The sequence below is a fragment of the Pristis pectinata genome, chromosome 4, assembly GCF_009764475.1.
Source record: "Pristis pectinata isolate sPriPec2 chromosome 4, sPriPec2.1.pri, whole genome shotgun sequence".
NCBI lineage: Eukaryota > Metazoa > Chordata > Chondrichthyes > Rhinopristiformes > Pristidae > Pristis > Pristis pectinata.
In genome coordinates, this window is record NC_067408.1 from 57,545,843 (window position 1) to 57,667,738 (window position 121,896).

The window sequence follows — 121,896 nt, forward strand, 5'->3', positions numbered from 1 at the left end:
TAAATCTCAGATATAGGATTGGTTAAAATGAAGAAGAAATTGGCACAAACATTGCTAATAATACAGGAATTCCACATATCCAGAAGACTACACAACTTCTGCTGTTACACCCAGAAAATTGGGGTGGATGGGCTATTTTAAAAAGATGGCAGAGCTATACAACCCTATGCATGACCTGAAGAAATATAATAAAATAGAATGTTCAGTAATGAAGCAACCTAGATATCTGAAATTTTGCAGGCAAGTTAGGTTTAGCAAAAGGATGTTTTCTAAAATTCCCTTAGGAGGTCCTCCATATCTCAAAGGGGGCCTAATTTTAATTTTCCCCATTGGAAAGTGATGACATTTTTTTTAGATCTATTTTTGAGGCACTAAGTATTTGGGTGGACCTGACCTAAGTACTTTTGGTCTACCTTGAACCACAAGGAGAAACTGAAAATTTATGCACTATGTTTCTTCAGGAGACCAGCTATGATTTAAACCAGTTACATGAACAGAGAGAAGGAACCAAGTCTAGTAAGATATCAAAGAAATGCTTTAGACACTGTTACAGAGGCTGTTTACAATAACCAAGAAATCATTTTTTTTGGATGCTTTTGGATGCTTGGAAAACCTTTCCTTATTAATCTACTTTTGGCTAAGGGTTTGAAGACGAAACTTGATTGCTCGGGCTGTGGCATCATCAGGCATTGTTTCAACACTTTTGATAGGGGGGAGGGGAGAGGAATTGTACATTACCATCATGACACAAGCAGGTCATGAGGTTGGGTATCCTATGGCGAGTGACTCACCTCCTGATACCTCAAAGCCTTTCCACCCTGCAAGGCACAAATCAGGAGCATGGTGCAATATTCTCTGTTTGCCTAGATCAGTGCAATTTCAACAACTTTCGAGCATTTTGGTACCATCCAGGACAAAGGAACCTATCAGACTGGCACACTACCCATCACACTAAACATTAATTCCCGCCACTAAAATGTGCTGCAGTTATTTGTCTAGGCCACTCTAACAGCACCTCCTAAATCTGCGACCACAACCACCGAGGAGAACAAGGGTTTCATGCACATGGGATCACCTGCAAGTTCCCTGCCAAGCTGCACACCATCCTGATTTGGAATAATTTCTATTCCTTTATTGTCAATTGATCTAAATCCAGCAACTTCCTCACCAACGGCATTATGGAAGTACCTTCACCCGAAGGACTACTCATCACCACCTTCTCAAGGGCAATAATTACTGACCTTACCTGCAATACGATTTACAAAAATTGAACAAATAAGAATGGGTACTCTTCACTGTGGTTTTAGGTAATGAAGCATTCAGAGCTGTTGAGTGGCAAATGTGCCATGAAGTTTGCAAGGTGGACCAGCAAAGGCAGTCTAGAAGACATCTTCAATAGACTAGTAAATGCACAAGGACACAATTGGGAAAGGTCTGTCATGGGATAGCTGGGTTGGTAGTACCTCATTGAAGGTCATGACAAGGTCCCACACGATAGGCTGGTCCAGAAGGCTAGAGCACATAGAATCTAAAGCGAACTGGCTAATTGGATCCAAAATTCGGTGATAGTGGTGGAAGAATGCTTTTCTGATTATAAGTGGTGTACCACAGGGATGGGTGCTGTGATTTTTTGCTATTTGTGATATACATTAATGACTTGGATGTGAATGATGGAGATGTCCAGTAAATTTGTGGATGACACAAAATTGGGATTGTGAATAATGAGGAAGGTCATCTAAGGCTACAGTAGGATATAGATCAGCAGGATATAGAAAGTTGGCAGATGGAATTTAATCCCAAAAAGTGTGAGGCGATACATTTAGGGAAGTCAAATGAAATGAGACATATTCAGTAAACAGTTGGGCACTAAAGAATGTTGATGAACAGAGTTCATGAATAGGGTTGTTGAATAGAGTTCATGAATAGAATTGGACAGAGTTGATGAATAGGGGTCCAAGTCCGTAGTAATCTGAAAGTGGCAATACAGGTCGATAGGGTGGTAAAGAAAGCATAAGGTATGTTTGGCTTTATAGGACAGGGCATAGAACCTAAGAGTTGGGATGGTATGGTGCAACTTTACAAAACAATGATTAGATTACACTTGGAGTATTGTGTGCATTTCTAGTTGCCACACTATAGGAAGGATATTATTGTACTGGAGAATGCAGAGGCGATTCACCAGAACATTGACAGGATTGGAGAAGTTATGGAGAGAGAATGGATAGGCTGGGCGTGTCTTCCCTGGAGTGATGGAGGCTGAGGGGTAAGGTATACAAGAATTTGAGAGATATAGATATAGTCAAAATCATTTTCCCCATTGTAGGGGTATCAAAAACAAGGAAACATAAGTTTAAGAGGAGAGGTAGGAATTTTAAAGGTGATCTGAGAGGTAAGTTTCTTACACAGAGCGTGGTTGATAGCTAGAACATTCTGCCAGAGGAGGTGGTGGAATCAGATACAATCATTACATTTTAGAGGCACTTTGATAGTTTTTCTTTCATCAGTATTTTACTAAAATTCATTCTTCACTTTTTCATCAGTCTAGCAATGAGGATAAAATCTTCCCAGAATCACAGAATCTTTATAGTCGGAACAGAGGCATTCAGCCTACCTGGTTCATACTGGCTGAATTAAGAGCAATCCAGCTCATCACACACCCCTTCTCTCTTCTCAACATTCTTTTCAGATACTTATCTAGTAAACTTTTAAATATACAATTGAATCTGCCTCCACCACCACCCCTGTAAGTGCATTCCAAATCCTAATCACACATTGTGTCAATTGTGGCTCCTTTGCCAGTCACCTTTATTTTATATCTTCCAGTTCTTGCCCCCTCCACCAAAAGGAACAGTTTTACTTGATCTACTCTGTCTATACCTTTCATGATTTTAAATATCATATCCCTTACAGCCAGCTCAGTCCCAGAGGCCAACCTCACCTTCTCTGGTCGATCTGTATACCTGAAATCCCTCCTTCTTGAAATCAATTTGGCAAATCTCTTCCACAACCTCTCTAAAGTCGTTATATTCTTCCTAATGTATGGTGCTCAGAACTAGACACAATATTCCAGGTATGGCCTAACTAATGTTTCATTAAAGTTCATCACGACCTTCTTTATTTTTGCAGTCAATGCCTCCATTTATACAGGCCAGAATCCCCTTTGCTTTTTATTTTAAAAACATTTTTTCAAACTCACCTGCCACGTTCAATAAACTATGCATATATATCCAGGGCAGGCACAGTAGTGTAGTTGGTTAGCGTAACACCTTACAGCGCCAGAGACCTGGGTTCAATTCCGGTCACTGTCTATAAGAGGTTTGTACATTCCCCCCGTGTCTGCGTGGGTTTCCTCCAGGTGCTCCGGTTTCATCCCACATTCCAAAGACGTACGGATTAGGAAGTTAGGGCATGCTATGTTGGCGCTGGAAGCGTGGAGACACTTGTGGGCTGCCCCAGAAGACTCTACACAAAAAGATGTATTTCACTGTGTGTTTCAATGTACATGTGACTAATAAAGATCTTATCTGTCTTATTTTATATCCCCAAATTTCTCTGTTCTTGCACCTCTTCTAGAATTGTTCCCCTTAGTTTATATTGCTCATCAAATAGTTAAGGTATTGCACCAATAGTTTGTGCTAACTAATGGTGAGGCACAACTTTATAAAACACTGGTTAGGCCATACTTGGAGCATTGTATGCACTTCTGGTCACACACCATAGGAAGGATGTGATTGTGCTGGAGAGAGTGCAAAGAAAATTCACCAGCATGTTGTCTGGATTGGAGGACTATAGTCATGGGGAGAGATTGGATAGGCTGGGTTGGTTTCCACTGGAGCAAGGGAGGCTAAGCAGTGACCTAGCAGAAATCTATGAGAGGCATAGTCAGGCATAGTCATAGTAGATAGTCAGAATCTTTTTTTCCCATGGTTGAGGTATCAAAAACAAGAGGACAGAGTTTTAAATTAAGAGGTTGGAACTTTAAAGGGGATCTGTGGGGACAGTATTGTACCTGTAGTTGATATCTTGAACATGCTGCCAGAGGAGGTGATGGGATCAGATATAATCACTACGTTTAAAGAGACATTTAGAAAGACATTTAAATAGGCGAGGCATATAAGGATACAGTCCTAATGAAAGGTCTGAAGAAGGATAAATCGCTTGGACCAGATGGATTACACACCAGAGATTTGAAAGAGGTAGCTGAAGAGATTGTGGAGGAATTAATAGTGATCTTCTAAGAATCGCTGCAATCAGGGAAGGTCCCAGAGAACTGGAAAATCATAATTGTGATGCCCCCATTTAGGAAGCAAGGGAGGCAAAAGACAGGAAATTATAGGCCGGTTAGCCTGACCTCAGTGGTTGGTAAGATTTTAGAGTCTATTACTAAGGATGAAACTTCAGAGTACTTGGAAGTACATGGTAGATACAAAGTCCGTACAGTTTCATTAAGGGGAGATCTTGCCTGACAAATCTGTTAGAATTCTTTGTGGAGGTAACAAACAGATTAAACAAAGGAGAGTCAGTGGATATCAATTACTTGGATTTTCAGAAGGACTCTGACAAGGTGCCATACACGAGGCTGCTAAACAAGATAAGAGCCCATGTTGTTGGAGGCAAGGTACTAACATTGGCTGACTGGCAGAACGCAGAGAGTGGAGATAAAAAGGTTCTTTTCAGGATGGCTGCCAGTGACTGGTGGAGTTCTGCAGAGCTCAATGTTGGGAACACAACTTTTCACTTTATACATTAATTATCTGGATGAAGGAACTGATGGCATTGTGGCCAAGTTTGTAGATGATACCAAGATAGGTGGAGGGACAAGTGGTGTTGCGGAGGCAGGGAGTCAGCAGAAGGACTTGCACAAATTAGGTGAGTGGGCAAAAAATTGGCAGATGAAAGAAGTACAGCATGGAGAAGTGTGGGGTTATGCACTTTGATAGGAAGAACAAAGGTGTAGACTACTTTCTAAATGGGGAGAGAAGTGAGAAATCAGAGGTGCAAAGGGACTTGGGAGTCCTAGTTCAGGATTCCCTTAAGGTTAACATGCAGGTTGAGTCAATAGTAAAGAAGGTAAATGCAATGTTAGCATTCATTTCAACAGGAGTTGAATATAGAAGCAAGGATTTATCAGGCTTTATAAACCTTATAAAGCTGAAGCTTTATAAAGCATTGGTCAGACCACATTTGGAATATTGTGAACAATTTTGGGCTCTGTATCTAAGGAAGGATGTGCTAGCCCTGGAGAGGGTCCAGAGGAGGTTCACAAGAATGATCCCAAGAATGAAAAGAATTATCCCAGGAATGAAAGACTTAATGTGTGAGGAGCGTTTGATGGCTCTAGCCTTGTACTTGATGGATTTCAGAAGGATGAGAGGAGAACTCATTGAAATCTACCGAGTACTGAAAGGCCTAGATAAAGTGGATGTAGAGAAGATGTTTCCATTAGTAAGAGAGTCTAGGGTCTGAGAGCACAGCTTCAGAATAAAGGTACATCCTTTTAAAACTGAGATGAGGAGGAATTTCTTCAGCCAGAGGGTGGTGAATCTGTGAAATTCGTTGCCACAGAGGGCTATGGAGGCCAAGTCTTCGGGTGTACTTAAGGCAGAGATTGATAGGTTCTCGATGAGTAAAGAGGTTAAGGGTTACAGGGAGAAGGTTGGAGAATGGGGTTGAGGAGAAAAAAAAGTCAGCCATGATTGAATAGTGGTGTATGCTTGATGGGTGGAATGGCCTTATTCTGCTCCTATATCTTATGGTCTAATGCAGGCAAATGGGATTTGTGTAGACACAAGAGACAACAGATGTTAGAACCTGGAAGAATAAACAAGCTGCTGGAAGAACTCAGCAGGTCAGGCAGCATCTGTGGAGGCAAAGGAGTAGTCTACATCTCAGGTCAAAACCCTGTGTCAGAACTAGTGCAGGATCCTGATGCAGGGCCTCAACATGAAACAACGACTATCCTTTTGTTTTCACAAATGCAGCCTGACCCACTGAATTTCTCCAGAAGCTTGTTTTTTGCTCGGATTAGTGTAGATTGGCGAAAAGGTGGCATAGGGATGGTGTGCTAAAGGACCCATTTCTGTGCTGTACAACTCTGACTCCAATGCCAAATCTGGCATTCCTCAAACTGGAACATCCTGTCAGAGATAATGGCAATTTGGATTTCACAGTTAAGCTCAAGTGAAGAAACCACAACTTCTATGCTCTTTCCAATATTAGCTAAATGGAATGAAAAAACAGTGTAATGATCTGCGTGACTCAAGCAGACAGGTCGTCCAGAGTCCAAGGACAGTGAGAATTAAGTAAAAAAATAGATTTTTGTTAGAGACATATAAAGCCATGCATGTTAAGATAAAGCGGCTAAGATAAAAACATGACTATTCGGCTACTTATAAACTGAATTCTTTTCCGTAATTACCCTCACAAAACCACCCAGGGAATATTATAATCCTGTAGTTATATTAGATAAATAATGTTAGATTAATCATTTTAAAGAATCCCCCAGATGAAAATTTTGCTAGTTAAATCAATTTTTCAAAAGGATTCAGTAAATGTGTATTAATATTAATTTTTTGTCAGACCATGCACTCACATTTGAATATGCTCATATCACTAGAGAAAATTAATTTTTAATACCTGTCGCAGAATCATTAAAGAAAAAAAACATTCCCAATGTTATTTTTTCTCTTAATGAATCATTGACTGGGGTTAAGTATTAATTCCTTTGAAAATACACAAAACCATTTCAAAACAAGTAATACTGATTTTAAAAGGCTAAGAGGTTTTCCTTTGAAATAAAACACTTATTTATACATGGAAACTTAAATAAATGATTCTAATCTGAGAGTGAACATGGAATAACCCTTCCACTTAAAGATTGGGACATAATTTAAGCAATTTCCTGTCTCCTGGATTTCTAAATGTTCAGTTTACATTCTCACAGAGCAGCAGCAATACAGCACTCCAGACAAAAGGAGATATATTAATGCAAGTAATAAAATATAATTTCACACAAAAATATTTGACTGTTTTTGTGTCCTTTCTTCACATCTTTCCTGTAACTTTCCCTTCAAACACTTTTTTTTTGCAATTCTAGTTGATTAAGACGTTTCCCTTTATACCTTTCAACTTAAACATGCTTTTTTCTTCAGCTCACCACAATGATTTCAACTTGAAAAAGCATCCTCTTTGTTTAGCTAAAAACAGCAAACACATGCCAAGATAAAAGCAAAGAATGCTGAAATACTCAGCAGGTCTGGCAGCATCTGTGGAATGAGAAACAGTTGACATTTGAAACATTACCTCCATTTCACAGAACTGCTCAACATTTCCAGAATTTACTGTATTCAATTTATGTTTCCAGCATCAGCAGATTTTAGTTTTTCCAAACAGTTGCTAAGGCTTGCTTTGGGTTGGGAAAGAGAGGTTGGAATAAGGATGTGATCTCATTAATGTAAGTTTGATTCCCCATGAAACAGAGAATACTCTGGATGATGACAGAGTCATACAGCCATCAAGCATCCATCTATACTAATTCCATTTACCAGCACTGGGCAACCACAGAAATCTGGGTGATCTCAGATCCCCTCAACTCTCTTCCTCCTCACCTTAAACCTATGTCCTCTGATCTTAGACATCACCATTGAGGAGGAAGGAATTCTCATTATTCATCTTATCTATGCCCTTTAAAACGTTGCATACTTTATCAGTTCTGCTATCAACTCCCTTCACTCCAAGGAAAACAAACCCGTGTCTCCTCATAACTGCAACATTCCATTCTAGGCAATATCCTGGTAAATCTCCCTCTCCAGTACTTTTACATTCTTTCCATAATGTGGTGACCAGAACTGCATACAATACTCAAGCTGTGGAATACTGGATGTTTCATAACATTGTACCATGATCTCTATGCTCTTACATTCAGTGCCCCGGCTAATGAAAGTCAACATCCTGTATGACTTCTTCATCATGTTATCTAACTATGCTGCAACTTTTAGGGATCTGTACACTCAGGTGTCTCTGTTCTCAAAAGTCCCTAAAGGCCCTACAATACATGGTGTACGTCCTATCATTATTAGATCTCCCACTACTGCAGTGGTGGTAGAGGCAAATATGAGAGGTATTCAAGGTGGTCTTAGATAGGCACATGAATGCGCAGGAAATGGAAGGATATGAACATTGTGTAGGCAGAAAGGATTATAGTTTAGTTGAGCATTTGATTACCCAATTTAATTAATTCGGCATGACATTGTGGGCCAAAGGGCCTGTTCCTGTGCTGTACTGTTCTATGTTCTAAATCCATTACCTTATACTTAACAGTATTTATTTCTATCTGCCATTATTCTGCCCAATTTACCAGTTGATCCATATTGTTCTGTTTACTTTAGACTATCCTCCTATCAACAACAACACCAATTTTTATATCAGCTGCAAACCTTTCTAATCATACTGCCAGCATTCATATCCAAATCATTAATACATAAGATGAACAGTGAGGGTCCCAGTAGTACACCACAGCTTACAGCTTCTAAAGGCAGAAGCATCTCTCCATCATCACCCTTTGCCTCCTATGAAGAAAGTTGTTGAAGGATAGAGCAGGATATAGATCAGTTGGAAATATGGACAGAGAAATTGCAGATGGAGTTTAATCTGGGCAAGTGGGAGGTGTTGCACTTTGGGAGGTCAAATGTTAGAGGAAAGAATACAATAAATGGCAGGACCCTTAGAAGTACTGATGTAGAAGTATCTTGGGGTGCAAGTCGATAACACTCTGAAAGTGGCAACACAAGTAGATAGGGCAGGAAAGAAGGCATACTTGCTTTCATCGGTTGAAGCACTTGAGTACAAAAATTGGAAAGCCACATCGTAGCTATATAAAACTTAGGTTAAGCCACATTTGGAGTATTGTGTGCAGTTCTAGTTATAGGAAAGATCTGGAGGCTTTCCTGGATTGGAGAGTATTAGCTATAAGGAGGTTGGACAAACTTGAGTTGTTTTTTCTGCAGCATCAGAGGCTGAAGGTCACCTGAGAGAAGTATATAAAATTATGAAAGGTAAAGGTAGAGAGTCAGAGTCAGGGTGGAAATGTCAAACACTGGGGGGGGGGGGGGGGGGCACAGATCGAAGGTGAGAGGGTGACAGTTTAAAGCACATTTGCGAGGCAATTTTTTTTTACACAGAGAGTGATAGTTGCCTGAAACGCACAGTGAGTGAAGGTGGTGAAAGCAGATGCGATAGCAACACCAAAGAGGCATTTAGACAGGCTGGGCATAGGTGGATATAGACCATTTGCAGGCAGATGGGATTAGTTCAAATTGGCATCATGGTCGGCACAGACATCTTAGGCCAAAGGGCCCATTCTTATGCTTCACTGTTCCATGTTCAGCACACAGGAGGCAGCAGATCAGGCTTAGGGATTTGCTGCTGAATGAGCAGCCATTTGAGCAGGGCACTTTCAGTGAATTCAGTGGATCGAGCAGCATCTGTGAAGACAGAGGGATGGTCAACCTTTGGGTCAACACTCTGAAATAGGACTGAGATTGTAGAGGGGAGATAGCCAATATAAAGAGGTAAGAGGGAGGGGCCAGGCTGGCACCAGCAGGCGATAGGTGGAACCATGTGAGGAAGGGGATGATGGATAGTTGGATACAGGTAGGGGGAGAGGAGGGTGGAGGTAGAGTCTCAGCTTACTTGCACACTGTTTGTAAGGAAAATTGAGCTTTCTTTGCACCTTGGACCACTTTTCTACAAGTACACGTCCTAAATGAATACTTTTCATCTGTATTCACCAAGGAGAAGGTCATGGAAGAGAGTGAGGTCAGAGAGGGATGTTAATAGTCTGGAGCAGGCAGTATTAAGAAGGGGGAGGTATTGGAAGTCATGAAATGCATAAGGACTTGTATATCCCCAGGGCTGGATGAGATGTATCCGAGGATTCTATGGGGATCAAGGCAGGAGATAGCTGAGGGCCTGACAGAGATTTTTGCATCTTCATTAGCCATGGTGAAATACCAGAAGACTGGAGAATAGCTAATGTTGTTCCTTTATTAAGGAAGGGCAGCAGAGATAAGCCAGGTAACTACAGGTTAGTGATGGGGAAATTATTGGAGAAAATTGCAAGGGAGAGGAGAATATCTGTATGTTTGGAAAGGTAGGGGCTGATCAGTGATAATCAACATGACTTTCCACAAAATAAGTCATATCTCACTAATTTGACTGAGTGTTTTGAGGAGGTAACTAAGGTGATTAATGACAGCAGGGTGGTAGACATTGTCTAAATTCTCTTTAGTAAGGCATTTGACAAGGTCCTGCATGGTAGGCTGGTCCAGAATGTTAAGGCATATGGGATCCAAGGTGAGCTGGCTAAATGGATCCAAAATTGGCTTGGTGACAGGAGGAAGAGGATGGTGAGGAAGTTTGCTGATGACATGAAAATTCATGGCATTGTAACTCACAAGGAAGGCTACAGCAGGATATAAATTAGGTGGAAGTTGGATAAACTGTTGGCAGGTGGTACTTAATCCTGACAAGTGTGAGGTGCTAAGTGGCAAGTCAAATAGTGGTAGGACATTTAAAGTAAATGGTAGGGTACTAAGGAATGTTGATGAACAGGGGGACCTTGGGGTTCCATAGTTCCCTAAAGGTGCCAACACAGATAGATAAGGTGATAAAGAAGCCATATGGCATGCTTATCTTCATAGGTTGGGACATAGAATATAGAAATATAGTTTTCTATGGTTTCTATCGGGCTGGGGGAAGGTAAATGGGACTAGCAGAATAATGTTTCGGCACAGACTAGAAAGGGCCAAATGGCCTGTTTTCTGTGCTGTAGTTTTCTATGGTTTCTAAGTCAGGATGCTATTTTGTAACTTTACACAACACTTGTTCACCACCCTGGAATATTTTGTGCACTTCTCGTCTCTGCAGTATAAGAAGAATGTGATTGTGCTGGAAAGAGTGCAGAGGACATTCACCGGGATGTTGCCTGGATTAGAGGACTTTCATTATTAGGAAAGATTGGAATGGCTGGGTATTTTCCCAGGAGTGAAGGACGCTGAGGAGCGCCTGATAGAGATATGGTAGATAGTCAGATTTTTTTTCCATGGTAGAGGTATAAAAAAACAAGAGGGTATAGGTTTAAGGTGAGAGGAAGGCATTTTAAAGGGGATTTGTTTTAGGAATAGAGTGGTTGATATTTGGAATTCGCTGTCAGAAGAGATGGTAGAATCCGATACAATCACTATGATTAAGAGACATTTAGATAAGCAGTTAAATAGTCACTGTTCCCTATGGTACACCACTGGTCACAGAGTACCAACCAGGAAAGCATCCCTCCACCTCCACCTCCACCCTCTGCCTCCTATCCCCAAGCTAATGTGTAGTTTGTCAGTAAAGGTGGTGGAATCAGTTATAATCATTATGTTTAAAAGACATTTAGACAGATATCTGAATAGGCAAGGCATAGAAGGATATATGCCTACTTCAGGAAAATGGAGTTTGGGCAGGGAGGTTAGCATGGACATAGTGAGCTGAAGGGCCTATTTCTATGCTGTACAACTCTTTATCTCTATGACTCTTACCTAGACCTCTGCACATGCTCCACTTTCACTTTGACATTGTAGTATCATAAAACCTCAAATCTTGCATACCTACCTGGACTACTCTCAGAGTCAAAGTCAGAGTTGCTCTCAATTTCATAGTCTCTGCAGCTGCTGAAATGTCACATATCACAGTTAGCACAAAGGACATGGGGATTTGTAACCACTGCACGTCTCCCTAAAGGCAGGCATTCACATGCTACACTTATGAGCTACTGGAGTTCATATTCACAATCCATTAATACTCCCTAACAGGAGAGGAGTACAAACTTTCAGTTCCCAGTTGGTGCTAGGCTATCAGATGGTGATCTTAATGACTGATTCCAGGCATACAGGCAGCTCGCATGACCTATTCATTCTTAGAGATTCACAGCTGTCTCTCATTTTTCAGGGACCACAGTGTCCTGTGGAATGTATTTTGGCAAACAGTGATTCCTTCATTGAAGGAAATGAGAAGATGGGCCTCACTCTGAACATACAGAAATCCTTCACCAACTGGCCCCACCACAGAACACTGCCTCCTGACAGTCATGAACCATGACAAGGTTCGCAGTGGATCACCTCCATACCTCAGAAACCACCTCCAAGGGCAGCTACCAATGACTAAATCCACCAACACATCTATCAACTTCCTGAGGAGTCTTATGAGGCTTCAAACCTTCCACCAAACTCAAAGTCTCATGGAAATCCTTGGCCAAAGAATTCTCAAACCTGGGGAGAAATATTCAGGAAGGCATTGAGCAGAGTGTCTCTGACGGGAGCATGTGGAGACCTTGCGAGAGACAACTTGAGAAACCCTTTCACCAGGTCAAGCTTCACCTGCCCCACCTATGGCTCAGTCTGCAAATCCTGCACAGGACTCAGTCACTTCAGAATTCACTGGGTTGCAGTGAAAGTAAATCATTTTCAACACTGAGGGACTGCCTCTTAAGAAGAAGCCCGGCCAAGGGACAAACTATAGCTACTGGCTCAAGGTACAGCCAAGGGGAATAAAAATCAAATATAACTTGCTTAAGAGATATAGTTCTTTGAAAGAATGCATATTTGATAACTTGAATAACAAATTCTCAAATATCATTTTGAACCACTTCTCTTAAAATTCTTTCAAAAAAGGTTAAAATTTGAGTTTTATGACAACAGAATTAGGACAATGAAAATCAAAAGGCTGCAGACAATGACGAGGTGTCCCAGACCTAAAACATTTAGTGTTTCTCTTTCCACATATGCTGTCTGACCTGTTGAGGTAATACAATGCTTATTCCAAAAGATAAACATGCTTTTATACCTATGCTATATATTAAATAGCACAATTTTTCAGAGATACTGAAATAGCTCAAAGTGCTGGGAAATTATAATGAACATGGTTAATAATTTATTATTAATAATAACACCATAGGCAGTTTGAAATATATGAGATACTGGGATGTAAGAGGATGTCAAGATAAATGTACTGAGAATTAACCTTTCTTTTAACTCTGTAAATGAGATCTGCACAAGAACATTAAACATTTTTCTCTTTTATCCAGAGTTGTCACCTACCAGAGAACTATTGAGAAAAGCAATTGTATCCATAATGTTAAGAATTCTTGAAAAGAGTCGTTCTGTGTTGTTCTGTGTTTCTAGATTTTCTCATCCCCAGATGATCAGGCTTTGCATCAAAAGGATCATTATTTATACAATATCATGGCTGAATACCATCCCCACCATCCCCCCCACCTCCTCAGGCTGGCTTCTGGGATATGAGACGAATAAGTGTTTTGCAGCATTATGGCCACACTCACATTCATTAGAAAATTATATTAAGAGGAACAATTCAAACTGATATACAAATTATAGTAAGATGCCATGCAATTTATTTTCACTTAGTTGGCCCCTGACAATCTTGAAATAGAAGAGACAACAAGGCCACTTTTACTCTTCAGCATCTCGAAATTTGCTGGCAATGCTCCACTTTGAGAACTGCCTTGTGAATGTCTACCAATGTCAATTAATCTCTCTCTAAGATTGTGAATATCCATCAATTTCAACTAATCTCTAAGATCAATCATACTAAATCCCTACATACCCATTACTCCAAGCATGACATCTCTATTGCCAGTCTTTCCAAATCAACAACTCCAAGGCCCGTTGAACTAAATCTTGACACTTGCCAAACACCATCACCCCATTGCAACCTTTCCCACTATAATGCTACTGCACAGTCACAGCTGTCTCCACTCACTCTGAAGACCTTTCGTGGTAAGCTTCTCGCCCCAAAGTAGTTAACAGCACACTACATTCCCTCTATAATGGAATATATGGGTCTGATGACTGCAAATCATTAAACTACGTCATCAACACAGACAGGCTCATATCATGTTGAAAGTTATGGATTAGTTAATAGGAGTATAGTTAGAAAGAGTGAAGTATTCATTGCAAGTGTATTTCCTCAAAAGAAAGGAGGAGGCAATGGGTCAGGTACAGGCTGCTGGGAGCAAGTGAATCCTGGGAGGAGTACACTCAAAGCGGAAATAAGAGGGCAAAAATGGGGCATGAGATAGCTTTGGCAGAGAAGATTAAGGAGAATTGAAAGAGATTTTATGTTTATTAAGGGAAAAAGAGGAACTAGAGAGAAAATGGGGCTCCTCAAAGACCAAAGTGGACATCTTTCTGTGGAGCTGCAGGAGGTGGGCGAGGTCCTCAATGAGTATTTCTCTTCTGTTTTTACCATGGAGAAAGACATGAAGACTTTGGACCTTTAGATAGTTAATGAGGATGTCTTGGGGATAGTCTATATTACAGCAGAAGAGGTATTATATGTCTTAAAATGTATGAAGGTAGTTAAATCATCAGGGCCTGATATAGCTCCAGTGTGAAGCTAGAGAAGAAATTGTTGGAACCCTGGCTAAGATATGTGTATCATCGTTAGCAACAGATGAAGTGCCAGCAGACTGGAGGGTGGTTAATGTTGTGCCGTTATTTAAGAAGGGCTGCAAAGAAAAACCTGGGAACTATAGACCAGTAAACCTAACATCTGTGGCAGGTAAGTTACTCGTGGGGCTTCTGAGGGATAAGATATACATGCATTTAGAAAGACGGGGTGATTACGGATAGTCAGCATAACTTTGTGCATAGCAAATCATATCTCATGAATTTGATTGAGTTTTTTGAAGAAGTAACCAAGAAGGTTGATGAAGGAAGTATGGTAGATGTGGTCTATGTAGACATCAGTGAGGCCTTTCATAAGGTTAATTTTTTTAAAATTTTATTTACAGCGTGGTAACAGGCCCTTCCAGCCCAATGAGTCTGCGCTGCCCGCTTTAAACCCAATTAACCTACCCGTACGTCTTTGCATCCGCATGGTAGGCTGCTGTGGAAAGTTAGATTGCATGGGATCCTGGGAGAGCTAGTTAATTGGATACAGAATTGGCTTGATGGTAGGAAGCAGATGGTGATAGTGGAAGGTATTTTTTCAGACTGGAGGCCCATGACTGGCAGTGTTCCCCAGGGGTTGGTCATGGGCCCATTGTTATTTGTCATCTATATTAATGATTTGGATGAGAAGATACAAGGCACATGACATCAAAATAGGTGGTGTCGTTGACAGTGAAGATGGTTATCAGGATTTACAGAGGGATCTTGATCATCTGGATAAGTGGACTGAGGAATGGCAAATGGAGTTTAATTTGAATAATGTTGGATTTTGGGGAGATAAATGAGGATAGTACTTTTTCAGTGAACGGTAGGGCCCTTGGGTGTGTTGTAGAACAGAGGGACCTCTGAGTATATAGTTCCTTGAAACTGAAAGCCGGGGCCTAAGGCCCCCCTCCCTACTATCCTCCTGGCTAATGTACAGTCTCTGGAAAATAAAACTGAAGACCTCAGAACAAGACTACAATACCAGAGGGACATCAGGGACTGTTGTGTACTCTGCTTCACAGAGATATGGCTCACGCCCAGCACTCTGGACACAGTGCTCCAGCCTGAGGGCTTCACCATCCAACCACCTGGACTGGATGGTAGCATCAGGTGAAGGCAGAGGCGGTGGTGGTTGCTTCATGATTAATTCATCATAGTGCATAGACGTGGCAGTTCTGTTTCAGTCCTGCTCCCCCGACCTGGAACATCTGGCAGTCAAGTGTCATCTGTTACACCTGCCAAGGGAGTTCTCCGCCATCATCCTGGTAGCAGTGTATATTTCACCCTGGCAAACATCAAGCTGGCACTGAAAGAGCTGAGCACTGTGATCTACAGTCACGAGACAGCACACCCTGATGCCTTCCCGATCATTGAGGGAACTTCAACCAGGTTAGTTTGAAGAAGTCTCTGACAAACTACCACAACGTGTCACCTGAAGAACCACAGTAGCCAACACACTCAATCACTGTTACACCACTATCAACAATGCTTACCGTGCCATCCTGCGCCCACACTTTGGTGTGTCCGATCACTTGGCTGTAACTTCTACTTCTGCCACATAGGCAGAGACTGAGGACTGCAGCAACAGTGGTGAGGACCGCAAAGGTATGGTCAAGGAAGGCAGAGGAGCATTTACAGGACTGCTTTGAATCGGTGGACTGGACTATATTCATGGATTCATCTTCAGATCTCAATAAATATGCCACAGCTGTCACCAGCTTCACCAAGAACTGTGTGGATGAGTGTGTGCTGTCAAGAACACACCGAGTTTTCCCAAACCAGAAGCCCTGAATGAATCAGGAGATTTGCAGACTGCTGAGGGCTAGATCTGTGGTGTTCAAGATTGGCAATTCAGAACTCTACAAGGAATCCAGGTACGACCTACGGAAGGCCATCATGAGAGCGACAAGGCAATTCCATGTGAAGTTAGAGGCAGAATCGGACGCACAACACCTGTGGCAGGGTTTGTATGCCATTACTTCCTTTTAGACGAAACCTAACAGCATAAATGGCAGTGATGCTTCACTCCTGATGAGCTCAACGCCTTTTATGCACACTTTGAAAGGGAGAATAACACAACACCTGTGCGAATCCCCACAGCATCTGGTGACTCTGTGATCTCTGTCTCAGAAGCCGACATCAGAACATCCTTCAAGAGGATGAACCCTCGCAAGACATCAGGCCCCAACAGTGTACCTGGCAGGGTACTGAAAATCTGTGCCAACCAACTGGCTGGACTGTTCAAGGACATCTTCAACCCCTCACTGTTGCAATCGGAGGTTCCCACCTGCTTTAAAAGGGCATCAATCACATCAGTGCCCAAGAAGAGCAGGGTGAGCTGCCTCAATGAGTATCACCCAGTAGCACTCACATCTACTGTGATGAAGCACTTTGAGAGGTTGGTCATGGCTAGAATTAACTCCTGCCTGAGCAAGAACCTGGACCAGCTGCAATTTGCCTACCGCCACAATGGGTCTACAACGATCAAAATCTCACTGCCTATCCACTCGCCTTTGGAGCACCTAGACAACAGCAAAACATATGTCAGGCAGCTATTTATCGATTACATCTTGGTGTTCCATACCATCATCCCTTCAGTACTAATCAACAAACTTCAAAAGCTGGGCCTCTGCACCTCCCTCTACAATTGTATCCTCGACTTCCTTATCGGGAGACCACAATCAGTGTTAATTGGTAGTAAGATCTCTCCTTGTTGACAATCAACACAAGCGCACCTCAAGGATGCATGCTTATCCCACTGCTCTACCCTCTCTATACTCATGACTGTGTGGCTAAGTACAGCTCAAACACCACCTACAATTTTGCCGATGACACCACTGTTGTTGGCAGAATCTCAGATGGCAATGAGAAGGCATACAGGAGTGAGGTAGAACAGCTGGTTGAATGGTGTCTCAACAACAACTCACACTCAATGTCAGCAAGACCAAGGAATTTATTGTGGAATTCAGGATGGGGAACACACACCATTGAGGGTCAACAGTGGAAAGGGTGAGCAGCTTCCTGGGCGTCAACATCTAAGAGGATTTATCTTGGGCCCAACACATTGATGCACTCACAAAGAAGGCACACCAGCGGCTCGAATTCATTAGAAGGTTGAGGAGATTTTGTATGTCACAGAAGACTCTTGCAAATTTCGACAGATGTACGGTGGAGAGCATTCTGACTGGTTGCATCACCACCTTGCAAAGGGGCTCCAATGTGCAGAATGGAAAGAGGCTGCCGAGGGTTGTAAACTCAGCCAACTCCATCACAGGCACAACCCTCCTCATCATTGAGGATATTTTGAAGAGGCGATGCCTCAAGAAGGCAGCATCCATCATTAAGGACTCTCACCATCCAGAACATGCCCTCTTCATGTTACTACCATCAGTGAGGAGGTACAGGAGCCTGAAGACCCACACTCAATGTTTCGGGATAGTTTCTTCCCCTGTGCCATCAAATTTCTGAATGGTCCATGAACCCATGAATGCTACCTTGTTATTCCTCTTTTACACTATTTATTTATTTTTGTAACTTAGTAATTTTTATGTCTTGCACTGTACTGCTGCCACAAAACAACAAATTTCACAACATACGTCAGTGATGATAAACCTTATTCTGAAAGTGGCATCACGGGTGGACAGGTTGGTGAAGAAGGCTTCTGACGTGTTGGCCTTCATCAGTCAGGGTGTCGAGTTTTGAAGTTGGGATGTTATGTTGCAATTGTACAAGATTTTGGTAAGGCCACATTTGGAATATTACGTTGAGTTTGGTCATCCTGCTATAGGAGAGATGCCATTAAGCTGGAATGAGTACAGAGGAGATTTACAAGCTTGTTGCCGGGACTGAAGGGACTGAGTTATGAAGAGAGGTTGAGCAGGTTGGGAATTTTTTCACTGGATTATAGGAGAATGAGGAGGGATCTTATAGGGGTGTATAAAATCATGAGGGGTATAGAAAGGGTGAATGTGCATAGTCTTTTCAAGAACTGGAGGACATAGGTTTAAGATGAGAGGGGAGAGTTTTAATAGGAGTCTGAGGGACAACTTTTTCACTCAGAGCTTGGTCAATATATGAAATGAGCTGCCAGAGGAAGTGGTTGAGGCAGGTACTTTAACAACATTAAAAAGGTACTTGGACATGAACATGGAGAGGAAAGGTTTAGAGGGATATGGGCTAAATGGCTCTCGATTAGGTGGGAATCTTGGTTGGCATGGATCAGTTGGGCTGAAAGGCCTGTTTCCGTGCTGTTGTCTCTATGACTCTATGAATAAAACAAGCACACCATGTAGATACAGATAAACTATGTAAATAAGGGGACTCCTTCAAATTCTTCAAACAGATCAGATGGTCTAGGCAGAAACAGACTTCTAGATTGGGGGGGCCAGAGACGAGGAGTTGAGAGTAGATTGCAGAATTAATGCAACCACTAGGTTAAAGTCAGAGATCAGTAAGGGTCACAACTATTTTCCCCAATCAAGGGACAGTTGGTTGGAGTACCTGGGCAACTGCAATAGGATCATTAATGGACTGAGGTAATTATTAAAGTGATGGACAGGTAGCATTTGCCAAGCTTTTGCACAAGGGCATTTTGGCTTATGCATGAAGAGCAAAAGACAGCAGCAAACCAATAGCTCCTTGCAATGGAAATTTCATGCAAACCTTGACTTAGCACTTCAAGTCAAGTCGAGTTGAGTTTATTGTCATGTGCACAAGTACGGTGAGGTACATATAATGAAAAACTTGCTTACAGTGGCATCACATGCATCTAGGTACAGTCAACTCTCAGAATATAAGTTACACAAGGCAGTGAAGAAAGAGAGGAAAAATTTGAACATGCAAAAACAAGACCTTAGTACTGTTCCATTGCTGAGGTAGGATTAGGGTAGTGCAGGTCAGTTCAAGAAGCTGATGGTTGTAGGGAAGTAGCTGTTCCTGAACCTGGTGGTGTGGGAATTCAGGCTTCTGTACCTACCTGACGGTAGCAGTGAGAAGAGGGCATGACAGGGATCCTTGATGGTAGATGCTTCCTTCTTGAGGCAGCGACTCCTGTAGATGTTGTCAATTGTGGAGAGGGCTGTGCCTGTGATAGACTGAGCTGTGTCCACTTTGATTAGCTTATTGCAACAATGGTGAGGAAAATAACAATTTGTTGCCCATGGTCAATGCTGAGACTCCTCACCATTACCTGTTTCACTGTGAAACCGTTATGAGCAAACTGCACTGACGAATGTTAAGGTCATTCGTCTATTTTATATTATTATAGTGTGATAATTATGGCAACTATTATTTATTTTCTAACCAATAAAACACCTCTATTCTTTGTCCTGCTGGGTAATCTTTGGATAACATTAAAATCTCAGAGATTTTTGCCCTCACCACTTGAACATTTACCATAGAACCATAGAACCATACAGCACAAAACAGGCCCTTCAGCCCACCATGTTGTGCCGTCCATCAAACCACCCTCACATTACCTAACCCCTTCCTCCCGCATATCCCCCCATCCCACACTCCTCCATATGCCTATCCAACAAGCTCTTGAACCTGTCCAATGTACCTGCCTCCACCACCACCCCAGGCAGTGCATTCCATGCACCAGCCACTCTCTGGGTGAAAAACCTCCCCCTGATATCTCCCCTGAACCTCCCACCCATAACCTTAAAGCCATGCCCTCTCGTCTTGAGCACTGGTGCCCTGGGAAGGAGGCGCTGACTGTCTACTCTATCTATTCCTCTCAATATTTTATATACCTCTATCATGTCTCCTCTCATCCTCCTCCTTTCCAGTGAATAAAGCCCTAGCACCTTAAGCCTCTCCACATATTCAATACTCTCTAATCCAGGCAGCATCCTGGTAAATCTCCTCTGCACCCTCTCCAACACCTCCACATCCTTCCTATAATGAGGCGACCAGAACTGAACACAGTATTCTAAGTGTGGCCTAACTAGAGTTTTGTAAAGCTGCATCATCACCTCGCGGCTCTTAAACTCAATCCCGCGATTTATGAAAGCCAACATCCCATTGGCCTTCTTAACTGCTCTTTCCACCTGTGAGGCAACTTTCAATGAACTGTGAATATGAACCCCCAGATCCCTCTGCTCCTCCACACTGCCAAGTACCTTGCCATTTACCCAGTACTCTACCCTGGAGTTTGTCCTTCCAAAGTGTACTACCTCACACTTCTCCGGATTGAACTCCATCTGCCACTTGTCAGCCCAGCTCTGCATCCTATCAATATCTCTCTGTAAGCTCCGACAGCCCTCCACACTATCCACAACACCGCCTATCTTAGTGTCGTCCGCAAACTTACTAACCCAGCCCTCCACCCCCTCATCTAAGTCATCTATAAATATCACAAAAAGTAGAGGTCCCAGAGCCGATCCCTGCGGGACGCCACTAGTCACTGCCTTCCAATCCGAGGGCACTCCTTCCACCACAACCCTCTGCTTTCTACATGCAAGCCAATTCCTAATCCACACAGCCAAGCTTCCTTGGATCCCTTGGCCTCTGACCTTCTGAAGAAGCCTACCATGTGGAACCTTATCAAACGCCTTACTAAAATCCATGTAAACCACATCCACCACACTGCCCTCATCAATCTTCCTGGTCACCTCCTCAAAGAACTCTATCAGGCTTGTGAGGCAAGATCTTCCCTTCACAAAGCCATGCTGGCTGTCCCTAATCAGTCCATGATTCTCTAGGTGTTCATAAATCCTATCCCTTAGAATCCTTTCTAACAGCTTACCCACCACAGACGTGAGACTCACTGGTCTATAATTCCCTGGCCTATCCCTATTACCTTTTTTGAACAAGGGGACAACATTCGCAACCCTCCAATCCTCTGGCACCATCCCCGTGGACAACGAGGACTCAAAGATCCTTACCAGCGGATTTCCTTATTTCCTGGCAGAAATAACAGTTGAAAAGAATTTTGGCTTAATCAGCCCTACTTAGCTGAGCAAAATGCAGCCAACCATAACAATGAAATTGCCATGCTGGCTCAGGTCAGTTAACTTCATGCAGACTAAGGTTTGGAGTCTGCATGAATGATTATATGCTCAGTGATCAAGGACATTCACTAAAGAAAAGAATTAAGAAAGAAAGTAATCAATACCTCAGGACATGATTTGAGTGGAACAGCAGAAAAAACTACTCACTGATGTCAATTCTTTGTTGCAGTGGCAATGGATTCACCCGAGACACAAGCTTCATAAGGCATGTTGCTGCCAGCAGCTACGCATATGAGGTCTATAATAAAAAAAACATTCCATTACCTACTAACACAAGGGGTTAGATCCTTTCCACTAGAAATAAAATTACAATGACAACAAGAAAATATAAACACAGAACATAAATCAAAACTACAAAATTCAACCTGCAGTTTCAAAAGCTTCACTACAAACTGTATGTTTCCTAGCTCATTATTTAATGAGTACATTTTTCTCACTTGATTTATTTCTTAGATCAGTATCTTGACAGCCAACTCCAACTCACCCACAGAGACGCCAAACAAGTGAGGAATAGCTCACCATCACTTATGAAGAGATGAAGACCAATTCACCTGCTTCAATTACACCCTGTCTGAGATCAGTTGTTTAAATCTGGCAATCAAATCTGCTACACTAATTCACTACTACACTAAACATCATTGTTGGATAAAATGTCAAAAATATGCAGCACGTCAAACAGAATATGAAACATATGGTACACCATATGCTGAGATCTTTCATTCAAACTTTAAGTAAACTTGCCCGTACTCCAATAAAAACATAAAATGCTGGAAACACTCAGTAGATCAGGCAGCATCTGTGGAAAGAGAAACAGAGTTAATGCCTCAGGTCAAAAACCCTTGGCCAGAACAAGGAAAGAGGGAAAGCAAGTTAGTTTTAAGTGTCAGAGAGAGTGGGGGAAGGATGGATCAGCGAAAAAAAATATCTGACAGGGTGAGGACAGGGGATTAGTCAGAGATCATCTGGTCAATGGGTTATTGGTTGCAGTTACAGAGTGAGATACACACAAGGCAGGGTAAACTGTTGCACAATGCAAGGCTGTACAGCATGTTCAGCAAGTAAGGCTGCTCTAATGGAGAGAGAAAAACTGAGCCAATTTCACAGATCAGAATCTGTCTGATATGACAGACTGATCACTGTCTGACATGACGTGAAATTTATTGTTATGTGGCAGCAGAACAGTGCAAAGTCATAAAAAGCTATAAATTACAAAATAAATAAATAGTGCAAAACAAAAGGAACAATAAGGTAGTGTTCATGGGTTCATGGACTGTTCAGAAATCTAATGACAGAGGGGAAAAAGCTGCTCTTGAATCATTGAGTGTGGGGCTTCAGGCTCCTGTACCTCCTTCCTGACAATAGTAATGAGAAGAGGGCATGTCCTGGATGGTGAGGGTCCTTAATGATAGATGCCGCTTTCTTGAGGCACCACCTCTTGAAGATATCCTCGATGGTGAGGAGGGTTGTGCCTGTGATGGAGCTGGGTGACTCTCCAACCCTCTGCAGCCTCTTGTGATCCTGTGCATTGGACCCTTCATACCAGGCTGCAATGCAACCAGTAAGAATGCTCTCCACCCACCGTACATCTATTGAAATTTGCAAGAGTCTTTGGTGACATTCCAAATCTTCTCAAACTTCTAACGAAGTAGAGCCGCTGGCATGCCTTCTTCGTGATTGCATCGATGTGTTGGGCCCAGGACAGATCCTTGGGGATGTTCACAGCCAGGAACTTAAAGCTGCTCACCCTTTCCACCACTGACCCCGCAATGAAGACTGGTGTGTTCTCCCGACTTTCCCTTCCGGAAGTCCACAATCAATTCCTTGGTCTTGCTGGCGTTGAGTACAAGGTTGTTGTTGTGACACCATTCAACCAGCTGATCTATCTCACTCCTGTACACCTCCTCATTGCCATCTCAGATTTTACCAACAACAGTGGTGTCACCCGCGAATTTATAGATGGCATTTCAGCTGTGCTTATCCACACAGTCGTGAGTGTGTGACTTACAGATAAACAGTATGACTTACAACCAAAACAGCCAGTTCTGATACAGGCAGAAAAAAAACAAGTCATCTGAAGTTGTAGAATTTGATAGAGTCTGAATGGCTACAATGTGGTGATAAAATGTGACCTGCTGCTCCTCAAGCTAACAGTAGGCCTCGTTATTGCAGTGCAGGAAGTCACAGACAACTAGATGAAAGTGAGAAAAGGGTGGAGAAGCAGTGGCAGGCAACACGAAGCTCAGTTGCTCCTGTAGACTGAATGCTCCCAAGAATCATTGCTTCTCTGATGCATTACATTAGATTGGAAGAAGTGCAAGTGCTGGTTAACCTGGAAGGATTGTTTGAATATTAGGATTGTGGGAAAAGAAGGAGTTAAAGGATAGATGTTGCACCTCCTGCAATTGCACAAGAAAGAGTCACAAGGAGAGTGGTTGGTGGGAATGAAAACACAGACTAGTGAGTCATGAATGAAATGGCCCTTAGAAATGCTGAAAGGGGAGGAGATGTGTCTGGTGGTAGAATCTTGTTGAAGTTAGCGCAAATTACAAAAAATACATTGTTACAGTAGCCAGGTGGGGTGGAAGGTGAAAACAGTGTAACTCTATCCTTGCTCTGTCCTGAGAGCAGAGGTGCAGGAAATAGATGGGCGGTCAAGGGCTCTGTCAATTACAGTAGTGAGGACACCATTGGTCAGGAAGAATGATTAGATCTCAGAAGTACCCACGTGAAAAGTCCCTATGCCAATCTTTGTTTTATTCACTTGCATTGCCCCAATCCTTCAGATACGAGGAAAGAGAGGGGCCACTTAAGGTTCCAATATTTAAGCAGTACTTGAAAATGATTTTAGAAAACACATTAACTGACAACAAAAGGATAGAATTAGAAAACTGTATCAAACTAGAACATGAAAATAGGTTAAGGGATACAAATTCAAATCAGAAAACTTCGGACTAATTTCTTCTGCAAACCAAGAGTAAGCAAAACATGGAATGGACAGCTGAGTGCAGTGGTGGATGCCAAAGCAATATGGAATTGATTCAGAAATCATTCAGGAAAAACAACTGGATGGTCAAAATCTTCTTTCCAGGATAGGGGAGTCTAAAACTAGAGGGCTGAGGTTTAAGGTTGGACCTGAGAGGCAACTTTTTCCACACACAGGGTGGTGTGTATGTGGAACAAGTTGCTGGAGGAAGTGGTAGAGGCGGGTTTAACTACAATGTTTAAAAGACCTTTGGACAGATTCATGGATAGGAAAGTTTCAGAGGGAGATGGGCCAAATGCAGGCAAATAGGACTTACTCAGGAAGGAACCACAGTCAGCATGGAAGAGTTGGACCCAAAGAGCCTGTTTCCATGCTGTATCTCTGTGACTCTATAATCAGATGCTACGAGGAAGGATTCTAGGGTCATTCCAAATTGTTTAACTCAAGTTAGCCGAATGCCTATCATCTACATGAATCTTGTACAGTGTTCCCCAACTTCCTTTTCTATTTTAAATGTTAACCTACCTTTTCAGACACTAAGTACCTTAGTATTTTGAGCAGTTTCTAGGCTTGCAATTTTAGATTAACAGCATCTGAAGTTTTCTTGCTAACTTGCTTTCAATTTAATGAAGCACTTATTTAAAGTTGATATAAAGCTTTATTGAGGAACTTAATAACTTCTGCAATTGTTTAGTTAAACATCTGCAAGTTAATAGAGCATAAGTTCCACATTTAAAAAATCTGTTGTTATTTCTGACATCCTTTGACATCCTTTTCTGAGAGATTCTGTTCATTGAAAGGCTTGTACTTGTGTCTTTAATTTAAAAGCACCATGTTATTTCCATTCCATTTGGATTTTAGGAAGCTAAAATAGCTTTCCTTCTGGTAAAAGGAAGTTTAAAAAAGTTTTAAAAATATTTCAGGAATATTTGTTTGGAATGCACTGAGCTCACTGGATTCTGTAAATCACCAGCTAAAACCGTGGCCCAAAGATTCCTTCACCTCCAGTGTGCTATCAGATGTGCGGGCAGGTTAGGTAATTATCCGGTACTATCTAATGACAATGCCTCTATCACACATGTCAGCTGTTTTACATTACGCTGGGTAGAACAAGGGCATGACTCCCACCAGCTTTAGTCAAGTTAATCTGCAAGCAGAACAAGGAAACAACATGCTCATTTCAACCACTCCTCTCATTTAAAGGCATGTTTAAACTCTGAGAATGAGGGGGGTTAAAATTAATTAGTAGCTTCAAGTTGTGTAAACAGTTAATGACAAGAGTTTCTTATTCTGATGTTTTTCTTTGTGAAATCACTCAGGACAGCCGAGGTCTGACTCCCAAAATCCTGAGGTGTGCTTCAGCTTCTCACAGTGAGTTATGTTTTCTCAATAAAGGATCATTCTGCATTGCCAGCTTAGCAAGTACCAATGGCTGGGGTAAACTGAAAAGCTCAATGTGGATTTTACAAGTGCTTGCTTTGCTTACTCTGGCAATAGATTTGAATCATTTGCCTGTTAAGGAGTCACAGCACAAGTTAAGCTGTGATAAACATACTACAAAACCAAGAAAAGGATGCCCAGGAACTTTCATTGAATCAATTGCCTGTTAAGGAGTCACCGCACAAGTTAAGCTGTGATAAACATAGTACAAAACCAAGAAAAGGATGCTCAGGAACTTTCATTGAACTTGCAAGGATCTGGGAAGAAAACATTGGCAATAATCAATCCACATTTCATCAAATGGTAAAGACATATTATCAAATGGTAATTAAATTCTATCTTGGAACTTGGCGTACAAGTCCATAGATCCCTAAAAGTGACAGTACCGGTAAATAAAGTGGAAGAAGGCATATGGGATGCTGGGCTTCATTAGCTGAGGTATGGAATATAACAGCATGGAAGTCAATGTTCAACTTTATAAAGCTTTGTTAGGCCACAAATGAAGTATTGATGCAGTTCTGGTCACCACACCAAAGGAAGAATATAAGTGCTTTGGAGGCGACTTATCAGGATGTTACCTGGGATAGGCCATTTCAGTTCTGAGGAGAGAATGGATAAACTGAGTTTTCTTTCCAAGGAGTGGAGGAGGCTGAGGGGTAACCTGATAGTTTATAAAAATATGTGAGACTTTGATAAGGCCAGTCTTTTTCCCAGGGTGGAAATGTCAAATATTAGAGGGCATAGGTTCAAGGTGAGAGGGAGAAAGTTTAATTGAGATTTGAGGCAAGTTATGTTTTTTTTTTACAGAGAGCGGTAGGTGCCTGGACATGCTGCCAGGGGTGGTGATGGAAGCAGATGTGATAGCAATGTTTAAGAGGCAGTTAGATAGGCTTATGAACAGGGAGGGAAATGAGAGATATCTGTCAATAGATAGAGAAGCTACTGTCAGTCCCCAGCAAAGGCTCGTACTCACCACACCGGCCAGGATGCAGCCCTGAGCTCTACATCTCAGTGGCGCTTATGCCAGCCTACCAACACCAGCCCACAGCACACTGCCTCTTTGGCTCATTCCACACTGCAGCTATAAGATTATTTTAACCTTTTCATTGCTGCAGGAGCACCAGTGGAAAGCTGAGCCAGGCTCCAAGCATAGCTGCACGATCAGGAACATATATCTCTATATACCTAAAATGAACCATTTTCGCACTGATTCCTTAAGTGCTCTCATTCATGGAGTTGCATTCTCAGCACTAAGGAAGATACTAGTGTACTGAAAGGCCTGTTGTGAAATCCTGGACAGAAAGTTGTCACATGCAAAATAATTGAAAAAAAACAAAGGCAGAAACCTTTCTTTCAGATGTCTCCTGAACAATGCAAGTATCATTCATTAACACTAACATGAGATTGGGGATTCAGAAGCTACTGAGGATCACAGAACATCCTGAATAGGAATTTACTAAAGGCAAAACACTGAAAAGAAGCACACTAAAATGGGACCTAAAACACTAACTCTGTTAACCTTTCCCACACATTGATGCACTATAAAAAGCATCCTATCTGGATGTATCACGGCTTGGTATGGCAACTGCTCTGCCCAGGACCACAAGAAACTGCAGAGAGTTGTGGACACAGCCCAGCACATCACAGAAACCACCCTCCCCTCCCTGGACTCTGTCTCTACCTCTCACTGCCTTGGTGAAGCAGCCAGCATAATCAAAGACCCCATCCACCTGGGTCATTCTCTCCTCTCCCATCAGGCACAAGATTCAGGATCCTGAGGGCATATACCACCAAGCTCAAGGACAGCTTCTATCCCACTGTAATAAGACTATTGAAATGTTCCCTTATACTATGAGATGGACTCTTGACCTCATAATCTACCTTGTTGTGACCTTGCACCTTATTGTCTACCTGCACTGCTCTTCCTCTGTAGCTGTGACACCTTACTCTGTACTGTTATTGTTTTTACATGTACTACCTCAATACACTCAGTTACTAACTCAATGTAACTGCACTGTGTAATGAATTGACCTGTACCTCGGTACAAGTGACAATAATAAACCAATACCAATACCTGCTGAGTGTTTCAAGCATTTTATGTTTTATTTCAAATTTCCATCATTTGCAGTTTTTTTCACCTTCCTGGAGGAATTTGGTCACCTCACACTCCAAGCTAGTTGTCCATGTAGATCATACCCTTTAACAAATGCTGAGGCAGGCCTCAGCCAATCAAAACATATTATAGTGTTCAACATCCACATATAGAATATCACACAAGTATGGATAATTGACACCATTAAAAATCTTGTGCACTTAACAATCATGTTCTATCATATAATACGTAAAGTGTTATGTTACACCACAGAATTTGTAGACCATGGAATATAAAAAAGTAATAAAGTTTCATAAGTACTTTATATCAATTTTACATGCAGCATTGTGCCCCAAACTATGTTAAGGATATAAAGGATTTAGGGAAAGTGAAAAATTATTGAGATGGTTCCTCCTTGAGGAAAAAGGAAAAAATGGAGTTTTTTCTATCAAAATAAAGTAAATTATGAGACTGAGGAGAAACATGAATGGGTAAAAATGAATAGAATTATTCTTTTTCATGGAATGAATTGGGCTGAATGGCCTGCTTCCATGTTGCAATGTCCATGCATCCAATGCCTCATTCAGAGACAACAAGGAGTAACAAACTGGTAACAGAAGAGACTAGTTTAACGCTGGCTTTATTCTAGATCGATCCATTCTGTAATTTAGTTTGGAATGATACTTAGCATCCAATAAATGCTCCATCCCCAACATTTATAAACCTTTCCTCACAAAGGTAATCAAAAATATGTAATACAACAGAACAAACTCAACAATATTGAAGGTTGTCTAAGAGGGTGGTCCATAGATCCAAATGGTTGACTTGTTCAGTAAAAACAAAATGAAGTACCAATGCCATTAATTAGTTCCCTGTGTGGGTTTTGACTGAAAGATCTCAAAAGTTATCCCAGGCCAGTAATGCCCTCAAAATTCCATGATCTCAGAATACTACAAGTATAAGAGTCTGGAAATAATTCTTCATTGAGTTGTTTGACTATCATGTAAAGATGAAGAGTGAAGGAACTCTGAATTGCCTTATACCTGCACCTGTTTAAGTATCTTAGGACATGATCATTAAGTAGGAGGAGAATCTACCTTTTGTATGTGTGTATACATGTGGTGTGTGTGCATACATGGTGCAGGTATATGTACATATATGGTGTATATATGTCAGGGGTGGAGGGTGGGGCAGATGTCAATGAATACACAAGAATGAAAGTAGACTTATTGTTCCTTGTTCCAGCAGGAGCTGGCACTTGCTGAAACATTCAGGGCTCTCGGTAAGCTCAAGCAAGGTTTTTCTGCCTGTAGTCACTGATCTTGATCTGTGGCTTCATAAAGCTACTTACATAATATCTCCAACTGTGCCAAGTCCTGCAACATGAGGAAAACAGTATTTTAATACAAGACTGATGCACATTTCCAAATAGGTGCTTCATTGCTTGCATACCCAGATGCTATTAAAATGCTGGTTTCAATATTTGAAATGTAGCACAGATAATGTCTTACAAAATTGTTTGAAACCCATATATGAAGCAAAAGGTAGCATAGCGATTAGCATAACGCCATTACAGTGCCAGCGATCGGGATTCAATTCCCACCGCTGTCTGTAAGGACTTTGTACATTCTCCCTTGACAGCATGGGTTTCCTCCTGGTGCTCTGGTTTCCTCCCACATTCCAAAGATGTACAGGTTAGTAGGTTAACATGGGTGTAATTGGCCAATAAGAGCTCGTTGGGCCAGAAGGGCTTGTTACCGTGCTGTATAAATAAAGTTTTTTTGAAGTTTTAAAATAGCAATTTCTTAAAAAGAAAAATACCAATTTCTTTTAAGTTGCAAACCTACATTAAATATCCAATAAAAGCTGTAAAAAATGTTTTACAAATAGAAGCTGAGTCCAGAGGTTGTGAAAATATAGCTCAAGAACAACTCAGTTATCTATAGTTATTCGTAAAACCTAAAAAAATAACCCCAATGCTCCAGAACCACCTTGGACTAAATAGAGATCAACATAACAATAGAGAATATTTTTATGTTAAAGTAATCAGCGTTATGTTAAAGAGAAATAACTGCCTCTCTATTTGAGCACATTTTACTATATAATAAAGAAAAAAACACAAGACTAACAACCTTATTCAATAACCTTCTAATAGCTATGATTAGGTATTGAAGGATAAGGTGCAAGCAGCAGATAGTTGGGTGACCACCAGGAAAGGTAGAGCAAGCAGGCAAATAGTGCAGGATTCCCCTTTTGCCATTCTTCTCAGCAACAAGTATACCCCTTTGGATACTGCTGGGGGGGAGGGGGGGTGGCCTATGTTGTTCCTTTGTTCAAGAAAGGGAGTAGGGATAACCCTGGGAATTACAGGCCAGTGAATCTTACTTCAGTGGTGGGCAAATTAAGGGAGAAGATTCTTAGAGACAGGATTTATGGGCATTTGGATAAGCATAAGTTGATTAGGGACAGTGATTAACTTTGTGAAGGGCAGGTTGTGTCTCATGACCCTGATTGAATTCTTTGAGGATGTGACAAAGCACATTGATGAAGGTTGAGCTGTGGATGTGGTGTACATGGATTTCAGTAAGGTGTTTCATAAGGTTCGCCATGGAAGGCTCATTCAGGCATGGGGCCCAGGGAAACCTGGCTGCATGGATTCAGAATTGGCTCACCCATAGAAGACAGAGGGTGGTGGTAGATGGAACATATTCTGCCTGGAGGTCGGTGACCAATGGTGTTCCGCAGGGATCTGTTTTGGGATCCTTGCTCTTTCTGATTTTTATAAATGACTTGGATGAGGATGTGGAAGGGTGGGTTAGTAATTTGCAGATGACAAAGGTTGGTGGTGTTGGGGATAGTGTAGAAGGTTGCTGTAGGTTACAACAGCACATTGACAGGATGCAGAGCTGGGCTGAGAAGTGGCAGATGCAGTTCAACTCAGAAAAGTGTGAAGTGATACACTTTGGAAGATCGAATTTGAAGGCAGAATACAAGGTTAAAGGCAGGACTCTTAGTAGTATGGAGGAACAGAGGGATCGTGGTGTGCATGTCTATAGATCCTTCAAGGTTGCCACGCAGATTGATAGGGTTGTTAAGAAGGCGTATGGTGTGTTGGCCTTCATTAGTCAGGGTACTGAATTCAAGAGCCGCGAGGTAATGTTGTAGATCTATAAAACTGCAGTTAGACCACACATGGAGTATTGTGTTCAGTTCTGGTCGCCTCATTATAGGAAGGATGTGGAAGCTTTAGAGAGGGTTTACCAGGATGCTACCTGGATTGGGGACCATGTCTTATGAGGATAGGTTGAGTGAGCTAAGGCTCTTCTCTTCGGAGAGAAAGAGGATGAGAGGTGACTTGATAGAGGTGTACAAGGTGATAAGATGCATAGATCGAGTGGATAGTCAGAGACTTTTTCCCAGGGTGAAAATGGCTAACACAAGGGGGCATAATTTTAAGGTGATTGGAGGAAGGTATGGGGGAGATGTCAGAGGTAAGTGTTTACACAGAGAGTGGGGGGTACTTGGAATGTACTGCCAGCAGAGGTGGTGAAGGCAGATATATTAAGGACATTTAAGAGACTCTTAGATAGCCACATGAATGACAGAAAAATGGAGGCAATGTGGGAGGGAAGGGTTAGATAGACCTTAGAGCAGGATAAAGTGATGGCACAACATCTTGGGCCAAAGGGCCTGTACTGTGCTGTAACGTTCCATGTTCTATGTTCTATCAGGGCACAGCAGCAACAGCCAGGTCAGTGGCACTGTGGCCGGCTCTGAAGCTCAGCAGGGAAGGGTAATGTCAGGCAGAGCAATAGTGATAGGAGACTCAATAGTTAGCAGGACATACAGGAGATTCTGAGGCCACAAAAGAGACACCAGAATGGTGTGTTGCCTTCCGAGTGCCAGTGTCGAGGATGTCTCAGAGCAGCTGCAGAACATTCTCAAGGGGAGGGTGAGCCAGAGGTCATAGTGCACTTTGGCACTAATGACATAAGTAGAAAGGAGGAAGAGGCCCTGCGTAGTGAATATCGGGAGTTAGGAAAAAGGCTGAAAAGCAGGACCTCAAAGGCAGTCATTTCTGAATTACTCCCGGTGCTACATGCTAGTCAGGGCAGGAATAGAAAGATAGAAGAGATGAACTTGTGACTGAGGAATAGGTGCAGGGGGCAGGGTTTCAGGTTCTTAGATCATTGGAACCACCTCTGGGGCAGGGCTGATCTGTACAAGAGGGACAGGCTGCACCTTAACTGGAGGGGAACCAATATCCTGGCTGGGATGTTCACTAGTGCTACTCGGGAGGGTTTAAACTCATTTGGCAGAGGAGTGGGAACCAGGGCACCAGGTCAGAAAGTGGAGGGATTGAGAGGAAGGTAGATGTCATGCCAGTAAGTCAGTAAGGAAGAACAGGCAGGAGTAAGGTAATAAACATGATGGGATGGACAGGTTGAAGTGTGTTTACTTTAATGCTAGGAGTATTAGGGGCAAGGGTGATGAAATTGGAGCATGAACCAGTACATGGAACTATGATGTTGTGACCATTACGGAGACTGAATGCTTAATGTTCCAGGGCTTTGATGTTTTCGAAAAGGTAGAGAGAGAGGTAAAGGGGAGGGGGGGCAGGAATGTGGGAGTTGCACTATTAATCAGGGACAATATCACAGCTGCACTCAGGGACATAATGGAGGGCTCATCCACTGAGTCTGTATGGATAGAATTCAAAAATAAGAAAGATGCAATCACTCTGATGGGATTATACTGTAGACCTCAATAGCCACTGGGACATTGAGGAACAGAAATACAGGCAGATCAGGGAAAGGTGTGAAAACAACAGGGTTGTTGTCGTGGGTGACTTCAACTTCCCTAATATAGACTGGGACCTCCATAGTGCAAGAGGTTCAGACAGGGCAGAATTTGTTAGGTGTATATAGGAGGGTTTCTTAAATCAGTATATAGATAGTTCAATGAAAGGAGCGGCTATACTGACCTGGTGTTTGGAAATGAACCTGGCCAGGTGACTAACCTTTCAGTGGAAGAACATTTAGGGAATAGTGATCACAATTTATCCTTAAGTTTTAAGATAGTGATATATAAGGACCTTGCAGGAGAGTATTACATTGGAGCAGGGAAAATTATGAGAGTATTAGGCAGGAACTAAGGAGAATTAACTGGGAACAGCTGTTTTTGGGCAAGTCCACATCTGACATGTGGAGGGTGCTTAAAGACTTATTGCACTGATTATAGGCCAGGTATGTTCCAGTAAGAAGGAACAACAAGGATGGCAAGGTAAGGGAACCTTGGATCTCGAGAGAGATAGTGAATTTAGCCAAGAAGTAAAAGGAAGCATATGTAAAGATTAGGAAGATAAAAATCAAACAGAGCTCTTGAGGATTATATAAAAGCTAGAAAAGAACTTAAGAAGGGAATTAGGAGGGACCATGAAAAGTCCTTGGCAAGTAGGATTAAAGAGAATCCCAAAATATTCTATACATACATCAAGAGCAAGAGGATAACTAGGGAGAGGGAACATGTGCTTGGAGGTGGAAGACTTGTGCAAGTTCCTATATGAGTACTTTGCATTAGTATTTACCAAGGAGAAGGATGGAGGAGGATAGTGAGATCAGTGTGGAGCATGCTAATATACTGGGGCATTTTGAGATACAGAAGGATATAGTGCTAGGTCACTTAAAGAACATTAAGGTGGGTAAGTGCCCAGGGTCAGATTACTGGAGCCTTGACCAAGATCTTTGTGTCCTTTCTTGGCACAGGTGAGGTCCCAGGAAAGTAGTTAAAGTTGTTCCATTATTCAAGAAGGGAAATAGGGATAATCCTTGAAACAATAGATCGATGAGTCTCACATCAGTGGTAGGGAAGCTATTGGAAAGGATTCTTAGGGATAGGATTTATGAACATTTGGAAAACCTTGACCTAATTAGAGACAATCAGCATGACTTTGTGAGGGACAAGTCATGACTTACTGATGGTTGAGTTTTTTGAGGAGGTGACGAAGGTGATTGATGAAGGTACAGCTGTGGATGTTGTCTACATGGATTTTAGTAAGGCATTTGATAAGGTCCATCGTGGAAGGCTCAGCCAGAAGATTCAAGATGAATGGGATCCACGGTGATTTGGCTGTTTGGATTCAGAATTGGCTTGCCTAAATAAGACAGAAGGGAGCGGTTAATGGGACTTATTCTGGCTGGAGGTTCGTGACTAGTGGTGTTTCGCACAGGGATCCATACTGGGACCTCTGTTGTTTGTGATATATATAAATGACCTGGATGAAAATGTGGATGGATGAGTTGGTAAGTTCACAGATGATACAAAGATTGGTGGTGTTGTGGTTAGTGTAGAAGATTGCCAAAGGATACAGCAGGATATAGATCAGCTGCAGATGTGGGCAGAGAAATGGCAGATGAAGTTTAATCCGGCCAAATGTGAGGTGTTGCACTTCGGGAGATCAAATGTAAAGGGACGGTACACTGTTTCTGGCAAGACCCTTAACAGTGTTGAGATACAGAGAGATCTTTGGGTCCAAGTCCATTGCTCTCTGTAAGTGGCTGCACAGGTTGATGGGGTGGTAAAGACAGCATATGGCATGTTTGTCTTTATTAGTCGAGGCACTGAGTTCAAGAGTCGGGAAGTTACGTTGCAGCTTTATGAAAATCTAGTCAGGTCACATCTGGAGTCTTGCATTCAATTCTGGTCACCCCATTATGAGGATGTGAAGGATTGGACAGGGTTCAGAAGAGGTTTACCAGGATGTTGCCTGGATTAGAGGGCATGTGTTATGAGAGGTTTGACAAACTTGGGTTGTTTTCTCTGGAGTAGAAGAGGTTGGGGGAGACCTGACAGAAGTTTACAAGATTATGAGAGACATAGATGGAGTAGATCTTTTGCCCAGGGTTGAAATATCTAATACCAGAGGGCATGCATTTAAGGTGAGAGGGGGTAAGTTCAAAGATATGCCGGGCAGGTTTTTTTTTACACAGAGAGTGGTGGATGCCTGGAATGCGCTGCCAGGGGTGGTGGTGGAGACAAATACAACAGATATGTTTAAGAGGCTCTTAGACAGGTACATGAATGTGCAGAGAAAGGAGGGATATGGACATTGTACAGGCAGCAGGGATCAGTTTAGTTAGGCATTTACTAGTTTAATTTATTCGGCACAATGTTGTGGGCCAAAAGGCCTGTTCCTGTGCTGCATGCTCTATGTTCCATGATACCAGACAATATGAGTGCATTAGTCTTATGGACCATTCATTCTACTTAATAATTTGAAAAGGTGTCATCTTTCAATGCGTCACTTGGCTTGGATATCCCAGAGAATGCTTCTGACCTGCAAAGACCTGGGAAATTCCAGATTCCATTCATGTCTGTGCAAAGTGGGCAGCACAGTGGTGAAACTGGTAGAGCTACTGCCTCACAGCTCCAGTGACCCAGAGTTGATCCTGACCTCAGGTGGTCTCTGTGTGGAGTTAGCATGTACACTCTGTGACCATGGTGCTCCTGATTCTTTCCACATGCCAAAAAAGTGTGCGAGTTGATAGGTTAATTGGCCATTGTAAATTCCCCTGGTGTGTAGGTGAGTGGTGGAATCTGGGGGGAATTGATGGGAATAGTGTAGATGAGTGCTTGATGGTTGGCACACACTCGGTGGGTTGAAAGGCTTGTCTTTGTGCTGTATGACTCCATGGCTCAAAAATGAACTAAGTTCAACAAAATGCTTACATTTGCAATTCACAAATTGGCCTCAATAGCACGATGCTTAAGAATATGATTCATCATCACAATGCAACTCTACTTACAGGATGGCTCATATGTAAAAGTGATAATTTAAAAGGGCTTAGCTTGGATTATTGACATGGTGTGGCGACTCACCTTACCAGTATCGAACCAACTCCTGAGATCACGAGCGTCGTCGGAGGCCCCGACCCAAGGTGGCGTGGTGCCCTCCTTCTTCTCCATCGTTGGGCTTGGAAAGCCCATGAGCGAAAAGGTCAGGTGACACACGCGTGACGTCAGCGCGGGAACTGAAGCGCAGGAAGAGTTTCGGTATTAAAAGACGCACCGCGCTCCTGTCGGGCAATCGACTTCTGACTCCAAGCAACAGACTCTGTGTCTTTATTCTATAGTAGTGTAGCTAGCCACTACAATGGTAAAATAAACTCTAAACATCTTTTGGCTGAAATGCAATGTGAAAAATGGTCACTTCACCAAGATACCAACTGACTCCCAGTATCTCAACTACAGGTCACCAATTTCAGAGATACGAACAAGAGATATGTTGCAACCTTTCTTCACACTAGTTATGAAGGACATTTCACTCATAAAATAACTGATAGCTTGCTGTTCCCAACTACAGAGTTACTGCCTGGTAGGAGAGAGCTCTTTAATTTTTCTTTCTCTGTGAAGCACCACTCTGAATCTCACCCTCAGAGGAATACTACATCTGTACTAATTTTTTTTCCTCACATTAACCTGAAATCACCCCAGCTATGCTGTCCATGGACTGTCCCTTTGACCCATCACCCATCCCACAGGCTTCCAATTAGGAAGCACCTCATCTCTAATATTCTTAATCCTGTTTTGAAATCCATCCATGCTTTTCCCCTTTCATGGCTATATCTCCTCCAGCATAAAACATCCTGTGATATCCAAATTCTTTATCATTCCCAAATTTAACCACTATATCAATCACAGCTATATCTTCTGCAAAAACCCTTAGCTACGTAGTTTGCTCCTTAATCACTGCATCTCTCAAATTCTTTTTCCTTTTAAAATGCCTCTTAAAACCTCTCTCTTTGACCAAGTGTTTGGTCACCTACCCTAATAACTCATTGTGGCTAAGCATCAATTTTGATTTGGTATTGCTACAGACAGAAAAACCTTGGGACCTACTGATACATTAAAATGCCTTTTAAAAGGATGTTCTTGTTGATTACATCAAAAGGAATAACACCTAAGATGATAATCAGAATGCCTGAGAACTGGTCAGCAGCAATCCTTTCTAAGGGTACATGCCATAAACCAACTGCTCCAACTTCACTTTAGCTGAATCCCTCAAATGGATAAATTCCTGCCATGTAACATACAATCTAGGAAAGGAGTGAGGAAAACTGGTCATTTTATGCGCAATAAACTGCTGAATGAGCTGAGGTCAACCTCCTGAGTAAAGACAGTACCTATAAATCTAACTGTTGCCAGTACACATCCTTTCTATGACAGACACTGAAAACCTAGTTTATGTCCTTCTAACACCCAGCATAAAGATGTAAAAAGCATCTCTACAATTTCTGGAATTTAAACATTAAATAAAACACATCTCAGTGGGAGATATACTGCTGAAGGAAACAACAAAGTGAAAGGAATATTGTCACTAGTAATGAATATATTGTCCAAGAGTGATCACATCAGTCCATTACAGAGAAGAACCTTCAGGTTTCTATTTCCTTTATTATTAAACAAATAACTTTTTAACATTAAATCATAAGCTAGAAAAAGAAATGTTAAATAGTCGAATCAAAGGCTGGTTTCAGCCCAACAACACATTCTCTCTATAGTTTGATTTGTCTGCATCATCTTTTAAGTTCATGACAAAAAGGCAGCTTTCACAAAGCCATCTCTAATGCCAGTCTTGTTTACAATGTGCCAAGAGACTAATCATTTCATTTTTCTGCTGTCTTAACTAGCAAAAGGAGATTGGGCTACCCACTATGATTTTATGTTAGCTGCAAGCAGAGTCAAATTAAATCATAGCTTAATGCTAATCTAATTATAAGTGAAAACTTAACACAAAGTCAGAGCCAGACCCAATGGTATAATTTGGTTGACTCTATAAAATCCTTTAGGTTGGCATGGACATGATGGGCCAAAGGGCTCACTTCTGTGCTGTGCAACTCTATGACTCTAAAATAATGGAGTTCTATTCCAGTAACTGTTGAATGATGCTTGTACCACAGTGTGGAAAAACTGGCAAGGCAGAACCTTCAAGCACACTCCCAGTGGAAGTAGTAGTCAAAACACAGAAATAAAACTTCTGGGACTGTGGACCAACTAGTCTTATCTTCCTTAAAAATAAAAACCAGTAGCAGGAGTGGACAACATAGCCCCTTAGGCCCATACTACCATTCAATAATTTATGGCTAAGGCCCCAGTTAAATTATAGGATGAACTTCAAAAACTGTAGCTGAATTGTCAAAAAGACAGACAAAATTGAAGAAAATTAATATTTACTTTTATAAATTGTGGCAATTCGTAAACATCAGTAGGCATGTTCATTTGGCTACTCAGCGGAGGCGGAGGGGAGATTTGATAGAAGTTTATAAAATTATGCGAGGCATAGATGGAGTAGACAGCCAGCATCTTTTTCCCAGGATTGAAATATCTCGTACTAGGGGGCATGTATTTAAGGTGAGAGGGGGAAAGTACAAAGGAGATATGCGAGGTAATTTTTTTTTACACGGAGAATAGTGGGAGCCTAGAATGGACTGCCAGGGGTGGTGGTAGAGGCAGATCATATGGAAGTGTTACAGAGACTCTTAGATAGGTACATGAGTGGTTGGTAAGCTGATGGAGAAGATCCTGAGAGGCAGGATTTATGAACATATGGAGAGGTATAATATGATTAGGAATAGTCAGCATGGCTTTGTTAAGGGCAGGTTCTGCTTTACGAGCCTGATTGAATTTTTTAAGGATGTGACTAAACACATCGATGAAGGGAGAGCAGTAGATGTAGTGTATATGGATTTCAGCAAGGTGTTTGAGAAGGTACCCCATGCAAGGCTTATGGAGAAGGTGAGGAGACATGGGATCCAAGGGGACATTGCAGTATGGATCCAGAACTGGCTGGCCCACGGAAGGCAATGAGTGGTTGTTGAAGGGTCGTATTCTGCGTGGAGGTCGGTGACCAGTGGTGCACCTCAGGGATCTGTACTGGAACCCTTACTATTTGTGATTTTTATAAACAACCTGGATGAGGAAGTGGAGGGGTGGGTTAGTAAGTTTGCAGATGACACGAAGGTTGGGGGTGTTATGGATAGTTTGGAGGGCTGTCAGAGGTTACAGAGGGACATAGATAGGATGCAGAGTTGGGCTGAGAAGTAGCAGATGCAGTTCAACCCAGATAAGTGTGAAGTGGTTCATTTTGGTAGGTCAAATATGTTGGCGGAATATAGTATTAATGGTAGGTCTCTTGGAAGTGTGGAGGATCAGAGGGATCTTGGGGTCCGAGTCCATAGGACGCTCAAAGCGGCTGCGCAGGTTGACTCTGTGGTTAAGAAGGCATATGGTGTATTGTCCTTCATCAATCGGGAAATTGAATTTCGGAGCCGAGAGGTATTGTTGCAGCTATATAGGTCCCTGGTCAGACCCCACTTGGAGTATTGTGCTCAGTTCTGGTCGCCTCACTACAGGAAAGATGTGGAAGCCATAGAGAGGGTGCAGAGGAGATTTACAAGGATGCTGCCTGGAATGCAGAGCATGCCTTATGAAAGCAGGTTGAGGGAACTCGGCTTTTTCTCCTTGGAGAGACAGAGGATGAGTGGGGACCTGATTGAGGTGTATAAGGTGATGGGAGGTATTGATAGGGTAGATAGTCAGAGGCTTTACCCCAGGGCTGAATTGGTGGCCACAGGAGGACATAGGTTTAAGGTGCTGGAGAGTAGATATAGAGGAGATGTCAGGGGTGAGTTTTTTACTCAGAGAGTGGTGAGTGCGTGGTATGGGTTGCTGGAAACGGTGGTGGAGGCTGATACGATAGTGTCTTTCAAGAGACTGTTAGATAGGTATATGGAGCTGAATAAAATAGAGGGCTATGGGTAAGCCTAGTAATTTCTAGGGTAGGGACATGTTCGGTACAGCTTTGTGGGCCGAAGGGCCTGAATTGTGCTGTAATTGTTCTATGTTCTATGTTCTATGAATATGCAGAGAATAGAGGAACATGGTCAATGTACAGGGAAGAGGGATTAGATTAATTAGGAGTCATTGATTTAATTAGTTTGACACAACATCGTGGGCTGAAGGGCCTGTCCTGTGCTGAATGTTCTATGTTCATTTCTGGGAAGAAAACAGATTAAATACTTTTCATACTTTTTTGAAACACATGACATTAAGGTGTGCCTGTGTAGTGTTTTACCTGAGTAATTATTTTCTACTGATGCACATTGATTGGTGGACTTCAACATTCTGATCTAGGTTTATGATTAGTTTGGTTTGTGGGGTTATTTTTCAGAAAGGAACATTCCTAGGATTTGGGATTGGATGAGCAGTGAGGCCAGGATTAATCGTGAGGAAGGAAACAGACTGCAGAACTGGGAATAAATTGGACAATAAGGCCCACTAAAGTAGAGGCCTAACCTACAGAAGCCGCAAATTCCACAGGGCCTTAATGATGACTGATCTGATTTTGGTCCCAACTCTATTTTCCTACCTTACAACATCCCCACTTCCCCACCCCCCACCCCCCCTCCCCCTCCCCCCCAGTTTTGGACAGACCAAAAATGTGTTTATCTCAAGCTTTAATATTTTCAATAATTCAGCCACTTCAGCTTTCTGAGGTACAGAATTCCAATGTCTCAACTCCATGTGCCCCCCACTCCTCCCCACCACACCACCAAGAGAAGGCGTTTCACCTCATCTGTTTTAAATGGGAAACCTGTTATTCTGAAACTATGGCCCAGGGTTCCAGATTATCCCAGGAAGTGAGGAATTCACTCAGCATCTACCCTTGCTGATTGTGCATTGGTTAAGTTACCTGAAGAGTAATCCAGAGGCCTGGATCAATAGTCTATCTCATACTCTGGAATTTTTTAACAAATGTGACCATAAAACTATCAAATTGCCATTAAAACAGATCTAGTTCACAGATGACTTTCAAGGAAGAAATCTGCCTTCCTTACCTAGTCTGCTCTATATATCACTCCAGATCAAGTACAGTGTGGTTTGACTCTTAAATATGAAACAAGAAGCTCAGTTGAATCAAACCACCACATTAAAACAGAAAAAAGGATAAAACTACCCTGCATTGATTGAGGCACAACATTCAGACACAACAAAATTGCTCCCAGCCCATCAATATTGCAAAGTCCTCCTGACAAACATCAAGGGACTAATGTCTAAATTGGTGGATCTGTGTCACTACTAGTAAAACGATAGACTGACATCATCTCCATGATGACTCATAACTTACAGACAACGTGCCAGATTTCTCCATCAAATTCCCTGGGTACCCCCTGTCCCTAAAGCAGGACAGATCCATCAGAATTGTGGTGCGGGAGTAAACAGGAAGGAGGGAACAGCCTCTTCACTGATTTAAGACACATTGATGTCAGTTCAAACATGGGCAAGGAAACCTCCTCCAGATTACCACCTCCCCTCATCCTGCAGCTGTGAAACTGTGCTCTCTGTTGATCACTTATAATTAGTACTATACATTACAAAGACATAAAACATATAGTGATGGAAGTTGAGTACATCAACTTCCATCACCACTGCTGACCAAGCCCTGAAGGGCTGCAGATAAGAACTGCAGCAACTAATGAGCAAATCAACATGTGGAATAGACCTACCTGACCTCATCCTCACTAATTTATGTGTAGCAGATGTATATGTTCATGATAGATGTCACCACTGCACAGTCCACATGGAAAAAAGCTCCCATCTTCTCACTAAGCTCACCCTCACTATGTGGCACTGCAACCATGCTAAATGACATAGACTCTAAAATGAGCATCCATGAGGACTACCATCAGCAGAAACAAATGTCACCACAATCTGTTGTCTTCTGACATAAATAGCTAGAAATAATCCCCTTAATTTCATAAAAAAAGTACTACATTGCAATATAGAGTGTTATTCCAATGATTTCAGTGGGTTAACGTCCTACAATATTCACCTGAACAACAAAGAACACTTGGACTGAGCCTTCCAACTAGAAATTCCTCTAGAATTTATTCTTCCCTTCTTTTGTAAAGTTTTAGAATTAATATTCCATTCAAAAAAAAATGCAGAAACTACCAAATGGTTAAAAAGCAGTAATCGTCAGCCACAGATGATTAAACCTTGTTCAATATCACTCAGCCTACATGTGGAGTACGTGGAAATACAACTAAATGTAGAAAAAAAATCAGTGTGCATGCTATTGCATACGTTGCTGTAAAAACACAAGATCACATGAAACAGACTTCAAGCCTGCTCTACCTTTCAAATAAGGTCATGGCTAATCCAGTATCTCAAAACCACATTCCAATTTGATTCCTAAATCCCTTGATTCCCTCAAAAAAAATCTGAACAAAACTATTGATCCAAGCCTTGAATGTACCTAACATCTGAGCATCCATAATCCTCAGGGTACAGAATTCCAAAGATCTACAAGCCTCTTAAATGAAGAAGTTTCTTCTCATTTCAGTCCTAGACTGCTGACCCTTTAACTTGAAACAAATGTCCATTGTTCTAGATTATCCACAAGGAGGAAACAGTCTCCCCACATCAATCCTGTTAGACCCTTTCTGAATCTCTTCTTTCATTTAGATTACTTCTTACCATTCTCAGTGAATACAAGCCATTTTTACAGATCTGTCCTCAAAGGACCATATCCCAGGAATCAATCTGGTAAATCTAAGCTTCATCACTCCAGTACAACTACATCCTTCCTTCAGCATGGAGACTGGTAACTTGTTTTTTTATTGTCACATGTACCAAGTACAGTGAAAAGCTTTGTTCTGCATGCCATCCATACAGATCATTTCATCACCTCAGTACATCGAGGTAATACAAGGGAAAAGCAATAACAGAATGCAGAATGTAGTGTTAGAGTAACGAAGAAGGTGCAGTGCAGGCAGACAATAAGGTGCAAGGCCACCACCCAGTTCTCTACTTTATTCTGTTCTGCTTTAGTAGCAATGTTACATTTGCAATCTTCCAATCAACTGGGACCGTCCCAGAATTTTGGAAGATCATTTGCACATCCGGTATTCCAAGCAGCTATCAGGTCAGAGTATTTGTCAGCTTTTACACACCTTAATATTTCTGACATATTGATTATTTCAAGTTCCACACTGTCATCAGACACTTGATTCCCCAATAGTTATTGTATATTTATTCTATCTTCTTTAATGATAACAGATAACATTTATTCAATGCCTCATCCATTCTTTATTCTCATTATAATTCTTCCTAGTTCTATCTCTAAAGCTTGCAAACTTACGTATTTTTGCTACTCTCTTCTCTTATATATACTAGTAGATGTCCTTTACTTTTGTACTCTATTTAATCAGTGTTTTTGCCTTATTGCTGATCTCTGAAACACCTCAAATCCTCAGGCTTATTACTCTGCTTGGCAACACAATAACCTCTTCATTTAGCCTAAAGCTAGCTGCAACCTCTTTAGTTAGTATGTCTGCTGGCTTTAATTTAATGTAAAATGTATTAAGTAAAAACTAACATGAAACTTAACATTGACAACAGTGAAAACAAACTATTGTGCACAACAAGTGCATGCACTGCATCGTGCAGAAGGATGATTTGAACAAAAGTTCTACATGCTTTCAAACTATGTATTTTCTCCAGAACCAAGTTATGGATACTGTTTAATAATGTAAGAAACACAATTACATCTTCATTTCCCTAGAGAGACTTGTACTTGGTAGAGAAGGACATAATGGAATAATTTCAATCACTAACTGCCATTATGAGAGAGCATTTTTGATTTCTCTGCAGGGATGAGTTAAGTCACGCTTACCTCATCATACCTACATGATGATCTCTCTATCATCATTTTTCAGTTGTCTCCACCAGTCAGAAACTGGGGGTACCAGAGGATAAAAGACAGCCCTTTGAAAAAGCTGAGTAACTAGCTCTACTTCCATGTTCTTTATCGTAGACCTAGAATTTGTTTTCCTTTCAAATATTTGTCCAATTTCCTTTTATAAGTTACTACTGAATCTGCATACATTAATCTCCTTTAGCAATAAATTCCAAATGATAACAGCCTGATACATTAAAAAATATTTCCCTCATGTTATCTCTGATTTCTTTGACCTAATTACTGCAAATTTGCATTCTCTATTCACTGAAACAGTCCCCAGAAACACTTGGCCCAATTTATCAAAACCTTTCATGATTTTGAAAAGCTATGTTAAAACTTCTCTTAACTTTTTTGTGTTCCATGGATAACAAGCCTAGTTTCAAGTCTTTAGTCTCAAGTCTCTTTGTGTAACAAATCACTCATCCCTGTATTATTATAGCAAATCTCCTCTGCTCGCTTACAAAGGAGTTAACATTTTTCTTAGCATCAGACTACATTTGACCACGATATTCCAGATGGGACCTTATCAGTGTCTGATAAAAAATAATTTTTGTACTCCATGCTTCAAATCATCAGCAAAACATAGCATGTCTCTTCAATTTCCTGATTAACTTGTTGTGATATCTTCAAAGGTTTATGTACAAAGATCCTCAGGTCTCATTGTTCCTGCATGTCTTTTAATATTGTGCCATTTGTGAATGTCATTCTTTTCTACTTTAAATATCATCTGCCTTGAGGATGCCCTTTTCAACAGTCTGTCAACATCCTCCTGCCGCCTGTTACTATCCTCCTCACTGCTTAATCATGGAATTGTTGCATCACACAAAGAAGCCAGTCAGCCCGTCAAGTTTGTGCCAGCTTCTGTGCCTTCAGTCCTGCCCTCTGCTCTTTTCTCATAGCCCTGTGCAATTCCCTCTTGAAGGTGCTGATTAGTTTTGTTTTCACCATCCCTACAGTTGAAGACCTCAGGATCACCACCATTCTCAGTGTAAAAATCAGTTTTACCTCACATTCCCTTTGTACCTTTTGCCCACAGTTTTAAAGCTGCCACTCCTGGTTCTATTTACCCTATCTAAACTAATCACGATTTTGTATACCTCAATCAAATCTCCTTTCCTCCATGGGAGAATAATTTCAGTTTCTTCAAATTAACATATTGCTGAAATCCCTCAGCCCAGGAATCAGTAAATCTCTCCTGTACTCTCTCCAGTACTTGCACATTGTTCCGAAAGTTAGATGTGAATTTGACCTAGTACTCTAGTTGTGCCTTTACCAGTGTTTTGTACAGGTTCAACATTATTTTACCTCTGTTTATGAATCCCCTTACTCCATATGGTTTACTGACCATTCTCTCAACATGCCCTGTCACTTTCAAGGACCTATGCACATGGACACCTTGTAACTCTGTTCCTGAAGGAGGGGGGACGGCAGTGGAAGGGGGTTGAGGAAAGGTGAAAGGGATGAGCAGGAAAGCAAAAGATAAGTTGGTGGGGGGGGGAGAGTAACAAGTGGTGCAGAGGGATGGAGAGACATATAGAGAGGGAGGGGGAATCGGATGAGGGCCTGACTTCTTCTGGACATGGAATCTGGATCAGACACCCAAACTTGCATTCTCTGATTGAAATAATGTTTTGGTTTGATTCAACATCCACTGTCCCAGTCACTGGCTCTGGGCCACACCAGGTTTGGGTCAACAATATTAGCAGAAAACAATTTCACTCTGGGTCAGAACTTCTGGATACGCTTACAGATTTGATCCAATGTCAACCCATATCCTTTGCATCACCCTGAAAATGACTCAGTTTCATCTCAGTCTAGCTTGGTCAGACCAGATCCTCATTCTTCACCAGTGCTCTTCTCCACCTACAGAATCTCTTTCAGTAAAAACTATTCTTAAGAGAATTTGCTTCCGAATGAATGTAACCAATCTCCTTAATAATGGACTACATGGATGCAAAAGGTGAGGCAAAGGAAATTGGGGACATGCATTAGGCCAGATTTGGAAAAATGCAGAGAGTTTTGGACCGTACAACCGTAGCAATCCCAGGATTGTGGATAAAAAGACAAAATGTTTTTTAAAGGACCATCCAAAAATTAATTTTCTATTTTGGTTTAGAAGTGCAATGAATTGACAATTAATTTCTTCTTTAAATTAGAGTCATGGAATGGAAATGGCATGGAAACAGGCTCATCAGTCCAATATATCAATGCTGGTCATCAAGTACCTGTCTATATTAATCCCAACTACCAGTACTTGGTCCATAGCCTTCTATGCTATATTGTTTCAAATGTTTATCTAAATACTTCTTAAATGTTGTGAGAGTACCTGCCCCCAGTGAGCTCCAGATTTCCACCACCCTCTAAGTGAAAAATTCTTCAAATCCCCTACAAATCTCCCATCTCTTTTATAGTAACCTATGCTCTTTGATCATAGACAACACTGTTAAGAGGAAGTTTCTTTCTATCTATCTTATTTATGCCCTCAAAATTTTGTATGCATCGATCAAGTTACCCCATTTGTTTGGCACCTCTCAATTTTTTCTTTAACTTAAGTTTAAACACAGTTTTCTGTCCCTTGAGGACAATTCAACCTCTAAGTTCTTTCAAACCACCACAGGACAAATGTGCAGATGCACATGAACACAATTTCAAAGGGTTTGGATCAAATTTCCACTCTCAACAGTAATGCTTCTGGTAATTGGTCAGATAAGCATGTGAGAATATCAGGAGCAGACCACAGACCCTCACAAGCCTGTTGCACCACGAGTTTAAGACTAATCTTAAAGACTAATCTTAAAGACTAATCTTGTGGTGCCCCAAAAGGCTGCATCCTCAGCCCTCTACTCTACTCCCTATACACTTATGACTGTGTGGCGATATTCTGCTTTAACTCCATTTACAAGTTTGCAGATGATACCACTGTTGTAGGCCATATCTCAAACAGCGATGAGTCGGAGTACAGGGAGGAGGTAGAGAGCTTAGTGGAATGGTGTCATGACAACAACCTTTCCCTCAATGTCAACAAAACAAAAGAGCTGGTCAATGACTTCAGGAAAGGGGGCAGTGTACATGCACCTGTCTACATCAACGGTGCTGAGGTCGAGAGGGTTAACAGCTTCAAGTTCCTGGGAGTGAACATCATCAACAGCCTGTCCTGGTCAAATCATGTAGATACCACAGCCAAGAAATCTCACCAGCGCCTCTACTTCCTCGTGAGGCTAAAGAAATTCGGTTTGTCCCCTTCGACACTCACCAACTTTTATCGATTGACCAATTTTATACAAAATTGGCTTGGTGCAGTGAGGCAGAGGGCGGTAGTGCAGGGTTGTTTTTCAGATTGGAGGCTGTGACCAATGGTGTGCTGCAAGGATCTGTGCTGGATCCCCTATTGTTTATCATCTATAATAATGATTCGGATGAGAATGTTGGTGGATGGTTAACAAGTTTGGAATTGGTATTGGTTTATTATTGTCACTTGTACCGAGGTACAGTGAAAAACTTGTCTTGCATACCGATCGTACAGATCAATTCATTATACAGTGCAGTTACATTGGGTTAGTACAGAGTGCATTGAGGTAGTACAGAGTGCATTGATGTAGTACAGGTAAAAACAATAACAGTACAGAGTAAAGTGTCACAGCTACAGAGAAAGTGCTTGTGCAATAAAGTGCAAGGACACAACAAAATAAATTGTGAGGTCAGCGTCCATTTTATGTGGCTCACTGGACAGTGAAGAAGATTATCAGAGATTACAACAGGATCTAGATTAGCTGGGAAAGTGGGTCAAGGAATGGCACATGGAATTTAACTCAGACAAATACAAAGTTTTGTATTTTTGAAGGTAATCCAGGACAAGACATACACAGTAAACGGCAGAGCTCTGGAGAATTTTGCAGAACAGAGCGACCTAGGGATACAAGTACAGTACATAGTTCCCTCAAAAAGGCAACACATGTAGACAAAGTGATGAAGGAGTATCACACACTTACTTTCATTGGTCAGGGCACTGAGTTCAAGAGTTACAGCTGTACAATACATTGGTGAGACTGCACTTGTGTACAGTTCTGGTCACTTAGTTACAGGATATTGAAGCCGGAAAGGATGCGGAACAGATTCACAAGGATGCTACCAGACTGGAGGACTTGAGTTTAAGAAGAAATTGGATAAGTTGGGGCTTTTTTCCCTGGAGCATAGGAGTTTGAGTGGAGACCTTATCGAGGTATATAAAATCATGAGTTGCACAGACAAGGTTAATGGTTATGGTCATTTTCTCAGAACAAGGGAGTCTAAAACTGGAGGGCATAGATTTAAGGTGTGAGAGGAAAAGCGTAAAGGGAACCTAAGGAACAAGTTTTTCACTTGAGTGGTGGGTACATGGAATGAGCTGCCAGAGACAGTAGTAGAGGTGAGTACAATTACAATGTCTAAAAGACATTTAGGCAGGTACATGGATGTGTTGGGCTTTAGGGCCAAATAAAACTCTTTGACTATATATAGTTGCATCAAGACAATCATATTTCTGTAAGCACAAAAGACTGCAGATGCTGGGATCTGGAGCAAAAAATACAAACTGCTTAAGGATCTCAGCGGATCAAGCAGCATCCGTAGAGGGAACTGGACAGTCAACGTTTCAGGTCGAGTAGAGGGGAGATAGCCAGTATAGTAAGCTGAGGGGAAGAGGTGAGGCAAGAACTGGAAAGTGATAGGTGGATCCAGGTGAGGAGGAGAGAAGGCTGGAAGTAGTGACAAAGACTGAGAGGTGATGGGTGGAAGCAACAAAGGGCTACAGATGGTGGAATCTGATAGGAAACAAAGGTGGAGCATGGAACCAAACAAGGGAGGTGAGGGGGCAGATGGGAACTGTGGGAGGTGTGGGTGTGGACCATAGGCAGATGGAAGAGAGGAAAGAAACTGGGCGAAAGGGGGCATGGGTTGGATATGTTGTTGGAAATGGGTAGATTGGGATGAGAGAGAAAGGGACAAAGGGGAAGTAGGTTACCTTATTTCTGTACTTCATTCCCTTTGCAGGAAAAGCCAACATTCAATTTGCTTTCTTAATTACTTGCTGTACCTATATTTTAACTTTGTGTTTTCTGTACAAAGACATCTAGACCCTTCTGTAAAACAGCAATCTGTTGTCTCTCTCCATTTATACACTTATGTTTCCAACAAAAGTAAAAAATCTCGCATCTCCTTCAGTATATTCCATCTGTCAAATTTTTATGCACTCACTTAACTCATCTATATCCCTTTGCAGACACTTCCTCGCTGGCACAGCTGCACATTTTCACAGCTAGTAAAGCTGTGGCCTCACAGCTCCAGCAACCCAGGTTCAATCTTGGCCTCCAGTGCTGTCTGTGTGGAAGTTGCACATTCTCCCTTTGACCACTTGGGTTTTCCCTAGGTACTTTCATTTCCTCCTACATGCCAAAAGATCTAGCTGTGAAAATACAGGACTTCATCAAGTTGGCACTGAGCTCTTGCAATTTATGTGTTTAAGTCTCTGAGTAGGGCTTAAATCTAAGACCTAATTCAGCAGAAAAAAGCTACACTGGCATAAGAAATAGGTGGAATAGGCCATTCAGCCCTTTATGTCTGCTCCATTGTTCAATAAGAGAAGACTGATCTTGTTTTTTAGTGCTACTTTCCTCCACTAGACCCACATTCCTTTATTTTTTTAATAGCTAAAAACCTATCAATCTATATCTTAAATATACGGAGTGATGAAGCCTCCACAACCTCTTCCAGATTCAGTACCATCTGAGTAACAACGTTTCTTTTGTGCCCGGAATGAGCAGACCATTATCTTAAGGCTGTAACTCCCCCTGGTTTGAGGCACCCAGCAAGAAAAACATTATCTCTGTAATAACCCTGTCAAGCCCTGTAAGAACCTGTAGATCATCTCTCATTCTTCTAAACTCTCGAGAGTGGAGGACCAGCATGCATAATCTTTCTTCATCATGATGAACCCATCATCCCAGGAGTCAATCTGGTAAAGCATTGTTGCACTTCTTCTACTGCAAACCTATCCGATCTGTATGCAGCATTCCAGGTGCAATAATACCGGCGTCTGATATAATTGGAGCAGGATATCTCTAATCTTGTATGCCAAGTCTTTTGCAGTAAAGGCGAACAAACTGCTTGTCTTCCTAATTGCTGGCTGTACCCGCTGTTAACTTTTAGTGATTTGTGTACAAGGACCCTCACATCCCTCTGAAACTCCACACCTTTCAATCCTTCACCATTAAAAACACAAAGGCTTTTTTTTAAATGAAAGTGAGTGACCTTGCATTTTTCCACATTATATTCCATCTGGTAAGCTAATTCACTATTGTATATTGCTCCTAGTTGAGGGGAATGTAAGAAAATGGAGTGAAATTATTGTAAATGTGTTCTTGATTAGTGCAGACTGGATGGGCCAAAGGGCCTGTTTCCATGTTGTATGTCTCTTCAGTTCAAATTGCTAACCCACCCAATTTTGTATTGTCAACAACTCTGGCAATGAAGCACTCAGTCCATTCACAGAAAAACATGAATTGGGAACAGGTCACTCACTCTTGGATCTATTTTGCCATTCAATAACATCATGGCTTATCTGACCGTAACCTCTCCTATGCGTTCCACCTACCTCAGCAACTTTCCAACCCTTTGCTGATCAACTGTCCTTCTATCTAGTGAGGGGAGTATGGCAAGGGGTAGACATAGGGGTAGAGGTTGGGGTAGAGGTGGGGGTAGGGGTGGGGGGGTGGAGGGCAGCGTGGGTGGGGAAGGAGGGGGACTGCAGCGGGGATGGGGAGGAGGGGGGTGCAGTGGGGGATGGGGAGGAGGGGGACTGCGGCAGGGGATGGGGAGGAGTGGGACTGCGGCGGGGATGGGGAGGAGGGGACTACGGCGGGGATGGGGGAGGAAGGGGGTGCAGTGGGGGATGGGGAGGAGGGGGACTGCGGCAGGGGATGGGGAAGAGGGAGACTGCGGCGGGGGATGGGGAGGAGGGGGACTGCGGCGGGGATGGGGAGGAGTGGGAGTGTGGTGGGGATGGGGAGGAGGGGGACTGCGGCAGGGGATGGGGAAGAGGGAGACTGCGGCGGGGGATGGGGAGGAGTGGGAGTGCGGCGGGGATGGGGGAGGAGGGGGGTGCAGTGGGGGATGGGGAGGAGGGGGGTGCAGTGGGGGATGGGGAGGAGGGGGGTGCAGTGGGGGATGGGGAGGAGGGGGGTGCAGTGGGGGATGGGGAGGAGGGGGAGTGTGGTGGCGGTGGGGGGAAGTGCAGCGCGGCGGGGGTGGGGGGGGAGTGCGGGGGCTGCATAGCAGGAGTTGAGGGAATGTGGCAAGGGGTGGGTAAGAGGGAAGTGGGGGAAGTGCAGTGCGACGACGGTGAGAGGGGAATGTAGCGCGGCGGGGGTGGGGGGAGTGCAGCGCGGTGGGGGGCTGTGACGGGTGGGGGGGCTGCGTAGTGGGAGTTGGGAGAGTGTGGCATGGGGTGGGTGAGAGAGGAGTGTGGCGGGTGGGGAATAAGTGGTGGGGAATGAGTGGTGGTGGTGGGTGAGGGGGTGTGTGGGGTGAGGGGGTGTGGTGAGGGGTGGGGGAGGATGTTAAGGGGTGGGGTGAGGGAGAGAGTGGTGAGGAATGTAGCGAGGGGTGGGGGGAGAGTGGTAGGAGTTGGGGGAGTGTGTTGGGGTGGGGGGTAGGTGTGGAGTGTGGAGGGGTGGGGGAGTGTGGTCAGGGTGGGGGAGCGTGTTGAGGTGGCAGGTGGCTTCGGAGTGTGTTGAGGGGTGGGGGGAGTGTGGCGAGGAGGGGTGGAGGAGTGCAGCAGGGGGGCTGTGTTGCAGGGATTAGGGGACTATAGCGAGGGGTGTGGGGTTGTTGAGGTGAGTGGGGCATCTGTGGTGCTGGTTGTGTGAGGAGGAAAAGTGTGGTATGGTGGGGTGGGGGAGTGTGGTGAGGGGTAGGGGAGCGTGGCGAAGGGTTGGGGGGAGTGTGGCGAGGGGTGGGGGGAGTGTGGTGAGGGGTGGGGGTGTGTGGTGAGGGGTGGGGGAGTGTGGTGAGGGGTGGGGGTGTGTGGAGATGGGTGGGGGAGTGTGGTGAGGGGTGGGGGAGTGTGGTGAGGGGTGGGGGTGTGTGGTGAGGGGTGGGGGAGTGTGGTGAGGGGTGGGGGTGTGTGGAGATGGGTGGGGGAGTGTGGTGAGGGGTTGGGATTGTTGTGAGGAGGGTATTATGGGGAGGGTGGAGAGGTTGGAGAGGGGTAGAGAGATGATGGGGAAAGAAGGGGGAGGGGGATGGGCGGAGTGATGGTTGGGTGGTGGGCAGCCTGCCCGCAGCATCTTGGTTACCCCGGTAACGACATTCAAAACAAATTTCGGTGAGGCGGCTGCCTGAGGCCCAGGTGTGGGGGGTGAGTGATGATGGTGCCGAGCAGGATGGAGAGGACCCGTGCCTCATATGGACCTAGCCCTCTGAGGGGTTTCGGCACCCCAATGGTTTCCAGCCCTGTCAGCGAGATTGCCTATATTCGCCTCACGTGGAACTCCCCCGCCCCCCCAGTAACCAGTGCACTCACCTGCGAGTGAGCCGCCATCTTGCCCCAGGACCAGGAGAGGGTTTGCGGGGGAGCACGTGGCCTGGAACAGCGGTGGGGGGAGCATGTGACCTGGAACAGTGGGGGGAGCACGTGGCCTGGAACAGCGGGGGCGGGGGGGGGGGGTTGTGGGGAGCACATGGCCTGGAACAGCGGGGGGGGGGGTGGTGGGGAGCACTTCCTGGAACAGCGGTTGGGGTGGAGCACGGGGCCTGGAACAGCAGCCAGTGGGAATGTGTGTGTTTGTTTGGAAACAGAGGAAGAGATATGGGAGTTGTGGACTGGTCACTGAAAATAGTAACAACCGCATACAAAGTTGCAATTTGTGCTCAATTGACATGTCTTTGATTTCTTTTCAATGGATTTTGTGAAAATTTACAAATCTTTTGTTTCTGTTTTATCTATGATGATAGGAAATGGGAAATTTTATTTTACAACTAAATTTTATGCATTATTACAGATTACAAGATGTTTTGTGCTGAGTATTTATAAATGTTCATTCAATTGATAAGAATCTTGAAAAATACTGAGAATGTATGTGTGTGTATATACACACTTTAATGATTTCAGCACAGCTTGCAGTCCTGGAAAGAAATTTGCTTTCGAAGTTTAACACATATTATGTAGGGTTTTTGTTTAGTAATCAATTTTTTTCAAGAATATTCATGTATACTTTAAAATATCTGAAAATTGCAATGCTAGAAGTAATACAATTAATCAGTAGTAATATTCGCTGCTGATAACTTTGAGAGGTCATTGACCTTTGTCAACTCTTCAAATCTTGCTAAACCTGCTGAGTATTTCCAGCATTTCTGTTTCACTGACGGTAATCATTTTTATAATTTCTTGATTCAAGTGCGGTGTTGTGATTTTCAACAAAGGTACAGTTTGGCAAGCCCCAATAAACAGGAAACTAGAGTGCCTGTCCCTCACAGCAGCTGGATACACCAATCAGAATGGACAGATTAACAACCCATCTCAAAGAGGGAGGAAAGCTTAACGGGCAGCTGAGAAGTGATTACCTTTAAATTTTAGTATACCTTACTGTTTGACACCTTATCCTGTTGATTAACCTGTTTTATTTAAATAGGTCTTCAGAGGGTTTAAACACAAAGTCTTTGGCTTGGTTTGATGTGAGTAGAGGACCATGGTACGGCCCTGCATCTTGCTGTCTTTTATCTCAATATTGGAAAAATATTGTATTGTCTAAGTCATATGTATAATGCTGCTGATAGCAGAGCTGCTGCCTCACAGCTCCAGTGACTGGGTCCAATCCTGATCTTGAGGGCTGCCTCTGTGGAGTTTGTAAGATCAATGAAGGACTCGTGTAAATGGATGCTTAATGGTCAGTGTGGACACAGTGAGGTGAAGGGGCTGTTTCCATGCTGTGCCATTCTGAATCTCTTTAAGTGATATAATATTCCTTACAAAAGTATTTGGTGATGCACTGCCAGGAAAATTATTGAATGTCTAAATTTAAATATAACTTGTGATGTGGATTTCAGTTTATCAAACCATAATGTAAATACAGAACTTGTTTGATTTAAGTAATATAAAGCTCCTGTAAAAGAGCCAAAAATCAGTTTGCCAAGTTGTACTAGCTTGCTATGCCCTAATAAGATCATGGTTACAGTTTTTGGACAGAACATGAATGGGCTGTTATGCAAGCTTTGCAATGACCCCAGCCATTTGTCCTACGTACTCGTACCCTTATTATTCCACCAGCCAACATTAGTGGCTTTTCCTTTATCTATGATGTTCCATTTATAACAAATCCCTTTCTCTTTTCAATTGCTTTCAAACTCCTTAAAATGTTTCTCTTTAGTTATGCAATGGTTCCCAACTATTAAATCTCATCTTAGGGTATATCCTTCTCTTTTTAATTCTGTTCAGTCTATGTTTTGAGGTGCTTGCTTCATTAGGTGTGCTTTAGAATAGAAAAGATGAAGCCTAAAATCCTACATAAACTTTAGGGCCAATAAGCATGCATAGACACCTGTATCGATGTTAGAACACCTGCTATGTATGATAATAAAATCTGAAAGCTTACATTTTTATGCCTGATTGGGAATAAAAACTGGTTAATGTATGATTCAAGAGCCAAGCACTTTAGAATTGATTCATCATACCTGCTGGGAAAGAGGAAGATATGAAGCTGTTCATTGTTCACCCACCCACACAGTTGGTATCTAAACAACACAGACCAACAATTTTCAGGGCTGCTCTGGGCTCAGTAGGAGCAGCAGATCTTCGCCTACAGCAAGAGTCAGCACCTTGACAAAGCAGCAAGCGATGTCACCTGCATGATTTAAGACATTTGTGAGAACCATCAGAGAAGCATTATAGAGCTGTGTGTTGTATAAAGTATAATAACAGATTTCCAGGTACCTTTGAGTGAATCTCAGTCTTTTAACGATATACAGGTCAATTCCTTACTCCTAATAAGAGAAAGCTATTTTTAAATGGTTAATGAATGTATAGTTATGCTCCATAGGCATACTTGATGCCACATTTACACAGGATGTTCATATTTTATTGCTGTTTGTAGTCACCAGAGATCTCATAATCAGCATCATCCTCATAATACTCTTCATCTTCTTCATCTGTAATATCTTTTCTATCTCTGGTATGCAAATTCATTTTCATTGCTGATGGTGAATCTGTAGATTAAAATAACATGAACATTAATCACATATGATGAATTATAAACATCTGTAGTCCTTGATATTAACCCAAGGTGGAATTGGTGCTAGTGAAGACTGAATGAACACCACTTAAATGAAGAGGTAAGCTTTTTCCTCTCCACCCACATCACTGCAGCTGCTAGGACTGTGTTGTGGGTCCAGGTATTCAGGGAGAAGAACCTCAGTGGGAGATGTGAGCGATGTTTGGACTAAACAAGGGCCAAGGTTTACTCATGGGGCACAGAGGAACACACCTGCCCTTCTGGAGCATGAGAAAACTAAAGATCATTATCAAACATCTCCTTGTTGGGATACTTCAGGCTCTCCATGACCTTCCAGCATACTTGACCTGACAGGAAGCTATTCAGGCAGATTTTATGTCAACTGCTGAATGGTTAATAAGGGTAACTGGGCAGCAACAATGTTACTGAGACCAATCTGCATACTTAACGAAGACCTAGTTGGCTTCATCTGAGACAAGTTTCCCTTCCACTCACACTACCCCTTGCCTGCCATAAGAGTGAAATTACAGTCAGCGAAACCAGGCTGGAAAAGAATTAATTAAGCAACATTCCTTTCCAACAGATGGAAGGAATTAAGATCAAAGCCACAGTATTTAAGGCTTTTATGAAGTTTTTAAATAATTTAGCATGATACATCTGAGGATAAATTTTTCAACATGCTGCCAGGGAGAAAATTGATGATATCGATCAGAAAAGGCCAAAGTGACCAAGAATGGAAATTAAATATTCCAGGATACCAACTTTTAGAAAGGAAGGGAAAAGGAGGTGTACTGTCGAGAGTCGTGGCTGTCACATGACAGCACTGCACATTACCTGGTCGGAAGACACACCACTGCCAATCAAGGTTTGGCCCCACCCCACACGTCAGCGCACACCTGACCATTGGCCCCTTTAAGTACCTTTGTACTTGGCCTTGGGCCATTGGCCTTTGTAATCGATTAGTCCTTGCTGGCACCCGGCCATTGGCCTTTGTAAATTACCTCCAGCACTATAAAGAGTACCACATGTGCTCAGCTCTCCCTCTTTTGTCTTCAAGGGATCACCCTGCTTCACTTCAGGCTGAGGACTGTGGGACAGCGCTGGAGAAATCAGTGGTGAGGTGTGCACTGTTAAAGGGTTGGAGCGTTTTAGTTAGTGTCCCTAGTAGCATAGAGCCGTGCCTGCACTGAGTCAAGGGGTGGTGGGTATCGTATTGTTTTTCCTTGATTGTATGCCCCAGTCTGTTGTGTGTGTGTGTGTGTGTGTTTGTTTGTGTGTGTGTGTGTGTGTGTGTATTTTACCCAGTTGCGATTTTCCCACACTCACTATAAACCATGCGCGTGTGTGTGTGTTATTCCCATTTACCATTTTCCCCCCTCGTCTTCTGTAAATAAAATAATAAAATACTTACTGCCAGACTGTGTTTAGAGTCCTTGCCTTCTGAGACCCGAATCAGAACATTTGGCGCTGCGAGCAGGGTCTCCAAGGTCTTGGCTGAACACAGGTGCGGGGAGGGATGTTCTGGAACAGGGGCAACAAAGCCAGTGCAGGCACCGAGGATAGGATTCCCGGGTGGACCAACGACAGGGAAGGATTTGGGAGCTTGGCCAGCATGCTGGCGGACCATGGCAAACCAGTGGACTGGGCCGAGCAGTTAGACCCATGTGGTGAGAAAATGGGGCACCACATGGTCTCCCTCCTTAAGATGTCGGTGTTCCCCAAGGCTAAGGGGAGTCAAAGGGGTGCCTTCTGGCTGTCTGCATCCCTCCTGAGATGTCAGGTCGGGATTACTGGCCAGATACAAGATATACAAGATTCAAAAAGACAAGGAGATAGAGGTGCTCCAGCAGCGCTGCTGTACGCTGCAGGAGGCAGCCCAGGCTGCCCAGACCCGAGCCAACAACCTCGAGGCCAGAGGTACCAAGGTCACCTGCAGGCTGATCCAAATGCAGCAGGCACAGGCAGCCTGCCGGTCTGGCTGGCAGCCGGACCCGCTCAAAATTTGAGCCCTGTTCCGGCGCAGTGACAAGCTGGATGCATGGCTGGGGGATGGGGATATATAGATGGATAATGATGAGGAGGGGGTGCCCAAGGAGCCTGAGTCCCATCACACTCACCCTCCCCCCCACACACCCGAACCAATGTCCGCCACAGAGGTGAGGGGAGTCAGGATGAGGACCCGCAGGGGAAAGTGCCTGTGGTCCCTCCAAGTCTACGTAGACCTGGGATTTCTCAGCCAAAGAGCTAACCCAGCTGGCGGATCAGTACCACCAGCGGCCAGGCAAGAACCTGGCTGCATGGCTGCTCCGCCTGTGGGATGAGGGGATCCCGAACGTGAGCCTCTCTCACCAGGAAGCGAGCACCCTGGGAGCCTGTCCGACCAGCAGAGTGTCAACAATGCCCTACGGGCGCCACAGGAAGGGATCCGGGACAACACTACCATGTGGGATCGGGTACTGACTGCCGTGAGGGTCCGGTACCCTACTCTTCTCCAGTGGGATTTATACGGGCGACCGCAATGGAGCACGGCCATGAGGGCACCAGGGTCATTAGGGAGTGGACGCTGGTGAACGGCATTTACGAGAGGACCCGCAATCGCACTTTTTTAGAAAACACCAGGGTGACTGGCACGCTAGTGGGATACATGGTTGCCACCACATGCCCCGATTTGAGACCAGTGGTCCTGCCCCTCATGGGATCAGCTAATGGGAAGACCATTCAGGATGCCACCATGTGCCCACCCAGGTCCGTAGAGCAGAGACGAGGGCTAGAGTCACAACCCCTCATTTCACGTGCAAACAGTTATACCTGGACCTGCTGTGCGCAGGGGTGGACTGCACCAACATAGATGGGATCCTGACCTCCGCCATTTATGCACGGTGGAAAGAGCTTTGCGGGGGGAAATCTGGCCAGGGGAAAACACGCAACCACCCCAGGGTCAAGCCCGACATGGGGGGCGTCCCCAACCACCGGACCATGCCGGCTGCCCCCACCGACACTGACATTGCCTCTGCCCCTCTCCCACTCGAAACGGTCTCTCCTGCCCTCAGGGCTGAGCTCCGGGATCTGCTGAGACAGGAAATGTCCCACCTCTGCCAGCAGGAACCCTCACCCACGGGGTGGCACACCTCCATCCCCTCCCATAGGATGAAGGCCAGGGCCGCCGGCGCAATTGTTCCATTGTCCTCCCCCACCCAGGGGACCTGAGGCCACATATACCCATAGCTGTATGTTGGGGAAAGGGGAACATACGGAGGTGGATGGCACTCATCGACACGGGTGCCCAACACACCATCATCCCGGGCAACCCCGCCGGGCGGAAAGGGACACAGATGCAGATAGAGGGGTTGGAGGGTTCCCTTTTACCTGCAAGGGAAGTCACGATCCACATGGCCATTGGGAACCAACCTCCTTGACCTGTAACAGATTTGACTGCAGCCTCGACTGAGCACATCCTAGGAATCAATGTTTTAAAGGGACAGTCCCTTCATACTAACAGGGGCAAGTTTACGTTCGAGGTCGCATGGGCTACAGTTGTAGTTGGGGCAGCCAAATGGGAACCAGTTGTTGTTCCTCCTCCCTCCAAGGTCATCTGTAGCCAATAGTACAGAACGCCAGGGGGGACACCAGGATATAACTGAGGCTGTCCAAGCCCTACTGCGAGAGGGCGTCATTAGACCCGAAGCCTCTCCCTTCAATAGTCCTGTCTGGCCCATCCACAAAATGAATGGGATGTGGCGCATGACGGTGGGCAACAAGTCTGCATCCCATCTAGTTGCCACCGTGCCCGACATAGTCACTCTAGTGGAGGATATTGTGGGGTGCCCAGACAAGCCTTGGTATGCAGTGGTGGATTTAGCCAATGCTTTCTTTTCCATTCCCTCCATCACAGTTCCCAAGACCAGTTTGCATACACCTGGGGCGGGAGACAATATACATTCTGTCGCCTACCTCAAGGCTATGTTCATAGTTCCACTATCTACCACGGTTTAATCTTCCACGATTTACAACGAATTCAACTCCCCACAGAGATGTCAATTGCCTATTACATCGATAACATCCTCCTGCAAGGTCCACCTGAGACCATTGTCTCAGAGGCCCTTCATATGCTAATCTCCTCCCTCAGGGAACAGGGCTGGTTCATTAATATTGATAAGGTGCAGGGCACCAGCCAGAATGTCCTGTTCCTTGGAATATAATGGCACTCAGGCCAGCAAGATATTCCCAAAATTGCCAGGAATAAAATTTTGAATTTTGCCGTCCCCTCCAATAAAACCGACACCCAGACTTTGTTGGCCTCCTAGGCTATTGGTGGCAACATATACCACACCTTACCATGCTCCTTAGAGCACTCTATAGGGTCTCCCGTAAGAAAGCCACATTCTCATAGGGACCCGAACAACAGGCTGCTTTTGAAACAGCAAAGCAAGCTGTTGAGTAAGCACTGCCACTTGAGCTACAGGTCTCGGCCAGTGACACAGTCACCAAATGGAGCCTCTGGCAGAAGATCCAAGGGCGCAGAGTCCTGCTCGGCTTCTGGACCAAATTTCTGCCTGAAGCCGCCACTTGCTACAGCCCATTCAAGCGCCAGCTGCTTAGACAATAGACAATAGACAACAGGAGCAGAAGTAGACCATTCGGCCCTTCGCGTCTGCACCGCCATTTTGAGATCATGGCTGATCCTCAACAATCAATATCCTGTTCCTGCCTTGTCCCCATATCCCTTGATTCCCCTACCTATAAGAAACCTATCTACCTCCTTCTTGAAAGTGCCCAGAGAATTGGCCTCCACTGCCCTCTGAGGCAGTGCATTCCACAAATTCACAACCCTCTGGGAGAAGAAGTTTTTCCTCACCTCTGTCCTAAATGGCCTAACCCTTATTCTTAAATCATGCCCCCTGGTCCTGGACTTCCCCAACATCTGAAACATATTTCCTGTCTCTATCTTGTCCAATCCCTTAATAATCCTGTATGTTTCAATCAGATCCCCTCTCAATCTTCTCAATTCCAGCGTGTACAATCCCAGTCTCTCCAACCTCTCAGCATAAGACAGTCCCGACATCCCCGGAATTAACCTCGTAAACCTATGCTGCACGCCCTCTATAGCCAGGATATCCTTCCTTAACCCTGGAGACCAAAACTGTACACAATACTCCAGGAGTGCTCTCACCAGGGCCCTGTACAAATGCAAAAGAATCTCTTTGCTTTTGTACTCAATTCCCCTTGTAATACAGGCCAACATTCCATTAGCCTTCATCACTGCCTGCTGCACTTGCTCATTCACTTTCAGTGACTGATGAACAAGAACTCCTAGATCCCTTTGTATTTCCCCCTTACCTAACTCCACACCGTTCAGATAATAATCCGCCTTCCTGTTCTGGCTCCCAAAGTGGATAACCTCACACTTATCCACATTAAACTTCATCTGCCAAGTTTCTGCCCACTTACCCAAACTATCCAAATCACCTTGAATTCTCCTAACTTCCTCTTCACATGTCACACTGCCACCCAACTTTGCATCATCAGCAAACTTGCTAATGTTATTCACAATGCCTTCATCTAAATCATCGACATAGATCGTAAACAGCTGTGGTCCCAGCACCGAGCCCTGTGGCACCCCACTAGTCACGGCCTGCCATTCTGAGAAACATCCATTCACCCCTACCCTTTGTTTCCTATCCACCAACCAGTTTTCTATCCATGTTAATACCCGCCCACCAATTCCATGAGCCCTAATTTTACCCACCAATCTCCTGTGCGGCACTTTATCAAATGCCTTCTGAAAGTCGAGGTATACAACATCCACTGAATTTCCCTCATCTATTTTCCTGGTTACACCCTCAAAAAACTCCAGTAGATTAGTCAAGCATGATTTGCCCTTAGTAAATCCATGTTGACTCGACCCAATCCTATCGTTGCTATCCAAATATGCCGCTATTTCATCCTTAATAATGGACTCTAGCATCTTCCCCACCACAGATGTTAGGGTAACTGGATGATAGTTCCCCATTTTCTCCCTCCCTCCTTTCTTAAAAAGTGGGATAACATTAGCCATTCTCCAATCCTCAGGAACTGACCCCGAATCTAAGGAACATCGGAAAATGATCACCCATGCATCCACAATTTCTAGAGCCACCTCCTTTAGTACCCTGGGATGCAGACCATGTGGACCTGGGGATTTGTCAGTCTTCAGCCCCATTAGTCTACCCATCACCATTTCTTTCCTAATGTCAATCCACTTCAGTTCCTCTGTTACCCTTTGCCTTTTGTCCATCCTTACCTCTGGGAGATTTGTTACATCTTCCCCCGTGAAGACAGATCCAAAGTACTTATTAAATTCGACTGCTATCTCCCTGTTTCCCGTAATAATTTCACCCGATTCGGTCTTCAAGGGCCCAACATTGTTCCTAACTAACTTCTTTCCCTTCACATACCTAAAAAAGCTTTTGCTATCCTCCTTAATATTCCTGGCTAGCTTGCCTTCGTACCTCATTTTTTCTTCCCGAATTACCTTTTTAGTTAAATTCTGCTGCACCTTAAAAATTTCCCAATCTTCTATCTTCCCACTCAGCTTGGCTCTGCCATACTTCTTCCTTTTTAACACAATGCTATCTCTGACTTCCTTTGTCAGCCACGGTGGCCCCTTTCCCCTCTGAGTCTTTCCTTCTCTGGGGAATAAACTGATCCTGCACCTTGTGCATTATTCCCAAGAATACCTGCCATTGCTGTTCCACTGACAATTCTGCTAGGATGCCCGCCCAGTCAACTTTAGCCAGCTCCTCCCTCATGGCTCCATAGTCTCCTTTGTTCAACTGCAAAATTGACCCTTCTGATTTGCCCTTTTCCCTCTCCAATTGCAGATAAAAACTTATCATGTTATGGTCACTAAATCCCAATGGCTCCTTTACTTCGAGTTCTCTTATCAAATCCTACTCATTGCACAGCACTAAATCCAGAATAGTCCTCTCCCTGGTCAGCTCTCATACCAGCTGCTCCAAGAATGCATCCCGGAGGCACTCTATAAACTCCCTTTCCTGGGGTCCAGTACCAGCCTGATTTCCCCAGTCCACTTGCATATTGAAATCCCCCATAACTACTGTGACATTACCCTTGCCACATGCCAACATTAACTCACTATTCAGCTTGCACCCAATATCCATGCCACCGTTCGGAGGCCTGTAGATAACACCCATTAGGGTCTTTTTGCCCTTACAGTTCCTCAGTTCTATCCACACTGACTCTACTTCTCCTGATTCAATGTCCCCCTTTGCAAGGGACTGAATCTCATTCCTCACCAACAGGGCCACCCCACCCCCTCTGCCCACCTTCCTGTCCTTACGATAGCATGTATACCCTTGAAAATTCATTTCCCAGGTCTGATCTCCCTGCAGCCATGTCTCTGTTATCCCAACAACATCATACTTACCCATTCGTATCTGATTTTCAAGCTCGCCTACCTTATTCCTGACACTCCGTGCATTCAGATATAGGATTTTTAACCCATTTCTCCTCTCTCCAATCGTATTAATGTTCCAAAATTGTGTAATTCCTACCTGTCCTCTACCCTCCATCTCGCTATCCTCTCTCTCATTCTGGATCCCCTCCCCTTGCAAATTTAGTTTAAACCCCCCCCCCCCCCCCCACCGAGCAGCATTAGCAAACCTTCCTGCAAGAATGTCAGTACCCCTCCAGTTCAGGTGTAAACCATCCCATTGGAACAGATCCCATCTTCCCTGGAACAAATCCCAATTATCCATAAACCTGAAGCCCTCCCTCTCGCACCATCCCCTCAGCCACGTATTAATCTACCTAATCTTCCTATTCCTCTCCTCACTCGCATGTGGCACAGGTAGCAATCCTGAGATTGTCACCCTGGATGTCCTGCCCCTCAACTTAGCACCTAACTCCCTGAACTCCTTACGCAGGACCTCCTCTCTTTTCCTGCTATCTGGCGCTCCTCACCACCGAACATCAAACAGGCACTGACCCTGTTGTCCTTTGCCCCCACCTGCCCATAATACACTGGGTCAAATCTCCCGATTCCACCCACAAAGAGGGCAGTGCCCAGAGGTCCTCTATAGTAAAATGGAAATGGTATATTGCCGACCGAGCCGAACCCGGTCCGGAAGGGGTCAGCTGCCTCCATGAGCAGGTCATGTCCTTCCCACTGTCCCAGGGCCCAGCCCTAGACATACACGAAATCCAGCCCTCCCTTGTGTCCTGGGGCCAACCCTTCAACTCCCTCGACCCCGAACAAAAATTGCACACCTGGTTCACAGACAGTTCCAGCTGCTGGAAAAGAGGAAAGTAATATTGGAAAGTGGCGGCACTTCATCACGCCACGGGGAAAATTTTAACCAAAGAGGGAGCAGATGGGTCCAGTCAACTTGCTGAGCTGGCGGCAGTAAACGCTCACCCTACGGGACACCAACGGACCGGTCCACATTTATACCTACTCTTGGGCAGTGGCCAATGGTATGGCAGTGTGGATAGCCCAGTGGCACAAAATGGGGTGGGAAATTCATGGATGCCCCATCTGGGGACAGGAACATTGGCATTTCATTTGGGACCAGGCAACCCACAGAAAAATTTCAGTCCACCATGTGGATGCCCATACCAACAAGGAATAGATGAGGCCATACAGAATGCTGCTGTGGACCAGGCTGCCCAAATATGCTGTGCCACCCAGATGAAGCCAACCTCAGTGCTTTAGCTGCGTGGGCACACTGCAAAAGTGAGCATCTAGGGGCCGATGGTACACGGCGTTGGGCAGAGCAATTCGGGGTCGCTCTGACATCGGATCAATATAAGACCACGGTTGCTAACTGCCCTACCTGTCAGCAGGTGAAGCCAGGAGGTTGGCCAGCAGGGCCGCTGGGTCACATTCACCGCGGCACGGGAGCGGGTCGTGTATGGCAGATTGACTATATCAGACTGCTCCCACGCCAAAATAAAAAACAGTTCGCCCTGACGATGGTGGACACATACTCTGGTGTCATGATGGCGGTGCCCTGTGAGAGGGCCGATCAGAACAGCACCATCAAAGGATTGCAGCGCCTCTCCTCCATCTGTGGAGTCCCGTGGGAGGTACAATCCGATCAGGGCTCACACTTTGCTGGGGCTAAAACTCAGAACTGGGCTGCTGAGGCAGGGATCTCGTGGTTGTTCCACATACCCTATCACCCACAGGCATCAGGCCTGACTGAGAGGATGAACGGCCTGCTGAAGGAAAAAATACGCACGCTAACGCCCTCCCACACACTGCAGGGGTGGTTGAGCGTGCTGCAGCAGGCCGTCGACCAGTTAAATACACAGCCCACTGGCCATAGGGGGTCCCCACTGTCCTGCCATCTGGCACACTCCCCACCTCCCGACTTGGAAGACACTGAACCCCCCAAGACCGAGGATTCAGGGAGAGTATGGGTACGACAGCCACAATGCCTCCCTCAGAAGGGAGAAGTCATCGCGCGCAGTCCCGGGGACACCCGTTTGGTCGCGATTCCGGGTCACACTAACCTGTCCTGTCTTCATACCCGACACCTGACCCGACGAGAATGAGCCTGTTACTCAACCACCCCCCCTACAGGACAACGGCATTACTCCAGCCATCCCCTCTGTTCACCGCGATGATCGACATTGGGACATCTGCCAACACCTTCCTCAGAGCCGCTTATGAATTTGCCAGCACCACTAATAGATTCAACTGCTGGATTTGCGTGCAAACCCCAGCACATGCTGATGAAGCTCTGCCTCTTACGGGGATCCCACTAGATGACTTTCAGGTGAACTGTTTACGTAGACTTTTCGCTGCTGTGGGTTTTGGCATATCTGTTTGGGGGGGCCTGAATGGCAGTCCCCCACCACTCCCCTCACCATTACATAACATCTCTTCCAGCGATCCCCAATGGGGTGGGTGTTTCAGGAACTGGTATTTCCCACCCTACAATTTGACCTCCACCCGAGTCCCGACTCTCAGGGTCAATCCACAGCCGGCGAGCAGACCTAAGGAATGCTGGTGCAGGCTCCCAAATGAACACAGTTCCACCCTTTCAGTCGATCAGAGCGACTGCGAGTGAGACTGGTATCTGGGTGCCCCAGTGGCCACTGCCGATGGTGCCGCTAAGCTGGGGCTCCCTGGACTTTGAATGGGACCCACTGGATTTGCGGCCACCGTGCCTACCCGTGGCTCCCCGCGAGCTGGTACGGCTGCTGCTTTCCAGCATTTGTGGTGCCCTACATCCACGCCCCAGATGACGTTGGAGAGCACCTGGCATACAGCAGCCACCGGGACAAGAGGGCCATCACAGAGGCGGAGAGGTTTTGGATGATATCCTTTCCCACATATGGCACTGCGTGATTGTCCCGTGAGGTCATCCAGATGACCAGCATGCTTGAGATGCTGGACAACGAAACAGCAGTGACACTGCAACACACCGAAGATGCCCTGACGTGGACGGCGGCAGAGCTGGCAGCCGTCAGGATGGTCGCCCTGCAGAATCGAATGGCTCTGGATTACCTACTCGCTGCCAATGGTGGTACCTGTGCAGTGATTACTCAGAGTACTGCACACTTATCCCTGATGAGTCAAGGAACATCACCCACTTGGCTGCTCACATTCGGGACTCGGTGGCTAAAATTCAAAAAGCGAGGGACCAACTCTTCCAGCATGACACCTTATGAGGAAACTGATGGCTGTTTGGGTCTCTGGAGGGATGGTGGGCAACTGTCATCCACTGGGTGACTGCTCTCATTCTTGTTGTTATTGCTTTCTGTATATTATGCTGTGCTTGCCAGATTATCAAGAGCATGTCTGCCTTTCATTAATACTGTATACTGACATATAGTTTTAGGCTTAGAAATAGTTATTGCCATGATTGGCATGGTGTGACTTCCGAGGGGTGGATTGTATTGTGGAGGATCGGAAGACACACCACTGCCATCAAGGTTTGGCCCCACCCCACCCGTCAGCACACACTTGACCTTTGGCTCCTTTAAGTATCTTTGTACTTGGCCTTGGGCCATTGGCCTTTGTAACCGATTAGTCCTTGCTGGCACCCGGCCATTGGCCTTTGTAAATTACCTAGGCTGGAACTCCCAGCCCTCCAGCACTATAAAGAGTGCCACATGTGCTAGCCTCTCCCTCTTTTGTCTTCAAGGGACCACCCTGCTTCACTTCAGGCTGAGGACTGTGGGACAGCGCTGGAGAAATCAGTGGTGAGGTGTGCACTGTTAAAGGGTTGGAGCGTTTTAGTTAGTGTCCCTAGTAGCATAGAGCCGTGCCTGCACTGAGGCAAGGGGTGGTGGGTATCGTAGTGTTTTTCCTTGATTGTGTGCCCCAGTCTGTCGTGTGTGTGTGTGTGTGTGTATTTTACCCCATTGCGATTTTCCCACACTCACTATAAACCGTGCGCGTGTGTGTTATTCCCATTACCATTTTCCCCCCTCGTCTTCTGTAAATAAAATAATAAAATATTTACTGCCAGACTGTGTTCAGAGTCCTTGCCTTCTGAGACCCCGAATCTGTTTCACAACAGGAGGGGTAGCCCTGTTGAGAGAAAGGGAGTAGAGAGTGAGGATCAGAAGGGTCAGAAAATCAAGCCATATCAGTTTGGGTGGAGCTAGTGAACAGCAGGGGACCTAAACAAGTTGTATCGACTCCATTAAACAGTAGTAGTAGGAGAGAATGCAATGTAAATCAAGAAATTAAGAGGTGCATGTCACAAGAGTAATACAATAATAATGGAGGATTTTAATCTACATATAGACTGGGCAAACCAAATGACCAGCAACAGTGTGGGGGATGAATTCATGGAGAGTATAAGAGTATCATCAGTGGAGACGGGAGAGGTTCCAGAAGATGGAGGGTTGTGGATGTTATTCCCTTATTCAAGAAGAGGAGTAGGGATAGCCCAGGATATTATAGACCAGTGAGTCTTACTTCAGTAAGTTGATGGAGAAGATCCTGAGAGGCAGGATTTATGAACATCTGGAGAGGTATAATATGGTTAGGAATAGTCAGCATGGCTTTGTCAAGGGCAGGTCCTGCCTTATGAGCCCGACGGAATTTTTTAAGGATGTGACTAAACAGATCGATGAAGGGAGAACGGTAGACGTATATATGGATTTCAGCAAGGCATTTGATAAGGTACCCCATGCAAGGCTTATTGAGAAAGTAAGGAGACATGGGATCCAAGGGGACATTGGTTTGTGGATCCTGAACTGGCTGGCCCGCAGAAGGCAAAGAGTGGTTGTTGACGGGTCATATTCTGCATGGAGGTCGGTGACCAGTGGTGTACCTCAGGGATCTGTTCTGGGACCCTTACTCTTTGTGATTTTTATAAACAACCTGGTTGAGGAAGTGGAGGGATGGGTTAGTAAGTTTGTGGATGATGCAAAGGTTGGAGGTGTTGTGGATAGTATGAAGGGCTGTCGGAGGTTACAGCGGGACATAGATAAGATGCAAAACTGGGCTGAGAAGTGGCAGATGCAGTTCAACCCAGATAAGTGTGAAGTGGTTCATTTTGGTAGGTCAAATATGATGGCAGAGTATAGTATTAACGGTAGGACTCTTGGTGGTGTGGAGGATCAGAGGGATCTTGGGGTCAAAGCAGCCGCACAAGTTGACTCTGTGGTTAAGAAGGCATATGGTTTATTGTCCTTCATCAATCATGGAATTGAATTTAGGAGCCGAGAGGTAATGTTGCAGCTATATCGGCCCCTGGTCAGACCCCATTTTGAGTACTGTGCTCAGTTCTGTTTGCCTCACTACAGGAAGGATGTGGAAGCCATAGAAAGGGTGCAGGGGAGATTTACAAGGATGCTGCCAGGATTGAGGAGCATGCCTTATGAAAACAGGTTGTAGGAACTTGGCCTTTTCTCCTTGGAGCGACGGAGGATGAGAGGTGACCTGATAGAGGTGTATAAGATGATGAGAGGTATTGATCATGTGGATAGTCAGAGGCTTTTTCCCAGGGCTGAAATGGTTGCCAACAGAGGACCTAGGTTTAAGGTGCTGGGGAGTAGGTATAGAGGAGATGTCAGGGGTAAGTTTTTTACTCAAAGATTGGTGAGTGCGTGGAATGGGCTGCCAGCAATGGTGGTGGAGGCTGATACAATAGGGTCTTTTAAGATCCTTTTGGATAGGTACATGGAGCTGAGAAAAATAAAGGGCTAGGGTAAGCCTAGTAATTTCTAAGGTAGGGACATGTTCGGCACAGCTTTGTGGGCCAAAGTGCCTGAATTGTGCTGTAGGTTTTCTATGTTTCTATGTTCTATGTTTCTTTGTTTTCTAGATCAGGATGTTGAGGAACTGAAAGGGAACTGGTTATTTTAGATCTGTACTTTTCTAATATTTTATGATATAGGATGGAATAATGTTGACAAAAAAAGTAGGGATAATGGGATATTTTATCCAGAATGTTCGCAGTTTTAGTGACAGGTTAAACCTCATTGTTAGATCAAACAGGATTCTGTTCCTTCATCTTACCGGGATCATTGACGCTCAAACTTGCAGATGCAAGAGATTCACCATACTTGTTCCATGTGTAACAGGTATAGGTTCCCTCATCAGACTTCTTCAAGCCCTGGATCTGCAACCATCCTGTGATACCATGGCGCTCTGGGCCTCCTCGAGCCTGTGGAATTTAATAAAACAGCAGTGTGACACCTGTTGTTCTGCATGTGCTGATTCCTCCCAGCATTCCTCCTGCTGAAAGACAAAGATGAGATGGCGCTATAGAAGGTGCAGAGGAGATTCACCAGGATGTTGCTTGGGATGGAGCTTTTTTCTTACGAGGAGGGACTGGAGAAGCTAGGTCTATTTTCCCTGGAGTGGAGGAGGTTAAGAGGGGACATGACTGAGGTATATAATGTGTAGACTGCAACAAACTTCTCCTTATACTGGAGGTAGATAAAACTAGAGAACATAGGTTTAGGGTGAGGGGGAAGAGATTTAGAGGGGAACTTCTTCAACGAGAGAGTAGTGAGTACCTGGAATGCACTGTCTGAGAGAGTGGTGGAAACCGAGTCACTGACTGCATTTAAAGTGTCTAGATAAGCACTTGAATCGCCTTAAGAATAGAAGGCTATGGGCCAAGTGCTGAAAGATGGGATTAATGTGGATTGGTGCCCACTGGTCAGTGTGGTGAGCTGAATGGCCTGTTTCCATGCTGTCTGACTCTATGGGCTCTTCTCTTTGCTTTGCCTCCGGCCTTTATAGATTTAACCAGTTTGAATGCAAACTTCAGCATTATTGCTCCATGTGTTACTCTGTGACCTTCCTACAGGCTATGTATCATTTCATGTGACGGAATCATAGCTACAGAATATTGAAGGCATTAGCTGCCTCATAGCATTAAGAGTGACACAACGTGGAGCTTGCTTGTAAATCCAAAAACTCTGTGTTACTCCAACTTGAGCTTCTTGTGCATCTCCCACTGTTTTCATCCCAAATTCTGGAATGCCCTTTGGAAACGTTTTGCCTCCCTCTTCTGTATGATGCTTCTTAAAACATATTTCTTTGGTCCCCCATCCTAATGGTTCTTTGACTCTATCACTTTTTCATCTGATTACCTGTGAAATGCCTTGTAAAGTTCACAATATTAAAGGCACAATATAGTTACAAATTGTTGCTGCTGTTTCATTTTACTTTGGGTTAGTGTTGTCCCATCTATATTAGCGGACCAGGAGTTCAAGTTCTATCCTACCGACTTAAACACATAATGCAGGCTACCACTCTAAATGCAGCAAAGAGAGAATGCTGAAATTAACGCAGGCATTGTCTTCCCAGTGAAAGTTTAGACCAAGGCCTTTCCAGCATATGCAGTCCTTTAGACCAAGGTCTTTTCAATTCTCTTAGTTGGATGTAAGGGGTCTTATGGGAGCACTTGAAGAAGAACAGGGAATGTCCTTCAGCCTCCTGACCAACACTTACCCCTCAACTGGCATCATCAGAATAGATTATCCTATTTTTTGCAAATAGGATTTTGTAACATTAAGCACATAGAGAAAGAACCCCCTCTCCACAGTTCACTCATCTTCCTTGAGACCTTCTTTATTAATCCATCACATTATCCATCTAAACCAGATACCTAGTTTAGACAGCAAACCTCAGTACCTCTGAGGGTACAGCACAGGTTTAACACAATGATACTGTAAATCAAAGGATTAACTTTGAGAACAGAAGATTATATCATGAAGCAGATTGCATGAATCAGATTTGTATTCTCTTGAGTTTAGAAGGCTGAGGAGTGTCAGGAAATTTAAAATTTTGAGTAGATTGACTATAATTGGAAAGAAACAATTTCCTTTTGCAAGAACATGTAGAACAGGAATAATTAAACCAAGGACTTCAGAAATAAAATCAAGCAACACCTTTTAATCCCAACATTGGTGGGAATACTGAATATCCCTTCCCAAAAGGCTGCAAATGTCAGGGGTCAATTGAACACTTCAGAACTCAGTGATAATTATTTGTTAAGTGTATCAAGAGCTGGAGAAAGGTGGATAAATGGAGTTGAGGTGCAGATTGATCAGTTGAAAAGCTATCACAAATCCACCTTTCTGCATTTCAAGAACTATAATCATTTGAAATCAATTTTGAAACATAGATTAGAAATTAATTTAAATATATTCATTTTATTCTTCCTGCAGAAATATACAGTATAACAAAGCTCCCTTCCCATTTTGCAGCAGCAGAGCCTTCACCTGAACAGAGATATGTACGTCATCTCCAGGCAGGAAGTCTTCATTCCCTTTCTTCCTCCATTCCACCAGAGCCATTGGATATGCTGACACCTCACAGCTGAAGATGACATCATTGCCTGCAATCTCATGTGTGTCACGAGGGGGGGTGGCAATCCACGGAGCTGCGAGTAACAGATGCAACAGTCTTTTACACTTCCTGAAATAGATTCCACCCCACCCATCCTGACCCCCAGTCCACATCCAGGTGTCACTCTTGACTCAGCTGTTAGATTTCTTGTCTCTGTTCCAGAATTTAATGAGATATAGCCTCAATATTTGCACATTAGAAGTGTTGCCTTTTGGATGAAGCCTCTTAGTTAAGTGATCCCCTAAAAAGACTTGAAAATAAACAAGTCCTTCATCAATCGGGGAATTGAATTTAGGAGTCGAGAGGTATTGTTGCGGCTATATAGGTCCCTGGTCGGACCCCACTTGGAATATTGTGCTCAGTTCTGGTCGCCTCACTACAGGAAAGATGTGGAAGCCATAGTGAGGGTGCAGAGGAGATTTACAAGGATGCTGCCTGGAATGCGGAGCATGCCTTATGAAAGCAGGCTGAGGGAACTCGGCCTTTTCTCCTTGGAGAGACAGAGGATGAGGGGGGACCTGATCGAGGTGTATAAGATGATGAGAGGTATTGATCGGGTAGATAGTCAGAGGCTTTTCCCCAGGGCTGAAATGGTGGCCACAAGAGGACATAGGTTTAAGGTGCTGGGGAGTAGATATAGAGGAGATGTCAGGGGTAAGTTTTTTTACTCAGAGAGTGGTGAGTGCGTGGAATGGGCTGCCAGAAATGGTGGTGGAGGCTGATACGATAGGGTTTTTCAAGAGTTAGGTAGGTATATGGAGCTGAATAAAATAGAGGGCTATGGGTAAGCCTAGTAATTTCTAGGTAGGGACATGTTCGGTACAGCTTTGTGGGCCAAAGGGCCTGAATTGTGCTGTAGTTTTTCTATGTTGCTATGTTTTTATGTTTCTAAGTGTTTTCCCTTCGGTTTCCTGGCCAATATTAAGCAACAGCTAAAATAAATGACTTTATTGGTGTTTGTGTGACTTTGCTGTGCATAGGTTGACTGCCACATCTGCTCACATAAAAACTGTGAATACACTTCAGAAGGTCTAGGGAAAACCCTGCTGATGTGGAATCTGCTGTATAATTACAAATCATTCATTGCCATCAGAATTCCATTGTTATATTGCTCACATTCCTCAGACCTTTCCCTGGAGAACGGTGTGAAAGTATTTACAAACTGAATAACAGCCTAACAAGCTGTAATATGAACACACCTTCCACCTTCCACAGATGGAGTGGTGAGACTTGTAGTGTGGGATGGTTTTATAAGCCCTTACAAATCATGAATTGATGGGATGGGGCAGTGAGGGGCACTCACAGTAACCCGAAGCAAGGATCCTGCTGATGTCAACTCAAGAAATAGTTGTCAGATCTCCACTTGCAGGAACCGTCGGAATGTTGTTACGTACAGTAACACAGAATTTACAGCCACTCAGCCTACCAGATCCAGGCTGATGTTAATGCTCTACTCTAGCCTCCAACCATAATACTTTATATCCAACCCTATTCGCAAATCCCCTTTCTGTTATATCGATCTATTTTCCTAGGTTCCAGTTCCAGAATTCCCAATTATTCCTCATTGAAGCAAGTGTCATGGATGCATGACCCTCTGGGTAGAGTTTTCCCCTGAATCTTGAATTGGGTTTATTAGTAACTTTCATGTTATCATTGGACACAATTTTGGATTTTCCCTCAAGTGGAATCTTCTTCCTATGTCTATTTTGTCATAATTTTAAAGACCATTATCAAATCACTCTTCACATCTTTTCTAATGCTATAAATACCAGCCTATTCAACTTTTCCCTGTCATTTCTGGCTTCATCTTCATAAATCTTCTTTGCACATTCTCCTCTGCCTCTACAATATGGTTGAACTTGGATTCTGTATGGTTAACATAACTTCCCTGCTTTTTAATTCTCTTTTTCCTGAAATCAACCTCTGTGTAATACTTGCATTATCACAGAATCGTAGAGTGGTTACAGTACTAAGAGAAAGCCATTTGGCCTATTGTGTCTGTCCCAGGTCTCCACCAAAGCAACTCACTAGCTTCACATCAGGGCCCCTCCTCCGAGGCCTTGCAAATTTTTCTTCACCATATTTTTCCATTTATATCTTGAAGGCCAGAATGGAAGTGGCCTCCATCACTTTTGCAGACAGTGCATGCCAGATTCCACTACATGCCGCATAAAATCTCTTCAACTTTATTCTATACCTCTGATCACTTGTCCTCCACTCCTCCACCAATGGGAAGAGCTTCACATCCAGACCCCTCATCATTTTACATAGTTCTATCTACCCCCAGCCTTCTCTTCTCCAAAGGAAACAGTCCCAGCCTTTCCAATTTATCCTTGTAACTGTAGTACCACAAACCATTCTTGTAAATCTTTTCTGGACCCTCTCTAATGCTGTTGCCTTGCCCTGTAATGTGGAACATAATTTTACATTTGAGGCTAGACCAGTGTTTTAGAAAGTTTCAATCTCACTTCCCTGTTTTTATACTCTATGCATCTATTAATAAAAGCCCAGAAATGTATATGTCTTATCAACTGCTTTCTCAACTTACCCTGTCCCTTTCAATGACGTGTCCCATACCCCCAGATCCATCTGCTTTTCTGTCCCTTTCAGAACAGTATTTTTTTACTTCCCTCCTCTTTAAACCTCATCTACCATACATCTGCCCATTTCACCAGCTTGTTTATATCTTGCTGCAATTTATCATTATCCTCTTTGCAGCTCTCAATTGCCAAGTTTTCTGTCAGCTGAAAATTTAATAAAATTGATGGTGTAGTGGACAGTGAAGGGGGTTTACAAGGGTACCTAGACCAACTTGAGAAGTGGACCAGAGAATGGCAGATGGAATTTAACTCAGACAAGTGCATGGCGTTGCACGTTAATAAGTTAAACCAGGGCAGGACTTGCACCATAAATGGTAGGGCTCTGGAAAGTACTGTGGAACAGAGGAACCTCAGAGTACAGGTACATAGTTCTCTGAAAGTAAAGACACAGATAGACAGGATAGTGAAGAAGGCGTATGGCAAGCTTGCCTTCATCAGTCAGGGCACTGAGTACAAGAGTTGGGATGTCATGTTATAGCTGTACAAGACATTGGTGAGACTGCACTTGGAATACTGTGTGTAGTTCTGGTCACCTGGGTATAAGAAAGATGTCATTAAGCTGGAAAGGGAGCAGAAAAGATTTATGACGATGTTACTGGTTTCTTGGAGCGTAGGAGGCTGAGTGGTGACCTTAGAGGTTTATAAAATCATGAGGGGCATAGATAAGGCGACTACTCACAATTTTTTTCCAAGGGTAGGGGAGTCTAAAACTAGAGGGCATAGGTTTAAGGTGAGAGGAGAAAGATTTAAAAGGAATCTGAGGGGCAAATTTTTCACAGAGGGTGGTGGGTATATGGAACAAGCTGCCAGAGAAAGTAGGAGAGGCGGGTTCAATTACAATGTTTAGAAGATATTTGGACAGGTACATGGATCAGAAAGATTTAGAGGGATATGGACCAAATGCAGGCAAATGGGACTGGCTTGGATAGGGAATTTGGTCGTCATGGACAAGTTGGGCTGAAGGGCCTATTTCTGTGCTATATAACTCTATGACTCCATGACTCTAGAAACTGTGGGTTGCAGCCCCAGATTTAAGCCATTCATATAGATAAAAAAAACAACAGGCCTAACACCAATCCTGGAGAACTCTGCTATTCACTTACCTCCTGCCTGAAAAACAACCAATCATTATTACCATCTGTTGCCTGTATTAAACTAAATTTGTATCTATGTTATCAATGGCCTTTTTAGGCCACTTCCTTCAACTTGCTGGTAGGCCTATTACATAGGTCCTTATCAAAAGCCTTCTGGAAGTCCTTCTACATCATGTCGACTATATTATCCTCATCAACTCTATCCATTATTTCATCAAAAAAATTCTACCAAATTAGTTAAACACGTTTGCCCTTAACAAGTCCATGCTGACTTTCTTAATTATTCTATTTTCCTCCAGGTGACTATTATTTGCAGCTTTTTTAACTTGTATTGCTACTTTTAATAATTTCTCTGTGTGTAGCCCAAGATTCCTTTGCTCTTCTACATTATTTAAACTTTCTGTACTTTCTAACTGGAGTTCAAATTGTTTATTAAATGAGTGTTCTAATCACTGATCCCTGAAGAATACTACTTCCCATCTTCTGCAGGACTAAGTAACTATCTTTAATCTTTACCTTTTGTTCCCTTTTCATAGCTAGTCTGATATTCATCTCCAAACCTCAAGCACACTAACATTAGTCAGGAAGTTCTTGAAAAAATCCAAGTTCACATGCACTGGATTAGCCTTTTTTGTTCTATCTGTTCCACCTTCAAAGAATCTGGTGGGATTGGCTAATCAGACTTCCATCTTTGACATCAATGTTACATTCTCTATTTTAATTTCATATTTTTCTGTGAAATTTGAAACCAAAGGTATCTATCTTTCCTACCATACTGTTAAGCTAATTGGTCTACAATCACCTTTTTCTAACATTTCAAGATCATATTTGTTGTTTGCCAATCCTCTGGCACAACTCTGTTCTCAAATGATTTTATAAATATATTGTAATATCTTAGTTATCACTTTCTTTAACATATGCAGGTATAATCAATCTGCATCAAAGGTTTTAACCTCAGCAAATTTAACTAATTTAGCAATTGTCTTCCTACTTGCTCTCTTAACTTTCAATATCTTTTTTGATCTCTTATTCTAATTTCACATTCACTCTTCTGGAAAATATGGAGTCAAGATAATTATTCAGCATTTCTGCTATTTGGCTCTCATTACCTGTGTATTTGATTTTTCCATTCCTTAATAGCTCCTTGTCCAATCTGATTGTCCTTATGTAACTTACGTATGTGAATGTAGAATCCTATCTCTTATCTTATTTGGTAATTTCATTTTGTAGTTCCACTTTGCTTTCCTAGTGGTGTTTTTGCTTCTTTGCTCACCTCTTCATATTTCTCTTTACCATTTCTCTTCACTATAAATATTTTACTTTAGTTTTATTGCCCTCTTTATTCTCTTTATTTTCCACAGAATTTCATTATTCTCTGGTCTCTTGATTTTAGCAGAACTTATTTCTCCCAAATTCTCTGATTCAAAAGTGGGATAGTCATCAGGACAAATCACTGTAATGTTGCCCCTCAGATCATGTTCTTTGTTAACCTGTAAAATTTGCATATCACTTGGTGATGACAGATGTAGCACATGAAGGGAAATGTGCCAAAGGAAGAACGTTGAATCAGACTGAGGCACATAAACTCACTGTAAGATCATGTTACTTCACTGCAACTGATTTTATGCTTATCCATTATACCAGATCATATGGCCATGCATTACAATAAACTGAATCACCAGAATGTAGAACAGTTCTTTGGGTCATTTGTTATAATAGGCAATGGGAATTCCATTTAAGTGTTCTCTACACTGGATTCATGGCAATAGACAGTACACCCATTCTTTATCATAGATCGTGTGGTATAACAGACACAGAGTACAGTGGAGCAATGGTGCAGCTAGTAGAGCTGCTGCCTCACAGCTCCAGTGACCCAGGTCCAATCCTGACCTTGGGGGCTGTCTGTGTAGAGTTTGCACGTTCTCCCTGTGACCATGTCAGTTTCCCTAAAGATCAAATGGCCATCCATTGCCACAGATTGTATATACAACTATCATAATAGACCGTGAGGATATCTATTGTAATAGATGGTATGAAAATTTATAATTTTAGATCATATAACTATCAATTGTCACAGATCAAACTATCATCCATTCCAATGGGTTATAGGACCATCCCTTGTAATTGATTATATAGTCATGGGTTAAAATATCATGGGGGCTTCCATTTCAATAAATCACAGAGCTGTCCTTTTTCTAGGTAGTAGGACCAAACCTTGTAATAGATCATTGACCGATCCATTGTATTGCATTATAAGGCCATGCTTTTCAATACATTGTAAAGTCATCCTTTGCCACAGATTACAGAAGCATCAAATGCAATTATGTAGCAATTGGTTTTGATGAACCAAAGGTAATTCTATTGCAAGAGATAAAAGGGATGTCTGTTGCAATAAACCGTAGACATCCATTGTGTTAGATCATTGGATTATCAATGGATCATAGGCCGATTCTTTATATTAGTTTGCACTGTTATTAATTGCAGCAAATTACATGATCATCTGTGGTATTAAATCATAAGGCCATAGTACTTAAAACAATGCATCAGTGGTTTCAAAAGATTAGAGACCTGTTGCAATTGATCATAGTCCCATTCATTATGAGAGATTACAGGAAAACCTGTTGTATTGAATCCATTATAATAGATCACAGTGACATCTGCTATGTTAATTATAGGGTCATCCATTGTAATAGGCCGTCAGATAAGACAGTGAGACCTTAGGGCCATTGTCTGTAACAGATCCAATGGTCTCCATTGTATTAGAACACCACAAACTCTGTCCTTAGTCACCAGCTCCTTGCTTCTTCCTGGCAACAATGTGAACGTGAACTATACTATTGTCAACTTTGGTGGAATCTTTGATTCTGAGTTGAAGTTCAGACCACATATCCATGCCACCACCAAGACCAACTATTTTCATTCCCAATCACTCTGCCTCATTGACTGCTGAAACCCTCATCCATGTCTTCTTGACCTGATTTATTCCTGGGTAAACTGCTTTGTTCAATTCTCCATAAAACTGAAGTAATACAAAACTCTGCTGCCATGTTCTAACTTTAACTTCACCCATCATCTCTGTGCTTCCTGCCCTAGTTCTTAGTTAAGTATCATTTTGAAATTTTTTTATTTCCTACTCTTGGTTTCAAAGACCTCCATTATCTCTCCAGTCCCTGTCTCTGCAATCTCCCCCAGCCCAATAGCAGCTGCACCATCCTGCCTCATCATCCTCCTCTCCAGCACAAAGCAGCGTATTTATTCTTGGCATCTGAAAACCACATGACAGTGGCAGATCAATAAAATTCAAGAATGAATTGGAGACCAGAATTAGAGAGAGAATCAGAATCAGATTTATTATCAATGACTTATATGACATGACATTTGTTGTTTTGTGGCAGCAAGACAATGCAAAGAAGTAAAATTACTATAAATTACAAAAATAAATAAATAGTACAAAAAAAAGAATAACAAGGTAGTGTTCATGGATTCATGGACCGTTCAGAAACCTGATGGTGGAGGGGAAGAAGCTGTTTCTGAATTGTTGACTGTGGGCCTTCAGGCTCCTGTACTTCCCCCCCCCCCCCAATGGCAGTAACGAGAAGAGGGCATGGTGAGGGTCCTAAGTGATGGATGCGATCTTCTTGAGCCATCGCCTCTTGAAGATGTCCTTGATGGTGAGAAGGTTGTGCCCATGATGTATCACCTTGGGATGTGAACCAGGAGGAACAATGACACAGCTAGTAGAGCTGCTGCCTCATAGCTCCAGAGACTTGAGTTTAATCCTGACCTTGGGTGCTGCCTGTGTGGAGTTTGCACATTCTCCCTGTGACCATATGGATTTTCCCTGGGTGCTCTGGTTTCTTCCCACATCCCAAAGATGTGTGAGTTGGTAAGTTAATCAGCCATTGTAAGTTTCCCCTAGTGTGTAGGTGAATGGTAGAATCTGGGGGGTGTTGACGGAATGTGGAGAGAATCGGGTTAATGTACAATTAGTGTAAATGGGTGGTTGATGGTCAGTGTGGATCCACTGAGCTGAAGGGCCTGTTTCTGTGCTGTATCTCTCAATGACAATGGTTTTATGAGGAGCTAGAGTTTTTACATGGCTCTGCATTATTTTTTTTATTGATAATACTCCAATAAAATGTCTTGGGACGTGTAAGTCATTAAACAAATACATACTTTTTCAGGCCATCTGTTGTAATAGACCACGAGAGAGTCCACCATGACAGCTACCATTGTAATAGTTTGTAGGGCCATCCATTTTGGCCTTTGGTTGCAACATATCATTAGCACATCCACTGCAATAGATTCATCCATTGTAGTAGCTTATTAAGTTATCTGCTGTATTAGTCACAAGACTGTAGATCATAATTGGAGACACAGAAGACTGCAGATGCTGGAATCTGGAGCAAAAACAGCAAACTGCTGGAGGAACTCTGGGTCAAGTGAGGGAAAGGAATTGCCAATGTTTCGAGTCTCGACCTTGTATCTGTACACAAGGGACCTATTCATCATAATAACACATAAGGTGAGCTTTTGTTATAGGTTGCAATGCTGCATAGTCATCCATTGGAATGGAATGTAAGAGCATGTGTTGTAATTGATTACTGGGGGTCCTTTGCATTAGATAACAGGGACATTCATTGTATTGGATTCCAAATGCTTCTATTCTTTTATACCATTGGAACATCAATATTCTGAGATTGTAATAGATCCATTATAATAGATCTCATTACTCACCATTGCAATAGATCATGGCATTATTCATTATATTAGACTGTAGAGCTGTCCAACAAATTAATCACAGGACAATTCATTGTGATAGATTGCAGGACTGTTGGGTGTAATAGATTACAGAACTATCTATCTGAGCTGATCAGAAAGTCACCTGTTGTAATTGATCATAGGGCCATCATTGTAATAGAACTATCCATCATAACACAAGTTACTCATGGTAATGGATTATTGGCTATCCCTGGATTAAATTGTACAGGCATCGATTACAATAGAACATACACGCTCTGCAGTAATAGATCATATGGCCCTAATGCTGCAGTTGATCACAAGACTGTGTTACATATATTTTGTTGTCTCAAACTTTTGCTGTTCTTTGGAAAAGTAATTGAGATGAAATATTGGTCTGAATAATAACCAGACAAGGGTGGGTTAGGGTTGGGTTAAATGTTAAAATTGAAAATATCAAGCCGAACCCCAATGTGCCATTTGTAGATTTTGTGAGGAGGTGGGAGCATGGGGGCAGGGATAAAGGTAGGAAGTCACCCTGAATCCAGGAAAGAGACTGGCCATTTAAATATCTGTCAAGGAATCGTGTTGTGAGTTCTATAACTTATGATTTTCCTTTGACATCATTCCCACCCAGAAGGCAGCCTGCAGTAGGAGTGTGGATATGTGAACTGTCTGATCCCCAACCTTGGAGGTCCAGCCCTCCACCCTGTATGGACCTCCACAGTCTTAACATTCAATGGTAATTCCTTCACAAGAACCTCCTACATCAACATCCGGGGGCCACTACTGACCAGAAACACAGCTGGACCAGCATATAAAAACATGTTTATGAAAGCTGGGCATCCTGTCACCCCAAAGCCTCTTCACAATCTATAAGACTTCAGGTGTGTGATGGAATACACTCCACTTGCCTGGATAGGTTCAACACCAACAATTCTCATGAAACTTGAGACCATCCAGGACAAAGTAACCTACTTGATCAGCACCTCATCCACTACCATAAGCATTCATTTCATCTACAGTGGTTGCAGCGTGGACCAACTACAAAACACATTGCAGATACTCGCCCAAGCTATTCTGACAGCACCTGCCTAACCCATGATCACTACCACCAATAAGATGAGAGCAACAAGTGCACAAGAATACCACTACTTGCAGGTTCCTTTCCAATCTGCATAATATTCTGATTTGGAAATATACTTGTGGCCCTTCATTGTCACTGAACTTAAATCCAGGAACTCACAAACCAACAGCAATTTTGGAGTATCTTCACCAGAAGGACTGGAATGGTTCCAGAAGGTGGCTCGCTACCTCATTCTCAAGGACAATAGGGATGGGCTAGTGATTCCCAAATCATCAAAGATACAAAAATAATTGTGAATTATATGGGCCTTGTGCATAGCAGAGAGAATTCATCAGAGGAGGCCTCATCAGGAGCACAAGTTGATAGAGTGGTACAGAAGGTGTATGGCATGCTTGTCGTTATTAGTCAAGCCACTGATTTCAGGAGTCAGAAAGTTACGTTGCAGCTTTATAAAATTCTGGTTAGGCTTCATCTGAAGTATTGCATTCAATTCTGGTTGCTCCATTATAGGAAGGATGTGGAAGCTTTGGAGAGAGTGCAGAAGAGGTTTACCAGTATACTGCCTGGATTAGTGGGCATGTGCTATCAGGAGATGCTGGACAAACTTGGACTGTTTTATCTCGAGCAGCAAAGGCTGAGTGGAGACCTGAAGGAAGCTTATTAGATTTTTAAAAAAATTTTATTTACAGCGTGGTAACCGGCCCTTCCGGCCCAACGAGTCCGTGCCGCCCGTTTTAAACCCATATTAACCTACCCGTATGTCTTTAGGATGTGGGAGGAAACCGGAACACCTGGAGGAAACCAACGCAGACACGGGAGAATGTACAGACTCCTTACAGGCAGCGACGGGAATCAAACCCCGATCGCTGGCGCTGTAATAATGTCGCGCTAACAGCTACGCTACTGTGCCCAGCAGGTATCTTTTTCCCACGGTTGAAATGTCTAATACTCTAGGCCATACATTTAAGGTGAGAGGGGGTAAATTCAAAGAAGGTGTGCAGGGCATGTTTTTACACAGAGAATGGTGGGTGCCTGGAATGCACTGCCAGGGGTGGTGGTGGAGGCAAAAATGATAGTGTTGTTTAAGAGCCTCTTAGGTAGGCACATGAATGTGCAGAGAATGGAGGGATATGGACTATGTGCAGGCAGGAGGGATTAGTGTAAATAGACATCATTAGCTTCATTAGTTCAGTACAGTATCGTGAGCTGAAGGGCCTGCTCCTGTGCTATACTGTCCTATGTTCTATAACCAGGCCTTCAGTCCACCACAACCATGCCAACCTTTTTGCCCATTTACACTAATCCCAACTGCCTATATTAAGTCTGTATCCTTCTTTGCCTTGCTATTTAACTGCCTGTCTAAATGTTTCTGAACCTGTTTGTATCGGATTTCACCACCTCCCCTGGCAATGAGTTCCAGATATCAACCACTCTTTGTGTAAAAAGCTTGCCCTGAAGATGCCCTTTAAATCTCCTTCCTCTCACCTTAAACCTGTGCCCTCTTGTTTTTGATACCCCTACCATGAGAAAAATATTCTATCTACCCTATCAATGACTCTCATAATCTTATATACCTCTAATCGGGCCACCCATTCAGCCTCCTTCGCTCTGGGGTAAACAAGCCCAGCCTATCCAACCTCTCCCCATAACTTAAGTCCTCCACTCCAGGCAACATCCTGGTGGATCTCCTCTGCACTGTCTCCAGCACAACCATATCCTTCCTATAGTGTGGCAACCAGAACTACGCACAATACTCCAAGTGCAGCCTTACCAGTGTTTTGTAAAGTTGCAGCATTCTATGCCCTGGCCAATGAAGACAAGCATGCCAAGTGCTTTCTTCACCACTCTATCCACCCATGTTGTCATTTTCAGGGAACTATGGACTTGGACCCCAAGGTCCCTCTGTTCATCAACATTCCTTCGTATCCTAATATTTACTTACATGTTGTTCCCCTACTTGACTTCCCAAAATGCATCAACTCTTATGTTTTCTTTATCCTTTGCAAGTAAGTGCCTCAAAGGCATAAACCAGTTTAGTAGTGGTACATCACAAGCAGAGAGTATTCCATGAGTGAACAATGCCCCAGGTTTGTCTGCTACTTACATGTGCAATTTATAACAGACTACATTTTGTAAGTAATACCACATATCCCTCAGTTTATTTAGGATAATCTCAGTTCACATAGAGATGGAACCATGTTTGACAGTCTTCTGCTTTCTCAGCCCTGGACAATAGAGATATTTTATTACATTCCACACCACCTTCCTACATACAAACATACAAATGTAGGAGGTATGATTATTGGTGGTTTTGTTGATAGCAAGGAGGGTGGTCATGTTTTAGGATGACATTGAGCAGTTGGTAAAATGGGAAGGGCAATGACAGATGGAATTTAATCCTAAGTGTGAGGTGATGCATTTTGTGAGGTCTAATAAGGCTAACATATACACAATGAATGATAGAGCCCGAGGGAGTATTGAGGAACAGAGGGACCTTGGTGTACATGCCCAAGGAACCCTGAAGGTGGCTACACAAGTAGATAAGGATGGTGAAGGAGGCATACAGAATACTTGGCTTCATTTGTCAGGGCAGACAATATAAGAACAAGGAGGTCTGGTATAATTTTATAAAACATTGGCCATAGGGAGTAGCGTGACAGTTCTGTCACCACACTATGGGAGGGATGTGAATGCACAGGAGAGGTGCAGAAGAGATTCAGCAGGATATTGTCTGGGGTGGAATGTTTCAGTTATTGGTAAATTGGTCTATTATTGTCACATGTACCAAGGTACAGAGAAAAACTTGTCTTGCATACTGTCCATACAGATCAATTCATTACAACAGTACATTTAGGTAGTACAAGGTAAAACAATAACAGAATGCAGAATAAAGTATGACAGTACGGAGAAAGTACAGTGGAGGTAGACAGTAAGGTTCAAGGTCACAATGAGGTAGATTGTGAGGTCAAGAGTCCACCATATCATATCACATCATATCATATCATGGGAACCATTCAATAGTCTTATAATAGTGGGACAGAAGCTGTCCTTGAGCCTGGTGGTACATGCTTTCAGGCTTTTGTATCTTCTGCCCAATGGGGGGGGAGGGGGGGGGGAGAAGACAGAATGTCTGTGATGGGTGGGGTCTTTGTTTTATGTTAGCTTCTTTACCGAGGCAGTGGGAAGTAGACATGGCAGGGAGGTTGGTTTCCATGACGTGCTGAGCTGTGTCCGCAACTGTAAAGTATCTTGCGGTCATAGGCAGAGCAGTTGCCATACCAAGCCGTGATACATCCAGATAGGATGCTTTCTATGGTGCATTGGTAAAAATTGATGAGGGTCAAAGGGGACATGTCAAATTTCTTTAGCCTCCTGAGGAAGAAGAGGCGCTGGTGTGCTTTCTTGGCCATGGTGTCAACATGGTTAGACCAGAACAGGCTATTGGTGATGTTCACTCCTAGGAACTTGAAACTCTCAACCCTCTTGACCTCAGCACCATTGATGTAGACAACAGCATGTGCATTGCTCCCCTTCCTGAAGTCAATGACCAGCTATTTTGTTTTGCTGACATTAAGGGAAGGTTGTTGTCATGACACCATGTTCTCTATCTCCTTCCTGTACTCTGACTCATCATTATTTAAGATATGGCCCACTGTGGTGGCATCATCTGCAAACTTGTAGATGGAGTTAGAGCAGAGTCTGGCCACGCAGTCATAAGTGTATAGGGAGTGGAATAGGGGGCTGCGGATGCAGCCTTGTGGGACACCAGTGTTGAAAATAATCACACTGGAGGTGTTGCTGCCTATCATTACTAATTGCAGTCATTTGGTCAGGAAGTCAAGGATCCAGTTGCAAAGGGAGGTGTTGATTCCCAGGTTTAGGAGGTTGGAGATGAGTTGCTTGGAATTATTGTATTGAAGGCAGAGTTGTAGTCAATAAACAATGGTCTAACACGGATGTCTTTACTGGCCATATGCTCCAGAGATGAGTGTAGGGACAGGGAGATGGCATTGGCCGTAGACCTGTTTTGGTGGTAGGCAAGTTGCAGTGGGTCGAGGTTGTCTAGGAGGCTGGAGTTAATTGTCTAGGAGGCTGGAGTGAAGCACTTCATGATGGTGGATGTCGGAGACACTGGACAGTAGTCATTAAGGCATGTTACCTTGTTTTTCTTCAGTACTGGGATGATAGCGGTCTTCTTAATGCAGTAGGAAACCTCACATTGAAAGCAGGGAGGGGTTAAAAGTGTCTGCAAATGCCCCCGCCAACTGATCTGAACAAGGATCTCAGGACACAGTCAGGGACAGCATCCGAGCCAGTTGCTATCCGTGGGTTCACTTTCCGGAAGACTAATCTTATGTCAGCAATAGTGTCTGTGGGTTCAGGTACATTGGAGGCTGTCGGGATGGGTGATGATATTCCAATCCCCTTCTGTTGAAAATATGCATAGAATGCATTGTTCAAAGGGAAGGGATGCACTGTTGTCAACGATACTGCACGACTTCATCTTGTAGCCCGTTATAGCATGTAAACCCTACCACAATAGATGGCCGGTCTGAGACTCGATTTTGGACTGGTATTGTCTCTTGGCATCTCTGATAGCTTTACAGAGGTCGTATCTCAATTTCTTGTAAAGGTCAGGGTCACCTGATTTGAATCCTGGACTTCAATTTGGTGTAGATCTCCTGGTTCATCCATGGTTTCTGGTTTGGGAACACCAGGATTGTCCTCTTTGGTACACAGTCCTCAACACACTTGCATCGTGACGGTGGTGACATGCTCACCTAGGCTAAGTGCTGAGACTTTGAACATGGACCAGTCTACTGTCTCAAAGCAGTTGTGTAGGAGCTCATCTGTTTCCTCAGACCAGACAGTATGACTTTCTGTACTGGATCCTCACATTTCAGTTATGAGGAGAGACTGGATAGGCTGGGTTTGTTTTCCTTTGAGTGGAGGAGGCATCTGATTGAATGTACAAAATTAGGAGAGACTTAGAGAAGGTGCATAGCAAGAAATGTTTCTCCATAGCAGAGGTATATAAAAGCAAAGTGCATGGATTTAAAACAAAGGATAGCAGATTTAGAGGTGTTGTGAGGAAGAATTTTTCACCCAGATGATGTCTGGAATCTTGAACACACTGCCTGAGTGGATGGCAGTGGCTGAGACTCCACAACATTTCAGGACTTGCCTATAACCTGTGCTTCTAGACATTCCAGCTAAGAGAAACATCCTCCCAACATTGAACCTGACAAACCCTATCAGAATTTTGTAAGTTTCAATTAGATCACCTTTCTTTCTTTTAAACTTTAGTGAATACAAAGCTGGTCACCCTAATTTGTCTCCCTAAGAATTTCAGAAGACTTTGCAGAAGACTGAGCTATTGTAGAATCAGTTTGGTAAATCTTCACTGCACTCCTTCTATGGAAGTACATCCTTTGTTAGCTTAGGAGACCAAAACTGTGCACAATACTCCAGGTGTGGTCTCATCAGGATCCTCTATAATTGTAAGCTACACATCCTTGCTCCTGTTCTCAAATCTTTTATCCATGAACACTAACATACCATTTACCTTCTTAACTCCTTGCGACATCTGCATGTTTGTTTTTATTTACTGCCCAGATGTCTGAGCTCCCCCTGCAGCACTTTGATCGACCTCTGCTTGTTCTGTGATGATTGGTTCTGCAGACACTGCAACTGAGCCGGCTCCCATTTCCCTGCAATGACTTCTGTGCTGCTGTGTGTCTCAGCATTCAGTAATCGGGAGATGGTTGTCGGGTGAAGTCATGGGAAAGGCCGGAGAAGGGCCTCCTCGTTCTCTTTGGCACAGAGCTGCCAATGCATCAAATACTTCAGCATGTAGGCCCAGGGCTCCACTACTCAAGCAATTACGAGACCTCTGAAGCAGAACTTGCATGGCTTACCATCCAGTGATCTGGCTTTTGGGCTCCTCTCCCCTTACCTTGGCTAAGACCCACATAGAGATTTCCCCTTTAAGCTTCTCACTGTTGCGCAGTCTGTCCCATTGCCTAAATGGGGAGTTGTGACTGTGGGATCAAGTGATGGAGTGTTTTTCTCTACTTCTGCTCTGGCCTGGGCATTTGGGAGTTCAAGGCTACCTGAAAGGAGTAAGCCATGAGGTACGCTTCTGATAAGGAGAGGCACATGTATGAGAGATTGTGGAATGATAGGGCAAGGGGTGTGCAAGAAGAGGGAATAGAGGGAGCATCCCATCACCTTCTCTCCACTCTGCTGCTCCCATGGTCTCTGTAGTCTTGCCCAACGCCACCTTTGCCCCTCTGCTGTTGCTGGTGACACTTGTTGCTAGGAGAAGGATCAGTAGCACGATGCAATGTGTTGTGAGATGTACTTGTCATGGTCAAATAGTCAGAAGTGCATGCAGTCCATGGGTTACGGTTGTCATTGTTGGTGTTGTGGTCAGTGTGAAGGTTTGCAATGAAATACTTGAATATTCAGGAAAGTGGTAGTGGATAAAGATTACAGTTAGTTGAGTGTTGGAGGTGTGGTGTAGGCAGCTGCCTGTGAATGTCACGGTTTTGGTGACTGGACTTGTTGATGTATTCATGGACATGTGGGATTGTTAAATCTTTCTCAGCACAGCAACCAGGTTCAGGGACATTACTGTCCCTTTGAACCTGCACTAATTCTCTCTTCGTCTCCAGCTCCTCCACTAACATCTCCAGTGAGGAACCAGAGACTCAGGGTGTCACTCAAACATCTGGTCTGACATTGTGGCAGCAAGCTCTGCCAAAGCTACACAATAATATCCATGGCCAGTTACATGGTGCTGGGGCTCCTGAAATTATTCCCCATTACTGTACACTAACACACAAAACTGCAGTTACATCATCACACACAGCACACACAAATTTCAGGTGCAAACAATGTGGGATAAATGAATCTGATCCCTTATAGCTCATGGAATCCTGAATTGTGTATGAATTTAGCCCTGCTGGAAGATGTGCAGTAAAGTAGTCTTTCTTCCTCTCTTTAATGTCTAACTGTAATGTCTGATAAAATATGCCCTATCTGGAAACCAGAATTTTTTTCATGCATTGCTTGCTTCGGTGTCCTGGAGGATAGTCACAAAATGCAAATCACCACCATTGCATCATTAACATTGACAAGCAATGGTAGTGGAACTAGTTTTACTGCCTGGTATAGGGGGAATATTGCTTACAAATGTATTTAAAATGCAGATTTATTGAACACACGTAAGTATAAACAAAGACCTGCCAAGTGTGAGTCATTAAGAGTGATAGTCACTCAGTGTGGTTCGGATATGTGACCTATTTTACTACACGTCAGTCTGAGACATGGCTCAGCTCCATATGTTTAAGTGGATTTGCAATTTATCTTCCTGCTACTGTCGCTCCTAATATTTTGGAAGCAACATTTCAGGATGTGAGGCACTGATCAGTGTGTCTGTTACCCTTGATGTGAAGACTATGAATCAGAGATTTACTCAGGGCTGTTTATGCTGGAATCTTCACGGCTCTTTAATAAATGCCACCTATTATGGTTGGAAATAGACAACGGAGGATTGTTGATCTGCATGCAACCACAGACAATGCATCCTTCAAGTCTGTTAAAGTCATGAGCTTCTGCAAGGAGCCGAAACCAAACCCCTCATGGGGTGAGACACCAGAAACTTGCAGATGTTATATTCTGGAGCAACAAACAAACTATCGGAGGAACTCAGCAGACTGATAGAACATAGAACAGTACAGCACAGGAACAGGCTCTTTCGCCTATGATGCCTGCACTGACCAAACGCCAAATTAAACTAATTCCTGCTGCCTGCACATGATCCATATCCTTCCATTCCCTGCATATTCAGAGTAAGAATCAGAATCAGATTTATTGTCACTGACTTAAATGATGTGAAATCTGTTGTTTTGCAACAGCAGGACAATGCAAAGACATAAAATTTCTATAAATTACAAAAATAAATAAATAGTGCAAAAAGAAGGAATAACAAGGTAGTGTTCATGGGTTCACGGACCGTTCAGAAATCTGTTGGCTGAGGGGAAGAAGCTGTTCCTGAAACATTAAGTGTAGGTCTTCAGGCTCTTGTACCTCCTCCCTGATAGTAGTAACGAGAAGAGAGCATGTCCTGGATGGTGAGGGTCCTTAGTGATAGATACAGCCTTCTTGAGGCACCACCCCCTGAAGATGTCCTCAATAGTGGGAATGGTTATGTCCGTGATGGTGTTGGCTGAGTCCACAACCTTCTGTAGCCTTTTGTGATCCTGTGCATTGGAGCCTCCATACCAGGCTGTGATGCAACAAGTCAGAATGCTCTCCATCCTACATCTATAGAAATTTGCAAGAGTTTATGATGACACACTGAATCTCCTCAAACTCCTAACGAGGTAGAGTCGCTGGCATGTCTTCTTTGCGATTGCATCAAAGTCGAGTTTATTGTCATATGCACAAGAAAATGTATGCACAGGTGCAATGAAAAACTTACTTGCAGCAGCATCACAGGCACATAGCATCATATAAGCAGTATTCACAAGAAAAACATAAATTAAACATAAATTATACACAATTTTGCAAGAAAAAAAACAATTAGAACAATAAAAAATACAATGTCCATTTTGCTGTAAAGTGATCAAAGTGGTCATAGTGTTGCTAAACTGTAGTGATTAAGGTTTTGCTGGTTGGTTCAAGAACCGAATGGTTTAAGGGAAGTAGCTCCTCTTGAACATGGTGGTATGGGAGTTCAGGCTTCTGTACCTCCTGCCTGATGGTGGCTGCAAAAAGGTAGCATGGCCTGGGGATCTTTGATGATGGATGTTGTCTTCTTGAGGCAGCGCCTCCCGTAGGTACTACCAATGGTGGGGGGGGAGAGGGGGGTAATGTGCCCCTCATGTATTGGACAGAATGTGTTGGGTCCAGTGCAGATCCTCTGAGATGTTAATGCCCAGGAACTTGAAGCTGCTCACCCTTTCCACGACTGACCCTTCAATGAGGACTGGTGTGTGTTCTCCCAGCTTCCCCTTCCTGAAATCCACAGTCAATTCCTTGGTCTTGCTGACAATGAGTATGAGGTTGTTGTTGCGACACCACTCATCCAGCTGATCTATCTCACTCCTGTACGCCTTCTCATCACCATCTGAGACTCTACCAACAATAGTGGTGTCATTGGCGAACTTATAGATGGCGTTTGAGCTGTGCTTAGCCACACAGTCATGAGTGTAGAGAGGGTAGAGCAGTGTCCAAAGTTCTGAATCCTCTCCAAAGCCTCCACATCCCTCCTGTAATGGGGCAACCAGAACTGTTACACAGGGGTTCAACCTGAAACATTGACTATACCTTTGCCTCCACAGATGCTGCAGTTTGTTTGTTGCTCCACACACAGGGCTAACTTAATTTTGGATTATTTTGCAAAATGGATGACAACAATTTGGCAAATTACATTTCCACTGCCACAGTGCCCTAAAATACATTGGATTGAGGTATAATACAATGTTGTTCCATAGATAATGAGCCATGTCTCTCTCCATGCTGGTAACTCTTTGCAGCATCTTTTAAAGCTCACCCCAATGCTGGAATCAAAAGTCAGAAAGAATATCCAACTGAGAACCACAATCCTGTGATACAAAGACAGAGACACAAGAAATCCTGCAGATGCTGAAATCTGGAACAACACACACAAAAAATGCTGGAGGAACTCAGCAGGTCAGGCAGCATCTATGGAGAGAAATAAACAGTCGACGTTTCAGGTCAAAACTCCTCATCAGGACTGGAAAGGAAGAGGGCAGAAGCCAGAATAAGAAGGTCGGGGGAGGGGGAAGGAGCACACACAGGCAGCTGATAGGTGAGTTCAGGTGAGAGGGGTAAGAGAGGTGGGTGGGGGAAGCTGAGAAGTGATAGGTAGAAGAGGCAAAGGGCTGGAGGAGAAGGAATCTGGTAGGAGAGGGCATTCGCACCATGGAATGAAGGGAAGGAGGTGGAGAATTGATGGGCAGGTCATGAGGGTGGGGAAAGGGAAAGAGAAAGGGGAAGGAGGCCATAGGAATGAGGGAAGACAAAGGAGGGGCAGGGGGAAAGGAGGGAGAGAAAAAGGGGAGAGAAGAGGGGAGGGGTTATCAGAAGATAGAGAAATCAACGTTGAAGCCATCAGGTTGGAGACTACCAAGGCAGAATATGAGGTATTGTTCCTCCAAACTGCACCTGGCCTCAACATGGCAGTAGAGGAGACCATGGATAGATGTGTCAGTATGGGAGTGGGATGTTGTGATGGTTATTCACTTTCCAGATGCCAAAAAGGCTGATTGTTAAACTCAGCTTTTTAGCACAGCAACATGACCTGTCCAAGGATAAAGAAGTGGTTTCTAATTAAGCTAAAATTCCCTTTTGCAAAAGCAGCAGAAATTGTCCAAGGCTCAAGATTGTTGGAGGTGGCAGAAGTTGCAGAGAATGATGTGTTGGACGCGAAGGCTCATGGGGTGGTAGCTGAGGACAAGGGGAACCCTGTCCATGTTATGTTGGGTGGGTTGGGGTGAGGGCAGATGTGCAGGAAGTGGAGGAGATGTGAACGAGGGCAGCGTTGATGGCGCTGGAAGGGAAACCCCATTTCCGAAAAAAGAGGACATCTCAGATGTCCTGGAATGGAAATCTGAGCAGCAGAAGCAGAGGAACTGGGAGAAGGGGATGGCATCCTTGCAAGTGACCGAGTGGGAAGAGGTGTAGTCAAGGTAACACTGGGAGTTAGTGGGTTTGTAAAAGATGTCTGTGGTTAATCTGTCTTCAGAGATGGAGACAGAGAAACCCAGATAGGGGAAAGAGATGTCAGAGATGGACCAAGTAAATTTGAGGGCAGGGTGGAAGTTGGAGGCAAAGTTGATGAAATTCACATGCTTAGCATGGGTGCATGAAACAGCACCAATGCAGTCATCAATGCAGCGGAGAAAGAGTTGGGGAGCATTACTGGCACAGGCTTGGAACATGGACTATTCCACATAGCCGACGAAAAGGGTTGAGGGTGAGTACCAGTTCAACAAGACGGAGGAGGGTGGCGGTGGAGGGGAACTGGTTTGGTCTGTTGTTGAGAAAAAAGCGGAGAGCCTTAAGGCCTTCCTGATGGGGAATGGAAGTGAACTGAGACTCGATGTCCATAGTGAAAATGAGGCATCAGAGCTGGGGAACTGAAAGTTGTTGAAGTGATGGAGGACATGCAAAGTGTCACGGACGTAGGTGGGAAAGGACTGGACCAAGGGGGACAAAGAAACAATGGACCTACCGGGGCAGTTGGGTTTGTGGATCTTGGGTAGGGGGTAGAAACAGGCACTGGGTGTTCAGGGAACTATGAAGCTGGAGGCATTAGAGAGGAAACCTCCAGAGGTGATGACATTATTGCGGGAGACAATGGCCTGATGCTCCTTGGTGGGGTCCAGGTTGAGGGAGGAGGTGTCCGAGAGTTAATGTCTGGCCTCGGCAATGTAAAGGTCAGTTCGCCAGACTACAACAGCACTGCCCTTTTCTGAGGGTTTGATTGTAAGATTAGGATCAGTGCAGAGAGAGTGGAGGGCAGTGCGTTCACGGGGGTGAGGTTGGAATAGGTAACGGGAGTGGTGAAGTTGAGACAGTTAATGTCCCGTCAGCGTTAGAGATGAAGAGATCCCACCAACCGCACTACATTGGTGAGACCCAACGCAGATTGGGTGACTGTTTCATTGATCACCTTTGCTCTCTCTGCCGGTGGCCTGCCATTTCAATTCCACATATCACTCCCATATTGACATGTCTATCCATGACCTCCTCTACTGTCATGTTGAGGCCAGATGCAGGTTGGAGGAACAACACCTCATATTCCGCCTTGGTAGTCTCCAACCTGACGGCCTCAACATTGATTTCTGTAACTTCCAGTAACCCCTCCCCTCTTCTCCCTCCCTTTTGTCTCCTTCCTTTCCACTCGCCCCTCCTTTGTCTTTCCTGATTCCTGTGGCCCCTCCTCCCTTCTCTTTCACCTTCCCCCAAAGTTCATGACCTGCCCATCTAGCGGGCACAGTAGTGTAGCGATTAGCGTAACGCTATTACAGCGCCAGCGATCTGGGTTCAATTCTGACCGCTGTCTGTAAGGAGTTTGTATGTTCTCCCCGTGTCCGTGTGGGTTTCCTCCGGGTGCTCTGGTTTCCTCCCACATTTCAAAGATGTACGGGTTAGGAAGTTGTGGGCTTGCATATTTAATGGAAAGAGTTCACTCTTATTAAGATTTAATCTATAACCAGAAAAAACACTAAATTGAGCAAGCAGTGATAATACTGCAGGGATGGATTCCTCTGGGTTAGAAATATAAAGTAATAAGTCATCTGCATATAGAGATACCTTATGAATCCCCTGTCCACGAGTGATACCAAATATGTTAAAAGAATCCCAAAGGGCAATTGCCAAGGGTTCCAAAACAATATCAAATAATAAAGGACTTAGAGGGCAACCCTGTCTAGTGCCTTGAAAAAGCCTGAACAGAGGGGATCTCTGATTATTAGTAAGTATTGAAGCCATAGGTGTGTGATAAATCAATTTGATCACAGATATAAAACTGAGACTAAAATTAAATTTCTCAAGTGCATTAAATAAATATTCCCATTTAAGTCTATCAAACGCCTTTTCAGCATCTAATAAGATAACACATTCTGGAATTTTGGATGGGGGGTACAGTAAATATTCATTAACCTCCTAATGTTAAAATGCAAATAACAATTCTGGATAAATCCTGTCTGGTCATCAGAGATAATTTGTGGAAGAACCTTTTCCAATGTAAAAGCCACTCTTTTGGAAAATATTTTGGAATCCACATTTAATAAAGAAATGGGTCTATAAGATGCACATTCAGTAGGATCTTTATCCTTTTTAAGAATTAAAGAGATAGTAGCTTCATAAAAGGATTGTGGTAGTTTACCCACTGATAGGGCATCTTTAAAAGTTTTTCCTAACCAGGGAGAAAGAAGGTCAGAAAAGGATTTAAAAAATTCAACTGTATACCCATCAGGACTGGGTGTTTTACCCGAATTCATTGAAAAAATTGCTTTCTTTATTTCTTCCTCCGAAATGGGTACATCTGATATTGAACACCAATTTATAGGCAATTACCATTTAGATTAGTAACAGACCATTTTATGTATTTGGGTGTTAAAATTACCAAGAAGCATAAAGACCTGTTTAAAGTTAACTTGTTACCTTTAATTGATCATGTTAAACAATTATTTACGAAATGGGCCCCATTATCTCTATCATTGATAGGCCGAATTAATGCGGTTGAGATGAATATTTTACCAAAATTTCTATAACTATTTCAGGCGATTCCAACTTTCATCCCGAAATCTTTTATTGACACTATTGATTCTAAAATTCTTTCATATATATGGCAGAATAAAAACCCAAGGTTAAGTAAGAAATATTTACAAAAATTTAAAAAAGATGGTGTCATGGCTTTGCCTAACCTTGGATTATATTACTGAGCAATTAATATCAGACATATAATCTTTTTGGGCCCAAGATTTAGATGTAATTCAATGTCCCAAATGGGTATACCTTGAATATGAATCAGTGCAAGGATTTTCATTAGTTTCTATTTTGGGAGCCTCACTCCCTTTTGCACTTACTAAATTGAGTAAACATATGACTAACCCAATAGTTAAACATACAATACAAATATGGTTTCAATTCCGTAAATTCTTTGGATTGAATAAACTTAACTTATCAAGCCCCATTCAATCTAATTTTTTCTTTCAACCATCCAGAATCGACTCAGCTTTTTCTTTATGGAAAATGAAGGGAATAACATATTTCCATGATTTATTCATTGATAACTGTTTTTTTTAATCTTTTGAACAGTTGTCTAATAAATACAATTTGCCTAGATCACACTTTTTCAATACTTACAGATCAGAAATTTTAAAAAAGTTACTATGCCTTCTTTTCCGACTTCATATAAAATTGAAATTACAGAAAAAATTTTAGGTTTTAATCCCTATCAGAAGGGCTTGATAGCAATAATTTATGATCTAATTATGAAAATACATCCAAAGACACTTGATAAAATTAAGAATGAGTAAGAGAGAAGTCCAGATACTTTTATCCACAGAGACATGGAAGAAAATTCTTCAATTAGTTAATACATCTTCAATGTGTGCCAGACACACTTGATACAATTTAAGGTGGTTCACAGGACCCATATGTCGAAGGACAAGTTAGCCCATTTTTATCACCACATAAATCCTATATGTGGTAGATGTAATTAGGAGGTGGCTTCCCTGACACATACGTTTTGGTCCTGTCTGCTTTTGGAAAAATATTGGAAAGACATTTTTAACATTATTTCAACTGTATTGAATATTGATTTGCAATCTCACTCAATCACTGCAATTTTTGGGCTACCAAGGATGGAATCTGGCCACTTATCTGCTGCTGCTTGCTGTATGATTGCCTTTGTTACATTAATGGCCAAGCCATCCATTTTGTTTAAATGGAAGGATCCAATACCTCCCACTACTTTTCAATGGTTTTCTCAAACTATATCATGTTTAAACTTAGAAAAAAATTAGGAGTGGCACTGTTGATTCTTCGCTTAAATTTGAGGAAGTATGGAGTCCATTCATTCAATATTTTCATATGATATAGATCCCTTTTCAATAATCTTTGAACTTAGAGGAGTGGAGTTGACGACATAATAATGTTCTTCATCCAAAAATATCAGTCCAGTTTTTTTTCTTTTGAATTTTTTTTTAGTTTGTTTCGTTTTATTACTTAGAATTTTTTTTCGATTTGGGTTTTTTTATACAATAAATCTTTTTCTTTCTCTTTTTGATTTTTTTTTTGTAATATATTGGTATACTAAGAAACCATGGGGCCTAGAATATATTTTTTATTCTTTATGACTATATATGTCATGATTGTCCTCCCGATCTCTTTGTATTACCAATGTTACATGTATTAATCTGTATTAATTTGAAAATTAATGAAAAAAAATTGAAAAATGAAGTTGTAGGCATGCTATGTTGGCGCCGGAAGTGTGGTGACACTTGCGGGCTGCCCCCAGAACACTCTACATAAAAGATGCATTTCACTGTGTGTTTCGATGTACATGTGACTAATAAAGATCTTATCTTATCTTATCCCCTACCTCCTTCCCTTTATTTCATGGTGCATTGCCCTCTCCTACCGGATTCCTTTTCTTCAACCCTTTGCCTCTGCTACCTATCACCTTCTTACTTCTCCCCCTCCCCCACCCACCTACCTTCCCCCTCTCATCTGGACTCACCTATCACCTGAACTCACCTATCAGCTGCCTGCATGTTCTCCTCCCCCTTTCCAGTCCTGATGAAGGGTCTTGACCCGAAATATCGACTATTTATTTTTCTCCATGGATGCTGCCTGACCTGCTGAGTTCCTCCAGCACTTTTTGTGTGTGTTGCCTGTGATACAAAGGTCAAATTTTCAAACCTCAGGAATGGCAGGAGCAAGAGGCAGGGCAATCACATATTGCAAAAGAGGCTCTGAGTCCTTGGCTGAACAATGTTCCCAGAGATGAATGAAGCTCATGAAAGTCACTCCAATGTTGGAACTGATTTCCTGGAAAGCTGTTAGTTTGGGAGGGGCTGCGAACACGTGTAAGTGTCTGAGGACACTGAACTTCATTCCAGCCTCTCCACCCAAGTTACCCTTGCACACCCAACTGTGTATGTAACTGCGTGAGTTTCCTCCGGGTGCTCTGGTTTCCTCCCACATTCCAATGACGTATGGGTTAGGAAGTTGTGGGCATGCTATGTTGGCACCAGAAGCATGGTGACACTTGCGGGCTGCCTCCAGAACACTCTACTCAAAAGTTGTATTTCATTGTGACTTTCGATGTACGTGTAACTAATAAAGATCCCTTATCTCTTATCTTAATTTGTTGGAGACTGTTGCCTCCAGCCCCTTCCAAGCATGTTTACCAACCCCCACTCCCCTTCCCCAGGGAGAGGACAGGGAATTGGAATAGAGATGAGAATGGAAGGGAAGAGAGCAAGGGACTGAAGAGAAGAGGGTGGCTGAGGATGAGAGAGGACAGGGAATGGGAAGAGACAAAACATAAAGGATTGGGGGTGGGTGATCAGATCCCAGCAGGAACATAGGGCAGTGGATCAATGGAGCAGAGGTTTAGCTTGGAGGGGTAAGAAGGACTGCAGTCTGGAAGGCAAAAGATCAGAGTAGTTGTGAGAGGACAGGGGATCAGAAGAGCAGAGGAAAGAGATTGGAGGGTCAGAGGGCAGGGGAAGGAGATTGAAGGGCAGAGGGTGGGGAAACAAAGAGCAAAGATGATGGTGGTTTGATGGCTGAGGAGACTGGTGGGGTAGAGCAGTGGTTTTCAACCTTTTTCATGCTGCGGCCCCGCAGAACATGGCCTTGTTAGGTGGCAGACCCCCAAAGCCCACAAAATCAAACAATTGATAATTCATGCATACAACACTTAATTACTGCACATAGGCCCTATTGAAATAGTGACTATTTCAATCACCGATAATTACCAACGGTGTCTTTCAGTGTTCAGTTCAATGTGAAGGTTGTGCCTGTTTTGCACTGCAGAGTTTGTCCAAACATGCTGGTATGTGCGACAAATGTACGCGTATGTCATCCTCAATATTCAGTCTTGATCTGTATTTGGTTTTCATGGCAGTGACTGCAGAAAATGCTATTTCGCACAAGTAAGTGGTTGCAAATGGTAATAGAACATTGATGGCTTTGCTGGACAGCAGTGGATACTCCTGGGAACATGCTATCCAGAACGACAACAGTGACATTTGGTTGAACTGCAAGCGCAAAGTCCTGTCAGATGACAGTTCAGCCAATTCTTCTTGTTCATGTCCAGTTAAATCAGTAAGTATGCATTCAAATGGATTTCGAATCCAATCAAACATGCTTGTGTCATCATCGCCGAAATACTCATGGAGATAATGTGACAGCTGTTGAATATGGTTCAAAACAGTCCTCGGAATGGCCTCTGTCAGAAAGTCAACTAGCAACGGAAACATATCATAGACACCTTGCTCGCATCTTCCCTTCCAGATACAGAGTTTTTTCTGGAAGGCATTGATTTTGTCATGCGTTTTCAGAACATTTGAGCCAGGTCCTTGCAATGATAGATTTAAGCTGTTCAAAATGTTGAAAATATCTGCAAGATAAGCTAATCTGGCGACCCACGTCTCATCTGTCAAGAACTGTGCCAATGATCCGTTATGCTCATTTAGAAAAATGAGCAGTTCATCTCGCAATTCATATACACGCTGCACAACGCGGCCTCGTGACAGCCATCTGACTTCTGTATGTAGCAACAAATGCTTATGCTCGGCTTCCATTTCACAGCATATGTTTTCAAACAAACGATGATTGAGCGGCCTGGCTTTGATAAAGTTAATGATTTTAATGCACATGGAAAACACATTCGCAAGATTTTCATCCATATCCTTTGCAGCCGAAGCCTCACGGTGAATCATGCAGTGGGTTGCTGCTACATGTGGAGCTACTTCTTTCACTCGTGCGACTAGACCCAATTTCCGTCCCGTCATTGTGGCAGCACCATCCGTGCATACTCCAATACAATGTGTCCACGCCAATGCCGATTGTACAAAAAAAGTCTCAAGCACACGGAAAAGTTCTTCACCGGTTATACGCCCTGGGAGCACCTTGCAAAACAAAAAGTCTTCCAAAGCCTCTCCTTCCCAGCAATATCGAACATAAACCAACAACTGCACAGCACTGGCAACATCAGTACTTTCATCAAGCTGAATTGTAAATCTGACTTGCTGAAGACGTGCTATCAGCTGGCTCTGTATATCTTTCATCATTTCACCAATTCTTCTGCTTACTGTGTTATCAGACAGTGGAATGGCTTTCAGTTTTTGACTGGATTCTATTCCCAGTACAACTTCGCACATATCTACTGCTGCAGGCAGTATAAGCTCTTCTCCAATTGTGTGAGGCTTTCTGGAACGTGCTATTCGTAATGCTACCAAATATAATGCACGAAGAGCCTTCTCATTTACAGTGGCGCAGGCTGTCATTTTGCCTTTCTGCTTGAGGTACAGCTCCTTTTGCCGCTCAAAATATTCCTTCGGCTTACTGGCAATATCTGGATGCACTGTTGTTAAATGGCGCTTCAATTTCGATGGTTTCATTGCATCGTTGGACAGTGTTTGAAAACACACAAAATAGAGAGGTTGGTCAGCATTTGTCCCCACTGCGATGAAGCCATATGAAATGTATTCTGGAACGTACTTGCGTTGTTTTCTCTTTCAGTCACCCTTATCCCCTTCGTCATCAGAATCTTCCGGTTTCTGGTCAGCTTTTCTCTTCAGAAATTTCTCCATACTCAGCAATACACGCTGGACAGTTCAATTACTATTACTGATAAACAAAATTATCAAAACTAATCAAAAAATTTACATGCTTGCGCACTTTTTGTTTAACAGTGATGTCACTGTGGCGTAAATGCACAGTAAGTAAGCAATATTATAAGGCACACCAACAACGTCACTCAGTCTCGCTAACACTACAGTGCACAACAGAATAGTAGTGAGTAGTGAACACTACTGACTACTCTGACTACACAAGTCGAATATTAAGCAGCAGCTTACCAGAAGGGAACACCGTCTAAGTCTCTAAGATTGTCACCTGTAACAGACGGAATAGATATGGCCGATTTTCTGAATAGTGGAAAACTGGAGCAAGCAAGTAAGCTACGTCTTTGTAAGAGGTCGCTTTTCCATTTTTTCTTGGCTTGCTCACGGACCCCCTGGGGTCCGCGGACCACAGGTTGAAAAGCTCTGGGTTAGAGGACAGAGAATGGAGCAGGGTGTGAAAGTTAGTGTAAGGGTGAGAGGACTGAAGATCCCTTAACTAACACTTTCAGCGGGACTTCTCAGCCTACAAACCCACTGCTGTTCATTATGGGCCATCGGTCAGTTTGGACTGCCCAATACTAGCCTGAAGAGTGTTATGGATTAGTCCCTCCCACCCACACCCAGAAATGTTGGCATCCATAGGTCTTTCTTCTCAGAAGAGCAGTTCAGACGTCAGCCACACTGCTGAATTATCAGCCATCTGAGCTGCTGCCCTCTGAGCTATGCCCACTCTTGGTGCAGTGCCCACCCTGGAGCTCAATCTTCCACCAGTAGCTTTGATGCCATTCAAAGGCCCTGGATCCAGCACACCAGGCAGGGCCGACCTCAGTAAGTGCCTGGGGAGTGGGAAATGCCTGTGTGCAGGCAAGGAAGTCCAATGTTCAGCTGTCCTGAGGGCCTCTGCCTGGGGGTTCCTTGTTCTAATTCCATTACTAGGAATGTTTATTGTCTGCTTCCCAGGTAACCTCGACTTCTGCTCTGCAGATTCCCACAGTTGAAGTAATCCTCTTGTCCTGCATTGTTAACACCTTGCTTGCTGGAACAATGCCAGCTGTCCCCACTCATCGACACAGCTCCTGTGTCACTTGTGACCCTATCTACTGGTTATTTCCTGCAGCAAGAATCTCTGAACTTTCCTCCCTCATTCCTGCCAGACACTGGATCACCAATCACTCTTCATATTCACCCAAGTTCAGAGCCTGGAAAATCAAGCACCAGTAGTAGCAAAATTTCATTTAAGAACAGCATTTGTGGGCAGCAGGTTCTTAAATGCTGGCTCACAGATCTAGCAACCCAGGTTTCATCCTGACCTTGGGCTGTCTGTGTGGATTCTTAATGTTCTCCTAGTGACTGGGTGGGTTTTCTCCAGGTGCTCCGGTTCCCTCCCACATCCAGAAATGTGTGGTTTGTTAGGTTAGTTGGCCACAGTAAATAACCACAGTATAGGGAAGTGGAAACTGAATTAAAGGGCATATTAGAGAGAATAAGTTGCATGGTGACTGGGACTGAGGGGATTGCTCTGTTGGGTGCTGCCATAGACTCAATGGACTGAATGGTCTCTGGTGTTGTAACAAGTAAAATACAGAGGAAGAGGCATTGCGTCTGAGGGCAAACTGAATAAATGAAATCAGCCAACTTCAGACGGACACAAACAAACAAGGCCAAACCATAGTCTGAGAGGGGCTGAAGTTCCTACCAATGAAAGCTGCTGTGTTTCAGAGGAGGCAAAGACAATACAATACATAGGATGCTCTGAGTACTACACAGTGTTCTCTCACCCACTCTGTGTAGTACTCCAGCTGTGGCATATTTCTTATTATCTTCTCCACTGTTATTAACACCACTGTTGTTCGTAAAATCTTGGATGGCAACGAGAAGGCATACAGGAGTGAGATAGTTTGGCAGGTTGAGTGGTGTCACAACAGCAACCTTGCACTCAGCGTCAGCAAGACCAAGGAAATAATTGTGGGCTTCAGGAAGGGAAAGTCGGGAGAACACACACCAATCCTTATTCAGGGTTCAGCAGTGGAAAGTTCCTGAGCGTCAGCATCTCAGAGGACCTATCCTGGAGCCTACACATTGATGCAATCATGAAGAAGGCATACCAGTGACTATACTTCGTTAGGAGTTTGAGGAGAATTGGTATGTCACCAAAGACTCTTCCAAATTTCTACAGATTTGTACAGTGGAGGGCATTTTGGCTGGTTGCATCATCGCCTGGTATTGAGGCTCCAATGTGCAGGATCGAAAGAGGCTGCAGAGAGTTGTAGACTCAGCCAGTTCCATCACGGGCACAATCCTCCCCACCCTTGAGGACATCTTTAAGAGGAGGTGCCTCAAGAAGGCGGCATCCATCACTAGGGACCCCCACCATCCGGGACATGCCCTCTTCTCATTACTATCGTCGGGAGGGGGAAGGTACGGGAGCCTGAAGGCCCACACTCAATGATTTAGGAACAGCTTCCTCCTCTGCGTCATCAGATTTCTGAATGGTCCATGAACACTACCTTGTTATTCCTTTTTTTTACACTATTACTTTTCTAATTTATAGTAATTTTATGTCTTTGCCCTGTACTGCTGCCACAAAACAACAAATTTCATGTCAAATAAGTCAGTGATAATAAATTTGACTCTGATTCTGATTCTCTTCCTCAGGTTGTCCCTTGGGATTGAGGGTGACTTGCTTCCACTCCAGCTCTGTGGGTCTGAGGTGCTGATGAGGCAGAGGTGTGACCTACAGACTCTGCCACAGACAGGGCAGGAGGTGCCCTGATGAAGCAAGTGGGTAGCTTGTGAGAAGGTCCAATCCTTCTGCTGCATATGCAGGATTGTGTGTGCTCCTGATAGGTGGCTTTGAGGTTCTGAATAGCATCCTTCTCCACTTTGAACAATCATAGGCCAGAGATTCCCAGGAGTCAGAAGGAATGTTACGTATTTTCAAGGAGCTTCATGTTGAATCTATTTCAGGAGTTGGTGTTGAGCCTACCCAACGTAGCCAGTGGAGGGTAACTAGGACCTCAGTGCTGGAGATGTTGTCCTGATATTTCTTTGCTTATCCTTCCAGTGCATTTGCAGGATTTTGTGGAGATAATGTTGGTGGTTTCCTTCCAGTGCCTTGGAGTTCCTTCTATATGTAATCCAGGTCTCAGAAGCATACAAAGGAACAGTTTCAGACCCTTCAAATGTGACCTCCCTGCCCTTTTTTAATGTGCCTCAGCTTATAAAAGCAAGTAATCTACGTATATGCCTTAAGTACCTTATATACCTGTCTTACTGCCATCAGGACATGAAATCCAGGATCCCTGTGTTCCTCTGCCCTTGGTATCCCACCATTTATCGTACAGTATGTTCCCTTGCCTTACTTGCCTTGTTTCCCTGCATTGAATTCCATTTGCCACTTTGTTGTCCATCTAATGCTCCTGCAGTCTAAACCTTCCTCCTTCACTATCAACCACACTGCCAATTTTGGTATCATCAACAAACTTCTTAATTTTTACCATTACATTTTAGCAGTGAATCATTTGTGCACACCACAACTAGAAAAGGACCCAGTGGAGAGCCCTGTCGAACTCCATAGTGCACATCTCTCCCCTTGTCACCTCCCCATGTTACGTCCTGACAATGTTCACTTGTTAGCTACACACGGCCTTCTCAAAACAAGTCCAGTCGGATTGTCCTCGATCATTTGTGCATCTGTCCCATGGCCAATTTATGCTATTCATAAAAACCTTTTCCAATAATTTGCCTGCCTCTGACAGTGGACAGACTAACTTGCCTGCAATTACTCAATCTATCTCTTTCTCCTCTCTTAAACAACAGTATAACATTAGCTATCATCCAGTCTTCCAGCATCACAACAAGAGGCACAGAACAGTGTAAAATTATAGCTGCAGCCTGAATTATGTCCTCCTTTACTTTTTCAAAGTGCCTTGGATACATTTTATCCAGACCTGGTGATTTACCCACTTTTAAAGATGACATATCCTTTAACAGATTTTTGTTTAGCATTTCCAAACTTCACATTCTTCCTCCTTAATCTCATTGTCTGCGTTATTCTCTCCTGTCCATGAAAACAGGTGCCAATTATTAATTTTGAAACATACCCACGTCTTCCACCAACACACACAGGCCACCCTTTCGATATATTTAACATGTAGTCTCATCAAGGCCCTGTACAATTGCAGCAAGACATCCCTGCTCCTGTACTTGAATCATCTCACCATTTGCCTTTTGAATGGCTGCATAAGGACACCCAGGTCTTGTTGCAACTCTCTATTTCCCAATCTATCACCATTCAGATAATAATCTGTTTTCCTGTTTGTGCCATCAAAGTGGATAATCTCACACTTGTCGACATTATTCTGCATCTGCCATGTATCTGCCCATTCTCCCAACCTGCCTAATCAAACTGCAGCTACTCTGCACCCTCCCACCCAATTTTATGTAACTGCAAACTTGGAAATGTTACGTCTAGTTCCCTCATCCAAATTATTAGAATAAATCATAAATAAATGGACAGTCAGAGACTTTTTCCCTGGGCGACAATGGCTCACATGAGAGGACATAATTTTAAGGTGATTGGAGGAAGATATAAGGGGGATGTCAGGGTAAGTTTTTTTACACAGAGAGTAGTGGGTGCGTGGAACTCACTGCCAGCAGAGGTTGTGGGGGTAGATACATTAGGGACATTTAAGAGATAGACACATGAATGATAGAGAAATGGCAGGCTATGTGGGAGGGAAGGATTAGATAGATCTTAGAGCAGGATAAAATGTCGGCACAACGTTGTGGGCCGAAGGGCCTGTACAATCCTATAATGTTCTATGTTCTAAATAGCTGGGTCCCAGTGGCTTCCCCACTGTTCTCTGCCTTCTACTTAGAAGAAGACCTGTCCCTTGTTTCCCATCAGCCAATCAGTTTTAGAACATAGAACACAGAACAATACTGCACAGAACAGGCCCTTCGGCCCATAATGTTGCGCTGACATATCCGCCCATATCAGCACCTCACCCCTCCAATCCGACGTACTTTAATTTTGGGACCCTATCAAAGACCTTCCAAAAGTACAAATACCCCACAGCCACTGGTTCTCCCTCACCATTCTGTGAATTATATTCTCAAGAAATCCCGATAGATTTGTCTGATGATTCCCCTTTCTTGTGTTGACTTTGTTCTGCTCTCACATCTTTCATAAAGGACTCCAGCATTTTCCCACCACTGATGTCAGGTTAACCAGCCTATAATTCCCTGTTTTCTCCTTACTTCCTTTTTTAGATATTGGGATTACATTAACTACACTCCAAACTATTGGAACTGTTTCAGAGTCTAAAAGATGTTGGAAAATGACAACTAATGCATCCACTTCTTTAAATTTTCTAGGATGCACATACTATATAGCCTTGGGGGTGTATTGGTCTTTAATGCATTCAGTTTCCCTCACGCCATCTACCTGTTAATACTGATTTCACTTAGTTCCTCACTCTCACTAGGTCCTGTGTTCATCACCATCCCTGGGAAGTTATTTGTGTCCTCCTTTGTGAAGACAGAATCAAAGTATGTCATTAATTGGTCTGCCATTTCAGTGTCCCTCACCATAAATTCAGCTGTTTCTGCTTGAAAGGGACCTCTATTTATCCTCAATATTTTTTTTCTTGTCACATATCTATAGAAGCTTTTACAGGCAGTTTTTATGTTCTCTGCAAGGTTACTCCAATATTATTTTCCCCTTTCTAATCAATCTCTCTGTCTTCCTTTGCTGAATTCTAAATGGCTGCCAGTCCTCAGGTTTGCTAATTTTTCTGACCTTTTTATATTGATCCTCCTTGAATCTCATACAATCCATAATGTATTTGAAATCAATGGTTGAGCCTCCTTTGCTGTTTTATCTTTGCATCAGACAGGAATGAATGATTGCTGTAATTCATCCAGGCACTTTTTGTTTAATGCTTACCATGCCTATCCACAGTGAACTCTTTAAGTAACATTTCCTAGTCTATCACAGCTAATTTGCATTTCATACTTTTGTAGTTATTTAGATTCAGTCTCAGAATCAGTTCTTTCACTCTCCATATTATTGAAGAATTCTGACATGTTATGGTCACTATTCCCCAAAGGGACTTCACATAACAAGAGTGTTTATTGATCCTTTCTCAGTACCTATTCTAAGATGGTCCACACTCTAGTTCAGTCTTCAACATATTGGTCCAAAAAGCCATCGTGAATACAATCCAGAAATTCTTTCCCTAGAATATTATTACTGTGCACCCCCACATTATGGCAGTTTGGATAAAGGAAATTCATCCTTACAAAATTCACAACTCATGACCAAAGATTTTGAGATACAGAAATTATTATACAGAATCATTCTTACAGAATTTATGTGAAAATAATAGACAAAATGTATGTAGAAAACTAAACTAATTTTCCAAGGACAACAATTGCAGGCTGCCAGTTCACAGCAGGAGCCCACTTAGGGGAATTGCTTTGGAAACTGACAAGCCAATCTCTTCTGTTGATACTTATACACCACCATATTACCAAACAATGTAACATCGATTTCTAGTTAACTAAAATAATGAACCTTTCTCTTCTCCCTACAACACAATCAGATCAGAATTCCCTTGCCTATAGACCATGCACCCGCAGGGCGTTACTGTTGAAAGAAAAACTTCCTGTGGGGAAAGCATCTCCATACATAGCATGGAATTCAATGGGAAAAAAGGTTTCCATGATGGAAACTTGTGATGCTGGTAGTCTTCTAGTAATGCAACACGTGCGTAATGTGGGGGTACACTGTACTAACTTGATTTGCACAACCTATGTGGATTGAAGTCACCGAGAATTAAAATTGGATCCTTACTGCATGCTCTCTAATCTCCTATTTAATGTCATTCCCTGTATCACCACTACTGTTTAGGTGTCTATATATAACCCCCACTAACATTTTGTGCCCGTTGGTGTTAGTTCCACATCAGGGTTCTTGGAGCTAATATCCTTCCTCAATAATTTCCTCTTTTGCCAACAGGACTACTCCACCTCCTTTCCCCTTTTGCCCATCCTTCCTGAATATCGAATATCCCTGGATGTTCAGTTCCCACTCCTGGTCCCATTTATATCATATCCATTTACATCTATTTGTGCAGTTAATTCCTCTACCATAGAGTGAATACTTCACATGTTGAGACCATAATAAAATAACACTAAGTGACCAAAAACCTCTGTTACTGTCTCAATTAATGTTAAGATAATCTCAGCCCTTGAACATTCTTGTCCCTTTAACATTCTTAGTCCCTTTCCATTATCAGTCCTTCACCCTTGCCTGTCTTTCATTTCTATCTTTGCAGCCGGCCACACTTTTCACTTGTTATCCTCTTTCTCTTTACATTTGTTCAAAACACCTTAGGGAGTTTTTAGTCCTCAGGTTTAGCCCTGCTCCTCTCCTACCCTTTCCAGGCTTCCTTCAGTGTGGATCTCTTGGCAGCTTCCATAAGCTTCCAAGTTTTTGTCTTATCCCGTCATTCACGTCTGGACATACATGAGGGTCCAGGAGTGTATGTCCCCTTTCTTTTGTTGGGGACATACTCGGCCTGAGTTCTCACTTTCCCAACCTTGAACACCTCCTCCGGTTCAATCATCTTCAATTAGCTGTTTCCCCTTCACATTTATTAAAACATCGCTGCCTGGTAATGTTGGCCTGAACCCCATTTAGAAGAATTACTCCAGATTTTCTTTCTGCTTTTCCATATCTATGCTGAATCTTACTGAACTAAATGACGCCTTCTCCACTTGTTCAGATTCATTCTCTCCTGTTGCCCTTGTAAACTCATTAAAGAAGTTCTCTTAAATGCATTTAAATAATTCTGCCCTGTCCTACCCTTTACTCTATTACATTCCTAGTTAATGTTAAGATGGTTGAAATCCTGTGGTGTTACATGCACGCTGCTTTTGCATCTCAGAAATTTTCTTACCAATTCATTTTTGTGCCTGACTGTTTGGGGGTCTAAAGCACATTCCCAGCAATTAAGTTGCTTGAGTTTTTATTCTTAGGTTCAACACATTAGGCCTAATTTGTTGATCTTTCTAACATATGCTCCCTGCTCCCTGTAATTGTTTCTTTAACTGATATTGACACATTCCTCCCCTTCCATTCCCTGCTTCAGCTGACCTGAAAACACTTCAACCAGGAATGTTTAGCTGCCAGTTCTGTCATGTTTAGTAATAGCCACCGTCAAACTCCCATACATATCCTTGGTTTTACTTTATTATCATTATTTCATTTTTGACGTTGTTTTCAAGTATAAACAATATCACTGCCAAATTATGTTTTGCTTCTGTTACAGCTTTTGCCTTTCAAGCTTATTCCTCTGGATTGCCATCTCATTTACTAAATCTCTAAATTTTGCTTGTAATCCCCTGAAACTGAAAGGTTGAGGGTTAACCTAATTGAGGCGTTTCAGGATGATAAAGAAGCATACCAGGGAAAATGCCAGGAAACAATTCTGCTGGAGAATTCAGATCAAGGGGATGGATTCTTAAAGTTAGGAATGGACTATGTCAAAATGAAATCATTTTCAAAAAAAGGTCTGAGAAACTCTGGTGATCTTCCACAAATGCTTGGTTGCTGGAATAATTGAATAATTCAGGTCTTGACTGATAGATTTTTGTTTAAGGAAGAAGACTTTTACCCAGTGTCCTGGCCAGTATTCACCCTCAACCACCAACTTCCAGACTAAAATTCCTGTGATCTACAAAGGTTTGGTGGAGAAAATCAATAAACAAATGGTGCTTTAACTCACCAAGCTCCTGGAATTAGAAGGGGGAGATTGACGGACAAGTATAACCAAGTAAAACTGGGAGACACATTTTTTAAGATCAGTGTTTACAAGAGTCAGCAAAAAAGGAAAGTGGGTGTGAGAGAGTCAGGCTGAAAATGACGTTGAATAAATTTATGCAAAGCACACAGTGACTTGGAAAGGTACCTTGGAGCTGGGAGTACTCAGGGGCAGCTTGGTTTTATTCAGGATGGTGTTTTAGAATTCATTGTAAATTACACACAAGAACTATTTGGGGCTAAATAAGTCATAGAGTTGCATAGCCCAGAAACAGGCCCTTCAACCCTGTGCTCTCTGGAGTTGAATAAGAGGTGATCTTATTGAATCTTCCTACTTCCTCTTCTCCCTGAATCACAGGAAAAACCCTTGTCTTTGTTTCATTGTAGATGTCCAAGAACCAGAACCTATCCAGTGCAAGAGGAAAGTGAAGGTGAAAGGATGTAGCCACTGACTTCAAAGGTTCGGCCACCAAATCAGTCACCTACAGTGAGTGGTTTAGGGCTTGGTAAACAGGCAGGAGTAGTACAGGAAGAGGGAATGAGCAGGACACCAGCCAGATGTGGGGGAAAGGAGAGTATGGGTGGGGGCAGGGGGGTGAGTTTGCCTATTTGTTCTGCTGCAGAGGGTTCCAATGAAGGGCCAGGCAAGACGAATGCCGATGCAAAGAATCTGCAGTTAAACTGTGATGGATCGCAGAGCATGAGGTATCCAGGAGCAGTGTGGTCCAGGATACTGCCAGTGTTTGGAACCCTTCCTTTCCAGTGTGGAACCAGTGGCCACCCTCATCAACACACTGCAGAAGCATCCATCTGATAGTCAATGCCTCAGCTTCAATCTCGGGATTGCTGCCAGTGCCACGCAATAGTGAAGGTAGGAATAGGAGGAGAGGCCAAATAAATGCGTGGCTGAGAAGTTGGTGCAGGAGGGAAGGTTTTAGATTTTTGGATCATTGGGATCTCTTCTGGGGAAGGTGGGACCTGTACAGAGAAGACGGGTTACACCCGAACCCAAGGGGAGCCAATATCCTTGCAGCCAGGTTTGCTAGGGTGGTTCGGGAGGGTTTAAACTAGTTTGCGAGGGGAATGGGAACCAGAGGGGTAGGTCAGAGGAAGAAGGGGATGGGGAAAAGTCAGATCTAACAGGTAGAGAGGCTTTGAGGAAGGAGAAGCACAGTACAAGCTATAAAAGTAAAGGTGGATGGGCTAAAGTGCATTTACTTAAATGCAAGAAGCATCAGGAATAAGGGTGATGAACTGAGAGCTTGGATAAGTACACGGGACTACGATATTGTGGCTATTACAGAGACATGGCTGACACCAGGGCAGGAATGAATATTGAATATTCCTGGTTTTCAGTGTTTTGAAAAGGGATAGGGAGGGGGGGAGAAGAGGAGGAGGGGTGGCGATACTGGTCAGGGACACTATTACAGCTGCAGAAATGGTGGATAATGTAGAATTATCCTCTCTAGAGTCAATATGGGTGGAAGTTAGGAATAAGAAAGGAGTGGTTACTCTACTGGGAGTATTCTATAGGCCCCCTCGGTAGCAGCAGGGATACTGAGGAGCAGATTGGGGGGCAGAATTTGGAAAGATGCAAAAATAACAGGGTTATTATCATGGGAGACTTCAAATTCCCAAATATTGATTGGCACCTGCTTAGGGCGGAGTTTGTTAAGTGTGTCCGGGACGGATTCCTGTCACGGTATGTTGGCAGGCCGACTAGAGGGAATGCCATATTAGATCTAGTTTTAGGTAATGAACCGGTTCAGGTGACAGGTCTCTCGGTGGGTGAGCAGTTGGGGGACAGTGACCACTGCTCCACAATCTTTAGCATTGTCATGGACAGGGATAGGAGCAAAGGTGACGGGAAGATATTTAATTGGGGAAAGGCGAATTATGAGGCTATAAGGCGAGAACTTGAGAGTGTAAGTTGGGATGACATTTTTGAAGGGAAATGTACTATAGAGATGTGGTCGATGTTCAGGGATCTCTTGCAGGATGTTAGGGATAAATTTGTCCTGGAGTAAAGGAATGGCAGGGTGAAGGAACCATGGGTGACAAGAGAGGTGGAACAACTAGTTAGGAAGAAGAAGGCAACATACATAAGGTGTAAGCAGCAAGGATCAGAGAGGTCTCGTGAGGAATATAGGGCAGCAAGGAAGGAACTTGAGAGAGGGCTGAGGAGAGCAAGAAGTGGACATAAAAAGGCTTTGGCGAGTAGGGTTAAGGAGAATCCCAAGGCTTTTTTCTCGTACGTGAAGAGCAGAAGGATGGCTAGAGTAAAGGTAGGTCCGATTAAAGACAAAGGTGGGAAAATGTGCCTGGAAGCTGTGGAAGTGAGTGAGGTTCTCAATGAATACTTCTCTTCAGTATTCACCAAGGAGAGGGGTCTTGATGACGCTGAGGACAGTGTTGGTAAAGGTAACGTTCTAGAGTATGTAGATATCAAGAGAGAGGATGTGTTGGAGCTGTTAGAAAATATTAGGACAGATAAGTCCCTAGGGCCTGATGGAATATTCCCCAGGCTGCTTCCTGAGGCGAGGGAGGAGATTGCTGAACCGTTGGCTAGGATATTTGAGTCCTCGTTGTCCACAAGAATGGTATCAGAGGATTGGAGGGTGGTGAATGTTGTCCCCTTATTCAAAAAAGGTAGTAGGGATAGTCCAGGGAATTACAGACCAGTGAGCCTTACATCTGTGGTGGGTAAGCTGTTAGATAGGATCTATGATCATTTAGAGAATCATGGACTGATTAGGGACAGCCAGCATGGCTTTGTGAAGGGAAGATCTTGCCTCACAAGCCTGATAGGGTTCTTTGAGGAGGTGACCAGGAAGATTGATGAGGGTAGTGTAGTAGATGTGGTCTACATGGATTTTCGTAAGGTGTTTGACAAGGTTCCACATGGTAGACTTCTTCAGAAGGTCAGAGGGCAAGGGATCCAGGGAGGCTTGGCCATGTGGATTCAGAATTGGCTTGTCTGTAGAAAGCAGAGGGTTGTGGTGGAGGCAGTGCATTTGGGTTGGAGGGCTGTGACTAGTGGTATCCCACAGGGATCGGTTCTGGGACCTCTACTTTTTGTGATATTTATTAATGACTTAGATGAGGGGGTGGAAGGGTGGGTTAACAAGTTTGCGGATGACACAAAGGTTGGTGGTGTTGTGGATAGTGTGGAGGACTGTCGAAGCTTACAGAGGGATATTGATAGGATGCAGAGCTGGGCTGACAAGTGGCAGATGGAGTTCAATCCGGAGAAGTGTGAGGTGGTACTCTTTGGAAGGACAAACTCCAAGGTGGAGTACAAGGTTAATGGCAGGATTCTGAGTAGTGTGGAGGAGCAGAGGGATCTGGGGGTTCATATCCACAGATCACTGAAAGTTGCCTCACAGGTAGATAGGGTAGTTAAGAAAGCTTATGGGATGTTAGCTTTCATAAATCGTGGGATTGAGTTTAAGAGCTGCGAAGTAATGATGCAGCTTTACAAAACTCTGGTTAGACCACACTTAGAGTACTGTGTCCAGTTCTGGTTGCCTCATGATAGGAAGGATGAGGAGGTGTTGGAAAGGTGCAGGAGAGATTTACCAGGATGCTGCCTGGATTAGAGAATGGATTATGAGGAGAGACTAAAGGAGCTAGGGCTTTACTCATTGGAGAGATGGAGGATGAGGGGAGACATGATAGAGGTATACAAAACATTAAGAGGAATAGATAGAGTCGACAGCCAGTGCCTCTTTCCCAGGGCACCAATGCTCAATACAGGAGGGCATGGCTTTAAGGTAATGGGTGGGAAGTTCAAGGGAGATGTCAGAGGGAAGTTTTTCACCCAGAGAGTGGTTGGTGCATGGAATGCGCTGCCTGGGGTGGTGGTGGAGGCTGACAATTTGCTCAAGTTCAAGAGATTGTTAGATAAGCATATGGAGGAATTTAAAATAGAGGGATATGTGGGAGGAAGGGGTTAGATAGTCTTAGGTGTGGTTTGAAGGTTGGCACAACATTGTGGGCCGAAGGGCCTGTATTGTGCTGTATTGTTCTATGGTTCTATGGTTCTATGGTTCAATGCAGCATCCACCCAGGATCTGGGAGCTGCAATGGATTTCAGACAAGTGACCTTCAGCATGTCAAAGCACCCAAGGAACCTGTCCACCAACAACGAACCAGGATCATTGTGGAGCACTCGGAAACTAGCACTAACTTCAGAGAGTCCAAGCCTGTCATCCCTTCTTGAGGGACAGTGTCTCGCTCTTCCCTGTCTCTCCACCAGTGCTCTTGCCATTTCCTGACAGCCCGAGGTTGAGTGGTGAATGTGAAGCTTGGCTGCACAAAGTCCTCCATCAACTCTTATCTCCACTGAGAGCCGCGTAGTGCCTGAACTCATCTTATTTCACTGCACACTCTCCAGTTCCACTTCATTTTCATTACCTCCTCATCTGCCTCTTCCATCACGGACAGTTAAGTAGCCTTTGTTATCCTTCCACAATCCTGAAACTCATTCAGTTGAATACAGCAGGCTTCTTCCCAGTGCACGCAGAGGAAATGTACTTCTCTGTGCCAAACCTGAGCTCATGGAACATTTCTTGTTGCAACATTGTTCCCATTACAGGCCTGCTGTGCAAGGGTTCTGGACCAGGGTCATGAGCCATGCTGTCACTAGATCGCACATTGCCCAATAACTACCCTTTGATTTACCATGTGGTTGGAATGTAATTGGGATGGAAAACTGCCAGAGATGGAGTGAATCTTGGCTGCTGCCCAGATACTGGCACTGACTGATGAACCCTTAGTATGCTCACATGTCAGCTGCATACTGGGGAAGCAGAACCTTTTTTGTTTCAGATACATGCCAGAGTTGACCAGAAGGACTTGCATAGCAAGCTATTTTGGTCAAGGACACCAGGGACAACCCTTGCAGGGGTAACTTCATCTCAGTCATGAGCGACTAAGATGACGTTACCTTCCTTTGCATGGAGAGCCTTGGTGTCCTTTCTTATGCAGCAGTGTAGGGTAAGTCAGGGATTTTCACTTTTAAAAGCAGCCAGAGGTGCAAAGATTCTGAGCCAGATTTACCTTCAGGTCTAATGCATTCTGTAGATGACACTGCAGCCATTATGTGAGTTTAGAGTGCTTGATCTAGTGCCATTTCGCGGGCTGATTTGTCCTGGGTGGTGTCGAGCTTCTTGAAAGCTATTTGAGCTTCAATTGTCTTGTCAAGTGGAGAGTATTTCATCACACTCCTGACTTCTGCCTTGTGGATGACTTTGGGGTGTCTGGAGGTGGGTCACTTCCTGTGGGAAGGCTCTTATAGCTGCGGTATATATATCACTGGTCTAATTGAGGTTCTGGTCAATGGTAACCCAGGATGTTGATAGTGGGAGACTCGGTGATGGTTATGTCAAGAGTAAGTGGTGAGACTCTCTCTTATTGGAGATGGTCACTGTTTGACTTTTTTCTGGTGTACATGTTACCTGCTATTTATCAGCTGATGCCTGAGTGTTGTCCAGGTCTTGTTGCATGCAGGCATGGGCTGCTTCATTTGCTAAGGAGTTGAGGATGATATTGAACATTGTGCAATCATCAGTGAACATCCCCACTTCTGACCTTGTGATGGAAGGTAGGTCATTGAAGAAGCAGCTGAAGATGGTTGGGCCCAGGATACTGCCCTGAGGAACTTCTGCGGTAATGTCCTGGGACTGGGATGACTAATGTCAAACAAACACAGTCACCTTTCTTGGCGCAATTGTCGGGGTAGGCAGGCAGTAGGTTAGGAGATGGGGCGCTGTGCAGAGGGGCCTGAAGGGTGGGAGATGAATCAATACGCCAGTCATGGGCAGGAGCAGAACTGATAAGGTTGAGTTGGGGGAGTGTGATTGGCTGCTGGAGATGGAGTGTTTGGTGGGGTGGGTGTGGATGTCGTATTTGTTTCTGGGTGTAACCTGATTTCCTGGTGTGGAGGTGGGGGAGGTGTCAGTGTCACGAATGGGCTGATTTACAGCAGTCAGGGCCTGAGGAGGTTAAATAATTAAACAGCACCTCCTTAAGAAGTTCCAAGCACTAGACTATGGGTAGGTCCTCTCCAATTATCCCCAAAGCCAATCTCATAATTGATATATCTGTGGGAGAAGCCCATATCATCCACAGGCCATGGAGGAATAGGGCTGAGTATAAGTGCCTCTGTGCACTAGTACACCACAGGCAAGCAGAAAGTAATTTGGTGAACTTCGTAAACAAGAGCACAAGCAATTCTTTTTCCAATAACATTCTACCATCTTGCCCAGAAACACGCGCTATTTGATGGAATTTTTAGGCCAAGGAACTTTGTCTGCAGTATGTAAAAACTCAGGTAACCTGCAGTGCACATTGTACTGCAGATTTTACACATGTAACCTGTAAAACAGGACAATTTTTAATCCACTGGGTAACTTGTGAATCAAAGTGCACACTGTATTGCAATGTGTAGCTCAAAAGAACTGTATAATCTGCAGTGTACAACTCTCCTGTGATGCTGCACACCTATTCCTAAACTATGCAACCTGCAATAAATAACTTTTGTCCCACATGCACTGAACTGAATGCACCATGTAATCTGTTATTGCAAAGTGATTATTGTAATTATTATAATTACAATATTATACTGCATTATCTGTGCTGCAATGAACAGTTTGGTTTATTACATGTGTACACAGTGGGCTGGAAGTTGCATTACCACCTTTCAATGGCATATGAACAGTGTTGTGTTTGTCCTAATGCAGTTCGTGAAATTTGCATAAAGATCACAATTGCAAGGTTTACCAGGCAACATTTCCCTGTGGAATGCTGCACAATGTCGGGCTCCCGGATGATGTGTGGCAATTTGTCACAGCTGGCAGCGTTTAACCACAATACAAGCAACTTTCCCAGCTACTGTGTGCTGCGGCTGAATGAGTGGATGTTGCAATGCTGGGAGTGGGGGGAGGGAGAGTGCTTCCAGGAGGATGGAGGGATTTAATAGGTCTGTGGAGCAGTGTTTGCTGTTTTTGCATGGGGGCCTCCTTGGCTGTGGTCAGGTAGTTGCCAGGAATGTCTCAGGGAGTTTCTGAATGCAGATTAAGAATACTAGCACTCTGGTGCCTGGTCCCAAAGATCGAAAGTCCCAAAGGTTCAAGACCACAGGTTTTGGATGATCTCGAAGCAGCAATCAACAGCAAACGAAGCTGTGGCAGTGATCAACATCAGCCGGGAACGGTCCTGAGACTTACTTATTACCACACAGGAGGAAGCCATTCGGCCCGTTGAATAAACACTGGCTCCCAGGAGAGCAATCCTATCGCTCCCTTTACTCCTCTCCTTACTACTTCCCTTCCCATTCCCTCACCGACCCCTCTGTCCTCGGCTTTCTCCACTGCCAGGGTGAGGCCAAATACAAACTAGAGGACCTCATATTCCACTTGGCCTACAACCCAATGGTATGAACATCGTTTTCCAATTTCAGATAACCCCCACCCTCCAATGCTCCTTTCCCACTCTGACCAGTCCACCTCCGTTTTCTCTCCCTTTGTCCATCTTTTCCATTCCTGCCTCCCCCCCCAACTTTACCCAGATTCATTATCTTCCCCACCTGCTACCATCTGCTCATCACCCCTCCCTTATAAGGTTCCATTTATCACCTTCCAGCCTCTAACTCTACCTCCAACCCCCACCACCCCCATCCCTCACACACACCTGGCTCCATCTGCCCATTATCCCCCACCTCACCTTCCACCTACCACCTACCAGCCCCTGGATCATCCCTCTCTCTCACATCTTTATACCGGCTGCCTTCCCTCCAAGGGTCTTGCCCTGAAGGTTCCACCATCCCTCTGCCTCCCCAGATGCTGCCTGACCCACTGAGCTCCTGCAGCAGACTATTTTATGCTCTAGGTTCCAGCTTCTGCAGTCTTTGCGTCTCTGTCTCCTCACCTCCCTGCTCTCCTACCACTTATTCTCTCTCTCACATGCCCATCAACTCCCCTTTGTGACTCTTTTTTCCACACACCCACACACTAGGGACAAGTTACGGTGCCCAATTAACCTATCAATCCGCACGTCTTTGGGAGGTGGGAGGAAACTGGGAAAGCCACTCAGGGAGAATGTGCAAACTCCACACAGACAGTACCCAAGGTCAGGACCTGAGGCTGTGAAGTGGAGTGACTGTCCTCCTGTATAACTGAGGCTAGGAACAACTACATGTCCAGACTCCATGTGAGGTTACAAGACACAATTCAAAAATTGGTGGTGTGAATAGCAAGAAAGGTTGTCAAAGCATGATACAGAGTCATAGAGCAATACCGCACGGATATAGGCCCTACGGCCCAACAAGTCCATGCTGATCATGTTGTCCACCTAGCTAGTCCCAATTTCCTGGATTTGGCCCTTCCCTCCATGTGCCTATCCAAGTGCTTCTTAAATGATAGCATTGTACCTGCCTCAACCACTTCTTCTGGCAGCTCATTCCATATACTCACCACCCTCTGCATGAAAAACTTTCCCCTCCAGTTCCATTTAAATTTTTCCCCTCTCGCCCTAAATCTATGCCCCCTAGTTTTGGACTCCCCTACCCTGGGGAAAGGACTGTTACCATCCACCTTATCTGCCTCTCATAATTTTAAACACTTCTATAAGGTCACCCCTCATTCTCCTACGTACTAAGGAATAGACACCTAGCCTGGCTGACATCTCCCTATAACTCAGGCCCTCTAGTCCTGGCAACATCCCCATAAATCTTTCCTGCACTCTTTGCAGTTTAATTGCATCTTTATTATAACAGGGTGACCAAAACTGTCCAAGTGCAGCCTCACCAACAACTTATACAACTGCAACATAATGTCCAAACTCCTATACTCAATGCCCTGACTGATGAAGGCCAGTGTGCTAAATGCTTTTTCCACCACACTTGTCTACCTGTGATGCCGCTTTCAACGAACTATGCAATTGTACTCTGAGGTCCCTCTGTTCTATTACACTCACTGCTGCCCTACCATTCATAGTATAAATCCTACTCTGGTTTGACTTCCCAAAATGCATCACCTCACACTTATCTGTATTGAAATCCATTTGCCACTCCTCGGCCAACTTCCTTAACTGTTCAAGATCCCCCTATAATCTGTGATAACCTTCTTCACTATCAACAACACTTCCTAATTTCATGTCACCTGCGAATTTGCTGATCAAGTCTTGTGGATTCACATCCAAATCATTAATATAAATACTGAAAAACAAGGCTTCCAGCACTGACCTCTGCAACGCACTGACCTCTGCAGCACACCACAAGTCACCGACCTCCATTCTGAGAAACAATTTTCAACCACCACCCTCTGCTTCTTACCTCCAAGACAATTTTGAATCCATCTAACTGGCTCTCCCTGGATTCCATGGGATCTAACCTTCCAGACCAGCCTGCTGAAGGCCTTGCTAAAGTCCAAATAAACAACATCCACTGCCCTACCCTCATCTACCCTTTTGGTTACCTCTTCAAAAAACTCTAAAAGGTTCATCAAGCACAACTTTCCACGCACAAAGCCATATTGACTCCTAATTGGACTCTGTCTATCCAAATGCTGGTAGATGGTAAATACCCCCTCCCTGGTAATATGAATGTTCTCCAAAACATCTCAGCTAGTTTCCCTTATTTCTTGAGCAACCATGATTTTCTTGTCAGTAAACACCAAGGAGAAATAGTCGTTAAAAATCCCACCCATCTCCTGTGGCTCGAGACATAGGCAGCCCTGCTGATCTCCTACTCTCTCCCTAGACACACTTTCACTATAGCTATAGAATCTCTTGGGATTTTCCTTAACCTTACCTGCCAGATCCATCTCATACCCTCTCTTTGCCTTCCTGATTTCCCACAAGTGTATTCTTAATCTTTTTATAGTCATCAAGGGATTCAGTCATTCCCAACCCCCTAAACACAATGTATGCTTCCTTCTTTTTCTTGACCAGACCCTCAATATCTCTCATCAGCCAGGGTTCCCTAAACTTGCTAGGTTTACCCTTCACCCTAACAGGAACATGCTGCTCCTGGACTCTTGATACCTCACTCTTAAAAGCCTCCCACTTGTTATTTGTTCCCTTCCTTTCAAACAGGCTCTCCCAGTCAACCTCTGCAAGATCGTGCCTAATTCCCTCAAAATGAGCCCTGCTTCATTTTAGGACCCTAACCTGTGGACCTGTCCTATCCTTTGCCATCACTGTCTCAAAACTAATAAAATTATGGTAGTGAGAGCCAAAGTGCTACTTGCCTTGTCTCGTTCCCCAGGAGGAGGTCAAGTATTGGACCTTCCCAAGTAGGGTCCTCTGTATATTAGAAAACATAGAAAAACCTACAGCACAATTCAGGCCCTTCGGCCCTCAGAGGTCATTTATATTGACTCAGGAAACTTTCCTGGACACACTTCACAAATTCCACCCCCTCTGTGTGGAGCAGTCAATAGAGGGGAAATTAAAATCTCCCACTAATACAACTTTGTTATTCTTCCAAATATGAGCAATTTCTCTACACACCTGCTCAAGTTCCCACTGACTACTTGGGGGGTGGCCTATAATACAGTCCCACTAGAGTGACCCTCTCCTTCTTGTTCCTAAGTTCTACCCATATGGGCTCACTGGACAATCCCCCAAGGATGTCATCTCTAAACATTGCTGTTACGTCTTGACAACAACCTTTCCCTCAATGTCAACAAAACAAAAGAGCTGGTCATTTACTTCAGGAAAGGGGGTGGTGTACATGCACCTGTCTACATCAATGGTGCTGTGTTCGAGACGGTTGAGAGCTTCAAGTTCCTGGGAATGAACATCACCAACAGCATGTCCTGGTCAAATCACATAGATGCCACGGCCAAGAAAGCTCACCAGCACCTCTACTTCCTCGGGAGGCTAAAGAAATTTGGTTTTCCCCTTTGACTCTCACCAACTTTTACTGATGCACCACAGAAAGCATCCCATCTGGATATATCATGGCTTAATACAGCAACTGCTCTGCCCAAGACCGCAAGAAACTGCAGAGAGTTGTGGACATAGCCCAGCACATCAAGGACACCAGCCTCCCCTCCTTGGACTCTGTCTTTACCTCTCGTTGTCTTGATGAAGCAGCCAGCATAATCAAAGACCCCACCCACCCGGGTCATTCTCTCTTCTCTCCTCTTCCATCGGGTAGAAGATACAGGAGCCTGAGGGCACGTACCACCAGACTTAAGGACAGCTTCTACCCCACTGTGATAAGACTATTGAACGGTTCCCTTATACAATGAGATGGACTATGACCTCACGATATACCTTGTTGTGACCTTGCACCTTATTGCACTGCACTTTCTCTGTAGCTGTGACACTTTACTCTGTACTGTTATTGTTTTTACCTGTACTACATCAACGCACTCTGCACTAACTCAATGTAACTGCACTGTGTCATGAACTGACTTGTATGATCCGTATTGCAAGAAAGGTTTTTCACTGTACCTCAGTACAAGTGACAATAATAAACCAATACCAATACCAAAAAGGCAACACTCCCTCCTTGCTTACCTGATAGAGATCAGTTGGAAAGTTGGGCGGAGCAATGGAAAAAGGAATTTAATCCTCACAAATGTGAGGTGATATATTTTGGGAAGGCAACCAAAGGCATTCTCAGTAAATGGTTGGTTCCTAGGGAGTGTTGATGAACAGAGGACCTTGGGGTACAAGTCCCTAGATCCCGGAAAGTGGCAGCACATGTGTTTGAGGTGGTGAAGAAGGCATATGGGTCGTGGCATAAAATACAAGAGCTGGGACGTCACTTTATAAAACATTGGTTAGGACACAACTGGAGTACTCTGTGCATTTCTAGCCACCACACTATGGGAAGTTTGTGATTGCACTGGAGAAGATGCAAGGGAGATTCACCAGGTTGTTGCCTAGATTGGAGCATTTCTGTTAAAAGGAGAGACTGAATGAGTTGGGCTTGTTTGGAGCAAAGGTGGCTGAGGAGTGACTGACAGAGGTATCTAAGATTATGAGGGAGATAGATAGAGTCGACAGTAAAAAGGTTTTTCCAGTGTTGGGGGTGCCTAAGGCAAGATGACACGGGTTTAAGGTGAGGGATTGGAGGCCGAGAAGGGACCTGAGGGGGAATTCTTTTCACAACATTTAAGAAGCATCTAGACAAGTACTTGAATTGCCAAAGCAGAGAGGACTTTGGACCTAATGTGGGTAAATGGGATTAAGATAGGTACAACAGACAGCCAGGACATGATGGGCCAAAGGGCCTGTTTTGGTGCTGTAGGATGCTACGACTCTATGACTCAGTGACGACCAAGACTGCAGTTTGGTGTTGGTCCTTCTTAGTGAAATGAGGAGATGGAGTGAGTAAAATCTGGTTCTGTAAGAAAATCACTGTTGGTTTTCAGGCCAGTAAGATTTACAGACACTGAATTTTGTGTGTTCCATTACTGTTGACATCATCTGGGGATGTTTTACATCGGAACAAAAATGTCAGGAATCAAACTTCCTAATGGGTGCTAAGATAGCAGAAGAGTGAGGAAACTGCTTCACTCTGGGTTAAGCTGATTTTCAGTAGCACAGCAGCCTTGGTCTGGAGGTGTGCAAAGGAATTTCAGTCCTGTGAGATGTGCCATACATTCTGTGCCACACTGTTCTACCCTGAATTACAACATGATCCGTGGAGGTGGGCTGTAATACCTCAATTTAAATTAATTGAAAATCTAAGTTGACAGGAAGTAGTTAACCCCCAGCAAGAACAACGCGCTGCCTCTCTGTACATGGTAGGAACACCATCAGTAATCACTTTCCACAATAAATGCTGGTATCAATCTGTACAATAAATTGAAGCAGATGTTATGAGATGCTGCAAACAATCTGGAGGACCAGACAGTAGAAGAACATAGTAGATGATCAGAGTTATCAATGGTTACCTGTTTCACAAGGCCCTTCGTGTGTAAGGCTGAGGTTGTTGTCCCTGCCACTGTAAAACGCTTCCTTGAGTCTGCAGATATTGCTGTAAGTCCGTCCATTTGACCCACACACACTCTCCTGTGATCGGCATGTACACTGGGGTTCTGGGATCTCCCCAAAGTTTGGGGCATCAGTGTCCAGCCGGCACTCCAAGTCCTCTCCACACCTTCCATAGAAGTGGTTGGTATTGTCCAAGTCACAGATCTGCCCCTCGACATTGCCACACTCGGGACAGCAGTCACATCCATCCAGCACCATGCCCGCAGTACACCCGGCTGGGTGGGGGCACAGCTCTGGCTGGCACGGCCCACAGCCGTCCCCTTCCCTCAGCAGACGCAGCCAGCCCCTGTGGTGGAGCCTGGAGACACTGTGTCCCAGCTGAGTGAGGAGAAGCACGACTGTAGCAGAGAGCAGCAGATTCATTGTGAGGTCAGAGCACGAGGGAATCCACTTCCAATGCACTTTCATTCTTGAAGAAAGATAGATGATTGGAACAGAGAGCAATGAATGTTTCTTATAAAATCCATCCGAGTACAAATGGTCACTGTTGCAAATTAATTGAAAGTGCTCAAACTGATAAAAGCAGGTCTGCTCGACACTGTCTTAACACAAGATCCAACACCATTCTGATGCCCACTTGACAGCTTGTTGAAGAAATCATCTGCACTTCATATTGTCTGGGGGGAAAAACAGCAAAAGGTAAGTGCTGATCGGCAAGGAGAGATTGTGTGGAGCAGGGATCGGACACTGATCTGCAGCAGAACTTTCCCCTCTTTATTCCTTTTTACGAAGCATTGTCTGCCTGCCAAATCTCTCGCACATACACACACACACACACAAACACACACGCAGCAAGCTCAGATCCAGTCATAGGAAAATAGCTTGCAGCAAAAGCTGCCAGATGGAATCTGGTGAGATAGAAATAGCGAACTTCCTTTGGTTTACACAGGGAAAAGATTCCCGGACTTAAATTTGTCAACAATGGAAACATTTGTCCAGTGACCTCTAAAAGGGACATTGATGTCTGGTTCTGTCTGAAAAAAATTGGTTTGGGTGACTTCACTTTGCTGTCAGTCAGACAGGAATGGGTTATGGATTATTTGTTTGTTTGACATTGCCCAATATTTCTGACCATGTTTAAGAAACTTTAATTTTTGAGCATTTGGCCCTCACTGGAAGCTGAAGGGTCGGGGGGCTCCAAAGCCCTTCCCTCCTGGGCCCAGAGTGCACCTTCTCTCCACACCGGCTACCCTTGTGAATTGGTCTGCC

General features: G+C 43.7%; 1 protein-coding gene across 1 annotated transcript; it reads right to left on the minus strand.

Annotated features, from left to right (window-relative positions):
* Positions 1–54,187: 54,187 nt before the first annotated feature.
* LOC127569768 (kazal-type serine protease inhibitor domain-containing protein 1-like) lies at positions 54,188–121,101 on the minus strand. Its single transcript, XM_052014639.1, has 4 exons — positions 120,588–121,101; positions 70,792–70,952; positions 68,573–68,720; positions 54,188–55,060 (listed from the first exon to the last, which is right to left on the minus strand). The coding sequence occupies exons 1-4, from the start codon at positions 121,093–121,095 to the stop codon at positions 54,933–54,935; spliced, it is 945 nt and encodes a 314-aa protein (XP_051870599.1). The 5' UTR covers positions 121,096–121,101; the 3' UTR covers positions 54,188–54,932.
* Between the last annotated feature and the right edge of the window lie 795 nt (positions 121,102–121,896).

Bases quoted from the DNA above. Each gene is read 5' to 3' on its own strand.
- LOC127569768 (XM_052014639.1), bottom strand. From the start codon at position 121,095: ATGAAAGTGCATTGGAAGTGGATTCCCTCGTGCTCTGACCTCACAATG. The intron at 70,953-120,587 runs GTAACCATTGAT...TGTTACTCGCAG, and splicing joins CGAAGGGCCTTGTGAAACAG to CTCCGTGGATTGCCACCCCC. The intron at 55,061-68,572 runs GTAAGATGAAGG...TTTAATCTACAG, and splicing joins TTTGAGCGTCAATGATCCCG to ATTCACCATCAGCAATGAAA.